A 130,234-nucleotide genomic window follows, 5' to 3' on the forward strand; every position below is an offset into this window, starting at 1 on the left:
ACATTGGGTAAAGGCAAGGTACACCCTGGATAGTCTCGCCAGTCTATCACAAGGCTGACATATAGAGACAAACAACCATTAACAGCCTACAGGAAATTTAGAGTTACCAGTTAAGGTAGCCTGTATGACTTTGGACTGTGGGAGGATGCTAATGGCTGCAGTGCCGTGCCACCCCATGGCAATACATCAAATAGTTACTGAGAGAGAGAGAGGGAGAGAGAGAGAGAGAGAGAGAGAGAGAGAGAGAGAGAGAGAGAGAGAGACCTGCTAAACGGCTTCACTCCTTGACTTACTTCAATCAGACAATACCTGATAAACATGTATATGTACAGTACAGAGGCACAGCCACTGGTAGTGTTGTTTGAGTGTGAGCTTGTCAGTTGAACAGGTTGAACAGGTAAGAGGATGTAAGACGCTTGTTGATGTAGACTGAACACAACCTCTCTGGGACATATTGTACTCACACAAATCGAGGCAGGCGTAAAATGCTAAGTATCTCCCACTGACAGGTAAACAGATGAGCATCTACTCCCAGTGGCAGGTGCGCATAGATACAAAATACAAGCACAGAGCATGTACTTTATTCCTCTTTGGCACACAGATGGCAGAAAGAGGGAGGAGGTATTTAACTATGACGAGCGTGAGTGCTGTCTTTTTCCTTGTTTACAGCCCAACAAACCACTGGTTTGAGACGCACACTCAAATGCAGCAACTTGAAATCACAGATACAACTTGTATCTCAGATTTAGCCTTCAGCAAATGTTCTATCAGAGGACTCTCAGGACAAAATCCCTGTGTATATTTACCACTGAGTGTGTAAGACAGGTGGGCAGATTAGAGGAGCACCCACCTCCTCCTGATCCCCTCAACAACAGTTCGTTGTAGATAAGCTCAGGCTTAGGTTGTCTCCTGGTAAGTCTGAGCCAAATCCAACTTAGGTTTAGACTTTCGCCAATGAGAGGGACTTGATCCTGAGTAATAAAGGCAGCTCTGTGAGGATTGGTGACATTGTGCCAGAACTGTCAGTCACAGAAAATAATGGTTCATGAGAGCTGCTGGTAACAATGACAGGAGAGAGTATTTCAAATGCAGGTGACATACGGATGTGATAGATGATTCACCATTACTGTGGTAAACTACGGAAGATTGGACTGATGACATTCGTCAATTGTCCCCTAACAGGTGAAGATAGATTAGGAATGTGAATAAGGATATTATTCAGTCAGTTTACTCATGATAATAGACTCAAGACAAAAAAATGTTGGATCAATATTTTCTCCACAGGAGACATGGAAGTGCAATGTAGAAGTGCTAGCTACCTTAGTATTCATACCTAATTTGTTAGCATGTCAATATAATGATAAAACATAAATAGTTTTGGCCATTTTACTACACAGCAAAGAAGTTAACCCATTTCCATACACTATAACATTATTAGATGTGTAGACAAGTGAGGTACCAACACAGTAATGATGGCTTGTTTACTTCCTGTTAGCTACAAGCTAGATTCATCTATAGGTGAAAAGTAGACTGAGATACTAGAACCATACTCTGTGTGGCTGTACTGAGCTAAATGCTAATGCTAGCGTGCTAGCATCCTAACGTGCACATCAACAAAGCTAACATGTTGATGTTTACCATTTATAATGTTTGCCATCTTAGTTTAGCGTGGTAGCATGCTAACATTTTATAATTAGCACTAAAAACAAAGTATAGCTGAGGCTCAAGGGGATATCATTAGTTTTGCAGGTATGTGGACATTAAAAGTATTTTTTTATAAACTAAAAATCTGACGTAATGATGGCCAGATGAAACGTCAGGGGAGGCCCGAAGTTATTACAGTTCACCTCAACGAGGACATTTGCATTTCACAATTTCATGACAATCCGTACTTGTCGAGTCATTTCAATCAAAACATCAACCTCATGGTGGTGCTGGAGGAAAAATCTGGAGATCACCAAAGTCATTAGCATTCATTATCTGGGCACCATAGAGAGAAAGACATATACACAGTCAAATGTACAGTACAATGACTCAACAATTTTCTTTAGAAAAACCACAGAATTTTACTGACTTCCAATTGCATTGGGTTGGTTACAGAAGTTTTGGAGATTATATCACACACATGAAACCATAACTATCTGGGTGTATGACGCTAAATAAAAGTGAGATTTTGTTTAATATATGGGTGAGATAGCCAGACAACCAATGGTTCTGTCAATGATTGCTCTCAGTCAGGGACTGATGAGCATGAAGGAACCTGTGGATGGACACTGTGATTATGTTTGGGAAATAATTGCTCACGCCTCCTTTGGGAGAGCCAAACTGAATTGTCCTCTCAGTCCGGGCTTGTGAAGCATCGGTGGCTCACAGCGTCAACCTTTGCACCACAGTCTGAGCTCAAAGTCTGCTTCAGGATCTCAGAATAGCTGATGACAAACGGTGCACGTTAACAATCTGTGAGAAGCATGGGTAGGCAGCGGAAGCAAAGCAGTGGGATGTTCAAGTGCTATGCTGAGCGTCAGTGTTTATATATGGAGCAGTGGTAACCACCAAGTGCGTTGTGCATGCTGCCCTTCAAAACCAAAAAGCAGCAACTGTTTTGTAGTGACACTGCCAACAGAAATAGATTGAAGTTTAGCTTCTACTCTGACAGCGTGCAAGAGGATACAGAACACTGGTTAAACTCTAATCATACCCTTTGACCTTTGAATCACACTGAAAATAATGTTACGTTAATGTGGTTTCCTTTTCACGATCAGTGATCTATATGTGCTTCATGCGAAAGATATCTCTGTGTGTGGTCTGAGCGAAACAGCAGGTGCTTAGATGAAAATCTAAATGAGAACATAGTCAAGAGGCTTAGAGGATTACTGAGTTGTATTGTCTTTACACAAAATGTAACATTTATATTTGATCAGCAGACCTTAAAGAGACGAGCTAAGGGACTGTAAAGGTGCCCTTTTGGTTCATATTACACAGACCTGCACTGTCGAGCAAATACAAGCAAGTGCTGAGGAGGGAAACAGGCTGTATACACACACACACACACACACACAGACACACACACACACTTGTACTTATTTGATCTAGGTACATTTACATTTTGGTTTTGGTTGGGAGATATGAGAAGGCCAGCAAGTCAGATAATGATACACAAGCGTTTTGGTTTAATGTGTCATCAGGACGGGCATTCAAACAGTCAAGGATCATTGAAAACAATCTGTTTTACATCTGGTCTCATGTAGTCATATCTATAATACATATGATGGAAGACATGCACTGTTATGTCCTGACACTTTACTGGAAAACCTTTTTTTAAATTTCAAAGCACTTTTTCGTCCCACCACCATACACCGTTTATGGCATGCAAAATATTATGTCGTCATAACTCAAGAACAACACATGGTAGAAACTTTATGCTTAAACCCGGTATCCCATATGGAGTAGATGACCTGATTGTATTTTGGAACATGTTTTGCATAAATGAGCATATCAACTGTCACTTTCAGTTGTATTTCATACTCATTATAATGCTTTTTTGCACCATTCTTTGACTATATATCCTAAATTATTATATTCATTTGTTTTCAATGGTCATTTCTATGGCTGACCAGTGTATATCTGTTTTTTTTAGTATTTAGTATAGTATTTAGTATTTTTTAGTATATTTTTATTAAATGTTAGTGTTGTCTTTGTCATATATGTTGTACTATGTGAAAAAACAAAACAAAAGGTTGTGTGTGATTGTTTATATCATTATCAAGATTCTAAAACGTGACGGTTTTGGTTTAATATGATCATATTGACTACCTTTGGTTTATGTTCGTCAGACAAAACAAGCAATGTGAAGCCTTGGGAAAGTATTTGATATTTTCTGCCATTTTATGTTTTTATATATTAAACAATAATCAATCAGTTAGAAAATAATGAAGAGCTGAATTGAAAATGACAATCATTCATTCCTGCCCTACTTGGCCCACTAGCTGAAAATCATGCACTGACCTTAATTTTAAAAACAAAGCCAACAAAAACACATTCACACCTCACTGTGTTTGTGCAGACATGCTTACGCTTTTGTATGTGTGTGTGTGTGTGTGTGTGTGTGTGTGTGTATGTGTGTGTGTGTGTGTCAGACTCTCTACCCCCTCTCCACTCTCCCTTTATGATGGGGAGATTAGGTAGTTAATCCTGTAGATCTCAGAGAAAAAGCCACTCCTGATGCCACAATGGATTTCACTCAGGCCACCAGAGAGAGGACAAACCTGCTGCTGATACGCATCTCGACCTCTGACGGAAACAGGGCCCACACACACACACACACACACACACACACACACACACACACACACACACACACACACACACAGAGACAGGCGCAAACACAAGGCAGAGCACTTCACCAAGGTCAGGATATTACATTACATATGTATTGGATGCATGCTATAAATAACCCCTCAACCATATTGAACTGATATTATAAAACTGTCATGTCTTTTTCAAGTCTTTATTAAAATACTTCCTATGTACTGCATGTAATATAAAAAGCCTGATACTGACTGTATGTGTTTTATATATACAGGGAAACCAGCACTTCACCCCCAAAAATCTCTTGTTCTGCTTTATAAAGGCCATTATTTTATAGTTTCAGATCTGGAAGACTCTTCACTCTTGATGATAGCACACGCAATCCTGAATATTGATTGACTAATTTATTGATTAAGTCATTAGAGGATCAAGGATGAGCAGCCTTTTTGTACTGTCTTCTCTGATCACTGATTGTTTCTAATAGACCGATTGTCTCCATGACTGCAAATATATCTGTAAACAGACCCTAACCTTTGACCTTTCCAGAAGTGACAAGTAGAAAAAGGATTTATTTTTATTGGTCAACATGGTATCAGGGTATTATTGTGTGCCATTACACAAAAAGTACAGAAAAGGCTTGATTAACTTTCCTATAGCAGCAAAACAAAGACTCAAAACATCTTGCGCTTGGCTGAGGTTTGGACAACATTAATAGCAGCAGGCTGTCAAAGATTAAATTACATATTTATGTTTTTTTTCCAATCACTTTTCATCTATGTGCCTTTTCATGTGAAGGGTCTGATAACAAGTACTGTTTACTGTACTGCTTACATGTTACTGCATTGATAATAATGATCCAATACTGTAACAATGTAACAGTGACAGGGATCATTCTGCATAATGACTGATTTAAGTGTTTGTATCAAAAATAGTAAATTAGTAAATAAATCATGCAGAGTGGCCCTTTTCAGAAAGAAAAAAATATGTCATAATCGCTGGATAATAGTTATGTATTAATGTCTCAACATCACTAATGTAGCAGCTGGCAAAGGTGGAGCTAATAGTAACTGTTTCATGTACTGCCAGGTAGCTCAATCTGTAATCATATATCATCATGTATTAGTTGATTTGTATTTGTGAATCTGCAAAGTAACTAGTTACTAAAGCTGTCAAATAAATGTAGCAGAGTAAAAAGATTTTTTTTTTACCTCCACAATGTAGTAGGGTAGAACAATAAAAAAGCATGAATACTGAAATAAAATAAGTCACAATATGTAATGGTGCTTAAATGTACTTGGTTACACTCCGCCACAATAAATGTAGTGTCTATTAGGAGAAAAACCTCTGACTTTACTGAGCCCTCGAAACTGTGGGAAGAAAAAGCGCTTGTAAATAAAATGTCAAAAGAAAAGAAAAATAAATGAACACTGCGCAATAAAGGATAAAGTTATTTTATTTTGAAAGGGGTAACCGGAAGTCCAGTGTTGTTTTCAGTTAGTAGCTTGCCGTTAGTTTGGAGGCAGGATGACAGCTGAACGGGTCGTGAAGGTACAGCAGCGCAGTCCGGAACATTAACAACAATCATTACAAACTCCCGTCGTAAAGAGAAGCACCGACAGATTTCACCGCGTGACGCCTTTCTCCACCAACCGGCGGACGTGTTTTACTTTATCTGAGGACGGTAACCGTTAAACCTTGCGGATATTTTTTTTTTGTTCTTTTTCCACCGAGAGAGAGAGAAAAATATCGGTGTCCGGATGTGCCAGTAGTGTTGGGTTTTTCGCATGGCGTAGGCACCTTTTCTAAAGCGGGATATTCTTGATGTTTGGTGGGTCGGAGGAGGCCCCCGGGTCGACAGTTTATCCCACTAACGCACACTACAGAAGTCCACATTTACCGTTTTTGTGGAGGAAAAAGATCAGCGACATGATTGTGCAATAGAGAGGAAGAAGCGCTGTACGTCTTGACTACCTCGGTGCTGACTGTGGAGAGAGAGAGAGAGCGAGAGAGAGAGAGAGCAAGTCACCAGGGATAAATTGTGTATTTGTTTCCTCCTCTAAACCCCAGCAACGACGTGTTTTCAGAGCTTGTGAGAGCTGTTACAAAGGAGACGAAAAGAGGGAATATTTGTGTGCTTGCCTTGTGTGTGTGTGTGTGTGTGTGCGCGCGCGCGTGTGCGTGCGTGCTTGTGAGAGTGAACCCCTCCGAGGACCGGGTAAACCTTCGCGATGACGGGCAGCACCCCAGCGGACATGGTGAGAGGAATTACTGTTTTTCCACACTTGACCCTTTACATCCATTTATTCCCACAGGGTTTGTCCAAGATAAGACAAAGCTGATCAGAGCAGCAATTGAGAGAGTTCCTCATTCAAGGACCCTACTTCCTCTGAACTTTAAATCCTACTGGTTCCCAAAGTTGGGTTTGTGGACCTCTAGTGGTCCTTGGAACTTATGGTCGTTTAATTTACCCGATGTGGTCCTTATGAGTGTGTTTGCAAGTTCTACCTGCTCAACTATTGTACATACTAGTTTTCCCTCTGTTCCAGGCAGCCATTCCCTCCCATTGATTTCTCCACAGAATGAAACTCTAGAAAAGTCTGCGCTCATGTTTGATGTGACTCACTTCACCATTGTTCTAAGACATTTTACATCCTGAAAGATTTGGAAAGTGTGAACTGCCTCATGACGATAATACAAATGTGACAAAAAAGAATTTGGATTTATATTCACTAAAGGTGAAATGATAATCAATAAGTCTAAAGAGACAAAAGAGTTGTCGTCTTCGTTATTTATGAAGCCATATTGTCAGTGTGTAGCAGGTCTCAGCTTCTCAAATGTGAGGTTTTATATCATTGTAAATTGAATATTGGGATATTGCACTAATGTCAACTTCTGTGATTCTGTGATGGGCTTTTAGTATAATATCAAATTTTATAAACAGTTAATCATTTTGTTGCAGCCCTAATACACACTGTGATGGATGACTCAACTCAAGCAAGTACACTAATTGATTTTCATATGTAAATCAGTGGAAGCCAGCAAATGTAATACATTCACATTGCAGAGGCAACATGGTTTATGTCATCAGCTGCGATGTTAGGTGGAAGTGATTTGTTGTGAGTAACAGCAGCGGTACAGTCTCATGGGAACATCTAAATTTAATTGTGTGTTATATTTGAATGATACCTGAATACCCAGTTGCAGGCTGTACAGAAACTGGAGTTTAGGAGAAGACTAGGTGCTCCTTTGCTGGTGCACTAACTGGTAATTGCATTGCTGCTACAATCTGATTATGTCATGCTTACTGGTGTAGTGGTACCTTGAAAAGGAGGCTAAACCGCGACCTTCAAAGTGTGGTCATCATCAGGTGATGTTTACCTCCCCCAAGACATTATCCTCGTATGACTTATTTAGTTGTTTTACACTTACTTCCTGACTGTTGTGTCATTATGAACTCTCATCATAGGTTTGTGTCAGCCTCTCGTGGGTAAGCTATTCCACAAATTAAAAGGCGTATAAAATGCGTTTAGTTGGGTTTACCCAGTCTTAGACATAATATTTCCCCTCTGTCTGACAGTCATACGTCTGTCATCTTTGCCGCCAGTGTGTGGTGGCTCTAAGAATACCTCCAGGTCTATGTATAGAAAGGATAAACCACGTAATATGCCCCTCCACGCGGAGATCAGCTATCCCAGTTGTGCCTCTGCTCCTGCCCGTCCGAGTTCAGCTGATCCCCTGGACAGCAGGTCCATTATGTTGTCAGGATGCTGGGATAATGCTGTGAGGAAGTTAGAGGTGAGCCGGCCTCTATGTATATATGGGCCGGTCAAAGCTAAAGCATCTAAGTATAGCACATCGCAAGTCATGGATTATGGACATAATCATGAGCAGAATGGTTCATTTTCTGATCTGTTATGACTGATAGCTAAATCCTCATGAATCCTAAAGAACGTTCATAGAAGGTCTTGTGTTATGTCACCATCTGTATGGATGTGTGAGGCTTCATATGAAACGCAGGCACAGTGTTATGGCTCAGTGTACAGACGTGTTAACGAGAGATTGGCTCCGATAGCTGGTTGGATTTTGAATGTGGAAGTCAACGAGACGAGTCAACTGCAACATGTAATATTTGCGAGAGAGTACTCGCGGGAAAGGGGGGAACAACAAGCCCTTTGTTTAAGTATATTCAGACCAAAATGTTAAAATAAGAACTTGTGGCATTTTTAATAACTTGACAAAGACGAGTGGAGAGCAGTGACAAAATATGTGGCGCAAGCCTAACAACCCCACAACACAGTAGAATGACCAAGGTTTAGGTTTGATAGTTAATTACCTTAATTTCTGTTAGTGTCAGTGTCATGGTTATCTGCTAATTGGTCCCTAAATCACAATTATGTATACACAAGTTATATCTTTCAAAATTTCAACAAAACAATTGAAATGAATCTTTTCACTGCACTGTTTGACATTCGTCTTCATCCCCCACCAAACAAACAACTTAAAAAGCAGATTTTTTACTAGAACTAGATTCAGATTAAATAAAATGCTATTGAACCCCATCCATAGTGTTGACTATAATAGTATTTTTTTGTGTATGAGAGCTGTAGCATAAGATGATCGCTCAGCCAGAGTAGTTTGGTTCAAACCTTTTTAAGTTTCTTTAAGCAACACGCTGAATCCCTGCCAGTTGGTTTATTCCTCTCCCTGATCTGTATTTCCCTCAGGGGGAAGTATCACATTATTATTGCATCACTTTATGCCTCTGGCATGAAGTTAATTTCTTCATCGGTGAAGTAATAATATTTTTCAACTGCCAATTCTAAGATATTGTTTTGAATGGGCTTTATTCATGCCAGAGCTGCTGTCTTCAGGCTCATGTTATTACCATGCCTGCAGCAGAAACATAAAGGTCAAACTCTGCACATAAGTAAGACATTTCAGGATTTCTGCCAGGGTAAATCTTTGGAGCAATTGCCTCCCTTTGTGGCTTAGCTCTGTCTATACATCAATCTACCTCATTATGTTCCCCAAGGAAATCTGGAGAAATATAAGCTATCTGCATTTAACTCATCCTGTGTGGTTGAAATCAGCAGCAGATGCACACACACACACACACACACACACACACACACGCACACACCCTTCCCAGTTCCTCTCAGAGTCTGTGGAAAGAGTAAGTGTATGCACACACACTTATAAAGGCTGTATAGAGTGGGAGTGAGGGTAGGAGGAGAGGAGATTGCTGGTGCCAAACATTGTGGCTGAATGAATTTGAGAGAAAGAAAAGGAGAAGGAATAGTCATGCCCCTTGAGAATAGAGGATGGGGTTTTTTTTTTCGAAAGGAGAAAAAGAGGAGGGATAGGAAGAGTGAAGCATGGGGAGGGGGCAAATTACCTCGCCCCAGGCAGATCTCAGAAGTGCTGACAAGGTCGAAATGGTCCCCATGGCAACAGCGAGACGCTTGGATCTAAAGTCTGGATGCCTGTGTGAGTGTGTGGAGGGACTGGATCGAGGTGCACTGCAGGTATGTGTGTGAATGTGTGTGCATGTTTGAGTGTGTGTGTGTGCGTGTGTGTGTGTGTGTGTGTGTTTGTATCAACGGACAGATGAGAGAGTGGTACAGGAGCAGGAGAAGAATAAAGCACCTCAGTTCAGATAAGCCCCGCTCAATGAATATACTCCAGACATGACTGAGAGTCGCACAGAGCAGAGAGTGAATTTCAAACATCACTGCTTTCGATATGTCCCAGCACAGCAGACAGGACAGGGAGATCCAGGTACACACACACACACACACACACACACACACACACAGACACACAGACACACACACACACACACACACAGACACACAGACACACACACACACACACACACAGACACACAGACACACACACACACACAGACACACACACACACACACACACACACACACACACACACATACACACACATACATATACAGGCATACAGGGAGAAGTACTTGGTGGTCCTACTTTCTAATAAGGGTTGCAGTTGTATTTAATGTGCAACGTAATAGTACTAAATAAAAACATATAAATTAGAAAAATGTGACTTATAAAGTGATAAACAGCCACTGGTCTGGTTCCTATCAATGAGTGGAAAGGCAGACAGGAGCGACTGCTGCTGGGGTTTGAACTAATGTTACCACCAGAGGCTTGTTTGCGAGCTTGGCTGTTAGTGCTAGTTCTGTCAGTTTGGGAGGGCACACTTTGTCTTTCCATGCACTTGTGGGATTGTGGGCTACCATTTCAAAAGGTGGAGAGGGTTTGTTGTGTTTGCCGTCTTCTCCTGCACAGGTTGCAGGCGTATCTTGCAACTGAAATTGCTTTGCTTTTTATCCAGCTTTAGAAATCCAAGCCATTTAATTTCATCATCACCAATGCTGCTTCGTCTCTTCACCACAATTTCCTTATCTTGTGCAGATGTCTGCCTCTTTTCACGTTTGCTCACAGTTGCGTTATTGTATTAGCAGCTATAAAATCAGAGTAGCTTTACAAGGTTGTTATAAGTTGAAGTATTTCTGATATTCCAGAAGTTAAGTGCTGATAAACCTGGGCACAACCTGGCATCCATAAGCCAATAGTTACATCTTGCCTTATTAGAAAGTAATAACAACATGACTGTGTGGCTTCTCCCTCTGGTCGGAAGTGTTTACTAATGGCCTACAGACACACATTTGATCTTGACATGATATGAAGAATTAAACACCGTTACCACATGTACACACTCATACACACTCAGTGGGTTGTATTCAAACACCCCGTCATTTGTGCAGCGGTGAGTACGTGTTAATTTGCGTTGGAGGTGGCAATCACAGCCCTGACTCAACCACACCAGGAGGTACGAGAGAATGTATTAACCCTGGAGGTGAAATTGTTCATCTGTAATGATCAGTAGGTTTGCATTGAGTGGAATTTGAAAGTTTGAAAAGAACCTTTGTAGAACAGATTTGACAAACTTCTTACTCAACATAAGTTTCTACTGACAGGTGTCTTGGATTATAAACTCTTGACTGAAGCAGACACCTGATCACTTGTGCTCACTTTATTTACAATATTTCAGTCCTTAGACCTTCATCATTCATTTAAACAGACGGCCCCTGCACCACATAAGCTCTTAAAGTCAGTGTGGCCTTCTCTTATTGCCTGGAAGTGCTGCTGTTGTCCTTTGATGGAAACATTGTTAAAGTTAGTGCAAGTGGCTGCCAGTGTGTCGGCTTCTTTGATTCCTTCACTTGTCACAATAAGTATTGTGGGTTTGTAGGTTTATGTAGAGCTGTGTCTAATAGATTATTTTAATTTTCCATTAATCTGCTGATCATTTTCTTTATTAATCATGTAGTCGTTAAATCATAAAAAAATGTCTGTTACTTTTTTTTACTATTTTTGGCATTTTTGCTTAAATAAAATATGACTTAACAATCGACTATCAAAATTGTTGCTCATTAGTTTCCTGTCAATCAACTAATCGATTAATGAAGTAGTCGTTCCAGCTTTATGGTTACTTATATCTTTCTGATTGGAAATGTATCAATATATCTATGAGTAAACTCTTTTCAGAATAGTATTTTTTTGTTTTACTGTAACATTGTGTCGCTAAACGCTAGTTATCGCTGCTGTTCTGTGTGTGGCTAATTAATATTTTAGTGCTTTGAAAGCAGTTTATAGTTCACTCCCACATTGTTAAAGAGACCGCCTTTGGACACACAGAAACACAGACATGCACACCCACAAAGACACACACAAAGGTGTCAAAGGTTAGGGTCAGAGGTCAGCGGTGTGTTGGTCACGGATGAAAGAACAATGGGGGGGGGATCCTTGCTGCTGAAAACAGCAACTCCCTGCCCCTCTCTTCCCACTCGAGCTTAGCTCAGCATGTATGACACCGAGTAGCTGGAGGCCGAGAGAGGTCCGCGGGCGTTCTTCAGCCTCAGGCAGGAGGAAGCCGCTCACGGGGCTTTGATTGGCACGTTCACAGGCAGAGAGAGAGAGCGAGAGAGAGAGCGAGAGAGAACACTATTGAGTCCTGACAGTGCCAGTTGGATGAGGCATGTCAATGAATACGTGTGTGTGTTACCGATGCCATGTGTCGCGAGTCTGAGTCACAGATCAGGATTACATCATTCCGCCCGGGTGCAGGAGTTGATATATTGACTCTGACACTGTCACATGTAGGACTGGGAGCGCCACGGTTAGTTCTGACAGGAGTTCTGAAGGTGCTGGAGAGCTGTGCTCAATTCGAGTTTCAGGAAACTGATGACTCAAAGTTGGAAACACTGATAGATCAATACAGCAGCTAAAATACCTGTGCTACTTAAGATGAATGATGTGGTTTTAATAATGTGTGTGGTTGTATTACTGTACACATGTTGGTTTTCTATTTATTGGTATGAATGTAAAATGAATTGTATACAGCTTTGCAGACAGTGTGGTGGTGTGTCTGTTCTCTGTGAGACTGTGCCATGTTTTCTGTAAGAAGGATTGTACATTTTTGTATTTGTATTGACAGCTGCTGATATTAGCAATGCTTTTGTCAATGTGTATGTCCAGCTGTTCTCTGTGACTGTGTAGAGTTAATTCAATTGTATCGATGCATGTCTGCAACACCAACAGGAAGTCCTATTGTGAGCCCCTCATCCATTGATTGCTTATGTAACTGTTTGTTTGCTTATGTTTGGCTTTGTGTTCTTCAATGTGACATGTGTCTGTGCACGTGCATCCCTATGTCTGTGAATATCTGCTGCGCAGATCTAGTTGCACATACCTGTCAACATTCCTGCTTTCCCTTTTCCATCCTTGATGTCTGCTCCAGCTGACAAGTTATTCACAATATGCTCTATAGCTGCATGTTCCCTCTATGGGACTCCTGCAGTATAATGAGCTTATTGAATATATATTGCTGTTGTTGGTGGATAACATCTAAAAAAATGTTTTCATCTTTTACCTTTCTTAAAGTTTCTCAACCTACTTTTCCATGCAATGTATGCTCTGCTTGTGTCAGGGTTGTAATCACTGTAGAGTCAGGCTTCTTCCGCTGTGTTCGTACACAGTTTAACCTGGTTTCTTTCGCTGCTCTGTGCATGTGCCACAAAGCTAACACAGTACAATGAAGGAAAATGGCGTGGGTGAAGAATGTGTGGCACCGGTAGCAGTTGCGAGGGCAAAAAACCCCTTCACGTTACAGCTGGCATGTTATCCTGATGTTCAGATTAGATAGGAGTGCTGGTTGGTTTTAAGTTAGCTCAAAGCAATAACAATAATCCTTAACAAAGCCATGAAATCTTTAAGATAAATCATGTTTTCCTGTATTCTGGAGGTCACCGCACATGCTTCCAGACACTGAATCCACTAAACAACTCATTTAAACTTGGGTTATTGGATGGATTTAGATGTCTCACTCAAACTGTCACCTTAACTTGGATGTTTGCTTGGGGTAATCAAGTTAAAACCAGAGTTAAGAGGTTTTTGTTGACGGTAGCACTCCTGACGATCCAGGCAAAGACACATTTCACAAAGCAAACTTTAATAACCACCAAGATTAGATCTTTAGGTTGAGGCAATGGCTATTATATTTCCTCACGCATCAGGCTTCAAAGTAAGACCCTGTCTCTTCTGTTGTCAGTTTGCATTTCTGATCAACCCGGCTAGAAGTCTGACCGGTTCAGTGAGTAATCCAGAGGGTTTCGAAGAAAAAGTGTCTGTGTGTGTATGTTGGGATAAGGGCTTATTCTGGGGGAAATTCCCCCTCCTTTCAGCAGTCAGTTCAGCAGTCATTGTTGGCAGGTATGGCTTTGCTCAGGCTGAGGAATGTGTTGAACTACTTCACCGTTTTGGGGGCTCCCATGGACCCAGTTCAAGGGGAAACTTCTGGTCTACACTATTGATACTGGTCCTGCTCTCTCTTGACAGTGAATAGGCATTTTATTGTGTGCTGTATGTCTTTGAATATCGGAATCGGAGCAGTGGTAGTGACACATGTACCCCACATTCGCAGCAGTAGTCTCTGTAGTACATGCTGGATACTGAACACCTCAGTACAGAAGTAAAGTAAGGATACACCTCAGCTTTTATGCCAAGTGTTACAGTCAGTGTATGACATAAATCAGTGGGTGTGAATGTGAGTAAGATGTGAGCTCTCAGATGGCGCTAACACGACAAAGAAATCCTAACTCGACTCCTGTATGCCTGCAGCCACTTTTGAGGTATGTGTTTGTGTGTGTGTATATTTTGTCTACGTATTTATGCATGCACAGATTTGTACAGAGAAACCAGCTAAAGCACAACCTGTTCTTCCTGTTGAGAGTGACGTGTTTGCTGTTGGCTTCGCCAGTGGAGTAACACCCACTCTGGTTCACTTTTGCTCCAGATACCAGCACAAACTAAGCTGCATCTAAAGGCCATTGTTTGCATGCAATGGTGTTGTGCGTCTACGCTTTGGCACTCTGCCATTTGGTCCCTGGTGTTCCTCGCTTAGGTCTGACTAGCCAGCAGAAAGATGGAAATTTTTTGACTTTTTGTTTTATTCATTCATTTTCCTAAAAATTTCCTAATAGAAAAAAGAAGATCCCCAGACATGAAGCTGTTGAAAGCCTTCTCCACAATTGGAGGAACATAATTTAGGTGGTGAAATACTAAATCCAAATCCAAAGTCCTTTTTGCCTTAAAACACATTACCCCACATACCCAGACATGATATTAAAGATATGTCTGCAGTGTCCGCAGTTCAACTTTTTGATATTAAAAAAAAAAAAGGAGAAGATGAGTTACAGCCTCCTGGTGCTAATGAAATTCAGAGGATGCTGTGGTCTGACTGAATTGAGAAACTCAAAGGAGGAAGAGAAACTCGAGTTGTGAAAGTAGAGACATGAAATGTAGGGAATAGGATGATGAGCTAAACAAAAGCTTCTCTTGCTGCACTTTATTTAGAGAAGTTGGTTTTCTAAAAGGAAAAGCGAGAACTTGCTGCTTTGTTTAATTCCTCTATCAACTGAGGCAGTTGTGTGGAGTGAAATGTTAGCTTCATCAAATATTCTACCCACATGCCAACCTGTAATGTCAACTAATGTGAATTATAATTGCAAACGGAGGCTCGCTCAGTCAGTAGCTTATGTGGTCCTTTTAGATAATACGTTTCTAATGGAAACTCTGCACAAATAACATGCTCAATCAATGCGCTCAGTGCATGTACAGTATCCATTTCAGTTTTACACCAGGGCATTAATTGCTCTGACAAACTCAGGCATCTTGATACAGTCTCTTATTTGGCATTCAAGGGATGTTACAGGAAAGGGAACTTTCCATAAAACAATGTGGCTGCAATTTTCCTTTCTGTGTAATTTCAATAGATGTAAAACAAAAGCACTAGAGCAAAAAAAAAATCAAACACTGTATTTCATTGTAAGTCTAAATGTTGAGTAGAAGAAAGACTGTGTATGTGTGTGCGCGCATGCGTGTGTGGGGGAATAGTAGAGGATGGGGAGTGGGGGTTGGGGTGGGTGGTGGTGGTGGTGTTTGACTAGCTCAATAAAAGGAGCCTTTCAGCTGCACTGGAAACAATTTCCAGCTGAGGGGACATTTATATTAAAGCTTTGCCTTGCCAGCACAGTAAAATTTTTGTTTCTCGCGCACAGTGTGTGTGTGTGTGTGTGTGTGTGTGTGTGTGTGTGTGTGTGTGTGTGTGTGTGTGTGTGTGTGTGTGTGTGTGTAAGTGAGTGCGTCAGAGCAGCTAGCAAGAGTCAACTGTCCCTCTTCCTGATACATTTTGGGACAGGCTGCCATTTCTAAATCAGTGCTTAAATCTGTCCTGATATTCGAACGTCCTGTGCCAGTGCAGTCAGACAGACAATACTTACTGAGGGAATTAGAGGGTCAGTGTTGAGACTCTTCGGGTCCCAGACAGGGCAGACATGAGCCATAGAGCAGTCATCCAAAGGTCAAGCCTCATCGACTGGATGTTCCAACAGAATCAGCTGGCCTCCGGTCCTCACTCTCATGCCTTTAACCCAGACTTTTACTCTGCTGTGGCTGTCAATTAACTTTTTTTTTTTACGCTTTCAGAATGTAAATGGTCCGATAGGCTTTTTGTACTTGAACCCAACTCGGCGTGGTTTCCGGAGCAACATGACACACTCATGCCATTGTAGCTGATAGGGGCAGCAGCGAATAATTGTTTTCATGATCAATTAATCTCTTTAGTTTTGTAATACAACATAGAACACACAGCAGTTTCCTCAGTTTTCCTGCTTTGTCTATTTTTTAAGGAAGAATTCCAAATCAAAATAGAGAATGGGTGGAAAACCCTTCCGGAACCAGCGTTTCCTTAGCAACTTTATCAACTGGCTTGTAGCAGAGCAACGGGTGCTAGGTAACCATCTCAGAAACTTGTGTCATATCTAGCAAGCAGTATTACTAAAGCCTTAATCCCCAGCTGGTAACCCAAGCCAGCTTCAATACTGAGGCCTTCAGTGGTCACTATGTGAACAGTATAGACAGCAGTAGTTCAGCTCATTTTTTTTTTTTTTTCATATTTCAACTTTTTCATGTACTTAGTCTTTGAATTTGTCAGCTGTAATTGCAAGTTTGAAAGAAATTTAGCAGGAAGTGTTTCTTGCTTGTTGTTGAGAAGCTTGTTGGGATATCAGTGGACACAGTAAGAATGAGACGGATGGTAAAGATACAAATTTGCCTTTTTTGGCTTCTTCACTGGTTTTAAGATAGAGCGATATGAGGCTGGGGTCACCGAAGAGTTAAAGACAGAGTTCCAAGATGAGGAAGTGTGTGTGTGTGTGTGTGTGTGTGTGTGTGTGTGTGTGTGTGTGTGTGTGTGTGTGTGTGTGAGAGAGCATGGAGAGAGGGTATATTTGGCCTTCATGCTGTCTTGCACAAATTTGTCATTGCATGTTGGATGCTATGGAGCACTCTGACTATGAATATCTCTAATGATCCCAGCAGGGGTTTTGTGTGTGTGTGTGTGCGTGTGTGTGTGTGTGTGTGTTTTTCATGTGTGTGTGTGTGTTTCATGTGTGTGTGTTCTTATCTGGACGAGCCAGCAGTAATGAAGCATTGGACCTTGGACTAGAATGACTGAGGGCTTTTCATCTATTTTTTTCCTCCGTTTCTTGTAATGAGGAAGCTTTGGTTTATCTTGAGGGAAGCAGCAGAACTTTGACTTTCGCAGAGGACATCAGTTATGCACTTGTAGTTTAGTTTAACTGCATATTTTTGAGAAGTGACTTCTCTGAGCAAGAGATCATTTGACTTTATGTACAGTTATGAGCAAAACAGCAGCACTCACTGACTATGTATCAGTGTCAGTAATCTAGGCTAGTGGGTTTGGAAGATCGGCTGATTGTGGGTGAGTAAGGGTTGGGTGGCGTGTTTTAGCTAAGTTTAGCTGACTTCCATTTAGCTTGGCACAGAATAGCTCAGTCAGCTGATCTTAGTACAGTTGCAGTTCATAGTACAGCGTGGTTTAAGGCTGACAACAACCATTAAGGCTGAGAGATGGCAGGTACAGTAATCCTGTCTAATTTTTAATCCAAAGGTCACAGTGTTGAATAAACAGGTCTATATCTGTGAAGTTAAAGTGCGCTCCATTTTCAAAATGGCCGTAACCTTTAAGCTACCATGCCTCCCAGGTGGATGTATGAGAAGCAAATTCTTTATTGTACTACATGGCTGTAAACATCTTCATTATGGTCATGTAACAGGCAGCTCAACATCCCCTAAACAGCGCGCCTTGCCTGATTATATCATCTGTATCTGCCTTGGTGTGGAACAATGTTTGTGAAAGATCTTGATTGGGTCCCCCGCTGCCCCCCCCCCCCCCCCCCCCCCCCAACTTGTGTAACCGGTTGCCTCCACTGTCTCCCCACTGAGGCTGCCTTTTTCCTGTTGTGCACAACATAAACATAACCAGTGGCTAGATCAGATCTCTAACCACACTACAATGAAAAAAAAAAAACAAAGACAGTTGCACGTTAAATTTGTGTCTGTTTTGATAATTCAATCATTTTCTGTACTTTAATCTTTACTTGAACGTGAATGTAGATGACTTTGCCTAATGTCCATACATAGATTACTAGAACTAAGTCCAAGGTGCATTCTCTGTTGAATTAACTCTGCAACACAATAAATTATGTATGCACCATATTGTAAAGTATAGACAAAATAGTCATTATAACTACAATGAAACACCATTAACTGCCTCAAAATGACCCTAGAGCTGAATATACCTGTACAGCTTCCCAGCAAAGTCTTAACATAAAGTGAAGATATTATACAGGATTGTACGGTGTCGTGTCTGTTGACTTCTAATCTCTAATGTAGCGGCTCTTTGTACTAAAATTGGCAATCTTGTAAACTTCAGTGTCTATTGCTCAGCTTTACAGGGCGTTGTGCTAGTTTTATAACTGTGAGTGATTTATGTGTGTGTTTTTAGGTGTAAACTGCCGGAGGAATCTAGATGGAACGTTGCTTGAAGAACATGTTTATGTTTGTTATGTTTAGTATTGCACATGCATGTAAACCTGCATCTACCCCACTCACTGCATGCTCCCTCGTTCCCGACCAGGCCTAGAAAATGCTGTGTGTGTGTGTGTGTGTGTGTGTGTGTGTGTGTGTGTGTGTGTGTGTGTGTGTGTGTGTGTGTGTGTGTGTGTGTGTGTGCGCGCGTGCATGCGTGTGTGTGGTAATAATACCCCTGGTTGTTTCTGTCCTGTGCCATCTGGTAAATTCCAGCACAGAGGGCGTTTTAGCTTGCCAGCAGTCTCTATCTGTATTCCTTTCTCTCGCTCTCTCTCACACACACACATGTAGACACACATTTTTTCTTCTAAACACACATGGCATCACGTGAGTTATGACTGCAGGGCAGTGCTGTTTTCTGGAGGAGAAAAGGAAATGCAGTGTTGTGAATGTAACTGCTGTCTCGCAGCCATTGCTCTCTCTGTCTCTCTCTCTCTCTCTCTCTCTTCCATCATTTTATTCTTGAAATTGCTTTATAGTATCTGAGGAAAAAGACAGAGACAGTAATAGTTTTTGGAGCCTCATTATGTGCAGCATTGTGCTGTTCTTCCTTTACGGGTTGAAAACATCTACAAAAATAAACAACTTGTCAGGAACTAAGTAACAGAATTGGATTTACCAGGCAACCATGCACTCCCAGATAATGGATTTGAAAGGTTTTCCCAACTCCCAGAGAGACATGTACTCTGAATTTCTCTCACTCTGAACACACAGCAAAAATGAAACTGCATTTTCACCTGTGCTGCAGTGGGATTAAACACAGGATCATGGAGAGATGATAGATGATGTATATGTTAATGGTATGTTGGACTCCTTCCTGCGTAGACAAAGAGAAAAGCCAGCAAATTTCTATAGATTTTATCTGCAATTCATAATTATTTTCATTATTGATTAATCTGTTGATTATTTTTTTGATTAATACTTTAATTATTTAGTTTAACGTGTAAAAATTTCCCTGAGCACAAAATATAGCAAAATAACAAAGATATTTAGTATGAAATAATATAAAGAATAAAGACTAAAGCAAAAAAAAATTCAAATTCACACATTGGAGAAGCTGGAACCAATGAGGGATCAGCATTTTGCTTAGTAAATGTCTTCAATGATTAACCAACCATCAAAATTAGCTTCTGTTAAATGACTTTGATGAATTGACTAATCATTTCAGTGTTATTTCACTTTGCCACAAGGTTTATTCTTAAAGCTGTGAATGTAAAAAAAGATTCATCAGTATTTTAAACCTTCATTTTAGATGCACAGATAAAGAAAACAGGAAAAGCTTGTGCTTGGAAAGGACAACCTGAAAGGTTACAAATCAAGCTAATCCTGACTGCGGGGCATCCACTACACACGGCTGGGGAGACCACCTAGGAAAAAGAAGGGGGCTGGGTGTGTAGAGACAGAGGAGGGAGGAAGGGGGGAGACAGGGGAAGGCAGAGGTCACCGCAGAGTAGGTAGTTCTCTTGGGAGGGAGGGAGGGAGGGAGGGGGAGAACAGTATGGGGATGCTTTATTTGACTCCAGGGCTTTCACATAGCGGGGGTCAGGAAAACATGGGGGAGGAAGTCACACTGGTGACACACCCTGTGATGGAAGTGAAGGAGAGTTAGAAGAGGAGGAGGAGGAGGAGGCGTGAACACACAGGGCTGCTGCAGACCAAATGCTAGGATGAAGGAGGTAAAAGGACAGGAGGTCCTTTCATCAAAGCCTTCATTGGGGATCATCAACCCTCTGTGTGGTCCCATCACACCAGCAGCATGGCGACATGTGGCATGTTGGCCTGTGGGTATGTGTGTCTGCTGGTGGCTGAACAGCAACTCAGCAACTGATGTCCATTTCTGGAAACTGAACTACACAGAAAGACAACAAGGCAAACTGCAGAGCTATCTCACAGATGAATACAGATTCAAAACTCCAATGCCACAGCAGTTTTCTTTCAGTTGCAGCTTTCTATTTAACAGTAATTTGTTTTGTTTCAAATGTAAAACAAAAATCTTTCAAATTCTGTAGTGGCTCTGTTCGTCTCCTTTTGTTAAAGACTGTTCCCTAAAGCAGCTGAAATGATATTGTGTGAACAAACTGTTTTGCTGAACAGGTGAACAGGTTTCAGATGCTTCGCCTTGTTTCCTGAAGCAGCTCTGTTTTTATTTCTGCTTCCCAGCCGGCAGTCAATTTTCCCTCCATTTACCAGACACAAAGGACCAGATGTAACCATCCATTGTGCTCATAAATTAGGGTAGGGTACATTTTTAACACAGAGGACATCATGTAACATCTCCACACTGTGCTGTTAAAGCACAGTAAAAATCAGGCTCAGATGTCAGAGGAAAACTTAGGTTAAGGTTAGGTTACGCTGGAAAATAATAGTTTACAATATGATGTGTTCGTTATTTAGTTGTTTTGAATGGCCACACTTGAAAGCGGACTGAACTGCAGCCAGTCGGAAAGTGAAGAATGAAATAAGAGAGTTGGAAGTGAATGACAGACTGTTGGTTTAAGAAAGTTACAGAAATTTAAGGTACGAGGAAGGTCTTTAGCATCGAACATATTGTCCCTTTCCAAAGCCAGAACTATCTTGAGAACAGTTTCAAACAGCTGTTGCTTTCCTTTGCATTCGCACTGTTTGAATCTGGAGAAGAAGGTGGATCAATCCTTATCAAGCCTCATCAGCTCCAGAGGTGCTTTTCTCTAGCTGTCACCTTCTGAATCAACCAGGCAAGTTTCACTACCTGTATCACTTTGTTTCTTTTCTTAGTTTTTGCTCAACCATTAATGACAACCACAGTTGAATATTTATTTCACTGTTTAGCACCTTGTCTTTCTCTTGCCTTGCGTTTCACTGGGAGATTGGGACAGACCGTCTAGACGCTGACAGAGAGATGAGAGGAGAATCGATTGAAGCGTACAAGAGCAATTTCACGTCTGGGCCCACGGCTTCAAAAGTAACGCCTCAGCAGCCCCACCAGCAGGCATTTTGAGTGCGCACGCAAATATTTGTGTGTTAATGCATGCGAAAACGTATGCGGATGTAAAGCGCCAATTAGTTGGTGGATAATCGTCAAAAATGACGCGGATTTCACCACCTTCATTCACATTCACGGTTCTTCTTCACGCCGCCTCTCTCTCTCTCTCTCTGACCTTCGATGTTCCCTCTTTGAATCCTCCGGTCCCTCTCGTGCTCTCTCATTTCCTCCCTCGGTCCCTTGGGCTTGCCTAAAGACGTGTCAGCGTTTCCTCTGTCCTCCTATAACATCGGACCCCGTCGTGACTGTCATGCCGTCTGTTCAGCATCAGCACTTTGGTGGCGATGTGTAATACAGGCCCCTGCAGATCTTTGTTGTCTTTTTCTCTCCTCTCACTGTATAAGCTCTCTTTCTGTTGGTCATATCCAATTTCTTTCTTCATGTTTTCTTGTGTTTTCATGTCACGCTGTCTTTCCCTGTTACATGTTTGATTTCTCGCTCTCTGAATGTGTTTATTTGAGTTTTTTTTTTCTCCCTGATGAAACGAGGACAAGGACGTGTCTTCAACCCTTCAACTGATGCTTATAGACACCGGGAAGTATCATGAGAAAAAACAGTGTCAACAGAGTCAAACTGTCAGATAAACGGCTGGGAACAGTCTGGCGTACACAGCGTTCCGAGAACAGGCCAATTTGAATGATATGTCCCATGCTTGCAGCAGCATATTGAGGGTTGACGTTGTGTCATTAATCAGAGCAGCTAATTAATCGTGGGAAATTAATTTTACTTTGGGCAGAGCATGGCAGCTGCAGTCTTTATAATTAACAATAACTGGCAGAGATGTGTATATGTCTGTGTGTGTTTTGTTAAATGGCGACTAGTGGCGTGCGTCTTCATACCCGTGGCTACGTTTTAGCCCACACGGACAAACTGTAACCTCAGTCACTGCGTGGTGGTTTAGTGTGATGTGCTTATTCACCACAGGCCGTAGTGGTATGAAGATGAACTGAAGTTTTTCATCTTCAGTATAGCGTCTTGCAACTTGGTTATGAGCGCAGACTGTGTGTGTTTATATTTGTCTCAGTAATGTGTATAGATTGGTAGGGAGACAACAGCTTTATTTATTGTTTGCACTGAAGAACAGGATGCACTGTACAATGAAATTCTTAGTTTGCTGCCTTTGCTGATTTCCATGCATAAAAAAAGAGGGAAAAACAGGAACAGGATAAAAAGTAAAGAAAGAACATTAAGAATATTAATAGTATGCAATTTAGCTTAGATGCATATGAAAATGGCATGTAAAAATGTGCAGTAAAGTCAGATGTGTGAAATATAAACGCTAAATGTGCTTCATTAATAGTAAAATTTAAAGAAAGCATTACTTTTTTTATTAGAGCTTAACAGTACAGTCATTGTTAAAAGAGGAACTTGTGGGGAGGAAGATTGTTTCAGAGCACCATAATTAATCGGATGTTCATCTCTTTAAACATTTAAAAGTCATGCCTATTCTGTCTGTTGCACCACAGGGTTAACATCGTGTTCTGAATGATTTTGGAGAGTTAGGTCACGTCAGGTTGATCCGCTGACTCTGTTTTAGATGCGGAAGCCACATATGTTTAATGTTAAAGGAATAGTGTGACATTTCGATTCACTTTGCTGCTAAGACTTGGATGAAATGATTGATGCCGACTAAATATAAATTATAAATAACTGGAAACATCTAGCCTGGCTCTGTCCACGCATGTTTTAAGCACCTCTGAAGCTCTTTAACATGTTACAGCCTGTCTTTATGCTAGGCTAAGCTAACCACCTGCCCAGCAATAGTAGTGTGGTATCACCGTTCTCATTTAACTCTTGGCAAGAAAGTGAATAAGGGTGTCACCTAAAATGTCAAACTCTACTTTCTGTTGTTACAGAGTCCTATAGAGTTCTTCCATTATTGACTATCTGACTATTCTTTTCTCCACACCTGCCTCTTTATTCTCTCTTTAATGCCTCCATAGTGTAACTAAGGTTTTCCTATTGTTCTGGTTTTTACTGTGGTAAAAGTGAGAAGCATCAAAAGGCGGGCAGCCAAAGATGTGAAAGCCAATGCATGTGCTTTTATGAAAATATTTAGATGGGCTTGAACCTCTTCACCAGGCAAGCTCACACTGCACTGTGTAGTACCATCTTCATCACACCACTCTCGCTCTGTAATGTTGCACTGTAATGTTGGATAAAGCTCCCTTTGATCCCTTTGCTTTACCAGTGGGTAATGCACAGTAGTTGGCTCCTGTTTGGCATGTTACTTCAATTTGGCCCTGGGATGTTGGAACAGCCATTTGGAAGTGTGAAGAAGCGAGGCATAGAGTTGAGGCAGTGGCAGGAGGCCGTCGTGCGAGGCAAACCTGCCTCAACCTTTTGTGACAGCTCTGATCACAGAGAGGAAGCGATAGGGAGAACGTGTGATCAAACGCACCTACCTGACGTCTGTCAGGAGGGAGGAATGCAGCCCTGGGCGGATGTGCGCGAGTTAAGCGAGGTGAGTTTTCAAAGACACTGGGAGGGGAAATGACAGCATGAAAGGGAACTCTACCTGGTTCTGGAGAGAGGAGAAGCAGCTGATGGATTAAAGGGTTATCTGCATGTAAATGTGGGGAGTGATGAAGAGGGAGGACAGAAAGCAGAGAGCTGTCAGGTACAGTACTGGCTATAGCGCTGTGGTAACAGCTGATCGTGCTCGTGACAGGAAGGAGAGGGAGTGAAAAGAGGAGCGTAGTGGATTTGGCTGTGATGAGGACGTCAGCATATCAAAGGATAGGTCCTTCTGAATGACAGTACAAAAGGACAAAGGCTTGGAGAGAGATACGAGGTATGATGGGGCAATTGAGTAATGAGACATATGACTGATAGTGGTGAGAGCGGCTAAAAGAAGAAGGGAGTATTTTTGTTGTTCAGTTTCTCCTGGATCCAAAACCCAGACTGCAGCAGTGAAATAATGACAGTAAACCCAACACGTTGAGGACACTAAAGGGTCAGAGTTAAACTAGAGGACATTAAAATGCAAAAATATTCAATGTCAACTAATGAGTTTTCTGTAATAATTGGGGGCTGTGAGTGGAGGGTCTCTTTACTTTGTGCAATTAATCTACCACAGAATGTTTGATGCTATTATGAAGAAAAGAAACTTACATTTCCAAACGCTATTAGACCTGTAATGTAGCCATTAGTTGTCTGTACCACAGGAAGTTAGCAAGCGGAACCAGAAAGTGCAAAGAGGTCTGTGGTGTTGGCCCTTACAATCTCTCTTACAGTAGATACTCTCTTTAATGATTAATGGCTGTAATAGAGTCGAACAGGAAGAACGTCTGTGCTTTATGTCCACTGAACAGGCTGCTCTGTTTGTACAGAAGCAGGGAGCCACAAGAAGGGAAATGGCTTCTGGGATTTGATTCCAGGCAACAGGGTCACACGTGGTTTCAGAAGTTAGTAGAGTTAACCACCAAATATTAAAGTCTCATTATCATGTTTGTACTTTACAGACATTAAACCTGCAATAACTGACTTTTTTTGGCCACTTGGGGGTAGTGGAAACAAGTTGTGAACATAACCGTGACAACAAATTATCACCAGTGGCGAACATGTTAGCAAACAGTTGCTCATTTACACATTCAACAGTAACGGAAGAACATTACAATTCATTTGGAGTCAGGTGTCTGTCCACCTTTTAGCTCTGTGTTTGGTCTCTACCAACTCCTGGGAGAAACATGTGGCTCTTTAGCTGCTAACTGTTTCACTATGTTCACCAGATAGTAGGCTAACCTTGTATGTCTGCTCTTTGTTGCTGAGCAGATAGCTAATTGCTGTGGCTGAGAACGACGCTATGAGAGAGGTGGGAGCGAACCAAAACAGTGAAGTCGCAGCCAGACAGCTAAACAATATTAAAACTCACTGTACAGCTGCAGAAAGCCGAGGGGAGCTGCAGATTTTGATGATAACTCTCATGATCATGTCCGTTGTTAAAACAGGAAGTCTGAATGCTGGTGCATTGGTGATGATACAGTGTTTTTTTTCCATCAAACTTTGTTGAGACGTGTATTGTAGTCTTTTAGTAAACATTGTTCGCTTTGTGTCCAATCAGAGCAATAATCGACTGAGAACACGTCAAATGTCTTACATGTAAACATAGACTGTAATTTACTTTAATCTGTCATATCAATTCAATATTTTTCCTTTATTGGACAGTGGTGGCAGAGTTATAGATTATAGGAAATGTGGGTGGAGAAAGACAGGGGTCCCACGTCCAGGAGTCAAACCCATGCCAGATCTTAACTGTGCACAAGCAGACCTCTGACCTGTAGTCAGATTAAAGGTGGCATGTTGCTTGGGATGGTAAGAGTGCATAATAACATAATATGTTCACAGTTTTGGTTTGCTTAATAATTCTGCTGACCATTTTTCTTCACAATTTTACTACAAAGGAACTTATTTCTAAATATATACCATAAATCAAATGTATCCATGGGCAAGTTATTTAAGCAACTCCAATAAAAGTTTGTGTACAACAGTCACAGATCCCTGCAGCATTATCCAAAATTGGGACATTTGCAAACAGTTGCATGTATGAATTTCAACCAATATTTTCACAAAGCTTAACCTCATTTAGAGCAGTTCCCAGAGCCCTACCAGCAGAGTCTGACCGGATACTAAATCTTGTTTCAAAAGATGATCATCTAGGGTAAAACCTAAATACTTGCATGTCTACAAGTATGACAAAAAACTGAACCAATATGCTATTCCCTTTTTTCTAAAATGCAAGATCTGAGCTATAAACCAACCTGCTTTGTAGTCATTAATTTACACATATGAAACTGGGACTTCACAGCTTTATAAAAATATCCATCAATGCCTGATTTCATTCGTATGATTTACATTATCACAAGCCATCTGGAATTCTACAAAGGAATTAATGTAAAGACAACTCACAGGAAGACACACTTCTTCAGTGTTGCCAAAAGTACCAAAGTACATGTAATCCTACTTAAGACCTGTCTATCTTGTTATAATATTATGGTGCATTATTATTTTGTGCACCGACTACATCAGCACAGTTTGAGACGGCTTCCACTTAATGAACATGCATAAAAAAAGGACAAAACAGCACAGATGACTAACTAGCTCCCTGGTTACCAAAAGTGTTGTCATGGCAACCAGCAGAGCATGACTGTAGGCATAATCAGCTGGAGTTGGAATAAATCTTGATCAGTCAGATCACTTTGGCTGGAGCTTCCAATTGCTTTTATAACAGCAAAAAAAAAAAAGACCATTTGTCTCAATATAAAAGTTAGGAGAAGCTGACCTGACATGTGGTCGATACTCAGAATATACAAGTGATCTGTCCTCAACCTTTGTCCGATAGCCAATGTTTTGCATGTGGTGCGTGTCGTGTGTTACCAGCTGTGGGTAAAGTAGGTCAAAACAAGGCATGGCACATTAGTCACTATAGATAAGTGCCCTATAAAGATTGTTAAGTTAATAATAAACAAAATTCAGCTAGGTCAAGGTCCTACTGTTTATTTCACCGTAAAGGTCTGTTGCATCCTTCAGCACTAGCCCATTATAGTGAGGCAGATGTTTGTACTTAGCACATTTGGTTATGTGTCTTAACATCAAAGGTCTATTCAGGAATTATCTCTTTAAAGTAATTTTTTTTTAACTTGCACACATTGTGTAAAGCTGTGGAAAGTTTTATCGAGGAGTTTGCCCTTGCTGAAACATAACTAAGTTTAAGTGTATTTCTTTGTAAAGAAATTCTGAGCTAAGACAAAGCTGAACTGTCACTGAACTGAGCTTTTATTTTGACGATCCTCCTCCTTTCCAGAATGAAAATAGCCAGCTGGTAGTTTCAGCTAGAACGTTAATCTTGAGTTAGTAATGTGTCAGGCTTTGAAATGAATATTAAAGAGACCACATTTTGAGGATGGAAAATGAAAATAACAAAAACCAGTTTGAGAAGGTGCCTGAAAACTGATTGCAGTAATGCACTACCCCCCCCCCCCAACTCTTAGACACAGGTACTAACAGAGACTCTGAGATTACAAATCCTTGCCTTGGGCTTTGTTTCTCGTATCACACTATTATCAGTCAGCCATTGTTATGTAACCACTCTGTCTGTGTGTATGTGTGCACACAAAGAAATCAACTCGCACGAACAACAAAAAAAACCTCTATTTATAATATTGTATTCAGTATGTTGAAGTCAGAATGAGGTTATTTGACAAATCAAAAGAGTTTATGTTCCTGCGCAAAATGAAGCTGCAGCTTCTGAAACATGCATTCATCTCCTTTGTTCCGTCATGTGCACTGACTCCTTAAAAACACCCGTTTCAGTTTGTTTTAATTAAAGAAAGTATTGGTTCCTTGATGGAATTTGTATGCTAATTGGAGTTAATAATTGCAGTATTGCAAAATCAGGAAGAGCTTGCAAAGCTGTTTTATTTACTCCGTTTTGACTAATTAAAAATGGGACAAGTGTCTCTCAGGCTGCTCTTTTTCTTCTTTTTCTTAAGGTGCAGTTTATTCACAGTTTGTCCAACAAGCCACAAATAGCCTATTACTGTATGTCTGCTGTTTTTGTAGCTGTTAATATTCATTGAAATCCGACAGACAGAAATCGGTGCCAGAAAGAAAAGTGCCTACAAGTAATTATCAATAAAATCAGCGACTGATAATTCATGTGGGATTTGTGTAGTTAAAGTGCTGTGTAGCTACATTCTTGAGTTTACGGTCAAATTTTCTCCAGATTTAATGGGCAAGTCAAAGCGGGCGGCTTCTGGATCCAGCTGGCTTGCTTTAAACAGACCGCAGTCGAGCTAATCACCCACCTCCTCTCTTAAATTCATTCATACAGTTAGGAATCCACACTGACAGCAGTGGCTAACCTTACTGCGCAGACTACATATAAAGTTGCTCTAATATATTCCCACAGGAAGGCTTCCCACTCTGTAATTTGTTGACTGCTGCAGAGGGTCTAAAGAGCAGCAATACTCTTTAATGCTCTTATAAACACAAGCACACATAAACATACACATGCATATACACACACGCACACGCACACACACACACACACACACACACACACACACACACACACACACACACACTATTGCCTCGAGAAAGAGTTGAGAGTGGTACTCAAGGAGGAATAATTATAGATGGCATTGAATTTCCTCCTCTCCACCGTGTACAAACAGTGTTTAGCCAAGAGGGTTTGCTTACTTCACATGTTTACACCATAGCACTACTTGGCAGCAGGGTGACATTATTGTAGTGTGTCTGAAAGTCTGGTCTGAAGAGGAAACTTGACAAGCAGGGAGCTGCGTCACCAGTTTCGTGCACAGATCGCCTGTTTCGTTGTTTGTTTATTGTCAGAAGTAGCCAGGAATAGAAGTTGCTGCACCAGGATGTTTCAGCATTTTGATACCAGAACTCACAAATACATCCACATCGTCACATTGGGGAAGTGTAATACTCAGTAAGTCTCTTCTTGCAGCTCTCCACCTGCTCTGCAAAGTGGCGAAGCCTTCATACAGCTGATTTTTCACATGCTGTGTGTATGCATGAGTAACTGACTGTTTGTCTGTGGATATGTGTACGTCATGTATATGTATGTTTATGCATGTATGCTCTCCACATACCCGGAGCTGTTGTGTTTGTTACGGAGAGTAGGTTGTAATTGAATATACTTCCCTGTGCTGGCTGTGAAACCACATTACCAGCCTCTTTGCGGAAGAGAGTCCAGGGAGAAGGCACAGTGACCCTCAGGGGGAGGGGGGAGAGGAACAAGAGCAAGAGAGACCTTGATTCAGTTAAAATCAGAATCAGAATAAAGGGTGATGCAAGGAAATAGAAGCCTAAATTATTGGCAAAACCAAGCTTAATGTTTCATAGTAAGGTGTTGTTCCAGCACGAGCTGCACAGTTTCAAAGCTCACACAAGTCTCTGGACTGTACTGCAGGGATGAACACCATTATTTGAATAGATATTCCCTCATTTTGTGTATTGATGATGATGATGGAGGACACTGTCTCCATTGTCACGTGTCACCAGGAAGAAAATGGGGGAAGGGGGGAGAGAAGCAGATACAGAGATTGAAAGTTGTGCAGGTTGATGATAAGCGGGCAAAGGCTGAGTTTCCCCTGTTTAATTGAGGCTGGCTCAGTGCCTGTTGTTATTCTGTCCTTGTACATTCCTCCACTGTATATATTGTGCAGCACAAGAGATTGACAGAGTGGGGGAGAGAGAGACGGAGTGAAACAGACAGAGCGAGGGAGGGGGATGCAGAGATTGCTGCAAGGAGAGGAAGACAATATGATGTGACACAATGGAAAATGGGCAGGAAGGAGGAGGTGGGGGGGGGGGGGGGGTATAAAGCTATCTTGTAGGTGTTATCAGGTTAAGCCACCCACCACTGGCTGTCGCCATGGAGACACCATGGTAACGACCAGGTGTTCAACCAGGAAGGAGAAAGACCTTGCTTGTGTAAAGGGGCTTCCTCTGCGTGCCTCTTCCTCATTATGAGCCTTCATCTGTCTCACTGAGAGTGTCAGTCTCAGGTGTTGTCTCAGGCTGTATGTGAATAAAAACAGGAGGCAGATATAATAACATACCTTTTCCATATAATCTGTCTGTGTAGTTAAAAGTGTCCCTCCACAAATGCAATGTAAGAATGTAAGAAGTTTACACACACATACATGCTGTATGTATGTATGTATGTATATATATTCAGATTATCACTATATGTGTTTGCATTGTTTTGTATATATGTTCAGCGTGTGTGTGTGTGTGTGTGTGTGTGTGTGTGTGTGTGTGTGTGTGTGTGTCTGTATGGCTCTCCATGCTTAAACCTATAAGCTGATTTGATAACGTGCTTACAAAGATCTGTGTTTCAATCCGTTGGTGTTAGCTCTGTTACATCACTGCAGCAAGCTCTGAGTGTGAGTATGTGTGTATACGTATTCACGTGTGTGTGTGTGTGTTGCTCAGCAGAGTAGGTTTGGTGATGGTGGTGGTGGTGGGGGTGGGGGTGGGGGTGCGGACGCTCGGCACATGGAAACACACTGGCAACAATGACGCACACGTGCTTGTGCCATGCGCAAGCACTGCAGGCCAGACACACAAATACAGTAAGCAAAGGCAAACACACACCACAGACCTTTGCTCAGGCTCTTAAAGGCACACTATACCACTGCTGAATACACGTCATGCCAGCTGAGATATAACCCCTGATCTGCATCCTAATGGCTTTAAATGCAAAACATCTCGCTGTGCTTAGTTCACTTCTATGTTTGGCTGATTAATGGTGAGAGTAAAAGCAGACACACATTTTCATCGTTGGGTTGATGATAGTTATAATTTGGACGTCACAAATAATTGGACAGTCAGATTATGTTGATGCTCATACAGGGTGTGGTGTGTAATGATTGTAAGTGTTTGACCTTTGATCAAGTCGCTGCTCATCGCTCATTCACGGTATATTAAAAAATATTGATAATATAACAGAAAACAGCGAAGAGTCAGGAAAATAGCTCTGTGCTGTGAGAGAGAATAATCCAGTTCAGTAGGTTTTAGCACAGAGACCTTCAGCTCCCACTGAAGAGTTTACAATCTGCGTTGCCCTCATCTTCACATCCACCTCCTCATTTAAAATTTCCAAAGCTTTCTGTATTAAAATGCAGCATCATTTAGCAAGACGAACTGGTTCTAATTCTATTTTGGTCCTTGTGTGTAAGAATTTGTGTTTTTATCAGGATTTGGGGGATTTTGCCTCTTCTCTGTAGTTATTATCTCAAGGCCTGTTCCCACCTTAAAAATCATGTAGTAGACCCCATAATGACCTGCTGAAGTGTCCTTGAGCAAGACGCTGGTTCCTTACCGGCTCCAGAGGTGCTGTTCAGTGCCTGACTCTGACCTCTGACCTCTGTATAAAGGGACACACTATTGGTCATTTATTATTATACTTGGCTGTTACCACTGACTACTTGGTTAAGCTGTTTGGGCCAGAGTGCACATTTTAACAGCGTTCAGTATTGCACACCAGCTAACTGTTCATGTTTTACACAGTGAGAGTCCAGTTTGGTCGTGTTGAAAGATACTCAGTCTCATTCAGGAATAATACCAATCTAAATTTACCTTGTGTCGGTAAACCAAGGGGGTTTTAATGTTGTACTCCTTGCCAGGAAATTAACCCAGAAAAAGTAATACATGACAAAAAAGCAATGAAAATGTAATTGGAAAATGCAGTTAGCAGATAGCAAATAGCTGACAAAATGTGCACATGGCCTTTAATTTGTAGTTAAATGTTGGACAGGTTTTTAGTCTCATGAAGAACATCACATGATAAAGTATATGTTTAAAGCATTGTACAGGCAAGAGAATAAAGCAAAGCCAGACGACTGGCTGTGAGAAGGTGATAGGCTGCCGGTCAGGGACAGAATTGGGAACCAAGGATAAAGAAACAGAGTGTGAGGGATGAGAGAAAAAGTGAAGAGGAAGTGGGGGAGACAGATGGGAGCTGATCCTGCGGAAAGACGCTCCTTAGGGTCCTCATATCCGTCTCCTGTTGCCTATGAAATTACTTAACTTGAATCTTTGTGCTTCCTGATTCCACTTTGCTTAATGTGACACATTTGACAGTTGTTTGTGACATATTCCATTTAATGTGTCCAATAGTGTTTCTCAGTTCACAGTTCTAACGTGCTTTGCTTGTTTTTATCTGTGTTGCAGATAAACCTGCGGCTTATTTTAGTCAGCGGGAAGACGAAAGAGTTCCTCTTCTCTCCCAATGACTCGGCTGCAGACATTGCCAAACACGTCTATGACAACTGGCCGATGGGTAAGTGTCTCCATTCAGATACCGCAGTGACTGTTCCTGGCAATGACCGAAGAAGTGACAGAAGCATGTGTAATCATATGGTTAAGATAATGAAAAAGTCATGCAGCCGTTTCTTCATCTTCATTATAACTGAAAGTAAAAAGTGAGTAAAAAGTACAATATTCCCTATGTAATGCTGTGGAGTCAAAGTAGCATGAAATGGAAATACCAAAGTGAAGTACAAGTACCTTAAAAACAGTCCATCACTGATCGTGGCCAAAAACAATTAATGCAGCTTTAATGTGACAGCAGAAAGTCAACAGACTTTCAGGTCACAGTTCCTCCGTCAGTGGGAGAGTCTTCGGAGATGTGTAGTCAGTTAACGGTTTGTTGGCTAAAGAGAGCAGTGATTACTTCATAATTTTTTTTGATTACTCTTTTTCCAACATGGTTATTAAATATACATTCCCCAAAGAAAGAACTTAAGATTTAAACTTGCCGTGGGGATGATTTCAAGTTATCACAATAGTGGTTATGTGAGCTAACATAACACATTTCAGTCCTTGTGGATTAAGATGCACAAAACATACCTGTCTCCGAGCTGCGTTATTTAAACTTGAGATCCTCGTGCTTTTGTGACTCGCATGTCTGCTTCACATTAGCTGCAAAAATGTAAACGACCAGATTTTGGTATGCGGTCTTTGATATGCTCACTGGAACGTTTGCTGTTTTCCCACATTCTGCACATAGATAACTCGGACCCATATTGTGCTATTTTGTAATAAATCACATTATTGTATAAGCACAGCTGCAGTATGTTTGCATAAGTAGTAATTGTTTAGCTGCTAATGCACTTGGAAACCAGACGATCTGACTTAGCTTGGCTGTATTTTCTAAAACGACGATAAAGGCAGCTGAGGAGCTATACTCTTGTTTCCAGAGAGCTGAGATCACATTCAAACCCACTGCTAATGACTTACATGTAGGTCTGTGTAGCAGTATAGGAATGTGCAAATCTTTGGTGGAGGGTAATTAGATCGCCCTCCTCCTGTCAGCCTGATTATCATTGCATACAGGAATGTGGGATTGCAGTGCAGCCACCTCCTTTCTGTAATACACCCACTCCCTAAGTGCTGCTACACCAGTGTTAGAATTCATTTGATACTTCCGACCTTACACCACCTTCAGATCTGCACAGACTGCAGCCTTTTCCCACGGTGCTGTGAATGTAGTCCGATTCAGCAGAAGCCCACCTTGCGTGAAAAACTATAAATTATACCGATGGACCCAGATTCTCTTCCACGTGAAGAAGTTTCCGTTCTGTCCTGTCGATTTCTGATATGTTCCTCCCAGACAACAGATCTGAACCCTGTGAAACCCAGAGCAGGCGTTAACTCATCACCAACACCCTCTTGTTTAGCTGGAGACAAACATCTGGTGGCCAGACTCTGCTGCCGTGCAACACCACCCCACCCCACCCCTCCTCTCTCGCTGTTTTCTCTCTCATTTAATGCCGTCACTTTTGTCTTCAGCTCTTCCCAAGCCACACCTTTTCTTCTCTTGCTCTGAGTCTTTCTCACATTCTGTAGTGAATCCCACAAAGCCCACATATTATACATTCTGGATGTAATAATCTAAAATAAAGGCCATGAATGTCTTAAAATATCTTCAGTGCGGTTGTTGGTGGTCATTCTTTCCGCGATGCAATGACAGATTTCTTTTCATTATACTGTAAGTCTGAGATTGACACAAAACAGGACTGGTGTAGTAGCTTCTCATCATATAGCCTCGCCGAACTGAAGTCAGAGCCTCTTAACAATTAAATTCCTTTTTAAAGAAAATTCAATAGCAGGTAGCAATTAAAAGGTTGTGACATGTTACTTAACCTTGCGTGTTCTCAGTTTATATATTATAGATTATACAGTAATGATAATGATGCTGGTGTTTTAATGGGAAAGTGGTTAAATGTAGAAATTTAAGACAAACTTTAAGTGATATTACAGAAAAATATAAAGAAGCGATAAACAGGATATATGAAGCTTTTCACTCCATGTTGACTTTTCTCTTTAACTCTCTCTTTCCATCTCTCTCGGCCCCTTCTTTTTTTTTCTTTCAGACTGGGAGGAAGAGCAGGTCAGCAGTCCTAACATCCTGAGGCTGATCTACCAGGGACGTTTTCTGCACGGCAACGTAACACTAGGAGGTGAGAAAACACAGAAAGTACACCTCCCCTCCCAAAAAAACAAAAAAAAACAAAAAACACTTATGCGCTTGTAGACATGCACACAAAATCACAGCAGTGTGTTGCTGGAAAGTTCTTTGCTGTTCTCATCCTTTTCCTGAGCCGCAGAACAGAGGTACCTCAGTGCTCTGGACAAGCCTGCATTGACGGAGAGAGGGAGGAGAGAGGAAATACAGAAAAAGAAGGGGAAAGAGGCTGGTCAGGAAAGGGGCAAGGCTGGCGTTGGAGTAGACCTCAGGCAGCACAAAGACAGAAAGGGAGGGGGGCGTGAAAATGAATGCCATAAGTGAACAGAAAAAAAGAGGATGTCTTCTTTTGAGGCGGCGCTCTTCACTTCTCTCTGGCTTTTAGGCCTTTTCGTCTACTCAACCCAATTTTGATTTGACTGGTGTTTTGTGTGGTTAATGGGGTTATGGCGGTCCCTAACCCTTTTACACCCATCCCATTATCTATCTGATAATTCCCTTATCTTTGGTTTAACGTGTTCGCACGCCGACACAGAATCCTCCTAAAGTCGAGCCAAAAACTCCCAGTGGCTTTGAAATGCAAACACAGACACTGCACGCGCGCGCGCACACACACACACACACACACACACGACTGAAATGCAGTTTTGGGGAGTAAGTATTGGAGCGAAGAGATCAGCTTTGATCAGGTTTATTTCATCAAATATCACAGCAGGACTAGTGGAACCTGTTATATCACAAAGCATAAAATAATTGGAGAAGAATGCATTTCACCCGTCTTCCTGGCAGCCGCTGATTTCCTTTCATATTGGTATAAAAACACACTGATGAACAGCTTTAGACAGGTAATCCATGCTCAGTTGTGTTTTTGTCAAAGTTACATTATTGTTGTGTGGTAATGGAGTTGAAAGTAGGACACCAGTATGCTTGAAATCAATATTACAGTATCGACAAGTATATTTTCAATATTGCAATATGGCAAATACATGAAAAAATCACTGAATTTGAAAACACATTACATGTGCATTACATGTGGTCAATCACTTCCTGTGTGTAAAATGAAAATGCCAATAGTTTATTCTGATAATCATTGATTTGGGACAAAAGAATTGACATGATGGTGGCATCACCAAATATTTTTGATTCTGATTTGATTTTGATTTTCTATCGAGAGTTTGCTGAGTGATTTACACATTTCATGAAGTGGGAAACATTATGACTTTCAGCAGCAGCCAATCAGCCTGTGTGAAATAACTGCCATTGTTCAAATACTTGCTTTACATAAAGGTTTACCTTCTTGGCCATTTCAGACTCTTTCCTTACCTGCAAAGATGATTATTTTGAAATAAAATGACTTTACAGTCATATATTTCCACACCTTCAGCCACAGCTTATTATTGAGCTGTTTAAATGTAGCTCTTTATCTACGGTTCATTACCATAACGCTTAACTCTTTCCAGTGTAGCAGAATTTGTATTCTGCTATCTCAGAGAACAGCTGAAGCGTCAGGTAACACTGATGGTGACTGACTTTGTAAAGACAGATCTACTGTCGCTAACTGAATAACCTCTAACTCTCTGTCTGTCTCTCTCATTTCTCCCCCTGCTAGCCCTCAAACTGCCCTTGGGGAAGACCACAGTGATGCATTTAGTTGCCAGAGAGACTTTGCCTGAGCCAAATTCCCAAGGTAACCAGCGTTCTGTCTCCCTTCTTTCTTTTCAGACGGCTTTCACACTCTGAACAACTTTAAACGTTCTGCTCCCAGCCATTATTTATCTCCACACATGGCTTCTGTTTTAGGAAGAGCCACTGGCGCAAATAATTGGCTCCCTTAAGTGTATCCCCAAGATACAGCACATTGTGCAGAATACACAGCTAATATAAATCATATTAGGTGACAGGTCTCTTTTTTTGTGATTGTGTAGTACGAGGTGATTTTATGCAGAGACGGTGGCTGACCTCGGCTGTGGATTATTAGATCTAACAAATAGAGATCAGAGACACATCTAAGTTCGCTGGTCGCACAAAGCATTCTAGTCATTTACTGTCTTTAGTAGGACTAATTTGCAATGCATTCTGGGTATAATGAACGAAAGGTAAGGTTAGGTAAAATAAATAATTACCTGACTCCAGAAGAAAACCTGTGTTTCCTGGATGAGCAATTACAAGACAAAGTCCAATTGTGAACTGAAGTGAAGAAAGAGCAGAGAAAACACAAGGGGCTGCAGTGGTGGGGGCGTGTGGCGTCAAGCACCAGTGAGACATGAAGTACAATCCCCGAGGTCCTGGTTGAGTAACGGATCCACGAGTGAAGCCAAAATGCTACACGTTGGTTTATAATAAATAAATCTATCAGGATTGTTTGTTAGTTTTTTTTTTTGATTGGCCATCAATCACATCCCACTGGTATTACAGTAAAAGTTGTGCGTGATTCGACCCAAGCCTTAGTTTTTTTTTGCCGGAGCCTCCATTCCCGACAGAGCGTCCACGTTCAGATCAATGAGACAGCGGCGCTTTTATCTTATCGCACGATGTTTATGTTAAGTTGTCTAAATTTGAAAATGCTGTGAAAACAATTTGAACTCACATTAGTGTTTCCAGATGTAGAGACCTCTGCTCACTGTGAAACGCCTGAACAACACCAAAGCGGCTAAATCGCTTCTTCTTCACCTTCTTTTCAGTTGGCAAACAACAAAACTGCATCACAGCCGAACAGTGGAACAGATAGAACAGCTCACCTTTTGTGACTTTTCTGCCTTTTTAAATACATGATTACAGAATAAGTTTTAAGTGGTCTTCGTAACTTTGCTGCCACATAACCCTCGCTACGGCTCCACACCCAGCCGGCTACTCCGCCACGTCTCAGCCCACTACACCTTGATCTGCTCTCTGTGGTCACCTGCACTGTGATTTAATGCAGATGAATTCACAGTATAGTCGTTCTCATTTACATATTTTTCTCTTTTTGTTGTCAGACAGCTTAAAAAGTATGACTTTGTGATTTTAATTGTGGCCAATTAACCCTGCATGTTAACCAGCAGTCGTTCTGAAGCTGCTGAGCTGCGGTGATAAAATCACTGTATCTCCAGATAAATGACAACAGCTCTGCTACATAATCAGTGGTTCATGTTCAGCTGATGAACGATCAGAGTGAAAGTCAGAGGTGACTGAAGGATGCCCTCTTAACTTAACTGGCGCACAGCCGTCTGTTTACCCCAAACACCAACTCGCTGTTTTTTTACACAATCTGGAGGCTGTTCCAGTTTGGAGGAGATAAAAAGCTGTTTTAGTCTGGACGCAGGGCTGAAAAGATGAGTTTACAAATTCCTTTGCTTAATGTGGACGTTCTCCATGACTGGCTTAACTCTGTAGACCAGTATGTTTGTGAAACTGACCTCAAATCACATTTAAAAGTAAAATGTTTTCAAACGATTTCTCACCGTATATATTTGGCTGCTTACCTGCCTTGACTGTGTAGGATCAGTGTTTGTCTTGATGATGATGTTTGTATATTTGTGTGTGTGTTTGTGTGTTCCCAGGTCAGAGGAATAGAGAGAAGACCGGGGAGAGTAACTGCTGTGTCATTCTGTAAATACACACCTCCGCTGCCGGCCCCCCACCCCCACCCCCCCACCCTTCTCATCTGTTTCTCACCCTCAACGTTCTGGACCTAATGAGCTTGTTCCCTGTCCTGCAGGCCTGTCCAACAAAGCAGATATGCATACAAAAAAAAACAAAAAAACTACCACACACACACACACACACACACACACACACACACACACACACACACACACACACACACACGCACACACGCACACAAACACACACACTCTTCTCTTTTTCTTTTTCTTCCTTCTCTCATACACTCACACATACATGGAAAGACAGCAGGCTCAGGCTGATCCAGGACTCAGAGTTGGGAGCAGGAAATTGATTAACGATAGAGTTGATTCCTTTGTTGTACTTGATTTTTTGTCATAACTGAAAATTTGAGGGAGGAACTGGATTTGCATGTTTTTTTTGTTTTTTTTTTCTTTCTTTCTTAATGCACACCTTTTTAAGCCTTCTGCCATACACATGCACGCAGACATACACACATTGTTAAGCCATCCACAACTGGTCTGTTCAAAGTCAGTCCCTAACTGGCTCCTCATTCTAGCTGGTTGTAATAGTAATGCAGTGCCCGAGTTTGTGTGTGTGGCCTTGTTTTCTCATACAGACCGCTGACAATTTTAACCACTAACAGCTCACCAACATGCAAACACACACCCACACACACACACATGATTATGACACCCTGGCTATACATCCAACCATATGTGCTTGTGTGATCTCCCTCAGTGCAGCAGATAAAGCTTAGATGTGCCTGTTCAGAGAACTCAAACCAGGACACACGCACAAACACAAACACACACACACACACACATACACACACACATGCACACAACTGTGTCCTTTATACTGCCCTCCTCTGCACGTGCCCTTAAATGGCACATGAGAGAAATTATTCCTTTTTATCTGCAAAGCGCTGTAGAGACCGAACACATCCTCCTCTCTCAGTCGTCACATCTTAGCCAAACAAAGCCTAAACAAGCAAACAAATAGACAAACAAACCAATGTTGGTGGTCTTGTTTTTGGTTATTTGTTTGTCCGTGACATTTGTGACTGTGTTTTGACAGTCCATGCATATTACTGACCGACCAGTGTTGTGATTAATAAAACATCATGTCAGTTTTCTTCCCTACCTGATGCCCCCCCCCCTCCCCTCCTCAAGGAAATGCTCATTGTGCTCCGTTTTTTTTAACAGTGTTGTTTCGGATCTCTCTCTCTGACAATTGCTGTTCTAGCAGGGAAATTAACTCTGAATGGAAAAAAAGCTCCTTATTTGTCTTAATTTGCTTCTTTCTCTCTCCTTAATTCTCTCTCTGCATTAATAAGTCCATTTTGCACAACTGAAGCATGTGCTCCTTCATCAGATTAATAAAAATGTATAAAAAGTTTTATGGTTTTATTTTATATTTTTCCAATGGAAGTAATGTTCCAAACTAAGGTAACGTGTAGAATATATTTAATATGAATCTTATATAGAACATGATGAATCTAGATCTTGTTGATATACAGTATATTGGTGTTTAGTCTATGATTGTGTATACGGTTAGCTTCTAGCCAGTTCACAGTCACTCGCTGACAATGTCTTGTGCTTAACAGCAGCAAAACCACCCTAATCATCGACAGACTGTACTTTTATTTTCTTTCTTCTGTGCTCTTTTATTATTATTATATTTTTTTCATTTGTTTATAATTTAATGTAATCCTTTTTCTTTGTGGTTTTTTGCTTTAAAAGAATCGCTTTGTAACAGCACTAGGTCTTAAAAAAAAATATTGTTTATATTGATCAGGGTTCAAATCTGTACAGAGATAAACGTTTTCAAACCAATTGTAAATAGCACTAATGCTCCCTCTCCCTCCTCCAAACTTCAAAATGGAATACATCTGTAAACTAAATAAAGGTTATTGAAGTGCACTGCTTTTTGTCATGACTCCCTGCGCTTAGATCATAAAATTCCTGAAACAGTGTCACTTGGGTTTGACAGCGTTGACTGTTGACACAAGGCAATGATATTTAACAGTGTTTCGACAGACTACTAAATCAGATGGGTATTTATGGCTGACTCAACTAAAGTTCCCCTTTGTGATGACTACGTGACAGTGGATAGTGAATATATTTATGTAGAAATTGCACTTGATAAATGACTTGTCCTTTGGGGAAAATGTCAGCGGATGAGGTTTGGAAAAACCTTGGTTCAAGTTAGAAATTACACACGTTAAAACCACAGCTACAGTAAATCAGTAAATCAGCTGACTCATTTCATTTGAAGTTATGAGTTAAGTAGCTGGATTCTTTGTAAAAATGTAAAAATACTCCACAAGTAAAACTCCTGCATTCAGAATTTTACCTAAATGAAGGTACAGTGTGGTCAAGTAAAATGGACCAAAAGTGTAAAAATTCAAGTAGTCGCTATGCAGAATGAATGTTTTTAGAGTTATATTATCATATATATTACATTAATTTTATTCATTATCATTACTGATGAATTGATGCATTGTACGTGGTGAGATGGAGCTTTTTTTAACCACTTAATGTCCCTTTTGGTCTGTATATCACAAAACATGGTTGCTTCATTCTCCTTTTACAGGAACTAATAGCTGCATGGTAGTTATAATAGTAAAATGTAACAAAGTACATACTGAAATACTACATCATTGTTCCTATGGTACTTGTACTTTACTTGAGTATATCCATTTCATGCTATTTTATACCTACACTCCACGACATGTCAGATGGACATATTGTACTTTTTACTCCACTTCATTTACACTTTTATCCAAAGTGACTTACAAGTGAGGGGCAACATTAAATTTGGTGCAGTAGGAGACCTTGGTGTAAGTACTGAGCACTTCACTCAATATTCAAGCTGATGAAGGCTTAATGCAATGAAAAAATAAAAAAATGAATTGCATCATTTTTCCGTGGCAACCATGTGATGCTGTCGAGTCACTTGTCCAGTTTGCATAACAGCCAGTAGGCCAAAGTGCAGCAGGAAAAACAGTGTTGAACACAGAGTACAGTCCAGCCTGCTGATCTGAGAGCAGTTTTGCAAACATGTTATAACTCCTAAACAAGATGCTACATTACTGTGGGAGTAGTTTTAAGTATATATTACTCATGTAAATACATTGGAGTGATTGACAGCACAGCATGAGAGGGCTAAGAAAATATTTCACTAGAAGGTGATGACTGTACTTGTGTTGCCTTCACTGAACCCCTGTGTAGCTTTTTCCTCTCCTCCTCCCTGCAGTCATGCTGTGTTCAACACACAGTGACTGTAATGTGGGCCAGATATTCAACATGAATACAACTATTCCTCTGTTATTTACACACACATACACAGAAAGAGTCTGGGTGCAGGCAGAGAGGATTGTGGTTACAGTAGCACCACTCAGGACGGCACAGTCTTTTTATTTGTGTGACATTAAACCACTCAGTGCTGCTGCTGCCTGGCCTCTGAACAATACACCAGTCTCCTCATACAGGCAAATTATTGTTTCAAAAGCAGCGTAAGTTCGAATGAGTAAACACTTTGCAGCATCATTTAAATATATCTGACATTTACAACAGTGACATTTAAGTAAACAGCTCGACTACATCTACAAACATGAATGAAACTGATGTGATTTCCTGTATTTGACACAAACTTCTGACTACAACAAAAGAGTGTAAAATGGACAATACTGGGGATGTATGGGGAACCCCTTTTCTGGAAGCTACACAGTCATTACTCATGTTTGGATGGATTATATGGCAAAAATATAATTATGGGGTAACATTCACCACGTGAAACAACATGGCAAGAGATGATTTTCTTTGCTCAGTGTGTAACCTATTACAGTAAGACATGAGGATGTTGCCATCTTCTGGCAAATTGCCTGTATAGCATCATTATAAAAGCCAGTGTTGTAAATGTGCACAGTAATTTTTTTGATACTATATGAGATGGATTATATTAGTGCTGTTTTTTTTTTTTAGTAAACACCTTATTATCGACATTCAAAACTACTTGATATTATTACATTTGTCCTGTACCCCCAAGAAAACAGATTTTCCATTTTTATTTTATTATAGCTTGGGAGTAAATCTATGACGCTGTTGTTTTAAAATGTCTGAGAATCACAGACATGAATTACATTTAAAATCCGAATGTAAGTATAATCTGTCTGGTTCTTCACTAAACTAAACACTAAACTGAACTAAAAATATAAACCGGTTCAATGAACGGCATTCAACACTGATCATATTTTAAAAAAATCTTTGCATTGGATTCACTCTCAACTCAGTGTGTAAAGGAAAAGAGTTGTTTGAAAACTAAAAGGTCATGTGTATGGATTCCTTCTTCTACCCTTTTGCTTTTGTGTCTCTTTCTTGCAACAATTAAACATTTGTCTGTTTTGGTTTTGACAGCCTGTATCAGAAATGTCTGCAGCTTCTCTGTGTGTGTGTTTTGATTCACAATCGGATGGAAATGTCGTCTGTTTCTTACAGTACGTTCCCATCAGAGCACCAAATTGTTCAGATAGTAAAATGTTTCAAATTATGTTGATGCTGTCTGTGTCCCAAAACTCCCAAACCTTCAGCTTCTTCCTACTGTGTTACACATCATAACAGTTCAGTCTGAAGCTACAGGACTTAGAAGCTTTGTTTACATCTTAATGCAGGAAATGGACAGTGGATGCAGAATGGCTTTTTATTTTGGAATTAAAGCACTATTGGTTCACATACAGATAGAGTCAAAGTAGTATATATATAGTAGCAGTATATATACGGTTACAGGAAAGTATTAACCGTCACTCTTTACTTTCTTGAATAATACTAGGTTGGTGGGTACCATTTAAGCGCTAGAGTAAAATGACATGATGTTGCACTCGCTTGTACAGTAGGTGGCGGTATGCACCATAAAGTTGTTTGCGATCCGCCAGTAAACTCAGAGAAGTAGACGAAGAAGAAGAAGTAGGTATTAAGCGCTTGAGCTAGCAACTGAAAACAGTGCTTGACACTAAAATACTGTTCTCTTTCAACATTCTTTTCGGTATCTCACTATGGGACACGCTCCCCGCGCTGTCCCCCAAAAAGTTATTTTACACTACACCAGTCTTGACTGGCAGACATACGTGACATCGGCTTCCTAGAGGAGGGACTTACTCCTACTATAAAACCCTGACATCACGTTACCTCTTCTCGCTTCCAGAAGCATCCTCTCAGACGGCAGGTGTAGCTAACGGGCTAGCCACTCGGTCGTTGAACGCTACCCGGCGCTGCATTGCTAACAGCACAGTAGCTGGACTGTCACCAAACAGCAGTTGCCGCAACTAGTCACCATACTAGCTGTACAGAGGATCTTTGGTATTAACCGCATGAGCTAGCATCTGAAAACAAGACTTGATACTAAAATATTGGTGTGGTCAATATATCAAACAGAAGGAATTTGAAATAATGTGAATTTGGCTCTAAATAAAGTCTGTCACCTCCTGCACTAGAGGTAAGTGAAGGCCCCAGTCACTATTTAAGGAAATACAGTAGGTGAAAACTGATGAAATAAGTGACGAAAAAGGAAAGATATTTTGTCGCTTAAAGCTTCCTCTCTGAGTGATAATTTTACAAGTAAATAAAACGGAAATCACAGCACAGCCTTTGTCTTTAAATTATGTGATTGGCGATTTTGTCTGATGATGTCACGGTTAGAAGAGGAAATACCCTGATATGAACAATGTGGGCCACAGAAAATGGCCAGGCCGAAATAAATGACGGTTGGTAACGTTAACGGTCAGAGAACAACTTCTACTGCTGGACAGGAAGTATTCAATAACGGTGGACAAAAAAAATACCCCTCACCAAACAACGTTGGAGAATATACTCATGCAAGCCATAAAGGTGAGGTTTTTACTTAATTTGAAGTGTTTTCAAACTAATATATGTTTAAGTTCTTCAAGAGGACCACAAACATTGTATTCGAACATACAGCACTGAAGCTAGCTAGCGTCCTATTCACAACGTATGACTTGCAGATTATTGGGAAAATTAAATAACAATATTGATCCACTTATTGTTGTGAAAGGGTGTTAGGCATCCCAGTAATACTGCTATAATACTTCAACACTAAAACCCAGCAAAGCAAGGTCAAAAAAGTTGAGTTCAGTGCCTTTCCTAGATTCAGTTGCAACCTTAGTTGTATCTGTTTCTATTAATGTAAATGCAAGTTAGATTGTTTGAAAAAAAAAAGACCGACATATTTTATATTTTAAATGTAAAATGTTAGTTTCCTTACAACTATGCAAGCTAAGTAAGATGTAAGAGCAAAGTAAGAAGAAGGAAGAAGTTGGAGCCATGTTTCTATGGTAACAATCAGTGACACCTGCTGACCAGTGGCACCAAATGACCAAAAGGCAAGAACATGGCTCATCAACTGGTTTGATAATAATGTGTGAAGCCCTGCCACATTAGGAAGCCACAGCAACTCATCTCTGCTACAGGTCTGCACTGTGTTAAGATTTTATGCTACTAGAGGTTTTTTGTATTATTACAGTCTTTGCTGAATTAGTTTTCCAAACAAAATGACCTGTAACTGTGGGATTCTGCTTGAAGGAAAATATTTTCTGCTGGACTGAACAGAGCTGAGTGGTTTGGTTTTTCGTGGACAGCCATGTTTTTTTTTTTTTAAAGTGACTCAAACTCTTAATTTACTCAAAATTCATGGCAAATGAGTCATATTTAAGATAGTCAAGAAGTAGACAGCTTTGTGCCATGGATGAATTTAAATGTCCATATGAAGTCTAATATCAATTTGATCTAAGCCAAAGTCAAAATCTATTTTTGTGTAAAATGGCCTCTGGTCTATATGCAAGACCCCTATACTTGGACTTTAGCTTGGAGACATATATATATATATATATATATACAGTATATATATTATCTTGATTTTATTTGAATGTGTTGTGTCCCTAGAGCTTCAATAATCTCTTGAGGAAGTTCTGATGCAGTTTTAGTGACAGCAAATTAAATTAATAAGACATGAATGATGTATGTATCTCAGGAATTTACTAAGCAGGAATTGGGTTTAGTTAACCTCTGTCGTGCTAATTATTTAGAATTTAGCAAAAAAAAAATGAGAGACAAACATAAATAATTATATACCTCCAAATTAGTTAAATATTTTTCTGTCATGTGTAAAGCAAAACAGACTTGAAATGCTCTGCTAGTTAATTAGTAATTTAATGAGACCTATTGTTGCGCATCTTGACATGAAGTTGACAAATCATAAACCATTCCTTTCAGGTGTCAATACATTTGAGAGGCTTGGAAATGAGAAAAGTGGGTTTGTGAGTACAGTATTTTTGGTTTGAAATTCCTGACCAGCTGGGAAAATCTTGCAAGGGAATGTGGATATGTAACCTTTCTCTCCTTGCATAACTTTCATTAAACTGCCCTTCATCAATGATTGACTAAACAAAGGGTGGCACAATTTTTAGGCTCTTACTTCAGTGTACTTGTGTCTTTAGGACACTGAAATGCAATTTTTGATAAAAAAAAAAAAATAGCTGTATCAATTTGGAAGCATCTTGTATGAGAAGACTGAAACAAGAGTGTAATTGCTGTTAGGAGTTGGTTGAGACTTGGTTGAAGTTTTGTAAAATAGTGCAATGTGTGTCGGCCAGTCAGTCTTGTTTGTTAGTGCTGGAGCTCGGTGCTCAGCTAAGATTAGGTGATGGCAAGTGAAGTATTCACATAATATTGGTGCTGCACTTTGCCTGTGCAGTTGAGTTCCACCTCTTCAGTTCTGTCAATATAACATTATTAACTATAGTTATTACGAAAAGTGATGTTTGGTATTTGTGAATTGATTGAGAATTGTAGAATATGAGAATTGAATTCTTATGTGAATCCCTACTTTACCCATAATGCACAATTCCAGTTCATGGCATAGACTGTATGGTTGATGGTCAGAATTCAGCTGAGTTGTTGACACCTGGGAAATAGAATATAGTTTCTTTACTAATTCGCTCCATTGCTGAAAAGAGTTTTCCTTTGATGATTCAGATTATTTTTACAAATAAGTAATACAGTAGCTCAACTAACTTCATGAGGCAATGTCTTCCACCTTACCTAACATAACCCCACCACTCTCTCTTGACTGTCCCCTGCAGTCTGGGACAAAGTCATACCTAACTGTTCTGGATGTGTCATCATCCTGCAAAAGCAGTGTCGACAAACAACTCATTAACAGCCTCATTAAGGAGACTTGTTTCAGCTTTCAACGAGGGACTAAAGTATAGTTCAGTTGTGAACTTCTTACTCAAGAGGACTGCAAAAAGCAAACAGAGAGAAGTAGTCAGAAGAAGCCTGAAGTACAAAGCGACAAAAAAAGATTGATCCTTCTGAATTTATGGGCATTCAGTATTTATAATGTAAAAAGCAGATTAGATCCATTAACAGTGTAGCGTACATACCTGGCATAGGGTCAGCTCCAGAAGACTGGAGAGCATAAGCAAAATCTCCAGTTTGTAACAATAAGACTCTGCCTATTGATATTTGATTGTTTCTTATATAGGAAAAGTAACAACGAAAGGACTGATTATCACTAAGGTGTGAATCCTGGCCTCTCTGTGCCATGCATGAACACACACACACACACACACACACACGAGAGAAATTATTCCTTTTTATCTGCAAAGCCTCTCTCGGTCGTCACCTTAGATGTAAATACTAAGCACTTCACTCAATATTCAAGCTGATGAAGTCTTAATGCAATATAATTTTTCCGTGGCAACCATGTGATGCTGTCGAGTCACTTGTCCAGTTTGCATAACAGCCAGTAGGCCAAAGTGCAGCAGGAAAAACAGTGTTGAACACAGAGTACAGTCCAGCCTGCTGATCTGAGAGCAGTTTTGCAAACATGTTATAACTCCTAAACAAGATGCTACATTACTGTGGGAGTAGTTTTAGGTATATATTACTCATGTACATATATTGGAGTGATTGACAGCACAGTATGAGAGGGCTAAAAACATATTTCACCAGAATGTGATGACTGTACTTGTGTTGCCTTCACTGAACCCCTGTGTAGCTTTTTCCTCTCCTCCTCCCTGCAGTCATGCTGTGTTCAACACACAGTGACTGTAATGTGGGCCAGATATTCAACATGAATACAACTATTCCTCTGTTATTTACACACACATACACAGAAAGAGTCTGGGTGCAGGCAGAGAGGATTGTGGTTACAGTAGCACCACTCAGGACGGCACAGTCTTTTTATTTGTGTGACATTAAACCACTCAGTGCTGCTGCTGCTGCCAGGCCTCTGAACAATACACCAGTCTCCTCATACAGGCAAATTATTGTTTCAAAAGCAGCGTAAGTTCGAATGAGTAAACACTTTGCAGCATCATTTAAATATATCTGACATTTACAACAGTGACATCATTATCAACATTTAAAACTACTTGATATTATTACATTTGTCCTGTACTCCCAGGAACACTGATTTTCCATTTTTATTTTATTATAGGTTGGAGTAAATCTATGATGCTGTTGTTTTAAAATATCTCTGTAAATGTATTTTATGAGCTCTTGTCTAATATTATTCTATCGTGTGTTTTGAAGTCTTCCTATGGATACAGTGGATGCAGAATGGCTTTTTATTTTGGAATTAAGCACGATTGGTTCACATACAGATAGAGTGAAAGTCGGATATAAATTTATATAATATATATATATTATAGTAGCATATATTACCATATACACATCAGTAATTTCATTTTCATGCTCATCAAAACAACAGTAAAAGGTGATGGATGATTTGTCAGTTTGACATGGTGACAGCAACAATTTGGCCATGCTTTGTAGGCATGACACCCTTTCTTTTCTGCACCCAGCGTCTGAATATTTGCTTGATCTCCTTGGTTCTCAGACAGTAGATGAACGGGTTGATGACTGGAGGGAAAAGACTGTAGAAGACGGTGGTAGCTATACTCTTGTCGGGGGTCATTGTCAGGTTAGGAATGAAAGGTGTGACATAGACAAAGAAACGTGGTATGTAGTAGATAGCAATGATACAGCCTTGGGTGGCACAGGTAGAGAAGGTCTTCATTCTCCCCTGAGGAGGACAGCAGTTTGGGGTTAAAATGAGTTATGAATTATAAAATAGAAAGATAGAAAATACATGTCACATTTAGGAAAGCAGTAGTTGCTGCACAAAAAGATAAAATGCTCTAATCTAGGCAAAGTCTGCGACCTTGTGAATTTTAGGATGCAGCACTTGGTGCATTGTAATCTTAATTATGAAAGTATCTGGCCTAAACCGACAAACATACAAGATTTAAAAATACACCATTATCTAAGGATAAAAACAGCTGAGCCTCACCTGTCCTTTGGCCATGCGCAATACTGAGATGACGATGCAAATGTAAGAGAAGATGATGAATGCTAAAGGAACATAAAGAATGAACATCGCTGAAGCAAAGGCAAGACTGTATTGTCGACTGGTGTCCACACACACTAGAGATTTGAGCGACATGGTGGTACAGAAGGCTTGTATGATTTTGTTGGGTCCACAAAACGGCATCAAGGTAAAGCTGATGGTGCTAATGCCAGGGAAGATGTGAGCTATCCCCCAGCAGAAGAGAGTCAAGCCTGCCATGGTTTGGTTTGTCATCATTGTCGGGTATCTGAGGAGAGAAAGAGAGGCAGAAATAGAGGGAATGATGGACAGGAGAAGAGTGAGGGGGAAAGAAAAGAGAGATGAGACTAATCAAACTTATTTTTTTCACCTGAGAGGAAAACAGATGGCCAGATATCTGTCCAGGGCCATGGTCAATAAAATCAGAGAATTCAAGGAGCCAAAATAGTGGATCATATGCATTTGGAAGAAGCAAGTGTGAAAGCCAAGACTCCCATCATTCCACCAGTAGCGAGCAATTAGTTTGGGTAAAGCCACTGTGGCAAAACCTACAGGAAAAAGAGAAAAGTGAGAGATGTCAAGGCAAAGCAGATCACACGAGACAGTTCTACTGTTTTCTGGAAGAAAAAATGAAAAGACATAACATGAAAGATCACATTAATTTTCAAACCTAGGCGATCCAGATTGCCTCCACTGTTATAAAGGTCAATGACAGTAAATTGCACAGTTACTAAGAGCATCAATGTTTCTTTCATTGTTTCAAAGAGCCAAGTGATGAGTATTAGGAGTAATATTTATTTTTCATTTTTTATAAAAGCAGTGTAACACCTAATACACCAGAGCCTGAGAGCAGAAGACAGGGGGCAGGTGAGACAAATGATATCATATTTACCTATATCTGAGAGGGCCAGGCTGACCATGATGATGTACATGGGCTCATGGAGACTGCGCTCCAAAGTAAACACCACTACCAGCAGGAGGTTGCCCACCGCTGTGGTCACATAGAGGAAGAAGAAGAACCACGCCACTAGGACAAAGTACTCTGGCTGGAGACTTGGGAAGCCCACAATAACAAACTCTGACACACGTGTGTAGTTCTCATCCACCTGAAACATACTGAAGGCAGAGTCAAGCAGATAGTATTAGCAGTACAGTTACAGCACATGATTGAGAGGGAACATAGACTTTGAGATGTATCAGTGCTTACCTCACTGAATGGCCCTCACAGTAGGATGAACGCAAGCAGCAGCCTCTCAGTTTTATAAAGATTTTGTGACAGGCAGGAAGTATGTTGATACAACTTTGTCCTAGCAGATAAAAAAAAAGAAAAGAAAAAAGTACACTGGTTGTGTAATTAACTTTTCCATGGCACAATATGGAAATGTTTCCTGTAGATTTGGATAGATCTTAAAAAAAAACAAACAAAACAAACCAACAAAAACAGCAGGAGAGCAGGATTTAGATACTGAATGCAGCAGAAAATACACATAGATATGCAGACTTACAGTCGGAGAGGAGAAAATATAATATGAAATATAATATGAAATAAATATATCAAATATAAGAAATACTATCAGCGAACGGTAGTTTAAGAATCAAACGTAGAAGTAGTCACAATGGCCCCTGAGGCTGATATATTATTATATCTTACATGATTAATCTTTAATGCTGGTGCAACAGTGTGTTAGTAGCAATTCATGGCTGCAGCTGTTCGAAGTGTAGTTAGGTTTAACTAATTTATATACTGTTAGGCAGTGAACTGCAGCCCAGTGGTTCTCACTCTAGGAGCTGGGCCCCTCCAAAAGTTTACAAGATAAATTCGAGGGGTTGAGAAATGATAAAGTGGGAAAAAAGAAGAAAAACCAAAAAGAATCAGTCTGAGAAATTTAGTGGGGAAACAGAGTGAAACATATCTGCTTATAGTGACAGTGGGGTCATAGGCCATAAACCGTTGGAGCCAGTTTAATCTTTAGCAGTGCATTATGTTTGATGGGTTTATTGTATGTTTTAATGTAAAATCTTAATCTGTAAAGTAAGCAGTAGGGGTAAAAAGTACAATATATCTTATTGTCTATATTAAATCTAGTGAAGAAGTATAAAGTGGCATAAAATACAAATACTCAAATACATGCACTTCAAATTTGTACTTTCTTTCTAAGGAAGCGCTAGAGGGCTTTTAATTTGAAACGGTTACAGGAAAGTATTAACTGCCGCTATTTACTTTCTTAAATAAGCCTAGGTTGGTGGGTAGAATTTAAGCGCTTGAGTAAAATGACACATGACATTTCTCAACAGATTGTCAAAGTTAAGTTATAGTTGAATCTGTTAACTTGTCAGCTGAGACAAATGGACCGTCAAAGACTTACTGAAGCTCATTCACATTCACATTTACTCATTTGATGCTTTTATTCAAAGTGACTTACAAGTGAGAGGCAACACTAAAGCTTCAGTGGAGACCTGGGTGTGACTATATACCAAGAACTTCACTCAACATTCAAGCTGATGAAGTCTTAGCGCAATAAAAAAATAAATAAAAAATAATTGCTTCATTTTTCCGTGGCAACCATGTGATGCTGTTGAGTCACTTGTCTAGTTTGCATAACAGCCAGTAGGCCAAAGTGCAGCAGGAAAAACAACACCAATTTTTTTTTTATTATATGAGATGGATTATTTTGGTGCTCTTTTTTTTCAGTAAACACCTCATTATCTACATTTAAAACTACTTGATATTATTACATTTGTCCTGTACCCCCAAGAAAACAGATTTTCCATTTTTATTTTATTATAGCTTGGGAGTAAATCTATGACGCTGTTGTTTTAAAATGTCTGTGTAATATATAAATGTATTTTATGAGCTCTTGTCTAATATTTAGTCTATCGTTTGTTTTGAAGTCGTCCTACGTTTGCTCCAGTAGATAACTTAATTTCCTTCTTATAATCTCTGTCATTACTGCCTCATTTTCAGATCATGCTGTCAGTTAAATCGCTGCACTCTAAATATATTTACTTTTCCTTTAGAAGGATTCAAGAACCTTGAAATAACCCTGTATTAAAAAAAGGGTAAAGGTCTATGGAAGCCTTATTAACACACATTTCCTGGATGACAAAAATTTCAGGACTTATATAAACACAGCTTCCAAGAGGTTCTGTCAACATCATATTAAAAAATCTTTACATTGGATTCACTCTCAACTCAGTGTGTAAAGGAAAAGAGTTGTTTGAAAACTAAAAGGTCATGTGTATGGATTCCTTCTTCTACCCTTTTGCTTTTGTGTCTCTTTCTTGCAACAATTAAACATTTGTCTGTTTTGGTTTTGACAGCCTGTATCAGAAATGTCTGCAGCTTCTCTGTGTGTGTGTTTTGATTCACAATCGGATGGAAATGTCGTCTGTTTCTTACAGTACGTTCCCATCAGAGCACCAAATTGTTCAGATAGTAAAATGTTTCAAATTATGTTGATGCTGTCTGTGTCCCAAAACTCCCAAACCTTCAGCTTCTTCCTACTGTGTTACAGATCATAACAGTTCAGTCTGAAACTACAGGACTTAGAAGCATTTGTTTACGTTTTAATGCAGGAAATGGACAGTGGATGCAGAATGGCTTTTAATTTGGAATTAAAGCATGATTGGTTCACATACAGATAGAGTGAAAGTACAATATATATTTATACAGTATATATATATATATTATAGTAGCATATATTACCATATACACATCAGTAATTTCATTTTCATGCTCATCAAAACAACAGTAAAAGGTGATGGATGATTTGTCAGTTTGACATGGTGACAGCAACAATTTGGCCATGCTTTGTAGGCATGACACCCTTTCTTTTCTGCACCCAGCGTCTGAATATTTGCTTGATCTCCTTTGTTCTCAGACAGTAGATGAACGGGTTGATGACTGGAGGGAAAAGACTGTAGAAGACGGTGGTAGCTATACTCTTGTCGGGGGTCATTGTCAGGTTAGGAATGAAAGGTGTGACATAGACAAAGAAACGTGGTATGTAGTAGATAGCAATGATACAGCCTTGGGTGGCACAGGTAGAGAAGGTCTTCATTCTCCCCTGAGGAGGACAGCAGTTTGGGGTTAAAATGAGTTATGAATTATAAAATAGAAAGATAGAAAATACATGTCACATTTAGGAAAGCAGTAGTTGCTGCACAAAAAGATAAAATGCTCTAATCTAGGCAAAGTCTGCGACCTTGTGAATTTTAGGATGCAGCACTTGGTGCATTGTAATCTTAATTATGAAAGTATCTGGCCTAATCCGACAAACATACAAGATTTAAAAATACACCATTATCTAAGGATAAAAACAGCTGAGCCTCACCTGTCCTTTGGCCATGCGCAATACTGAGATGACGATGCAAATGTAAGAGAAGATGATGAATGCTAAAGGAACATAAAGAATGAACATCGCTACAGCAAAGGCAAGACTGTATTGTCGACTGGTGTCCACACACACTAGAGATTTGAGCGACATGATGGTACAGAAGGCTTGTATGATTTTGTTGGGTCCACAAAACGGCATCAAGGAAAAGTTGATGGTGCTAATGCCAGGGAAGATGTGAGCTATCCCCCAGCAGAAGAGAGTCAAGCCTGCCATGGTTTGGTTTGTCATCATTGTCGGGTATCTGAGGAGAGAAAGAGAGGCAGAAAGAGAGGGAATGATGGACAGGAGAAGAGTGAGGGGGAAAGAAAAGAGAGATGAGACTAATCAAACTTATTTTTTTCACCTGAGAGGAAAACAGATGGCCAGATATCTGTCCAGGGCCATGGTCAATAAAATCAGAGAATTCAAGGAGCCAAAATAGTGGATCATATGCATTTGGAAGAAGCAAGTGTGAAAGCCAAGACTCCCATCATTCCACCAGTAGCGAGCAATTAGTTTGGGTAAAGCCACTGTGGCAAAACCTACAGGAAAAAGAGAAAAGTGAGAGATGTCAAGGCAAAGCAGATCACACGAGACAGTTCTACTGTTTTCTGGAAGAAAAAATGAAAAGACATAACATGAAAGATCACATTAATTTTCAAACCTAGGCGATCCAGATTGCCTCCACTGTTATAAAGGTCAATGACAGTAAATTGCACAGTTACTAAGAGCATCAATGTTTCTTTCATTGTTTCAAAGAGCCAAGTGATGAGTATTAGGAGTAATATTTATTTTTCATTTTTTATAAAAGCAGTGTAACACCTAATACACCAGAGCCTGAGAGCAGAAGACAGGGGGCAGGTGAGACAAATGATATCATATTTACCTATATCTGAGAGGGCCAGGCTGACCATGATGATGTACATGGGCTCATGGAGACTGCGCTCCAAAGTAAACACCACTACCAGCAGGAGGTTGCCCACCGTTGTGGTCACATAGAGGAAGAAGAAGAACCACGCCACTAGGACAAAGTACTCTGGCTGGAGACTTGGGAAGCCCACAATAACAAACTCTGACACACGTGTGTAGTTCTCATCCACCTGAAACATACTGAAGGCAGAGTCAAGCAGATAGTATTAGCAGTACAGTTACAGCACATGATTGAGAGGGAACATAGACTTTGAGATGTATCAGTGCTTACCTCACTGAATGGCCCTCACAGTAGGATGAACGCAAGCAGCAGCCTCTCAGTTTTATAAAGACTTTGTGACAGGCAGGAAGTATGTTGACTACACTCTGTCCTAGTGGAACAAAAAAAAAAAAAAAAGTACACTGGTTGTGTAATTAACTTTTCCATGGCACAATATGGAAATGTTTCCTGTAGATTTGGATAGATCTTAAAAAAAACAAACCAACAAAAACAGCAGGAGAGCAGGATTTAGATACTGAATGCAGCAGAAAATACACATAGATATGCAGACTTACAGTCGGAGAGGAGAAAATATAATATGAAATATAATATGAAATAAATATAATATCAAATATAAGAAATATTATCAGCAAACGGTAGTTTAAGAATCAAACGTAGAAGTAGTCACAATGGCCCCTGAGGCTGATATATTATTATATCTTACATGATTAATCTTTAATGCTGGTGCAACAGTGTGTTAGTAGCAATTCATGGCTGCAGCTGTTCGAAGTGTAGTTAGGTTTAACTAATTTATATACTGTTAGGCAGTGAACTGCAGCCCAGTGGTTCTCACTCTAGGAGCTGGGCCCCTCCAAAAGTTTACAAGATAAATTCGAGGGGTTGAGAAATGATAAAGTGGGAAAAAAGAAGAAAAACCAAAAAGAATCAGTCTGAGAAATTTAGTGGGGAAACAGAGTGAAACATATCTGCTTATAGTGACAGTGGGGTCATAGGCCATAAACCGTTGGAGCCAGTTTAATCTTTAGCAGTGCATTATGTTTGATGGGTTTATTGTATGTTTTAATGTAAAATCTTAATCTGTAAAGTAAGTAGTAGGTGTAAAAAGTACAATATATCTTATTCTATCTTAAATATAGTGAAGAAGTATAAAGTGGCATAAAATACAAATACTCAAATACATGCACTTCAAATTTGTACTATCTGTCTAAAGAAACGCTAGAGGGCTTTTAATTTGAAACGGTTACAGGGAAGTATTAACCGCCACTCTTTACTTTCTTAAATAATATTAGGTTGTTGGGTAGAATTTAAGCGCTTGAGTAAAATGACACATGATGTTGCACACTCTTGTACATTAGGTGGCGCACCTTAAAGTTGTTTGCCGCCAGTAAACTCAGAGAAGTAGACGAAGAAGAAGAAGTAGGTATGAACCGCATGAACTAGCCACACTAAAGTCCTGTTCTCTTGCAACACTCCTCGGTATCTCACTATGGGACACGTTCCGCGCGCTGTCCCCCAGAAGCTTTTTTATACTACACCAGTCTCACTCTCTGAACGATAATTTTACAAGTAAATAAAACCGAAATCACAGCACAACCTTTGTCTCTATATTATGTGATAGGTGATTTTGTCAGATGATGTCGCGGTTATAAAATAATCAGGATTTTAGCAGGACAGAGCAAATGGCTTAGGAAGTTGACACATAATCTTCATTTGCCGCGTTTCAGTCACATGCTTGACAACATAAACAGAAAAACATAGCGTAAAAACAAGCGTATTAAATCACTGTATATGTGAGCACAGAGAGTAGGAAACTGATAAAGGCCTGAAACCACTACCCAGAACATAAATATGAAGGGATGATGTAAGTTGTTTACAGCAGTTCCACAACTGTTTTCAATTGTTTCCTCAGTTTCGCACATTGACCATATGGTGTTCAGCCATATAGTTGCTAGGTTTTGACCTAGTCTTGTTTCCTTCCCCCAGGCGGTGTCTTTACTGCAGAAGAAATACCATGATATGAACAATGTGGGCCACAGAAAATGGCCAGGCCGAACTAAAATGACGGTTAGTAACGTTAACGGTCAGAGAACAACTTCTACCGCTGGACAGGAAGTATTCAATAACGGTGGACAAAAAAATACCCCTCACGAAGCAACGTTGGAGAATATACTCATTCAAGCCATAAAGGTGAGGTTTTTACTTAATTTGAAGTGTTTTCAAACTAATATATGTTTAAGTTCTTCAAGAGGACCACAAACATTGTATTCGAACATACAGCACTGAAGCTAGCTAGCGTCCTATTCACAACGTATGACTTGCAGATTATTGGGAAAATTAAATAACAATATTGATCCACTTATTGTTGTGAAAGGGTGTTAGGCATCCCAGTAATACTGCTATAATATTTTAACACTAAGACCCAGCAAAGCATGCTCAAAAATTCGATATCAATGCTTTTCTTAGCCTTAGGTTCAGCCTTAGTTGTATCTGTTTCTATTAATGTAAATACAAGTTAGATTGTTTCACAAAAATAAAGACTGACATATTTTAAACGTAAAATGTTAGTTACCTTACAACCATGCTAGCTATTAAGAAGTAAGAGCAAATTAAGAAGTAAGAAGATATAGCCATGTTTCCAGGGTAACAATCAATGACACCGGCTGACCATTGGCACCAAATGACCAAAAGGCAAGAACTTGGCTCATAAACTAGTTTGATAATGATGTTGTGACGTGAGGAATGAGAAAGGAAGAGATTTTTGAGACGGCCACAGCAGTGATGACATAGTTAATCGACAAAAATGTATTTGTCCAAGGAAACTATCCTGAGTATGGAGCCCTGCCACATTAGGAAGCCACAGCATCTCATCTGTGCTACAGGTCTGCACTGTGTTAAGATTTTATGCTTCTAGAGGTTTTTTTGTATTATTACACTCTTTGCTGAATTAGTTTTCCAAACAAAATGTCCTGTAACAGTGGGATTCTTCTGGAAGGCAAATATTTTCTGCTGGACTGAACAGAGCTGAGTGGTTTGGTTTTTTGTGGACAGCCATGTTTGTTTCTTCTTTTTTTTAATTTGACTCAAAACTCTTAATTTACTCAAAATTCATGGCAAATGAGTCATATTTAAGATAGTCAAGAACTGGACAGCTTTGTGCCATGGATGAATTTAAATGTCCATATGAAGTCTAATATCAATTTGATCTAAGCCAAAGTCAAAATCTATTTTTGTGTAAAATGGCCTCTGGTCTATATGCAAGACCCCTATACTTAGTTAAAACAAGAAAAAAAAAAAATTACATATATACTGATTTTATTTGAAATGTGACTAGAGCAGAACAGTTAGTCGAATCTATTGATAGAAAAATTATTCACTCATTCTGGCTTCTCAGTTTTGAAAATGTACTGCTTTTCTTCATCTTATATGATAGTACAATTGAATGTGTTTGGGTTTTGGACTGTTTGTAAGACACAACAAACAATTTGATACCATTACCCTTGGCTTTGGGAACTGGCAGTGGACTTTTTTCATCCATTTATCACCATTTATCACCAGTTCAGGAAAACATTTTTCTACATATGTATCCACAGCAAGTGTCTGAGATTATTATATTTTGACCCCTGTAATCATCTTTGATAATAATAATAATAGTAATAATATTATATATATGATAATATATGATAACCCATTCTAATGCATAAAAAACACAGGAAAAATTGCCAGATAAATTGGTGATGAAATTCATTTTGAGTTGTATCACTAAATGAAATAAAATATTTTATAATCTTTCATATTGCCTTGACCCATGATTTAAGGTAGTTTGTAATAGCGGGGTTTTGATGAATGTGAACTGAATACATGATGTAATTTATTTAACATTAACCATTAATTATTATTCCTATAGGAGTCAGACCAACACACTGAAGATATTAAAGGCTAAGTTGTTTTGTCAAGTGTCCAGTCAGGGAGAGTTGTGATCTCCAACATCTCTGTTATTATATGGAATTTTAATTGAATTCATGATGTGTTGTGGTCATAAAACACAAACAAGGAATTTCATAGTAAAAACTGCAACTTTGGATAATATTCATTTAAACTGGCTCACTCATACTGCCATCACATTGTCTTTGGCTGAAATTGAAAACAGATTTTGTTCCCATTTCTTACAGTGGGCTTGGCTGGGGAGCTAAATTTGCAAGACCAGAATGGAGAAGTTGATCGATCACTGTGACCTAAGACCCTCCTGAAACACATATCAGCAGTAAGTAAAAAATCAAGACAGACTCCACAAATTACCAAACTGTCCTCTAAGCTTTGAGACAACATAAAGGGGATCTTGCAAAAGCATCAGATCCCTTTCACTTTTAGCATGGTGAAAAGCAAATGTTTGGTTTCCTAAATTAATAATTAATTCAACAAATTAAGTAAAAAATTTGCTCCATATTCAGCACAGTAATGCTGGGCAGATGTGCATGTTTCAGACATCTGCCGGGCAAATGAGGTGTCTGACGTTCAGATTGAGAGGGGGTGAGGTGCCTGATTAGTTCCCTCAGGGGTCAACAACCTTGCTACTGGGCAACTGAATGATTTGTTGGCAGGTCAGAAATTTTCGGTCGACTGTTTTGCAATTTGAGAACTTCAGGGTTCTGATGTCCCATAGGGCTGTTGTCAAAAAACTGTAGTGAGCTTGGAGTATTTTACCTGTTTTGGCGTGACTGAGACTGTGCTGTCATATTCAGTATTAAACACTTTACTGCAGATCAGAGAGACCATATTGTCTGAATCTTCTTAGCCATTTGCAGCTCCATATTTTTCTTTCCCCTGAGATTACAGTAGCTCTGCCTTGTCAACATTTTTGAGGGCATGATAGTTTGTTTGAATAAAACTTTATTGGAATTGTCACAGGACAAACCTCTGTGAGCACCCACATTGTGACCAGCCGATTGATCTGTATAGTGTGAGCACAGAAGTTATATGTTTGGGTGTGCAAAAAAGGCAAATTAAAACGTATAGTGTGAATTCTGGTAGAGGACCAGAGAACATAGATTAACCATAAAATACAAATAAACATACCTACATCTTAGAGTCACATCAGATCATACAAGGGATTTTAAAAATTCGAAATGAAATCTGCTTTAGGGCACAGATGCTGAAAGTTCTGCAGTGATGATGCCTGTGTCCCTGATTTCTCGTCTGTGGGCCAGTTGAGTCTTTTATTTTTGTCTGATAAGTGATGAGTGAAGATAGGAACTTGCTCTTAGGAGGGTCATTTATTTTGTTATTTTTTAGTTAAAAAAAAGTATCTGTTGCTTTTCCTCTGTTTCTGTGGGCAAATCTTAAATTTCTCTCTTTCCCCTTTGGCCTCTTGAACAGTTTATTCTGAAAGTCACAAAAGTTTTTCTTTTTTATTACCGGTATTTATTAAAGACTGTTATGAGACTGCTTTGAACGAACTATAGATGCACAGATGGCACAAGCCTGCCAACAGGCGATAATTACCTTTCTTTTTAGTTAAATTTGCTTTTTGAAGTTAGTTGATGTCCTTTGCCGTGGCCCTCTGCCAAGAAGGGAGGGCTTTCATGTTAATGCTAACCACAGCGCCACAATGCCACCCATTTAATTACCCTTCAGAAGTATTCCCTTGCACGAAAGGACAAGAGCTGCCATAATATGGCAAGTGCAAATTATGACAAATTCAGTTTATTTTTAAAGTTTATTATCTGTATTGCACTATCATGGCTCAACAGACTGAACCATGATAATAATTAATGTACAGTTTAATCAAAGACCAGAAATGTCAGAGAAAAATCCCTATGGTTAAAACTCTAAGACTTACCTTAACAAAAGTACTTCAACAATAATAAGCTGTAACATCTATGTGATAAATATTTGTGTCCGGTCTGTTAGGGGTGGGGGAAACACAAACCCTCTCAGGACCAATTAGACAGTTTGGTCATAACAGGTTTAAGCAAGACTGTTGTCTTCCGGGAAACAGCCTGTTATGAGGAGAAAAACAGCTCACGTCTCTCTTGAGGGCAGATGTATAGTGATATTGTGGTTGGATTCCCCTGGGTCTGCCTGCAGGAGGGTTGACAGACCTGTGTGTAATTGAGGAAAGTAAGGTGATGTAAACTCTTTAATCCACAATGATCATTTTAGGCTGTCTTTACTTGTGAAAGTATTCATGCAATTTTAAGTCTAGGGATGGCGATTGCATCTCAAGGAAATGTAATGTGCTAACAACATTTAATACCTCTACTTCTTGTACTGTTAATACCACTACCACTACTGCTGCTACTATTACTGCTGCTGCTTTGAGGAGTGTGGCTTTGCAACTTTCCTTTACCTTATCAATTTAAGAAATTAATCAGTTGTTTTCTGACATCTTGTAAAAGAAACAATTAGGGCTGCACAATTAATCGAAATATAATCGAAATTGCAATATGGCCAAGTGCAATATCCAAATTGCAGGAGCTGAAAAAAATTGCAGGAGATGCAATTTTTTTGACACCTTTTTGATAAGGGTTAAACTTGTCACAACATTATTGTGCTTTTTTTGCACCATAATTGCAATCACATATCTTAGGCGCAATATCTGCCAAAATAATTGAAATATTGATTTTTTTTTTTTTTTTACGCATATCTTGCAGCCCTAGAAACAACCAGTTGATTTTTTGGACAAATAAACTGAAAGATATGTTGATAAAGAATGAAATAATTTTGAGGCCCTGTGTATGTTAGAAACTGTGTTGTTGCAGGTCTCTTGGGCATCATGTAAAACGTAATGTTGTCAAATTAACAGGTGCTTGATTCCCTCAAGAGGCTTTTTTGTGTAAAACATAGAGAAGTACAATGAACTGTTCCCCACAGGCCTGAGGCAGTTGATCCTGTCATTTCTTTCCTCATTGTTATTTATTTTGAGAGATATCCCTCTGTGGGAGAATCTTAACACCTGCAATATACCTAGGGAGCTAATTTCATTAATTTGGCCATTTGGCCCTTAATATCCCTACAGATAAAATTCCATGTAATAGTTTGAGTTTAGATGTATTGTGTCCCTAGAGCTTCAATAATCTCTTGAGCAGGTTCTGATACTGTTTTAGTAACAGCAAATTAAATTAATAAGACATATGAATGTATGTATCTCAGGAATTTACCAAGCAGGAGTTGGGTTTAGTTCATCTCGGTCGTGCTTTCACCTGGCCTAACATAGTGCAGTTTTATAGCATATAACAATATTATGTCAGCTTTTTATATCCAGTTTTCATTTTTAAATGGTTAAAGGATCATTGGCGCATCCACAGAAAAGTACTTATTTTGGAGTTGAAATAAAATACATTTGAGAAATGTATTTATTTTTTCCACTTCATGTCACTCATGATTTATTGATCCACCAAAATTATAATTATTTAGAATTTAGCAAAAAAAATTTGAGACAAACAAAAATAATTCTATACCTCCAAATTAAATTAGTTAATATTTTTCAGTCATGTGTAAAGCAAAACAGACTTAAAATGCTCTGCTAGTTAATTAGTAATTTAATGAGACCTATTGTTGAGCATCTTGACATGAAGTTGGAAACATAGTCCAAGTAAAGTTGCAATCCTGAAGTTGTATGATAACTAAGCAGGGCCACACAGTAAGACAGAAATTTAATTTCAAATTTAATTTGTTGCCTTATCATAGCCATTCTTACGACGCACACATATCTCTTTAGGCATGTGGACTTTACTTAAAGGAATAGTTCAACATTTTGGAACTTGTGCTTATAGTTCGATGCCGCTCTCGTGTGTGTTATCTGGACAAAAAACAAAATGTAAAAGCATCAATTTGTGGTTTTACAGGGTGTTACATGCTGAAACTGTTTATTGTTTAGGAAGTCAAATAAGTTTATTTCCCCAAATCATAAACCATTCCTTTCAGGTGTCAATACATTTGAGAGGCTTGGAAATGAGAAAAGTGGGCTTGTGAGTACAGCATTGCTGGTCTGAAATTCCTGACCAGCTGGGAAGATCTTGCAAGGGAATGTGGATATGTAACCTTTCTCTCCTTGCATAACTTTCATTAAACTACCCTTCATCAATGATTGACTAAACAAAGGGTGGCACAATTTTTAGGCTCTTACTTTAGTGTACTTGTGTCTTTAGGACACTGAAATGCAATTTTTGATAAAAAAAAATAGCTGCATCAATTTGGAAGCATCTTGTATGAGAAGACTGAAACAAGAGTGTAATTGCTGTTAGGAGTTGGTTGAGACTTGGTTGAAGTTTTGTAAAATAGTGCAATGTGTGTCGGCCAGTCAGTCTTGTTTGTTAGTGCTGGAGCTCGGTGCTCAGCTAAGATGAGGTGATGGCAAGTGAAGTATTCACATAATATTGGTGCTGCACTTTGCCTGTGCAGTTGAGTTCCACCTCTTCAGTTCTGTCAATATAACATTATTAACTATAGTTATTACGAAAAGTGATGTTTGGTATTTGTGAATTGATTGAGAATTGTAGAATATGAGAATTGAATTCTTATGTGAATCCCTACTTTACCCATAATGCACAATTCCAGTTCATGGCATAGACTGTATGGTTGATGGTCAGAATTCAGCTGAGTTGTTGACACCTGGGAAATAGAATATAGTTTCTTTACTAATTCGCTCCATTGCTGAAAAGAGTTTTCCTTTGATGATTCAGATTAGTTTCACAAATAAGTAATACAGTAGCTCAACTAACTTCATGAGGCAATGTCTTCCACCTTACCTAACATAACCCCACCACTCTCTCTTGACTGTCCCCTGCAGTCTGGGACAAAGTCATACCTAACTGTTCTGGATGTGTCATCATCCTGCAAAAGCAGTGTCGACAAACAACTCATTAACAGCCTCATTAGGGAGACTTGTTTCAGCTTTCAACGAGGGACTAAAGTATAGTTCGGTTGTGAACTTCTTACTCAAGAGGACAGCAAAAAGCAAACAGAGAGAAGTAGTCAGAAGAAGCCTGAAGTACAAAGCGACAAAAAAAGATTGTTCCTTCTGAATTTATTGAACATTCAGTATTTATAATGTAAAAAGCAGATTAGATCCATTAACAGTGTAGCGTGTATACGTGGCCTGGCATCAGTCACAAGCCATTAAAGAAGTTCATTGTAATTACATGCAGAGTTATGGACCCAAAATTGACACTTTATTACTCTTCCCACCATCAAAATATCAAATTGATAGAATTTTCTTTTCTCTGACAAACAGACCATGCTTTTAGTCACAGAGACACTCAACCAGACCATAGGTCAAAGGACCAGCTCCAGAGGATCAACAAATGGACACCAGGCAAACTGCAGAGCATAAGCAAAATCTCCAGTTTGTAACAATAAGACTCTGCCTATATTTGATATTTGATTGTTTCTTATATAGGAATAGTAACACCAAAAGGACTGATTATAACCAAGGTGAGAATCCTGGCCTCCCTGTGCCATGCACACACACCAATCTCCGCACACCACCAGAGCTGAAACACTGAGATCCCGGCAGAATCCGTCACCGTGATAACGGGACATGGCCTCCAGGAGAATCCATCTAGATCCCGTGTCTCCAGGGTTACCATGGCAACCATAGTCACCTGTTTTCCAGCCAAGGGTCTCCAGCTACAGCACAACTCAGTAGGCCGGTCTTCTTCTTCTGCTCATGACTGGGTTGATGTCGAAATATAGCAATATTTTATCATCAAATCTCAATAGTAGACGTAGTATCATTAGCTGTATAGCCATAGTGTATAGCCATAACATATTCTCTCCCACCATTGCCAATTCTTCACACAGCTCATTTCATTATTATTTTCATCTTTATGATTATTACACTTTGCATTTACTCTGTACAGTGTGAAGGTAACTCAAGCTGATGAATCCAGCAGGAACTTTATTCGATTCTATTTAAGCAATATCACACAAGAGAGTGATGTTACACTGAATATTAGCATGGCTGTGATTCAGTCATAAGGCCGCAGGCCGAATACCAAAGACCAAATACCAAAATACCAAATAGGCCGAATACCAAAGACCAAAGACAACAGCTGTGCATGGCAAAAAATAATCTCGTATTAGGTATTACTTCTAGAGGGTAATGGGAGAGAGACAATTGTCTTGTTGGTTTAGATTTTTTTGGGGATTCGTTGACAATAACAAAAATACAGAACAATCAAAGTAAGTCAAAGTAAGTAATACATATTTGGCTGTTATGGCTGGCAATCTCTTAGTCAACTTATTAGATCCCTCAAAATACGAGATTGTTACCTTAATTTCAAGGCCTTTTGTTTCCCTTAGCTATATTTATTCATGGTATTCATTTTATCCTCTCAAAATACCTATATAGAAAACAAATACATTCAAAACAGGAAGTCAACTGAAAGGTCACCCACTGAAATACAATAAAAACTATATCAAAATAGATGGGCTATAGGCTTTCAATAAAAGCTGTATTGCAGAATCCTATGAGTAAATTGCATATTGCAATAGTTTAACATGATTCAGAATGTTTTTGTTTCTGATGCTTACATACAATAAACTCAAGGGATCAGACGCTTAACTTAATCTGATATAAACAGAGGAGGACTGAAAAGCAGTTAAAGCTCATCAGAGCTTCATTATCAAAAGAGAGCAAGAGAGAGGCAAGCTCACCTCTGTCTACATAACAGCACAAGACAGTGCTGACTCTATATCAACCCTTGTGCATTGGACAGTGAAGCCTTGACAAAAATTTCACAATGGACTTATTCAACTCAGCCCTCGGAAAGAACATCACATTTGTGCGTCCTGCATATTTCATAATAAGTGGATTTATTGGAATACCTAATATGAAGTATTACTATATCTTTCTCTGTTTTGTTTATTTAGTTTCAGTTCTGGGAAATACAGCTGTGATGGCTGTTATAATTTTGGATCATAATCTAAGAACTCCAAAATATATTGCAGTCTTTAACTTAGCATTTGCTGACCTGTTTGGCAGCTCTGCTCTGGTGCCTAAGGTTCTTGACATCTTTCTGTTTAATCACCACCACATCATCTACAACGATTGCTTGACATTCATGTTTTTCTGCTACACCTGCCTCTCAATGCAGGCTCTTAATTTGGTTGCACTTGCCTATGACAGACTGGTGGCCATCATCTTTCCACTGCACTATCAAGTGAAGGTGACTCACAGGTTCATGTTTTCTTTGATTGCCACTTTCTGGCTCTTTGTCATTACTGTTACACTTATTGCAGTTTGCCTCCTCACAAGACTTTCGTACTGTCAGTCTGTGGTTGTTAACAGCTATTTCTGTGACCATGGCCAGATATACAAGCTGGCCTGTAATGACAAAACTCCCAACATTGTCATTGGTCGTTTGTTGCCAATTCTTATTCTTTGGTTTCCACTGGTATTTATCTTGGTAAGTTATTCATGTATTGGCTATGCATTGTCTAAAGTGGCCACATTTCAGGAAAGAGTGAAGGCCTTTAAAACCTGCACAGCTCATCTTTCATTAGTGATAATCTATTTCCTCCCAATATTAATCACATTTATCATGAGTGCAAAGATACATCCAAATGCCAGGATCATAAACCTGTCTCTCACCTCTGTCTTTCCTCCCATGTTGAACCCAATTATTTATGTTCTGCAGACACAAGAAATCAAAGTATCAGTGAAAACATTATTAAAAATCAGAAAGAAATCCAAAATCACAGTGAAGAAGGTAATGATAAAATGACCATATTACTGTACATTTTGGGCTCTCTGTTTAGGATCTTATGTACATTACACTTAAATTTAGTGGAGTAAAATTAATATAGCACCAGTTATGCTAAATAACAGACACTAATATATAATAAATAGTCCACAAATATTGTTATAATTATGAATTATTATTAATGATAATAATAATTAATAATTAATCTTGAAATCAAGTAACAGTAATATGTACTTGTGTACATGTGTGATGACTAAGTATATACTGAAAATCATTTCTTGTGAACAAACAGGTTGTGTCTCTGCATATGTTGTCTTGGAGTGTACTATATATCAGAATATTTATAGTGTTTTCATTGTTTGATGCAAAATTTAAGACATACAAAGAAGATGATTTTTCATGATTCATGTTTTCTTTGATTGCCTCTTTTCTGGCTCTTTGTCATTACTGTTACACTTATTGCAGTTGGCCTTCTTACGAGACTTTCCTATTGTAAATCTGTGATCATTAACCGCTATTTCTGTGACAGTGGCCAAATACACCGGCTGGCCTGCAATGACAATACACATAGTTTTGTCATTGCTCTTTTGTTAACAGTGCTTATTCTTTGGCTTTGGAATTTGTAAAAAAAAAAAAAAAAAAGATTTCAATCAGAGTGCAGTCCAAAATTACGACAAAGAAGTAATTGTGTATGTAGAAGTTTATTTTGTATTCATTGTCATGCGTTTTGATGTAAAATTAAATGCATTTAAACAGGCTTGATTTTGTATTTCTAAAATATTCTCTACAAATCGTTCTCTAGAAAATCATTTTGGGGTGAAATGAACCCAGTCTCAGAGCACGCAACCAAACGTGGTGGTATGCTCGATGGCCAGTCCAATGATAAAGGGTTTTGTTGTGGAGTGACTTTACTTTCTTGCCACTGCATACAAAACTGTGTTATATACTCTAAATACTCCATAGGCTTTCATCGGAAATCTGTATCTAAGATAAGTAGTTTTAATGAGTGCAGTGAGTTTATTGGGATTTGTTTGATGCTGTATGGCTTACATACAATAGACACAGGGGTCAAAGATTGGCCTTATTGACATGAACTCAAGAGGACTGATCCTCTTATTAGCTCCTCCTGTTAGGTAAAGCTTGGCAGAGCTTCATAATCACAAAGAGAACAGGACACAGCACTGACACGGGGAAGGGGACGTTTGTCTACACTAATCTCTGCATGTGGACAGGAAAAGCTTGACAAGTTTTACAATGAACTTCTTCAGCTCAGCACTTGGGAAGAACATCACATTTGTGCGTCCTGCATATTTCATAATAAGTGGATTTATTGGCATACCTAACATTAAGTATTACTATGTCTTTCTCCTTTTTGTTTATATTGTTTCAGTTCTGGGAAATACAGCTGTGATGTCTGTTATATGCTTGGATCATAATCTGAGAACTCCAAAATATATTGCAGTCTTTAACTTAGCATTTGCTGACCTGTTTGGTAGCTCTGCTGTGGTGCCGAAGGTTCTTGACATCTTTCTGTTTAATCACCACCACATCCCCTTCAACAACTGCTTTACGTTCATGTTTTTCTGCTACACCTGCCTCTCAATGCAGGCTCTTAACCTGGTTGCACTTGCCTATGACAGACTGGTAGCCATCATATTTCCACTGCACTATCATGTGAAGGTGACTCACAGATTCATGTTTTCTTTGATTGCCTCTTTCTGGCTCTTTGTCATTACTGTTACACTTATTGCAGTTTGCCTTCTCACACAACTTTCCTATTGTAAATCTGTGATCATTAACAGCTATTTCTGTGACCATGGCCAAATATACCGGCTGGCCTGCAATGACTATCCACCCAGTTTGGTCATTGGTGTTTTATTACCAGTGCTTATTCTTTGGCTTCCACTAGCATTCATCTTGTGTACTTACCTATATATTGGCTATTCTTTGAGTAAAGTGGCCACATCTCAGGAGAGAGTGAAGGCCTTTAAAACCTGCACAGCTCATCTTTCATTAGTTGCAATCTATTTCCTCCCAGTATTAATCACATTTACCTATATGGAAAAAATACATCCAAATGCCAGGATCATAAACCTGTCCCTCACCTCTGTCTTTCCTCCCATGTTGAACCCAATTATTTATGTTCTGCAGACACAAGAAATCAAAAAATCAGTAAAAAAATTATTTAGAATCAGAGTGTAGTCCAAAATTACGACAAAGAAGTAAACATATAGTGAGTGTGCACTTTCAGTGCACTTCTTTACCTGATCTCCTTGCGCTTACTGAACAGATACTTAGGTACTAAACACTGAATAGGTACTTAGTAGTTACACCAAGGTCTCCTACTGCACTGAAGCTTTAGTGTTGTCCCTCACTTGTAAATCACTTTGAATAAAAGCGTCTGTCAAATGAGTAAATGTAAACATAAAGTTTGGTGTTTTGGTCATTTTGTATTAGGCATAATTTCTATTACAATAAAAGATTAATTGTAAACACTAGATTTATTTTGTAACATCACACAAATGGTCCAACTATAAAAGATTTTGTTGTGGAGTGAATACCAATAGGTAACACAAATCAATCTAATTCAATAAGCATAAGCATATCAACGTCTTTATACTGATATGGCAAACTTGTTAAAGAGTTGTTTATTTCCACATCCAACAGTTACGGAGAAGCATTATTATTCATTTGGAGTTTTTTCTCTGGGTACTCTGGTCAGGTGTAAATCAAATATTCTCTCTATTTTAACTCTGTTTTTGAACTCTACCAACTCCTGAGGGCAGTATAAGCTTGACAAAAATTTACTATATCATTTTCTTTTTTATGTGCATTGTTTCACTGCTGAGAAACACAGTTGTGATGGCTATACCATGTTTGGATCATTATCTGAGAATTATTGTAGTTTTTAAACTAGCATTTTTGGACCTGTTTGATAACTCTGCTTTAGTGCTCAAGGTTATTGCCATCTTTGTATGTAACCATCACTAAATCCCTTACAATGACTTGTTGCAGCCAGACAATTTAACAATGAGTTAAATCTATAAGAGTTGAATCTATAAAGCTGAATCTTATTGTTGTAAAAATATTGATTAAAGCTGTTTTAAATAGAAAATTATTGAAAGGTCAGAAATACAACTGTAATTATCAAAAAAAAAATAAAGGTGCAACATAGACTTGAGATAAGTAAATAACATGATTGCAGTCAGTAAGATAGACTGAAATGGGCTTGTCTGAAGCTTATTGGCTTAGAGACAAGAGACACAGGGGAACATTCAACTTATTTGACAAAAAGGCAGACGGCTGCTTCTTTGGTAGCCTGCTGTCAAAACAGTTCAAACTTGGTAGAGCTCTGTCACCAGAAAGAGAGAGAAGAGCTCAGCTCCGTCTACGTAGGACAACACCGTGCTGACACAGACGAAAACACTTCTCTTCATAAGTCACTGCACTTTGGACAGTTTTTACAATGGACTTATTCAACTCAGCTCTTGGGAAAAATATCACTTTTGTCCATCCGGAATATTTCATAATAAGTGGGTTATCTGGCATTCCAAATATAAAACATTACTACCTCTTTCTCTTTTTTGTTTATATTGTTTCAGTGCTTGGAAACACAGCTGTGATGGCCGTAATATACTTGGATCATAATCTGAGAACTCCAAAATATGTTGCAGTCTTTAATTTAGCATTTGTGGACTTGTTTGGTAACTCAGCTCTGGTGCCAAAGGTTCTTGATGTCTTCCTGTTTAATCACCACCGCATCCCCTACAACGACTGCTTGACGTACCTTTTTTTCTGTTACACCTGCCTTTCAATGCAGTCATTTAATTTGGTTGCACTGTCCTATGACAGACTGGTGGCCATAATTTTTCCACTGCACTATCAAGTTAAAGTGACTCACAGATTAATGCTGTCTTTGGTTGCCTCTTTCTGGGTCTTTGTTATAATTGCTGTACTGATTGCAGTTGGCCTTATTACAAGACTTTCCATCTGTGAGTCTGTGGTTGTTAACAGCTATTTCTGTGACCATGGTCAGATATACCGGCTTTCATGCAATGACCATTTCCCTAATTATGTCCTTAGTTGTTTATACCCACTTCTTCTTTTCTGGCTTCCACTTGTTTTTATCTTGGTAAGTTACCTTTATATTGGCTGTACTTTGGCTAAAGTGGCCACATTTCAACAGGGACTGAAGGCCTTTAAAACCTGCATAGGTCATCTTTCATTGGTGGCAATCTATTTCATCCCACTGTTAATCACCTTTACCTTGATGGAAAAAATACATCCAAATGCCAGGATCATAAACCTGTCTCTGACCTCTGTCTTCCCTCCCATGTTGAATCCAATTATTTATGTTCTGCAGACACAAGAAATCAAAGAATCTTTGAAAAGGTTATTAAAAATCAGAGGGAAATCCAAAATAACAATGAAAAAAATAACCCCAATGTAAACATAATGTGAATTCATTCAACAATGATTTCCTTATCATGACAAAGCTGGAAATCAAGTAGCTTTTTCTTTTTTTTTTCTTTTTTTAGTTAGTATTGAAATCAAACAACCATTTTTAAAGATAACAAACAAAAATAACTACAAACTGAGCCCACTGAGGTAGGATCGTTTCCACCATACTATGTCTGTCCTCTAGGAAGTTTTCAAAACTAAACAGAGACAGATGAATGAATATATACATATATAAAGTGAATGCATTTATTTACTTGTTTTTGTCCTTATTTGTTAGCATTTTTTTTTAAAAGCAGAATTTCTGATTTGTTCTTTTTCATTTGAGAGATTTATAGAATAAAAAGCAGCGTAAACTAAAATCATTCTCTACAGAGTAACATTTTGTGAGAAATACCTTAAAGATGCATCTTTTTATTGTTTCAAATCAACAATTGTGCAAACAAGTTGTTGTGATCAAACAACGATGTGTCTACACTTTACCTTGAACTATCCAGTCTACTGTGTATCTGGAATTTTATTTTGTGTTAATTTTAAGTCATAGTTTTTGCCTCTCCATATTAAGTCTATATACTAGTGTTTGTACTGTATGTCTGAAGTCAATGATGAAAGAAATCTTTCATTGCAATGAAATTGTCATGATAGAGCGTCCTCTTTACATCTAGACAATAAATTTGTATTGATTTTATTTGTTAAAATAAAAATAGTCATTATTTATATGAACTTCTTGCTCCTGTCAATGGTCCTCATTCAACAATATCTCCTTCAGTATTTTCTTAAATTCTTTTTTAAATTTTTCTTAAGAAAACGCTACGTCAGATTCATGAATGTGTTCTTAAACCGCAGAATTGTGCGCACCTGTGTTCTTAGATGGATGAATGCCAATCATCAATTGTAAATTGAAAGCGTGTGTCAGTTGCCCCTAATTAGCATAGGTAAACACCCGAAAATGCCCATAAAAGGGCATGAGACTGAAGGGTCATGTGCAGACGCAAACAGAAGTCACAAAGGGATACCATAAGGGAAAGTTGAGAAAATGACAAAATGAAAATCTTAAGATGGAACACCAGAATCAAAACGCAAAAGGAACTTTAGTAATTCTGAAGTGGAGTTACAGGAAGTGAGCTGCAAACAAGTGGTTCAGTGTTAATTCAGTGTTCATTTATTTTAAAAGACCATAATGCTTCGTAAAATAACAAAAGTTATTAAAAAAATATTATAAGTGACAAAAATATTTTCATAATTTAAATAATATAATGTAATGTATAATACAAACTGTAGAACAGAAGAAAACGCAATAACCACTTATTTTGCTCAAACATGTCAGCACTTGTGTGTAAGAGTGCTCTTGAGTGTGCGTAGTTATCACTCTGTATATCACTTACCTCTACAGTAAGAGATTCTTGAGAATTTTCTGCTCTTAAGCAGGGTTCATTTTAATACTGAAAATTCTGAGGATTTTCACTGTGTCAAACCTTATTTGATTGTAACTTTTAAACAAACGCTTTTATTGTTTCCTAACTGGTTTTTCTTTAACTAGTTTGCACAACATCACATAATGAATTTACAGAAAAATGCTGCATGCACCTACTGGATGTAAGACAGCAGACTGTGGAACATACATTGACATTTGGAAGAGGAACTGTAGTTGCTGACCCTTGTTGTCATGGGGTTTGGAGATATGGGGGTTGCTGTCTGACCCATGGTCTGAAAACTAGGGATGGGCACTTGAAGAAATTTCCTTATTCAATCATCAGGAAAATTAACGATCAATTATCGATTCATTATTAATTTTTTATATAAAAAAATGCCTATGGCAGAATATACTAAAGAAAGCATCTTTTTCCTCAATGAAATCTTTATTCCAAGAAGAAGATATAGTCCAACAACAATCCTCTTAGACAAGGCAGTTAAAGTTTAATTGTTTAACTATTAAACATATCAAAAAAGATATGCGGTGCTCCTAATGGCAGCGGAGCCTGAGGCTCTGAGCCAAACCTCTTCACAAATAACAAGCCAAAACTACTGCGCTTATTCACGGCATTGCAATGTTAACAATGAGCTTCGTTATTTTTTTAGCTCAAAATGTTACCACACCACATTTCGCCTTGCTCTCTTCATGTTTCCTGCGACGCCTATGGTTCTTCTCTGTTGACAATTTAAATTGCGCCCTGGCTGGTTGCTCCCATGTAGTGAAATTCATTGCATTGCTTCAAGACACACTGCACAACACAACCTCGTTGATACACACGTTAGATCGATCAGATTATCGATTAATCATGCCTACCCCTACTGAAAACCATATAGTGTAGACTGATAGTGATGTGTATTACTGCTGTGCATACAGGAGCATCTCGTGCTGGTGCACTGGCCACATCCAATACAAGTCAAACAAAATGCTATACTGGTAGCTGACAACTCAAAGCTGTGAGAATGCATTGATAGTCAGAGTCACCACAGCTATATTTTATTTATAATATCTCATCAATAATACCTAATTACAAAAGGCTATTTTGAAGACCTGGGTGAAAGAATTGTTTTTAATGATAAACTTTGTAGATATTACAAGACATTTGACAATGATGGCAATGTTGCTGGGCTTCAGCAGTGTATATGGTTTGGCAGAGGCATATTTTGAGTTCTGGGATTGGGCTGGTGTGTGGGCTGGTTTTGACTGGTCATTGTGCTGTTTTTTTCATACAGACCTGGCAACCCAGCATGTACCCAAAGAGACTGTAAACACAAGGGAACAGGCAGTTTGCTATAACTGACAGAAACACAGAAGAGTACTGCTTCTCTTACTACTGTTGAAGCTTGACATAGCTCTGTCAGAAAGAGAGAGAGGGTGAGGAGCTTGCCTCTGTCTACATAAGAGAACCACCACTCTAAGTGAAACACAGAGGCAACTGATCTCTACACGAACTGTTCTGCAACTAGTGAAAGATTGGCAGAAAGTCTTCAAATGGAGTTTTTTAACTCAGCTCTTGGGAAAAACATCACTTTTGTGCGTCCTGCACATTTTTTAATAAGGGGTTTTATTGGCGTACCTAATATCAAGTATTACTATGTTTTTCTCTTTATTATTTACCTTGTTTCAGTTCTGGGAAATACAATTGTGATGACTGTAATAGTTTTGGATCATAATCTGAGAACTCCAAAATATATTGCAGTCTTTAACTTAGCATTTGTGGACCTGTTTGGTAGCTCTGCTCTGGTGCCGAAGGTTCTTGACATCTTTCTGTTTAACCACCACCACATCCCCTACAACGACTGCTTGACATTCATGTTTTTCTGCTTCACCTGCTTTTCGATGCAGGCTCTTAATTTGGTTGCACTTGCCTATGACAGACTGGTGGCCATCATCTTTCCACTGCACTATCAAGTGAAGGTGACTCACAGGTTCATGTTTTCTTTGATTGCCTCTTTGTGGCTCTTTGCCATGACTATTACACTCATTGCAGTTGGCCTTCTTACAAGACTTTCTTTCTGTAATTCTGTGGTTATTAACAGCTATTACTGTGACCATGGCCCAATATACCGGCTTGGCTGCAATGATATTACACCCAATCGTGTAATTTCTAATTTGTCACCAATTCTTATTCTTTGGTTTCCACTACTATTTATCTTGGTAAGTTACTGCTATATTGCCTATGCTCTGTCAAAAATGTCCACAGTTCAGGAAAGAGTGAAGGCCTTTAAAACCTGCACAGGTCATCTGTCATTAGTGGCAATCTATTTCCTCCCTGTCATATTTGTATATTTCTTTTGGGGAACAATACATCCAAATGCCAGGATCATAAACCTGTCTCTGAGTGCTGTCATCCCTCCCATGTTAAACCCAATCATTTATGTTTTTCAGACACAAGAAATCAAAGAATCTTTGAAAAAGTTGTTTAAAATGGCCAAAGGACAATCCATAATTGCAACAAAACATATTTAGCCTTCGACTTTTGTCCTGTATGGTTACGTCTATTGTAAATATAAAGTAGATTTATCAACAGTAATTATAAATTTTGCATCAGCATCATACAAACAGAAGTCATATGAATTACGTTCTTCGTCATTTTCTAATTGCATTGATTTTTGCATTGAATTAATGATTTTAAAGAACAAATATAGTTGAAATTAATCAGCTATACTACAATATACACAATGAACTACAAGCAGAAAGATGATTTTCTTATGATGTATGAGCACACTGAATTATTGTGACCAGGAGTAATTTGTCATGATGATGGACTTTATCCTTAACATCTGCTTTACTTTTATTTTCACATCTTACAATGGTCTGTTTCTTTTTTTTCCTTTCCTTGTTTGGTCATCTATATCACTGTGATGATACTAGTATTGAATGTTAAATATTCTCTATCTCAAGACACTATATGTACTGATAACTAGTGTTGTCTAGTGTCTAGATTAAAAAACATGTTTTGTGTTTCGATATTTGTAAGACTACAAAAGACCTTTTCTATCTATCTATCTATCTATCTATCTATCTATCTATCTATCTATCTATCTATCTATCTATCTATGTAGACAATAGGTAATATACTGACTCTTCTTTCTTTACATCAGCACAGTAAAACAGAGTGTAAATCTATGTATATAAAATTACATTGTACAATTTTTTATTTCAGAATGAATTATGTTAAGACAGATCAACCTATGTGAAGGAGTTCAAAACACAGTTTTTTTTAATACAGCAAAAAGCTGTTAATTTCTACCTTTACAGTATAATACTCATCAAGGATTAGCAGTGTATTACTGTTTATTTACACTTTTTTCACAGGATCTATATTTGCAGATTTTTTACCGTAAACTGCAGTACATATATAAAACATGCTGCAGTATAAGCTATTGATAAATTCACTGCTAACAAAAAGGACTAAAGTGATTTTTTTCCCCTAAACTTTATGAGTTGATCAATTATTCCTTTTCCAATTTGTATAGTAAATCTAGTGTAACCAAGGTAAATAAGAAATATGTACCACAGTGTGATTTTCAACTTCACACACCCTGGTGGTGAAAGGAATACAGTGTTTCCTCTAGGATTTTTTTCAGCAGTGGGGGGCATGCTCTCCGGGGGGGGGGGCAAAGTTTGCACCCAGGCTCAGAGCACTTGATTTTCAGCGTTATATAGTTTACACTCACATCACATCTGATTACAAGTGTGAACATTAAAATATTATTTTTTACCTAACCATCATCATTTACGAGTCAGTAAAAGGCTTATGATAGGCTACCTGACTAGCGTCTTCTTCATCTGTTGTCTTTCTCTTCTTAGAGAAGTATCTGAACAAGCTCATCTGAAAATGCAGTCAGCAGTTAATACATAATGACGTGTAGATATTAGCTTAATGCTATCAATTAGTTTACCCAAGTTAGCGTCACTGAGTTGGCTAATAAGTCTACCTTTTCTCCGGTAGTTCGCTGCCTTATTCCTCACGACTACACTTCTCTGACTCTGACCTGGTGCCTGACGTGATGTCACTTTCAAGGCCGCGCTCTCGCAAGTAATTAACTCCAATAGGATCCCCCAACCACCCCACTCCCTCCCTCCCCTCTCCTCCCCTCCCCCCGCTTTTGCGCTCATCATCACACAGGCTGTGCTGTGAAGGTGGAGAGATGTGGCGGTGGTGCATTTGCGACAATAAAAAAAAAAGAAATTTGAAGGCGTGGCGGCTATGATTTAGCATTGGCGGCCACCACTGCTAAATGAATGTAGAGGAAACACTGGAATATGTAGCTGTACGTAACTCCCTTGCAATGGTAAACTGACTAGGGAGGATATGGAAATTTGAATTATTGAAAATTTTTGATCAGGCTTTAGCTACTTTCCATTCAGAGTAGTTGTTTAGAGCAGCTCCACAACAATTTCCAACTATGTCCTCAATTTTGCACATTGACCATACACGGTCCAGCCATATACTAGGTTTTGACCTAGGCTTGTTGAGTCTCTCTTACATACCCAATTGTACATTCCTAAATAAAACAAAAAACAAAATCCACTGTGAAAATTCATCCCAATTTTTAAAGATTTTCAGAATTTCATCAGACTTTCTGTTAGAGCCTTCAGTATAAATGCACTTTTGATGAAGCCATAGCACCTAGGATTTTATGGTGGTTTGATTTATAATGTTTTTTTGTAAATCACTATTTATTTATTTTATAATTTGTGGTGGGTAGTATAATTTTTTCCAGTTAGCGGATAATTCAGTATCCTGTTGTTAGTAGTTAACTTAGTTGATTGCATCTGCACATCAATGACATAAACTACACACTGAAGTAAATTAGTGTCTAATTAGCGGGAATGTTACGCAGCCACCGGCGTTTCTTCTATCCAAACATCAAAGGGATAAAAGGTAGACGACAGTTCTCTCACAGAACTCACTGTGGTTCACTGCATACTTGATGTTATCTGAGGTGAGTTTGGTTACAGCAATTCCTATCAAGCAACAGTGTTGTACTTTATTATATATATATATATATATATATAAGAGAAAATAACAGAATATATATATATATATATATATATATATATATGATATATATATATATATATTCTGTTATTTTCTCTTTCACATTTAGGGAAACAGAATTCATAATGGGCCTGGAAGAGAAAGCTGCTATCGTATTCAATGCCACATTCGTTCGTCCTGCAAATTTCTATCTCAGCGGTTTTTCCAACATCCCTCATGTTACTTATTACTATGTCTTTCTGTGTTTTGTCTTTATCATGACTGTTCTTGGGAATGGCCTACTCCTCTCAGTTATCTACATGGTCAAGACTCTTCATACGCCTAAATACATGATTGTGTTCAACCTGGCTTTTACAGATTTGTGTGGCAGCACTGCTCTCATCCCAAAACTCTTAGACACATTTTTGTTTGACAGGAGATATATTATTTATGAGGCTTGCTTAAGTTACATGTTCTTTGTTTTGCTCCTTGCAAGTGTGCAGTCATGGACACTTGTCACTATGGCATATGACAGATTCATAGCAATTTGCTTCCCTTTAAGGTACCATAGTATTGTAACGAAACCAGCTATTGCTGCAATGCTGTTATTCACATGGATTTTTTTATCAAGTCTAGTAGCATTTATAGTTGGAATTATTGATCGCCTTTCCTTCTGTGGATCTGTGGTGGTAAAAAGCTTTTTCTGTGATCATGCACCGGTATATCGTCTGGCCTGTAATGACTCGTCTTTGAATAACATAATGGCATATGTTGCTTTTATTATAGTACTCTGTTGTCCACTTATATTGATAGCAATCACATATGTTTGCATTTCCATAGCACTGAGCAGGATTGCATCAACAGAGGAACGACTCAAAGCAATGAAAACTTGTACTTCTCACCTGATCCTTGTGGCTATTTTCTTTCTGCCAGTTGTGGGCACCAACATAGCTGCAGTGGCCTCCTACATCCATCCTAATGCAAGGATCATAAACTCCTCTTTGACACATACCATACCAGCTTTGCTCAACCCTATTGTATACTCTTTAAAGACAGAGGAAGTGTTGAACTCTATCAGGAAGCTTTGCAAACGATATAGGCTTAGCAATATTACTTCATCCAAAAAGGTGAACACTTCATCACTGCTGCATTGACACCGTACAGAGTGTTACAATTGTATGATTGCATGACCTCAATTTGTCCCTATTAACTTCTTGGTAATTAAAATTACAATTTTACATTTAAGTTTTGGCTGTTATGTGATTTCTTGTAATTTGTTGTACTTTGCTGTTGCAGTTGACATATAAAGATGTGATATGTTCTCACTGCACACAGCCGTTCATTTGGTAAAACGACAGCATCACCAGTGACTGCTGTTTTACAGTACTTCACCATATAGATGTATACATTAAAATATTTTAAAATATTACATATAGCAGTTTGAAATGAAATAACTGTACATGTTTTTGTTAACATTTATTTTCACATCTTGGAAAATTGCACATTGATAATGTTGATAGCTCAAAGATCTCATACAGACTCATTAAGTATGCCTGAATCAACTTAAATCAGAATAGATGGATCAATATACCATCCCATTTTTAGAACATTTAAAAATATTAATTCTCAGCTGCAGGTTTCACCAAATGGGTGCGCTCATATGACATCATCAGGTCAGGAAAATGTTTGTGTTGCTTAGCAACCGTCCAGTACCAGTCCAGTTGTGGAACTATTTGTGTTGGTGTTAGGGCTGCGCGTTATGGCCAAAACTGTTATCACAATAAAAATGTCCATATCAGTCAATATCGATATTTATCACGATAAACGCCACATTGTTATGTCTTTCACGTTTAAAGGCTGATTTTTGCTCCTGAGTGAAAGTTGAAGAAACCAGACATTCGAGTGTGTTTTTAAACTGTTCTATTTAGTCAGAACATGACAAACACTTGCCAAACAGCAGAAGATGTAAAAACTCTAAGGTACAAACATTCAAAATATGGTAAAATATGCATGATTAAAATCAAAATCTGTTTCAATCGTTTTTACTCAACAAAGTAAATAGAAATATGAGTTCTGCAGTGTGATACAGCACACATGTAACATCGATCAGACTGCAAAAAAAAAAAAAAATAGACAGAAGATTTGCACTGGGTAATGGCCTTGCGCTCATTGAGGGTCCACTAATACTTAGCTGTAGCTTGCAGTACCTAAGTTTGTCCTGTTTCTACACTGTGCCATTAACAGACAATTCAGTATCTTGGTGACTATACTTAACTCAGCTGATTGCATCAGCACATTGATGACGTAAACTACGAGACAATTACACATTGATGTAAATTATCGAATTTATGACCATGTGACACAGACACCTGCATTTCTTCCGTCCCACAAGAAAGGGATAAAATATAAACGATGGCTCTCTCCCAGAACTCACTTTAGTGCACTGCACACTTGATATTGTCTCAGGTGAGTTTGGTTACAGCAGTTATATCAACCATCTGTGTCATCCTTTATTATATATATATATTCTGTTATTTTCTCTTTTCACATTTAGGGAAACAGATATTCATAATGGGCCTGGAAGAGAAAGCTGCTATCGTATTCAATGCCACATTCGTTCGTCCTGCAAATTTCTATCTCAGCGGTTTTTCCAACATCCCTCATGTTACTTATTACTATGTCTTTCTGTGTTTTGTCTTTATCATGACTGTTCTTGGGAATGGCCTACTCCTCTCAGTTATCTACATGGTCAAGACTCTTCATACGCCTAAATACATGATTGTGTTCAACCTGGCTTTTACAGATTTGTGTGGCAGCACTGCTCTCATCCCAAAACTCTTAGACACATTTTTGTTTGACAGGAGATATATTATTTATGAGGCTTGCTTAAGTTACATGTTCTTTGTTTTGCTCTTTGTCAGTGTGCAGTCATGGACACTTGTCACTATGGCATATGACAGATTCATAGCAATTTGCTTCCCTTTAAGGTACCATAGTATTGTAACGAAACCAGCTATTGCTGCAATGCTGCTATTCATATGGATTTTTTTATCAAGTCTAGTAGCATTTACAGTTGGAATTATTGATCGCCTTTCCTTCTGTGGATCTGTGGTGGTAAAAAGCTTTTTCTGTGATCATGCACCGGTATATCGTCTGGCCTGTAATGACTCGTCTTTGAATAACATAATGGCATATGTTGCTTTTATTATAGTACTCTGTTGTCCACTTATATTGATAGCAATCACATATGTTTGCATTTCCATAGCACTGAGCAGGATTGCATCAACAGAGGAACGACTCAAAGCAATGAAAACTTGTACTTCTCACCTGATCCTTGTGGCTATTTTCTTTCTGCCAGTTGTGGGCACCAACATAGCTGCAGTGGCCTCCTACATCCATCCTAATGCAAGGATCATAAACTCCTCTTTGACACATACCATACCAGCTTTGCTCAACCCTATTGTATACTCTTTAAAGACAGAGGAAGTGTTGAACTCTATCAGGAAGTTTTGCAAACGATATAGGCTTAGCAATATTACTTCATCCAAAACGGTGAACACTTCATCACGACTGTATTGACGCATGAAGGAATGTAATTCAATTTATTTTGCTAAATCTAAATACCAATGGAAATGGTTTAATTGTATTGCATTAGCTATAATCTCCCATGCAATTTGAAATGAGGGATTTCCAAATGTTGCTAATATACACTGAATTGGGTTTTAATTATCTCAAACGTCATTATATCATTATAATCACACATCAACTCAGTTTCATGTAAGGTCCAAATTTTATTGCCCTTATTATGGTTGAATACAGGCTAACAGTCCCACTGTGACACATTTAATCATCCTGAGTGGCATGAATAATATTTATGTCAGCAAAACACGATTCTTGAAAGAAAGGTGAACCCAGTGTTATAAAACAGTGAAACATGCAGCAGTTCAAATACCACACTTTTGTGAAGCTTGTTTGACTGTTTTTAACGTTTTCAAAACATGTGTAAACATCTTACCCTATTTAAGTAATCCATACTGTCTGAAGTATTCCTATATTATACTTCCGTGCAAAAGTGGGACTTTGATATCTGTGCATAGGATTTATTTTTCTTTTATTATCTTTTTATGACCTATGCTTATTGTGTATCTAGTCTTGACTAATATCACTAAGTGGAGGCGAAGATGCAGCTATTTTTTCTTTTGGACAGTGTAAGAGGGTAATCACATTATACATTTGTATTTAATTCACTTCCAGAGGGTGGGAAAAAGGAACCATACAACAGAGTTTTTGCAAATTTGATTTTGGTTGTATATGTTGTGACTGATTAAAATGAAATGAGGAATGCTTTGATTTTAGAAAAACAAAGTGTTGGGCCTTCTTCTGTACATCCCAAATATCCATCATCCCCCACACTCCTTGAAGTCCAGGCCAGGATTTTATGTTGTTTTATAGAGATTATTCATACCAGGTACTGACAATGGGTTGATTTTTCTCTAAAAAAAAAAAATCATATAGTTAATGTGATGTCCCTTCAGCTAAAGATATTGAGAATGGGATTAAAGTTTGTCCCCCTATTCACCCTTCTTAATAGCTTTTTATCCTCTCACATCAATTTTGTTCATCAAGGCGCTAGAATTTTAAGCATCCATAACATTCATAACTGTGAGTCTTTCATATCAACACTATCAGTTATTGTGTTGCTTTATTGAAGACATTTGGGCAGGGGATGAAATCATATACGTGAAATAGTAATATTAATTCTTTCGCAGAGGAATAGACTGACGGATTGTCCCATTCTTATGGCAGTGAGTGCACCTGTGAATTAAATGTAGCAGTAGACCATGTAGGGCAGTCATAGATTAATGACTGCCACTCATGGTACAGCTTGCACTATACACATAAACCCACTAGAGGGCAGGCACTCATCATATTACCATTCTCTGGCGTGTGTCCACCACTATAGTATGGTATACAGTATAATGTGTCATACTTTACCTTAATCATATAGGATAACAAGAGTTGTTTAAATAGCAATGCACCTCTGTATAGTATATATGAGATATGTTATTGCCATATGATGAGGCAAGAATTAAATCTTTGAAAAGAAATACATCACACAAACCTTAGAAGGACAGACATTTATTGTGTTACACCTTCAAAAGGAAAAAACAGTGAAGTAATAATTTGTTTATATGTTAAATGAGTCCTACCGTGAAAGCCCTTTTTATAGTCACTGTATTTTATTCTGAAATATTGGAATTTACTAAAACCGTAGAAAGGCAGAGGATAAATTATCAAAGCTTGAAATTGCAATGATGTGGGTCATCATTTTGAAACTAATGCCAGTTTCTATGGCTACCATGGCTTTCCTAAAATGTTACCTTATTTTGCTCTTCTCTCTACACAAACAATTACAGATTAAATTTTTGTTTGATTTGAACAACTCTCCAAAGTTTGCTCTTTTGGCGGTCTGTGCCAATTTAATTTTTTCTTACTAATGCGAAGGGTTTGGTCTTGATCTCTTTGGTTTTCAAAGAACATACAATAGGATTGATGCAGGGTGGGAGGCAAGAGGCCAGTGACAGGCTCAGCAGACGATGGTCCTTGTCCGCAGTGTGTTGACTGAGTTTTGACGCAAAGGGAAACATATGCGAGTTTTCCCGAGACAACTCAAACAGATCTTTTTCAAACCATGCATAAATCAGAGTCCAGTCCAGCACTATGTTTTCCCAACTTAATGAGCATGACCTCTCTGACCTTTGGTGACTAAATGAAGAAATCAGGATGTCCACAGTTCAGTCACTGATTGATCTAGACCTTTCTTCTTGGTCACATGAAACCCAGAGGAGGAAGAATTATTTTGCTTATATATATATATATATATATACATATAATATAATTTTTAATATAATTAACTCTTCCAACACGTTAATGAGACACTATATAAAACTGTAACAACTTATCAAACCTTTTAGAACTTGGTTTGCACAAAATAAACAGTACAATATGATGACATAATGTTCCCTGAGGACGCATTTATCATTAAACAAGCCACTGTGAGCCGAAACAGCATGATTCTAATGAGCTCAATTTGTGATGCCATCACCAGAGAATTTTGGTTAATGACCTTGTTTCTAACAAATAAACCTTTTACTGTTTGAACTTCAGACTGATTAATCTCAGTTGCACCTACTAAGAATAAAAACAATTAAAAACTTGAAGGAAATGGCAAGAGAAGCACCAATAGCCTTGAACTTTCCACTTTGCCAGCTTCCTTCTTACAATAACTAACTTCCGTTCACCATTTATACTCAACACATCATTCTTCGACTCATTTTGCATTAGTGACTAGAACTTTATGACTACAGTTAAATGTACAGTTTTCATTACATTAAAATTCTTATTTGCATTATTTTGTTCAACAGGGTGTGCAAGAGAAAAATGAACAGTTGTAAAAGATCTCTCTGATGAGGGTACTAACAACATATTCACGTTTGTATTTCATGTTCATGGTAGTGCACTGCTTTTTGCATAGCAGCTTCAAGACCCTTTAGAGTAGTTTAATCAATAAAGCTTCAGAGTTTCTACATCCTGGAACTCCGAAACATTATAATTCCAGCAGTTAAGCTTTTAGTGTGATAGGTTCTTTAAATGTGTTGTGGGAGGTCACAGGGGCATATAGTACATGCCAGTCGGCTACTCCAAAATTATTTATTTGAATGTTTACATAATCATCCTTTCTATGAGGAACTGGACAAGAAAGGCCAGAGCACATAGGCATGTGTGCGGTGCAATCAGTGTGTAAAGTATTACTGATGAACAAAATCATTTATATTTATAATGTTTTATTTACAGTGACATCACATTGGCCCACAATGATCAGGATATTCAGAATAAATATAATGTCTGTAAAAAGTAGGCACAGACAATTTGAACAGTTTTTTTTCAACATATTACACAAAGGTAGTAAAATGAATACATCAAATTATACATTTATCAATTTTAAGGCCTTGAGTTCATTCAGTTGACTCACCATAGCCACAAGAATGGATATGCATAAGTGTATTTCCCCTAATTGCAACTTTTATTTGAATCATGTTAAAGTTATAATTAACAATTGTATGGTTTGGAGCCATACCCTGTTTATAGCCTTCTTGACACTGATAACCTCCTGGTTAAACCAAACAGTGCCAATCTGGCACCTTTCTGTTGACAGAAATGATAAGATTCTACACAGTTCAGCCTCTGGCTATGTTTGTTGTGTGCCAGTTTTTTCCTGACCGGTGCCTCTTGACATCTTAGAAGGTACACAAAACACCTGAAGAAAAGTCACATATTTGAACACGGACCTGCAGAAACAACTGCCTTTATCGGGTTGAATTAATTTTACGGCATCTGCTCCTTCTAACAGTCTTTGTTTATATTGAAGCATATTGTTTGTCCTCCCTCTGTATCTCTACTGTATGTCTGTCCTAATTTTGACCATCCTTGCTTTTGATTCATTTGTCAAACCAATTTGTAAACTCTGTTTTAAAAAGGTGCTATATAAATAAAGTTATTATTATTATTATAAATTCAAACCTCACAAGCAAAGATGCTGTTCTTCAGCAATGTCAGTTCAAAAGTGGTCTGTGAGGAGCAGCTGAGCCTTTAGGATCTTGTTTCATTAACAAAACTTTGTCTAAAATGTATTTGTAAAAGTATTTGCACCAACTCATCTGCAATTGTCCCATTGTGTGGAATAACCTTCATTAAAATGACCAGATGAGACAAAACTTGTTTAAAGCAACACCAATGAAAGCATCTACTGTGAAATCAGATGATCCCAGAATGAATGCCTCGACAACGTTCTGATCATTGTTATCTGTTAAGAAACCAAAATAGACAATTAAAGGAAGAGACTTTAAAGCAGCACCCGCAGTGTTAGATTATAAATCCCATGTTGAAGGTTTTATTAAACCTGTTTTGACAAAAAATCTGGATTTAATATTGAAAAGAGCCCAGGCTACTGGCTTTTGATGCGGTACACAAACGTTAAGGGCCTGAAGTTTTGCAACCTTTCTTGTGGTCTGTGCCGATTTTATTTTTTCTTAGCAGTGCCAGGACTCTGACTTTTATCTCTTTAGTTTTCAAAGAATATACAATAGGATTGATGCAGGGTGGGAGGCAAGAGGCCAGTGACAGGCTCAGCACACGCTGGTCTGGATCAATGAGCCGCAGATAAAACCCAATCATGAAAATGACAAGAAGAGGAATATAAAATACAGCAACCAGGATGATATGTTCACCACATGTACCCAGAGCTTTCACTCGACTGTCCAATGATTTCATCCTGAACACTGTCACCAGGATGGTGACATAAGACAGGAGAATGAAAATAAAGGGTCCTCCAAGGATCAAAACAGTGAGAAAAGAAGCTGCAAACCACTGCATTGTGTAATCATTACAGGCAAGTCTAAACACAGGTGCATAGTCACAGAAGTAACTGAACACTCTGACAGAATTGCAGAAAGACAGATGAGTTATTATACCTGTTGTAAATGCTGTTGCTCCCAGAGCAAAAGACCAAGTCAGGCCGACAATACAAGACATGCTCCGCAGTGTGTTGACTGAGTTTTGACGCAGAGGGAAACATATTGCGATCAAGCGGTCATATGCAAGTACAGCAAGTGCATATGACTCCAATGACACAAATGTATAATATACATACATTTGTACCAAACACAAGTTGAATGGAATGAAATTGTCCTTAATGAGAAATATCTTTATCATGCTGGGAATAGTACACGTGTTTAAGATAACATCAATTACTGCGAGGTTGACAACAGCCAAAAATTTTGGAGTGTGTAAACGATGATTAAAGGCAATTACACAGATCACCAAACAATTAAACAGCACTGTAACCACATACACAAACGCTAGAAAGATGAAGTAGACACTGATGTAGGGAAACGACTGAAATCCAATGATATAGAAGCCTGGAGGATGAATGATGACAGAGTCGTTTAAAACAGTCCTGAGAAAAGACATAGTTGAAGTCCACAGACTGTGTGCTGGAGGACGCCCTCTGCATAAAAGCTCTCCTGTCTAAAGAACAGGGAATCATATCATATTGTATTTTAGACCCTTATAAATACTCTATAAATGCTATGAATCACATTTATATTTTTCATGCCAGTTTGATGCTCTGTTTTTTCAATACTTAGCAGCAGCTGTAATTAACGCTGCATCCAAACGCAGCAGAGCCGTCTTACTTGAGGACAGTAGCAGATATACTTTCCTCATTTATCCCCAGAGATAAAGCATCATACTGCTAGTGAGGGAGTCATTCTGCAGTACCATATTAATGATAATTTGATCCATGGAGAGCAGGGATAGAGCGTTATTTTGACTGAACATCTAATCATTGTCCTGAATGATGATTTAGTGAGGATTGAAAAGATATTTATAATTCACCCCAAATTCACTGACACAGAAAGGTTGTCTGTGTCAGAGAGTGAGAGAGGGGCCAACTGCATACACACACACACACACACACACACACACACACACACACACACAGAGCACACCACAACTCCACAACTTTGTAACCTATAAGCTCAATGAAAAAATAATAACTTTCCTCACCCAAACAGTGACCTCTTGTGACAGCAGACAGAGTGTAACAACTGGTTAACTGTTACTTTCCAGGGTTCCACTCTTTGGAGTCACTGACTTCTGTTGTTCGTGGTAATGCTTTGGTTTCTTGCAGTTCATAGACTCATCACAGTGGTTTTATTAAAAAAAATAAAAAATCAGAGATTAGATTATTTTAATCTAATATCTGCCTTTACTGAGCCATATACTATGCATATTTATTATTTTATATTTCTTCTATATATATATATATATATATATTAGTATATATCATAATATAGAATCACTATATAGATCATTATATATAGACTATACGCCTACTATTACATAATATTAGATATATATATATATATATTATATATCAGTATAATATGTTAATATATTTATATATATATACATATATAAGATATAGGATATATTACTTTTACTGATTACCTTATACGCTATACGTATAAATATCCACGATTATACCATACTCTATTATATACTCATATATCATACTAATATAGATATAGATACTTATTATCATTATAATTATAATACATATATATATCCTATACTATTACGTAGCCGTATATCATCACTATATATATTTATAATATTAATAGAATATTATATATTATATAGAGATAGAGAGAGAGAGAGAGAGAGAGAGAGAGAGAGAGAGAGAGAGAGAGAGAAAGAGAGAAAGAGAGAGAGAAAGAAAACAGTAAATCAAACTCAAAACAACTGACTTCACATTCATAAATAAGCACACACTCCTGAAGTGGGTATATAATTGAAAGACAAACTTCCTCAAACATGTCTTTGTCATTCCTGTACTCAAACTGTACAGTTTCTTGTTACTTATCAGTCATTCAAATTTATCGGTCGGCCCCCCACCATAAATTTGACAATCAAAGCCAGGATTTTATGGAGCTGCTTATACTTTATTTTCACTACAAATGATTAAATTAGGTACAGTCTTTTGAACCAGGTCCTGAACACACCCCAGCCAGTGTGTGTGTGTGTGTGTGTGTGTGTGTGTGTGTGTGTGTGTGTGTGTGTGTGTGTGTGTGTGTGTGTGTGTGTGTGTGTTTGTGTTTGTGTGAGGGAGTTCAGCTGGGTGCAGACTCAGTGGAAGTTGGCTGCTGCTTCATCAGCTGTTCTTTCCTGGCTTTTTGGAAATTCATCATACAATCTTTGAAAGTCTGGACCTGGTTCTGGCACACTCGCCAGTCCTGGTGTTCAGCCATGCACTCCTGCACAGAATAATGTAGCTCGGCGCAGCCAGTGCGTGAGATCATCCGTTCAATAGGGTCGTCCTCGTCATCTTTCCGCCTTCGGTCATGGGGTGAAGGGGACGCCATCAAGTTTAAATGCACCGTGCTGCCTCAGTCAGTCTGCTGAGGAAAACACAAGATGTTGTATATTAGAAAGTGATAAGTCAGTTTAAGGAAAAACCACACATCGATATAGCTGCCCCTTCAGCATCTAAATCTCTGCCTGTAAAATCTGTAGTAATCCAACACACTTTCTTTAATCTGCCTTCTAGAGACCTGAGAGGGATTTAAGGTACTGCTGTATTTCATCAGTAATTTTAAGTTGTATTTGAGTTTTAATCATATTGTCTCATCTTTTATGAATCTTTATGGTTGGTGTGTGCTGTAAACCTTTCTCATCTCATATATCCCCTTTTAACTACATATCAGAAAAAGAAAAATAATCATATCTTTGTGTTTATGTTGTAAATCTGATGTGTGTAGTATAAAGTTGTCCATTATTGCGTAACAGCAGTGGTGGTTTTCAAGTAAAAATTTAACCAAGGTTCGTACTTTACTGTAAACTGTGCAGTACTGTATGAGTACAGTTTGGACTTTTCTTGAGTATTTCCACTTTATGCGCATTTAACTGCTATATACTTAGTTTTTTATTTTTAAGTTGAGGCAACAGAGCATTAACATTTGAGGAGAGGTTCGTTTACTATGTCTGTTCATGGTGGGATTGTATTTACTTATTTTTAGCACTAAAATAAACTAAATATTGATTTTGTCGAGAGGTGCCCGAACCTGTGCATACAACTGTATTGCACTGCGACAGAGGGCATGTTGCAGAGTCAAGTACACTGTACTAATAATAAACTGCTTCCTGACTTTCACTTCGGTGGAAATGTAGGACTTTCACTTGTAGTGAATGTATTTTTTTAAATTGCAGTATGGCTACGTTGTCTTAAGTACAGTATATATGAGAATACTTCCCCCATGACTGAGCAACGTTACCAGCAACGAAAATGCCTGTCAGTGTGGCAGCTTTGCTCCTTCGTCGTTACCCAACATGATCGAAACTAGATCCTGTCGACACACATGATCGCGTTTCTCTCCGTTGTCCTCACCTGCTTAGTCTCTCTGGGCGAATCTGTCCATCGAGGTGCTCAAATTAAGTTTCATAACCTGCACGACTCCGGACTTTTAACAACCAAGCACACAGTCAATGTTAGTGTGACACGGAGGACACGTTTGAGCGGAGGACGGAGGTGTCGCCGTAAAATACCTCCGTCAGCGCAGACATCAGTTCCGCTGCATAGGGAGAACACAGCTGATGAGGATGAGCTCGTTCACTGAGAGACTTGTGGCTTGTATCTCTCTGTGAATATACACCTTTGACATCAAATGGCTTAAGAAATGTTTTATACCACTCAGTATATTCAAAAGATTTTGCGGCCTAGAGCTTCTGATGAAACGTAGTATTTCGAAATTGCCAACAGAATTTTTTTTAAAAAAATTCTATCAGCAGGAGTTATTCTCCTGGAAGCTGCTGTGTTCACATTTTTTCACCACATAAGGAGAGTATGCGGAACAACAGTAATATTATTTTCAACAATAAGAGAACTAGCATGAATGGGGTATATAATCTTGTTCATTTAATTGTTCCATGATAACAGTAAACTCTCAAGGAAGATGTTTTTGAGTCAGGTATAAGCAAATCAATGAAATATCAATTAGCTTATCAAAATAGTAACATACTCTGCATTCAGAAAGTGTTCAGACCCCTTCATTTTTTCACATTTAGTTATGTTGCAGCCTTATGCTAAAATCAAAATGTATTTTTTTCCCTCATCAATCTATACAGTATCCCATAATGACAAAGCAAAAACTTATTTAATTATATTGTTTGGCATACGTTTATGTTTTGTACAATGTTGCTTTGAATGGATATCAGTATAAATGAATTCACAAACGGGGGAAAGCTGCTCTGAAAGCATCCCCTACGATGCTTTGATCTGACTGTTAGAATAATAATTCAGTCATTCAAACATCTCATCAAATATAAAATTACTGAGTAACTCAAGAAGCCTAAAATTTTAAAATTAGATGTGTGAATGTAATAAAATTAATCAAAACTCATCACAACATCACAACAGCCTCACATTTTCCATACTTGACATGTTAGAATATAGACAATACATCTGAGGACAAGTCGCATGTTTGAACACAGACTTACAGACACAAATCCATTAATTGGGCTGAATTAATTTCAAACCTCACAAGCAAAGATGCTCTTCTTTAGCAATGTCAGTTCAACAGTGGGTTGTGAGGACCAGCTGATCTAACGCCTTGATGACATTCTGATCATTGTTATCTGTTAAGAAACCAAAATAGACAATTGAAGCAAGCGATTTTACAAGCAGCATCTGCAGTGTTAAATTATACATCCTATGTTAAAGGTCTTATTAAACCTGTTTTGACCAAAACCTGGATTTAATTGAAAAGAGCCCAGGCTACTGGCTTTGACGCACTACACAAACGTTTAGGGCCGGAAGTTTCGTAACATTTCCTTAACCCTCCAGGTTTGTTCTGGTGGTCTGTGCGAATTTATTTTTTTCTTAGCAGTGCCAGGACTCTGACTTTTATCTCTTTAGTTTTCAAAGAATATACAATAGGATTGATGCAGGGTGGGAGGCAAGAGGCCAGTGACAGGCTCAGCACACGCTGGTCTGGATCAATGAGTCGCAGATAAAACCCAATCATGAAAATGGTAATGAGAGGAATGTAAAATACAGCAACCAGGATGATATGTTCAACACATGTGGCCAAAGCTTTCACTCGACTGTCCAATGATTTCATCCTGAACACTGTCACCAGGATGGTGACATAAGACAGGAGAATAAAAGTAAAAGGTCCTATCAGGAGCAGGAAAGTAAGCAAAGAGGCCACAGACCACTGCATTGTGTAATCATTACAGGCAAGTCTAAACACAGGTGCATAGTCACAGAAATAACTGAACACTCTGACAGAATTGCAAAAAGACAGTCGAGTTATTATACCTGTTGCAAACGCGATGATTCCCAGAGCAAAAGACCAAGTCAGGCCGACAATACAAGACATGCTCCGCAGTGTGTTGACTGAGTTTTGACGCAGAGGGAAACATATTGCGATCAAGCGGTCATATGCAAGTACAGCAAGTGCATATGACTCCAAAGTCCCAAAAACATAGTAAAAAAACATTTGTACCAAACACAAGTTGAATGGAATGAAATTGTCCTTAATGAGAAATATCTTTATCATGCTGGGAATAGTACATGTGTTTAAGATAACATCAATTACTGCGAGGTTGACAACAGCCAAAAATTTTGGAGTGTGTAAACGATGATTAAAGGCAATTACACAGATCACCAAACAATTAAACAGCACTGTAACCACATACACAAACGCTAGAAAGATGAAGTAGACACTGATGTAGGGAAACGACTGAAATCCAATGATATAGAAGCCTGGAGGATGAATGATGACGGAGTCGTTTAAAACAGTCCTGAGAAAAGACATAGTTGAAGTCCACAGACTGTGTGCTGGAGGACGCCGTCTGGACGATGATGTGTAAAGTCTCTCCAGTCTGAAAAACAAGGAAATCACATCATATTGTACATTAGACCACTGACATCTTTATAAAATATATTCTTAGTAAGTTGAGTCATTTATTAAAATGCCTGAAGTCAGTCAATGAAGCTTACCTGGTTTTCTGTTAAACATCATCTGGCATAACTCTGCATAATGCTCCCTGCAATAGCAGTGTGCAGATGGCTGCATGTCTAACTTGTGGATAGTGATATACTCTCCTGATTGATCTCAGCTGTCTCCTGATTGGAAGCTTAAATTGATCTCCGGAGATCAATTCGGAGACAACTTTCAGCAGAGACTGAAAAAGTCTTTATTCAATACACTATCAATAAAATGAATTTGAACCTTGGAGATTAGGGCTATAGGTTATTTATTCTGATCAAGGTTGTCCTACATTCAAACCAAACATAACATATTTATCTGACTGATAATTTACGGATACATGAAATAATAAGCTTAATATGGCATGGATAAAACTGATTTGGTTGGTTAAAACCAACCTATGGTTGGGTCCAAATTTAACCATTATTGAAATGTTATAAGAATATGTTTCAAATATCAAAATATAGTATATGATAAGGGGATACATAGGTTTTTACATTTCTAATATGCAAAGTAACCAGTAACTGTGGCTGTTAAATGAACAAAGTGGTATAAGAAGTACAACATTTCCCTCTGAAACATATGGAGTAGAAGTAAAAGTAGCAACAAATTAAAATACTCATGAAAATGACAAACACCCCAGAATTGTAGTTGAGTAAATGTATTTAGTTCCTTTCCACCACTGACAGTAAATAAACAGTCACAAACACATATGACGACTTGTCCACTGCATAATGTTCCCTGAGGATGCATTTATCATTAAACAGATCATGGTGAGCCAAAAAAAAATGACTCTAATGAGCTCAATTTCTGATGCCATCACCAGAGAATTTTAGTTAATGACCTTGTTTTTGTTTTTAACAAACAAACCTTTTACTGTATAATCTTCAGGCTAATTAATCTCAGTGGCACTTATTAGGAATAAAAACAATTAAAAATGGAGGGAAATACTTGTGGATGTACACTGATGCTTGTGTGAAACTGTCATTTCATTCAAATTACACCTGCTTTAAAAGAGCCTCAAGGGAAAGGCCAGAAGTTTTTGCCTTGACGCTCCACCCAGTGTCCTCTGAAGATTCTATGCTCAATCAAATGAGATGTTTAAGCTCTAACCTACTGGTTCTGCTTTTATAAAATTTGTTAAAGGCCTTACAAACACTTACCTCCATTCAGACTTTAAATAATTTACCACTAGTTATTGTTCATTCATTGTGGGCAAGTGTCCTATTGCGACTACAGAACTAGATTTCGGTCACAGGTCTTATTTCAGTAGATATTTTATTTGTAATCGTTGAATTTGTCTGACATGGTGCTTATTTGTGGAGGAGCAACTACCACACTGACTTAAAAGGTCAACTCAACACATCTCAACTCAACTTTATTTATATAGCACCTTTCAAACAAACATGTATCCCAAAGTGCTTCACAGGCAGGATTAAAGCTGCAACACACACACAAAAAAAGATTGTGTAAGATTAAAAATTTACGACAATAAAACAATCGAATGATGAATAAAAGTCAATAATACACATCAAACAGACATAAAAACAAAAAGTACCTCTACAAGTACCTCAGGTAAACACCATTACACAATTATAAGGAGTTTTTAAGACAGAAGTCTTCTGTAGCAGATAAGGGTGAAAGCAGTCAAATGTACAAATATCATAACATTACATTCAAGAACAACCAAGTATAGTGTGTCTGTAAATGTTCTCCTGTTTAATTTGGTGCGTGTTTAATTAATGGTAAAAATAATTAATAGGGAATATATGATATTACTTTACAAATGTGTCGGAACTAGGGCATTTTTAAATAATGCTTATGATTCAGACAAACAATAAAATAGGTTCCTTTTTGTCTCACCACACACACGTGCATGTGCGCACACACACACACACACACACACACACACACACACACACACACAAACACACACTCACACACTCACACACACATATACACATACACATACATACAGTCTGGACAGTTTCATGACAGAATTAAAAGCCTCCACACATTGATTTGGGATGGGTCATCAAGGGTTCGTTTTCATTCTCCAGATCAGTGCCTGGGCTCTATTTTTGATCTCTTTTGTTTTCAAGGAATATACAATAGGATTGATGCAGGGCGGGATGCATACGGCCAGTGACAAGCTCAGCACACGTTGGTCTGGGTCAATGGCTCGTATAAACAGTCCAAATAAGAAAATGCTGAATATAGGAATATAAAATATAGCAACAAGAATGAGGTGCTCAATGCAAGTGGTGAGAGCTTTCATTCTACTGCTGACTGATTTCATCCTACACACTGTCACTATGATGATGAGATAGGACAGAATAATAAAAGTAAAGGGGAATATGAGATTGCCCAAAGAAGCTGAAGCCAAGGACCACTGTAATGAGTAATCATTACAGGCAAGTCTAAACACAGGTGCATAGTCACAGAAATAACTGAACACTCTGACAGAATTGCAAAAAGACAGTCGAGTCATGATTGCCGTGCTATATGCCAGTAATCCTGCACAGTACATCCAAGTCACGCCTATAATACAAGACATGATGAGTAGTGTGTTGAATAGATTCTGACGCAGAGGGAAACATATTGCAATGAACCTGTCATAGGCAAGTACAGCAAGCGAATATGACTCCAGAGCTAAAAAAGCATAGTGGAAATACATTTGTAGGAGACATTGGTTGAATGGAACAAAGTTGTCCTTAAAGAGGAAAGTCTTAATCATGCTGGGAATAGTGCTTGTGTTCAACATTATATCAATGACTGCGAGGTTGACAACAGCCAAAAACTTTGGAGTGTGTAATCTGCGGTCAACAGCAATTATGTACACTAATAAAATATTGCACACTACTGTAACCACATACACAAATGCTAGAAAGATGATGTAGACACTGATGTAGGGAAACGACTGAAATCCAATGATATAGAAGCCTGGAGGATGAATGATGACAGAGTCGTTTAAAACAGTCCTGAGAAAAGACATAGTTGAACTCCACAGGTTGTGTGCTGGAGGACGCTGTCTGGACCTCGGTGTGTAAAATCTCTCCAGTCTGAAAAAGAGGAGAACAGTACATCTTATCATCTATCACATTACTCTTTCCAATCTCATACGTTTAACAAACATATAAGTATTGCATTTAAGTTACTGAAACCACATTTTCTCATCCTGAGTGATGAACATAGATGAAGTCAAACACAGACTACAGTACAACAGTTCTGGCACACCTGTTTTGCTGAAGATCATTATACACAATGTGACTCCATATGATGCTGCCACCGGTAGCGGCCACTGGCTGACTTCATGTCTGACATGTGTACAGTGGAAAATATACCTTCTTTACTAATCTCCAGAGATAACCTTCTACTCAAGAATAACCAGCATGAACAATACAGTAATGAGCAGTACCCTATCACTGACATTAAAGACTTATCCATTGAGATTGGTTTATCATCTTCCAACTTATCAGAAGAAACAAACATCTAATAATTGTTGACCTCATAAACTCATAACTTTATCTCAACAGCAGGGAAACATTCAAAGTTCGATAAATAACAGAACAGAAATGTAAATGTCCACATACATACTTGAATGATTTGACTAATAGTTTCATCTGTAAGTCAAACATAACCATTTTGAAACTGATTGTAATTAAAGTAGGCCGGTTTCATTGTTGTCTTTAGAAATATTAGGGATTTAAACAAGTCTTTTTTTTCCCATAAGACAACATTAAAAATTCTGATTGTTATCTGCTCTTAGATCCATGTATGAAGAGACAAGTCAATCGATTTGGGGGTGAAAACTTATTCTCATTTTGTGTTTTGAATTTTGGATGTTAACTGACCGTTCTGTTTTTGTCTGATTGTGACTTTTGATAAGGAATTGGTGAACAAATAGAAACATAATATAGCTGTTGGTTTGGTGCCGACACGCTAGACTAGATCTTACTGTGCTGATTAGGAGGCTGGTTTCATTGAGACAGCGGAGTGACAGGCAGATATAACTCTATCATCATGATTTTAGGAGGATGTGTAAAAATTTATATTTTACTCGTAAATAGGTCAAATCTTGTTACTATGTAGTATTTGTTCTATTTGTTAGTATGTATGTATTGCTCACAACATCATCTTATGAAAAAGTCGTAGGTTTGCATATGGTAGGGACATGGCCCTACCAATATTTGAGTAAACTGGTTCACACAGTTTGGAGTAAAGTCAGGCTACATCTCCAGGACAACTGATGTATGCTAACATTTGATTTGCTGAAAGGGTGAGGACTATCTGGTTGTCAGTGTCAGTCAAGACCTCAAGCATGGTCAAAAATTTAATATTTCAGAAGACTCCCTGTCCTCTATTGTCTGAACTACACGGCACTGGTAGTCACTACTGAATATAAAAATGTTGATGTTGGATGAAAAAATACTGTTTGATTTTTCTTTTTTCCATTAACAAGTAATTTCCTAAAGTTTACTTTTAGTCTTTGATCTGTTGCTGTGTATGCTTTTTATTTAAATGTAAACATGTATGTATCATAAGATCTAGATCTTATTGATCTGTCATCATCTATTGATGATAGACAAAAAAACATGCTAGTCCCTTAGAGAGAACTCATGGCCACAGAGTAATCAGCTCTGTAGAATCTTTTATGGCACTGACTTAAAAGGTCAACTCAACTCATCTCAATTCAACTTTATTTATATAGCACCTTTCAAACAAACATGTATCCCAAAGTGCTTCACAGGCAGGATTAAAGCTGCAAAACGCACACAAAAAAAGATTGTGTAAGATTAAAAATTTACTATAATAAAACAATAAATTGATGAATAAAAGTCAATAATACACATCAATAAAATAAACTCCACAGATATAAAGTGATTTGAAAAAAACAATGATAAGTCGTAAAAGAATGAGGCAAAAGCTATGACATACTCCAAATTAAAAAGCCTGATTAAAAAGATAGGTTTTTCATTTCTTTGTGAAAATACCAAGAGAGCTCACGGTTGTAACATCAACAGGCAGTTTGTTCCATAGTTCAGGGACATAAAAACAAAAAGTACCTCTGCAAGTACCTCAAGTAAACATCATTACACAATTATTAGAGTTTTTAAGACAGAAGTCTTTTGTAGCAGATAATGGTGAAAGCAGTCAAATGTACAAATATCATAACATTACATTCAAGAAACAACCAAGTATAGTGTGTCTGTAAATGTTCTCCTGTTTGATTTGGTGCGTGTTTAAATAATGGTAAAATATGAAAAAAGTGCATATTAAGAAAAACATATTAATAATTAATAAGGAATAAATAATATTACTTTTCAAATGTGTGGGAACTAGGGCATTTTTAAGTAATGCTTATGATTCAGACAAACAGTAAAATAGGTTCCTTTTTGTCTCACCACACACATACATACACAGTCTGGACAGTTTCATGACAGAATTAAAAGCCTCCACACATTGATTTGGGATGGGTCGTCAAGGGTTCGTTTTCATTCTCCAGATCAGTGCCAAGACTCTGATTTTTATCTCTTTTGTTTTCAAGGAATATACAATAGGATTGATGCAGGGCGGGATGCATACGGCCAGTGACAGGCTCAGCACACGTTGGTCTGGGTCAATGGCTCGTATAAACAGTCCAAATAAGAAAATGCTGAATATAGGAATATAAAATATAGCAACAAGAATGAGGTGCTCAATGCAAGTGGTGAGAGCTTTCATCCTACTGCTGACTGATTTCATCCTACACACTGTCACTATGATGATGAAATAGGACAGAATAATAAAAGTAAAGGGGCCTATCAGATGGCCCAAAGAAGCTGAAGCCAAGGACCACTGTAATGAGTAATCATTACAGGCAAGTCTAAACACAGGTGCATAGTCACAGAAATAACTGAACACTCTGACAGAATTGCAAAAAGACAGTCGAGTCATGATTGCCGTGCTATATGCCAGTAATCCTGCACAGTACATCCAAGTCACGCCTATAATACAAGACATGATGAGTAGTGTGTTGAATAGGTTCTGACGCAGAGGGAAACATATTGCAATGAACCTGTCATAGGCAAGTACAGCAAGCGAATATGACTCCAGAGCTAAAAAAGCATAGTGGAAATACATTTGTAGGAGACATTGGTTGAATGGAACAAAGTTGTCCTTAAAGAGGAAAGTCTTAATCATGCTGGGAATAGTGCTTGTGTTCAACATTATATCAATGACTGCGAGGTTGACAACAGCCAAAAACTTTGGAGTGTGTAATCTGCGGTCAACAGCAATTATGTACACCAATAAAATATTGCACACTACTGTAACCACATACACAAATGCTAGAAAGATGATGTAGACACTGATGTAGGGAAACGACTGAAATCCAATGATATAGAAGCCTGGAGGATGAATGATGACAGAGTCGTTTAAAACAGTCCTGAGAAAAGACATAGTTGAACTCCACAGGTTGTGTGCTGGAGGACGCTGTCTGGACCTCGGTGTGTAAAATCTCTCCAGTCTGAAAAAGAGGAGAACAGTACATCTTATCATCTATCACATTACTCTTTCCAATCTCATACGTTTAACAAACATATAAGTATTGCATTTAAGTTACTGAAACCACATTTTCTCATCCTGAGTGATGAACATAGATGAAGTCAAACACAGACTACAGTACAACAGTTCTGGCACACCTGTTTTGCTGAAGATCATTATACACAATGTGACTCCATATGATGCTGCCACCGGTAGCGGCCACTGGCTGACTTCATGTCTGACATGTGTACAGTGGAAAATATACCTTCTTTACTAATCTCCAGAGATAACCTTCTACTCAAGAATAACCAGCATGAACAATACAGTAATGAGCAGTACCCTATCACTGACATTAAAGACTTATCCATTGAGATTGGTTTATCATCTTCCAACTTATCAGAAGAAACAAACATCTAATAATTGTTGACCTCATAAACTCATAACTTTATCTCAACAGCAGGGAAACATTCAAAATACGATAAATAACAGAACAGAAATGTAAATGTCCACATACATACTTGAATGATTTGACTAATAGTTTCATCTGTAAGTCAAACATAACCATTTTGAAACTGATTGTAATTAAAGTAGGCCGGTTTCATTGTTGTCTTTAGAAATATTAGGGATTTAAACAAGTCTTTTTTTTCCCATAAGACAACATTAAAAATTCTGATTGTTATCTGCTCTTAGATCCATGTATGAAGAGACAAGTCAATCGATTTGGGGGTGAAAACTTATTCTCATTTTGTGTTTTGAATTTTGGATGTTAACTGACCGTTCTGTTTTTGTCTGATTGTGACTTTTGATAAGGAATTGGTGAACAAATAGAAACATAATATAGCTGTTGGTTCGGTGCCGACACGCTAGACTAGATCTTACTGTGCTGATTAGGAGGCTGGTTTCATTGAGACAGCGGAGTGACAGGCAGATATAACTCTATCATCATGATTTTAGGAGGATGTGTAAAAATTTATATTTTACTCGTAAATAGGTCAAATCTTGTTACTATGTAGTATTTGTTCTATTTGTTAGTATGTATGTATTGCTCACAACATCATCTTATGAAAAAGTCGTAGGTTTGCATATGGTAGGGACATGGCCCTACCAATATTTGAGTAAACTGGTTCACACAGTTTGGAGTAAAGTCAGGCTACATCTCCAGGACAACTGATGTATGCTAACATTTGATTTGCTGAAAGGGTGAGGACTATCTGGTTGTCAGTGTCAGTCAAGACCTCAAGCATGGTCAAAAATTTAATATTTCAGAAGACTCCCTGTCCTCTATTGTCTGAACTACACGGCACTGGTAGTCACTACTGAATATAAAAATGTTGATGTTGGATGAAAAAATACTGTTTGATTTTTCTTTTTTCCATTAACAAGTAATTTCCTAAAGTTTACTTTTAGTCTTTGATCTGTTGCTGTGTATGCTTTTTATTTAAATGTAAACATGTATGTATCATAAGATCTAGATCTTATTGATCTGTCATCATCTATTGATGATAGACAAAAAAACATGCTAGTCCCTTAGAGAGAACTCATGGCCACAGAGTAATCAGCTCTGTAGAATCTTTTATGGCACTGACTTAAAAGGTCAACTCAACTCATCTCAATTCAACTTTATTTATATAGCACCTTTCAAACAAACATGTATCCCAAAGTGCTTCACAGGCAGGATTAAAGCTGCAAAACGCACACAAAAAAAGATTGTGTAAGATTAAAAATTTACTATAATAAAACAATAAATTGATGAATAAAAGTCAATAATACACATCAATAAAATAAACTCCACAGATATAAAGTGATTTGAAAAAAACAATGATAAGTCGTAAAAGAATGAGGCAAAAGCTATGACATACTCCAAATTAAAAAGCCTGATTGAAAAGATAGGTTTTTCATTTCTTTGTGAAAATACCAAGAGAGCTCACGGTTGTAACATCAACAGGCAGTTTGTTCCATAGTTCAGGGACATAAAAACAAAAAGTACCTCTGCAAGTACCTCAAGTAAACATCATTACACAATTATTAGAGTTTTTAAGACAGAAGTCTTTTGTAGCAGATAATGGTGAAAGCAGTCAAATGTACAAATATCATAACATTACATTCAAGAAACAACCAAGTATAGTGTGTCTGTAAATGTTCTCCTGTTTGATTTGGTGCGTGTTTAAATAATGGTAAAATATGAAAAAAGTGCATATTAAGAAAAACATATTAATAATTAATAAGGAATAAATAATATTACTTTTCAAATGTGTGGGAACTAGGGCATTTTTAAGTAATGCTTATGATTCAGACAAACAGTAAAATAGGTTCCTTTTTGTCTCACCACACACATACATACACAGTCTGGACAGTTTCATGACAGAATTAAAAGCCTCCACACATTGATTTGGGATGGGTCGCCAAGGGTTCGTTTTCATTCTCCAGATCAGTGCCAAGACTCTGATTTTTATCTCTTTTGTTTTCAAGGAATATACAATAGGATTGATGCAGGGCGGGATGCATACGGCCAGTGACAAGCTCAGCACACGTTGGTCTGGGTCAATGGCTCGTATAAACAGTCCAAATAAGAAAATGCTGAATATAGGAATATAAAATATAGCAACAAGAATGAGGTGCTCAATGCAAGTGGTGAGAGCTTTCATCCTACTGCTGACTGATTTCATCCTACACACTGTCACTATGATGATGAAATAGGACAGAATAATAAAAGTAAAGGGGCCTATCAGATGGCCCAAAGAAGCTGAAGCCAAGGACCACTGTAATGAGTAATCATTACAGGCAAGTCTAAACACAGGTGCATAGTCACAGAAATAACTGAACACTCTGACAGAATTGCAAAAAGACAGTCGAGTCATGATTGCCGTGCTATATGCCAGTAATCCTGCACAGTACATCCAAGTCACGCCTATAATACAAGACATGATGAGTAGTGTGTTGAATAGGTTCTGACGCAGAGGGAAACATATTGCAATGAACCTGTCATAGGCAAGTACAGCAAGCGAATATGACTCCAGAGCTAAAAAAGCATAGTGGAAATACATTTGTAGGAGACATTGGTTGAATGGAACAAAGTTGTCCTTAAAGAGGAAAGTCTTAATCATGCTGGGAATAGTGCTTGTGTTCAACATTATATCAATGACTGCGAGGTTGACAACAGCCAAAAACTTTGGAGTGTGTAATCTGCGGTCAACAGCAATTATGTACACCAATAAAATATTGCACACTACTGTAACCACATACACAAATGCTAGAAAGATGATGTAGACACTGATGTAGGGAAACGACTGAAATCCAATGATATAGAAGCCTGGAGGATGAATGATGACAGAGTCGTTTAAAACAGTCCTGAGAAAAGACATAGTTGAACTCCACAGGTTGTGTGCTGGAGGACGCTGTCTGGACCTCGGTGTGTAAAATCTCTCCAGTCTGAAAAAGAGGAGAACAGTACATCTTATCATCTATCACATTACTCTTTCCAATCTCATACGTTTAACAAACATATAAGTATTGCATTTAAGTTACTGAAACCACATTTTGTCATCCTGAGTGATGAACATAGATGAAGTCAAACACAGACTACAGTACAACAGTTCTGGCACACCTGTTTTGCTGAAGATCATTATACACAATGTGACTCCATATGATGCTGCCACCGGTAGCGGCCACTGGCTGACTTCATGTCTGACATGTGTACAGTGGAAAATATACCTTCTTTACTAATCTCCAGAGATAACCTTCTACTCAAGAATAACCAGCATGAACAATACAGTAATGAGCAGTACCCTATCACTGACATTAAAGACTTATCCATTGAGATTGGTTTATCATCTTCCAACTTATCAGAAGAAACAAACATCTAATAATTGTTGACCTCATAAACTCATAACTTTATCTCAACAGCAGGGAAACATTCAAAATACGATAAATAACAGAACAGAAATGTAAATGTCCACATACATACTTGAATGATTTGACTGACGGTTTCATCTGTAAGTCAAACATAACCATTTTGAAACTGATTGTAATTAAAGTAGGCCGGTTTCATTGTTGTCTTTAGAAATATTAGGGATTTAAACAAGTCTTTTTTTTCCCATAAGACAACATTAAAAATTCTGATTGTTATCTGCTCTTAGATCCATGTATGAAGAGACAAGTCAATCGATTTGGGGGTGAAAACTTATTCTCATTTTGTGTTTTGAATTTTGGATGTTAACTGACCGTTCTGTTTTTGTCTGATTGTGACTTTTGATAAGGAATTGGTGAACAAATAGAAACATAATATAGCTGTTGGTTTGGTGCCGACACGCTTTCAGGACCACGGACAGAGACTAGATTTAACTGTTCTGATTAGGAGGCCGGTTTCATTGAGACAGTGGAGTGACAGGCAGATATAACTCTATCATCATGGTTTTAGGAGGATGTGTAAAAATTTGTATTTTGCTACTCATAAATAGTTAAAATCTTGTTATTATTCAATATTTGTTCTATTTTACAGTACATAAGTATTGCTCACAACATCATCGAAAAGGGCGTTGGTTTGCATATGGTAGGGACATGGCCCTACCAATATTTGAGTGAACTGGTTCACACAGTTTGGAGTAAAGTCATTAGATAACTCTGATTTGCCCTCCCAGAGGGTACATCTTCAGGACGATTGATTTAGGCATGCTAGCATTTGATTGGCTGAAAGGGTGTGGGCTATCTGGTTGTCAGTGTCAGTCAAGACCTCAAGCATGGGCAAAAATTTAATATTTAAAATTATATATCAAAGTAGATATCAAAAGTATGTAAGCAATACATAGTAAATTAACCAGCCAGTAGCCAAATAAATTTAAAATGAAAACCTGCTTAGATTGTTAATACAGATGCATCCCTGGATTAGTAGCATTTTACTGTTGTAGCTCTGGTCAAGGTGGAGCAGGTTTTAAATGTGAGATCAAGGGGAAAAGGGGGAACTCCAACACTGGTAGTCTCTGTGTATAGTTTTTATTAAAATGAATTAAAACCTACGCCCTTGTGAAAGTGAGTTATCGATGGAATGTCCCCCAGAGAGACCTGAAACAACACCTGGTCAGAAACCTCACTCAGGTGTCACAATTGTTCTGATGGAAATCAAAGGTTGTTCTGATCCTGATAGATCAATAAGATCTAGATCATACTGATCTATCATCATCTATTGATGATAGACAAGACAACGTGGTAGTCACTTACAGAGAACTCATGGCCACAGTGTTATCAGCTCTGTAGAATCTTTTATGGCTGGTTTAAACTTGGGATGCATAAAGTTAGTGAAAAATAAAATATGGCCCCATGCCTGAGCCATCTTCCTCTCTCTGCTCCTCTCTTTCCTCTATCATCAAACATGACACAATAACCCCAGACAAACACATTTTTACCTTGCATCTGACACCCGAGAGGCTTTCTATTTCTGTCGGCTTCATTATGTCTTGATACACAACAGAGTGTACAACTAGGTAATCAATAAATGATCAAAGCTGTCATTTCACTTTCACAACAGTAAGTGCACATGCTTATACACCCATTCCATAACCGTCCTTGGTCTCCCATAATCAACCATGACTAATGAAAATATAATATTCATTGACTGTGACTATACACTGTTGGGTAAAGGAAAACAAACAGTAGAGAGCTCAAAGATTCAGTTCACTTAGACAAGGCTTTTCTCATACAAACAAAGCACAACTTCATGAGTCTCTTCAGAAAACATCCACAGTTTGCATAAAGTCGGAATGTATGAAGTCACTTAACAATGAAATATAACGACATTGACAATGAACAGAATTCCCTGAGGTGGCTTTTATCACCAAACAGGACACTGTGACCCCAGACAAAAGGCTTCTCCGCTGTCGCTTTGGCTCCTGGGAACCCTGCTAATGAGCCCTATTTGTGATGTCATTACCAAAGGATGCTGGTTAATGACCTTGCCTGTAACAAACAATCCTTTTACTGTTCACACTTAAGCCTAATTAATCTCATCTGCATCCATTAGGAGGTTTTGCACTCTTGCAATTAAAACTTTAGTGTAATGGGAAGGGGTATACACTGGTATTTGAATCATTAGTGTTCTTGAAAAGCTCACATAAACACCCTAATTGACTGATAGTCACCTCTGAAGGGCTGCAATGTCAGCCCCTACATACCCCTGACGCCCTTTCTGAAGTCACCTTTCTGTAATTAGTGGGCAAAGTGTGACAAACAATAAACTTTTGGTGCAAGTAAACTTTAGATTGTGTTCATAGTTACTTGCTGCATTGGCACTGGACACAAACTATGTACTGCAGAGGGCATCAAAATGGATGTAAGTCAGTGGCACCTGGGCTCATAAGACATCTAGAAGTTACTTTTTTACAGCAGCAGACCAATTAAAATGCTTCTTAACGACCTGAAAAAATTCAAAGCTGCTGGTAATGATGTTCTGGGTAACCACAGCTTTCAGAAATATCCACAACATGGTTTAAAAGTGGCAGAAAATACTGGAGGCACGAGCACTGATGTGAGAACTCATGTTTAGAGGTTTGTGTTAGAGAGTAAACATATGAGAACCAGGAGCAACCCAGGTGGGGTGCTGAGTTTGTGAGAGCTAAAACTTAGGAATGCACCAATCCAACTTTTCCTAAATGCCAATTTTGATATCTCGGTTCAGGATAAATGCCAATACCGAGAACTGATCTGATACCAGTGCTTTCTTTTTCCTGAATTTACAGTCTGCAAACCTTTCTGTGTGGAATTCATTGAGAATGATTTTATATAAGGTAACGTGGCCAGAGATTGCTGTGGATCTAAAAAGTGAGACAGTGGCCTTTTTTTTTTTTTTTTTTTATAAGGCAGGGTCCATGAGAACAAAGCGGAGAAGAATAAAGTAATAAGATAAGGAAGCTCTATTTAGTGAATGCTAAAATGTGTGAGTATGAGTTTGAAGTAATTTTCTCAAATGTTGAACCTGCAGTGAAATTAAGTGAACGATCATTTATGAACAACTGTAACATGAAGCTTTAGGGTTCATGGAAAATGGTGGCCATTTGATGACTGTTTTGCATAAAGGTTTCCTCAGAATGTGTTGTCTTTTGTACTCATTGGCAACCCCACCATCCCATTCACTTCTAATGGACGAGGGAAGAGATTAATTAGGCAAAAGGTTCAACAGTAGAGGATGCGTTTGTTTACAGGCAAAGCCATTAAGCGTCATTCCCCAGTGATTCCATCACAACTGGGACTCATTAGAGAGGCTCTTAGGAGTTGTGTCATGTCTTTTTTGATAATAAAATGAATGTATATTGTAGATTCTAAGGGGAATCTCATGAAAGTGTCAATCTGAACATAAGTAAATCTTATCTAAATATGAGTAAGTCTAAGACAGGGCAATAGATAAAGATATATTTAATCTCTTCTGAGTTCCTTGCAATGCAACTATTGTATTTTCAAGCCAATCTATTTTGAAATGGTAGACTGACCTTGGCTAACTTGTAATTCAAGGCAGGTGCAAATACTAGGTTTGGCTTTGATTTATGTGGGGTAAAAATAGATGACTGGGCAGCAGGGTCCTGATGGCAAGACAGAGAAAAGCCCCTTGAATTGATATGAGCAGAGAGGAGAGCTCCAACAGTGGATTTAAAGTTTCTGTTTTTTTTTTCGTTTTTTTTTTTTTACTTGGAAAAGGCGTACTTTTCACAATGAAAAGACAGAATGAAGAGTGAGCTGTTAGATGCAATGTTACATTACATTCTCACTCATTCATTCTGGTAAATCAACTAAAATCTGACTTTATAGGTTTAATCTACTTAGTCCACCTGATCCCGATCATGTACAATTTTTATTTTTTTTTGGACCTTGAGGGAAATGACAACCTTTCCATAATATAATATAATATTATTTCCATCCATTTATCAATACACATCTATCAATACTTTCCTCGTGGCAGCCTTTTTACTTGCTGTCGGAGTTATTCGTATCAGTTTCTTATCATTAGTAATCCACCCCTCAGATGGGATGTCCACCATGTGTACGGTATCACATCTAAGAGGAATGTTTACACCAAAAAATATGGAAGTTAATGGCGTCATCTATCCCACACAGTCTCCAACATATCTCACTGCTTCCCTGATGTCATTTTTGCAGGGGTGTAATAAAAAACCTTACAAGATTTTTCTAGCAAAATTATCACAATGTCGTTGAAGTAATTGAATTCCATTATGCTTGACATATTCTTCTCCAGCCCTGGGATATTAAAATCCCCCTCTTTCTCCAATTTCTCTTTTATAAACAGTGTATTCTAAGACTTGGACTGGAGACTGGAGAAGGATAAGCTTCAGGAGCATGGACTTATACTCATAGACTTATAGCACAGGCTTTTGTGAAACAGTTGCCCCCGGGCTCAAAAAGAAAGACTTGTTCTAATTATCAAAATATAGTCTTACCTTAAATCAATAACTTTTCATGCATTAAAGTTTTAAGGGTAACATTTTAACAAACTTCAGCTGCTGTTGCTATGATTTATGGCTGTGCCCAAACTGCCTTATCTAGATTTCTCTCATCCTGACGTTGATTTATGATTCTTTTCACTCCAAGCCAAGCACTTGTGTTCTCACTACAGAGAAACGGTGTGAAATTAATTTGTGAAACTTAAAATATAATTAACTTTCTCTGGGGGACATGACAGTCAGCACAGGTGTCACTCAGCTGTGTGAGCTTCCAATTTACACCAATAGCATTTGTTATTCTGGTGACGGCTGTTCTTTGCCTGATAATAACACTGCTGTCCTTGACCTTAAAGATAAGCTGTAATATGTGATGTGTTCACTTTTTCTGTTTTTCTAATCTAAAAATAATAGGAGGACATGATATTCATCTTAATGTCAACAGAGGACAACACAGCCATAGTGTTGGTAGTGATCTTAAAGCAGGACCATTTACAGATGAAGTAACCATAAATGTAGCTTTGGCTGAGTGAATTAAATACCTGACATATCAAGATGCTTAATTGATTGAATTGATCACAAAATCTTGTAAATTCAATATTGCCATAGAGTTTTCCTGCTCATTGATTAGCAACATTGCCTTCGGTGGACTAATACAACCAGAGATTTTAAGGGGGCTAAAACCTTTTACTGTTCAGACTTGATCCTAGTTAATCTAATTTGCCTCTATTACAAAGCATTGGACGCACTATGAAATCTCCCAATTAAAATCTGCAGCAGGATATTATTACATAGACACAATGGTAATCTACATTGATTATTATGTGGAGGTACTGAATATAAGACAAATAATAATAACAGAGGTCAATATTTAATTATTGATAGTGGAGTTTCACTTGATTACACAACAACTACAGATGGCTAGTCATGCATGTTCTTGGTTGACAACATGTGATCTGTGAATGATTGAAGCCATGATGTAGTACTGTCAGATTTAGGGTGTGTACAGAGAAGAATGAATGAGGCTTACATGCCTGAAGAAGAAAGGAGAAAACACTGGAATTGTGAGCATTGCCGCTAATCCATAATTATTTTAAATCCTTGCATAAGTAGGAGTTAAAAAATACTGGTTTGTTACAGCAGTGTAATGGTGCAGCAAACCACTACGGTGTCCTTGAGCAAGGCCTTAACTCTAAAACGGCTTCAGTGGCCAACAGATCAGACTGTGGTACTCCTTGGCAGCGTCCAGGTTGTAATGTTCAGCTTTTGCTGAGACTGGCCTGACCAAACCAAATGTAATAGCAAAATGCAGAGATATTTTGTGATAGCTCCACCATGTGGCCGACATGGGTGATTAGCTTCCTCTGCAAAAATGTTCAGCATAGTCCTGTCAGCGTGAAAAAATACAACAGGGATCCTTTGATGCAACAAAAATAAGAATACCACACTGTACTGGCTCAGCTAATCAATCAGTTAAGCTGGTGTTGTTGTCGATAATACTACAGAACAGTAAACACTGAGAAATAAGGATAATAATTTACTACACATTAGAAAATTACCCAAGTGGAGAGATGATCCTATCAACACTTTCAGGCAACCTAAAAACTGGGATAAGTGAACGGATCGTGAGCCAGGCAGTGCGTGTTATGGGAACAGATTAAATGCACCAGTGAGTTTGCCTGGCACTCACAGATGTGGAAGTTAAAAACACATGCCAGTTGACTGTGTGCAGCTGCTTTGTAGCCAAATGGCCACACGAGGGCAGTAGTTCACAGATTTTAATGGTGAAGGCCATAAAGGGTGCAAAAAGTTAATGTGCATTCACATGCCCAATGACTGATTTAATAAGTTTGCACTCTTCTGAACAACACAGCCCACAGAACATAATGTTGGAGCTGGTTTTTATCAGATCAGTATAATAGCATGTTATTCAGGATCCAGGAGTAGTCAGTGCTCTGTTATTTTTAACAAAATTTGTCAAGTCTTGGGTGTGTTTTGCTGTCAGAGATGTCATGTGAGTTTGGTAAATTCATGAAACCATTTTGACAGAATGGCTCCAGGCACATGTGCTCCAAATACAAATAGACAGATATAGATATATATGGTTGAGGGTAAAAATGGTGAAAGTGTTGTTCTGTAAAGGCGTGTACTGTGGTTGAATGTTGAAATTCAGTTCGAGACTACAGAGAAGAGAGAGCTCTTCAAATGTTCAGAAATTGACAGACAGGTTGTCAGAACAGATGCTTTTTCCTCTGAGGTAACAGGCCGATGTTTTGACTGGTCAGAGGATCAGCACCTTCTGTTGAGTGAAGGACAGCATGAAATATTCAAACTGCTGAGACTGCATTTATTTTCACAGCCATTTGAATGAGAAGCTGCCCATCACAGACAAATATTGCTCAGACTCACTGGCAGCTAATTAGCAGAGCTACAGTAGATGGTGATGTGATTAATGGGAATGAGGTTTAATGAGCACTAAACACCTCAAAGTAATGAGGATGAATAATTGTTATAAGGCATCTAAAATGGTTCAGTGATAAAATGAAAAAAAGCAATTTAAACTGTTCTCAAGCCACAGCAGTGTGCTTTAGTCAAACATACCAGTAGGAATGTAGAGCTGTACGTCTGATATGTAGAGTGTAATTCTGTTTAGAAACACAAGCATATGAATGTTCGAGGCAGCTGCTGAGAAGCACTCAGTACCATGGGAAACAACTTGTAAAAACTGCTGTGGATAAGGCTTTTATGAAATCACAGTACCATAAGGTCATCAGCAAGTTTGTCTGTGATGCTTAGAGAGGAACCCACAGTAAGGTGTAGAGCAGTGGTTCCTAACTTGGGGTCACAACCCTTGGTGCGGTGTGACACAAGACAATTAACAAGCTAAGACATCAGAAAGAAATATTTCTGCTACATTTCCTGACATTCCTCTATTTTTTGTTTTTTATACCTATAGATTACTGAATAGTTTTGGCTTTTCAGTCATTTACAGACTATTCAAATAAAGCTGGTGGAAAAAGTCACTTTCTACATGACCTGGTCAAAATCTATAGACATGTGCAGCTGGTGATTATTCACCAGTTTCTTTGTTTTAAGGGTTCACAATCCAAAGGGGTTGGGAGCCAATGCTATATAGGGTATTTGACTTCTGAGATGCACTTTGATAACTGCCATGGTGTCTGGATTATATCCTGTGCATCAGCAGCACTTTTTCAATCATGCTGTTAACTGGATTCTTGTTAACCAAATTACCTAACCTCAAATGTGCACCTGTGCCCTCACTGGAAAGAACATGACTGAAATTAACGTGTGAAATCTGAGGAATTAATGTTTGTCCTTCAGTGGAGAGATGAAGGTGAGAACTTGCTGTCTATATCTTCCTCGTCACCTCATCCCACATAGTGCTGACTATTTCATGTTAGAAATTGACAGACAAGTCTGTGGTCTTAATTAGTGTATAGATCTGAGACACCTGTACAGCTTGTTAAGACAGAAACTGAGCTCCTGGTCAAAGGCCAATCGACCAGCCAACTGTGTTTATCCACAGCCCAGGATGGATCAAAACCCAGGCCCGGACTGCAGTCGTCAATGTGCTCCTGATCAAAACCGCAGTGGGCCTTTGTGAGAGGCCAGACAAAGTGTTCACAAAATCAGACTACACCGGTTCCCATGATATGTAATTATACTGCAGACTAGACATAAAATGGAAATATTGACTGGAGTACTGCAGGTGTAAGCTTCTTTCATAATTATCTCTCCAACTGAGATGTATATTGATTCAGGAGTTTTGAGTGTATGAAGTCAACAAAATAGTATCATGGCATGCCAAATGTGTAGTATTCCCTGGGTGCATCTATCATCAAACAGGACACAGTGACCCCCAGACAAAAGATTCACTTGTGCCTTCTTGACTCCTGGGAGTCTTTCTAATGAGCTCCATTTGTGATGACTTTGCCGCTGAATGCCGGTTAATGCCCTTTATATAACAAACAAACCTTTTAGTGTTCAAATTTAAGATAATTAATCTCATAAGAACCCATCAGGACTCTCAGCTGTAACAATTAAAACTGGAAAGAAATTTGTGGGGGTGCACACTAAGAATAAAGTCATCAAGATTGGCCACGAAAGATGTCGTTTAATTTAAAGTAAATACGGTAATTGTCAAATGGCTAACCATTCTCTGACACATATCTAGAGCTGTGTGTTTTTCAGTGGTGGTTTAACAAATCCTTCCTGCCTTCCTCCAGCTCTTCCTCTTGAGGGAGTCCCCATCACCGCCTTGCTGTAAATGACAATCCAATCCTCCTAAATCTCAAGTCAGATCTCAAGTGGAATTCTGTGCGATTGACCTTTCAAGAGATAAGGGAGACACTGAACAATGATAGACACTAGAGGAGCATATTTACTCAGCATGCATTCTGATCTTTCATTATTTCCTCCATACCAAGAATGGAAGAGTGGAATACCAAGTGATACAGTATACAGGTGTGCAGAGGGCTGGGTATGGTTTTAAAATGTTCAGTGTCTGTGGAAATACAATATCTGAACTTCAGTGCCAGTAGAAACAGTAATTTTTTGATGATTTTTTTCTAATTGATTAATTTTAAATTCTAATTAATTGATTATAACACAAATCAGGTGCACGAGAATTTAAATGAAATACAGTCTTAAATGACAAAAGTTAATATAGGAATAAGTACAAGAATCTTGCCGGATATTCATCACCAACTTTCGTTACTTCAAGCTTGAGTGTGGGACTTTTCCATATAAATTAACATTACATACATAACATACATTCATACATTCAAGCCCTTGCTAAATGAGATCACACTATGCTGATCAAACACCAGGTGCATCTCTCTGTATGTATGTTTGTGCTCGAGCTCAAAATGTTTCAAATTCCAAACTGGTTTTAATCATTCTCAAGGCAATCAAGGAAAGACGCATTTAATCTTCAGTCCTCTGTGCTCATTAGATGCTCCTCCTGCATTCTAAGAAAGTGGTCGCTTGTGTGACATACAGTGCTGCAGTGTGTATTGTTATACCTGGAGGAGACATAAATGGCAATGTCAAGCTGCTTTCTCCTTTTCTCTATTGCCATTTGTGAAAACAATGAATCAGAACTGCAATACATTTATGATTGTTGTGGTGCAGTGTGCTTAAAATTTATCTGTTAAAGTGACAGTATTTTGAGATGCAGAAGAAAGTTCTGCTTGCCGGTTTTGGATAGGACATTGATATCAGAAACAAATCACTTCATTCCATACAGTTCCCTTCTAATAAAGAGGTCATTTTTACCTTTTCTGTCGTTTTCTGTTGAGCTCATATTAGATGTAAAGTTTTCCTGTTGAATTTGTGCTATGAAACTTTTAACTCTCCTCTATCCTTGGACATTACAGAAAGTTTAACTCAAGCAGTTTCTTACTAGACAGATTTGACTTTCAGCCCACTCCTGCCCACAGAAGCAGCCCTCCTTCTCCTCTTTTACAATGCCAAACCCTGTCTTATCTTCAGACATCAGCAGAGGCACATCCAGCAATCAATAACCAGTAATCAGCAGACTACAAACCTAGCAAACTAATTTCCATTTGTCACATAAGGAACTTCTTACATTCAGCATCTCAGGACACCAATTTAGTTACATTTGCTTATGTGTGACTGCACCTATAGTGGTTTGGTGCAACCTCAGCCTGCAACACTTAGTGATGCATGTGTAAAGGCAGCCATACTGTTCAGTCGGAGTTATGAGACATTACACACTCAGAAAGCACATCATGGTGAACGCATTCCTTTGGAGGAAAGATGGAGGCCATTTAAAGTTCAGATGCTCCGATATGATTGAATCCTCTGATAGCAGCCGTTGTTCAACATTATATTTTCGCATTCATTTCAGACACCCCCCTCCCCAAGTTCATAGTTGGGACTTGGTCTCCCAGACATTCATATATAGAGCAAGACGATGAGTCATCGTTTTGCATAAGGCAAGGACATTTGGTGCCTGGACTAAAGAACTCTAATGAATCTTTTCTCTACTCCCCTTTTCTTTATCTTTCCCTTGCCGTTCTTCCCTTTTGCTGGGCTCAGCTTAAACCCTGTCCCTGCGTCCTTACAAAGTCACTCAGCTGGATAAAGTCATTTACCTGGATGAAGAAGAGTGAGAGAGGGGAATTGACAGAGGGAGGGAGGGAGTAGGGCAGAGAGAAAGTCTTTGACAAATGCTGTATTTGTAAGGAGAATGTAGCTGAATGGAAGAAGAACAAAGAACTGAAGCAATGACAAGTGAAGTGTACGGAGAGTGCAGAGTTGATGCCTGACTACATTGAAAGACAAAGTCAGACTTTTTGACCAACAAAAGAACATTGTGTTGTTTCTGTTTCATTATTTATAGCCCAGAATCCCAAAAAGTAGAAAAAGCCATTGGTTGAAGAGTTTAATACCAAACAGAGGAAAGATGCAGTCAAAGACAGGCTGGAGTTAGACTGATAAAATAACAAAGATAAGGTCATTAAACACCAGTTATTTATGTATGGTAGTGTCCAGTTCATCGGACACACGATGCACAGTTGTGTAGTCTTTGACATTAAAATTGTGAGCGTGTTAGAGAAGGAGACAGCAGAGAATATGTGATCCTAAACAAGTGGAGTGCTTGTGGTTCCACTGAAGTGTGTGTGTGGGTGTGTGTGTGTGTGTGTGTGTGTTGTGTGTGTTGTGTGTGTTTAGACCATTTGAGGCTTATATTTCGAGATATTAAGTACAGTAGAGAACCATGAAGCCCAGCACTTGTCCTGAAATCAGTCCTTAAAAGAGCACCTGCAGTAAGATCCTCTCTTTTGTTTCATTCTCTCTCTCTGTACGATGTTAACATTATCATCTACATGTCTTGGGTTTTCTTCCCATGATGATCCAGTGTTACTCCACTCAATTAATTATCAGATGACAATAATGTGTCACTGACCTGGACCCATATCTATGGTGAAACCCAAACTCTAAGAATGACCTCAACTAGAATCTTTTGACACAGTCACATTTCAGTATGTGCCACATTAGACATTTGTAGGTAGTTGTACATTAACATTGGACTGTTTGAATAAAGCCCAAGAACTTAACTTCTATCCAGACCAGTGGCATGCTCTAGGGGTGTCAATGCTAGTCAGCTAGTCGATCCACTACTTTGGCATCAACTGAAGCATCCTTGAAACTATTGATTGGTTTGCAGAAGATGAATCTTGAGGATTTTGGTAATCCCTTGACTTCTACTCTACCAAAGTTGTAAGACTTAACAACTATTGGATGGATTCCCTTGAAATTTGGTACACACTTTCATAACCCCTCCCCCGGGATGAAATCTAATTACTTTGGTCATCCCTCAGTTTTTCCTCTAGCACTGTCATCAGGTCAGAAATTGTAATTCATCCAATATTTTTGTTTACGACCATGTACCTGCAAAATAACATTCACTAACACTGTGGACTCTTGCTATCTGGGACATGTATATACAATGCATATAAAACACATGCATGCACACTCACTCCTCCAACTTTTACAACCACTGTTGCGACATACTTCTCAGTCACTGTCATGTGTAATTTGTATGATGTTTGTATTTTTTCAGTCCCATACATGTAGATACTACTTATTTACATAATACTTATTTTGTGACTTCAACTTTGTGTTTCCCCCTCACACACAAGGTGGAGTTCCAGTAGTTTATTTTGTCCCTTTGTTAATGAACACCATCCTGGAACTGTATGGCTCACTGCTGAAAATGTTGTTTATGACTATGCATTTAATGCATGATGTCAAAATGAGTCAAGTCAACACACTCTTATTCTTGAACACTGCTGTCCATATGATTGGGTTTATCTCTTCTCCCTACATATACAACATGACAGTTTATGGTACACTGCCATGTCACCTGACATAAGAAGTGACGATGTCTTACTTTTGATGTCATCATTATATAAAGGCAGCTCCTACACTGGTGATGTAATGAAATACTCACTTCAAGAGCATCTATCTATCTATCTATCTATCTATCCATCCATCCATCCATCCATCCATCCATCCATCCATCTATCTATCTGATGTGAGGTGAGAGATGAAGACAGGCAAACTCTTACTTGTTCATGAAAGAAAAGTCATCACAAAAATTCTCTTTCACTTACACACACACACACACATACACGCACTCTCCTATTTTTTCCCTCAGGTTTTCATGTTTGATTTTGGTTCCAAAAGCCTTGTGATGGTAATGTAGACCCTTAGTTAACACAGTTGATGAGCTCTGGGCCAAAGAGAGATACCGACTTCCCGGGTCGATCGCCATTCTCCACGGTTTATTAGTCTCAGTCGTGGTGAGATTAACGCTGCCTGCCCCTCTGGTGCTGCAGAAAGGAGCAGATGAGATAGTCTATACTTTTTCTGGTGAGCCCACAATGTGACATCTCACTGTAGTTCAGAGTATGGGTCACAGAGAGCATAAGCATTCACTGACACCTGCTGCTAGCAAATGTACAATTTTATTTTTACAAAATATACAGGGAAACATTTCCTCTGTTTTATGTCTGGCACAGTGCTGCATGAAGTCAACATTTCCTGACAGTGATGATAAAATGCACTGACATTAAGAACACTGCTAACTCGCCATTTCTATTTGACCTTTTATTAATGTTTCGGCTGGATTTCTGTGCCTACAACTATCACATGCATGGTTAGGTTTTGTCTCTTCCTCTTTTGTCCCTCTACTGATAAACTGACCTGGAGTGAAATGAAACACATGTGTCTTATTTTTTAGAGATCAAAGACTGTTTCTTAGGGACAAGGTTGTAAACTTATCCCATGTGGCTGATGATGAAATATGACAGTTTACTCCAGCATCGCCTCCTCCAACACACGTCAGATTTCCTTGCCTCACCTTACCTTCACAAGCCTCCCTCTTTATCATCTTCCTCCCTCAGTAGATTACAAGCAGAATTGCTTTGTTTGTTCTCCCTGCGGGGTTTCCTGAATTAATTTTATCAAACTGTTTGCAAGGGCTGCAGTTTTCAGTAATACCACTGATTCACCATTTGATTCAAGCTCTTTAAATCTGAAATTCTATATAACATTACTGTATATTTGTCTCTTGACTAATAAGATAAATAATACTAAGTTAGACTGTGTGAGTTAACATGATGCATGAAAAGCATTCCTTTTTTGAGGATATACTTCTAGGCTATACAATATGATATACATATATATATATATCATATCTATACAATATATACAATACTGCTTAGAGGTTAAAGTATTCAGTTGTGCAAGATGAACTCTTATTGTATCTTAGAGTCATTTAACTGTGTTTGGCTCAGTGCCTATCCCAGAGTGAGAGGGACAGCCCACCACCTGCAGTTCATGGCCCAGCTGCTGAAAATGATGAAACTGCTTTTAAAAACTATTGATTCTGATTGTGTCAGGACACTGCCAGGGAATGTCCGCAGTCTTTTAGATAAAGTACTTCTCCAGCTCGCCATCCCTCCTGAATCACTGCCTCCCGTGTTCCCTCACTACACAGCACCGGCCTGAGGTTTCAGCTGGTCAAACAGACACGTTGGCCAGTCTCGGGTCTGAGTCCTGCTCGTAGCGGTAATGGTAGACCTCCATCTGGTCTCGGCACGCCTCTCTGATGTTGTTGAGCCACCGTTTGATGCCTCCCCGGTTGAGATACAGCACCATTAGAAACACCACTCCGATCAGAGCCAACACTATACCGAGGAACACGTATGAAACCGCCTCGAGGTTCTCGTTCATACAATCCACGTCCTCTCCCCGGAGCTTCTCCACAGGGATCCCCCTCTTGGCCTCCGGCTCGCTGCACAGGAGAAGCCCCACATCCGGGCACTGGGACGAGTTCTTCAGCCAGTAGTAAAACGCCTCCAGTTCACAGTTGCACAGAAACGGGTTTAATGACAAATAGACGCGTATGCGCCTTTGCTGGTACAGATTGGTTACGTTTTCCCACCCGATGCTCTCTATGGAGTTATTTACCAGCACTAACGCGTGGAGGTTATAGATGTCTAAGCTCATCAGGGGGATAGACTTCAGTCTGTTTCCCGCCAACTCCAGCCTGTGGAGGTTGTGCAAACTTTGTGTGCTGAGCGCATATGGGAGCTGTACCATGGCCGGAGGCAAAATAGAGTCATTTAGGTAAAGAGAGCGCAGCTCAGGTAATCCGTGGAAAGCCCTTGCCGAGATAGACTCCAACTGATTGTGGCTCAAATCCAGCAAATGCAGTCGGGGGAGCCCCAGGAAGGCGTAAGGTTCAATAGCCTGTATCCCGTTATAGGACAGAGAGAGTGTTGTCATTTCCAACTCCGTGCCGTTGGTCATGAACGCACCGCGCTGTAAAGTTGAGATGTTTCTCCCCTTGAGTATCAAGGTGGACGTCCACTCCGGTATGTCTCCTGGTACCTCAGTGTCCTCCCCGTCACGGCACGTCACCGTCCCCGAGTCTCTGGCACAGATGCAGGACGACGGGCAATCATCATCCGTCCTGACAGGCGAATACAACAAACACACCACTGCAGCGTAACACAAACACCACTGGTTCCAAGTAGAAAAAAGACGCTTTGAATTGTTGGCACTGTAAAATATCCACATCTTCTCCCTCATATTAATCTCAAAGCAGGTATATGCCGGTGTGTCTTGCAAAGAAGAAGGCGACCGACTACAATCCTCTGAGGTAGGCTATGTAAAGTCTCAGTCCGGCATCGGTTACTTTGAACCGTCAGAACACAAAAAACGCTCCATCCATGGTCGTCTCGGTGCTGCGTGTTTCTGTTTGGAGAAATGATGATTTTCCTTTGGATATTTACGCATCGGAGCCGAGTAGAGGCTGCGTGGAAAGCTGCTGATCCGCGCTCCCTTGGTGGTATTTTTGACGCCTGTCACACAGAGAGAGAGTGAGAGAGAGAGAGAGAGAGAGATACATGCTGCAACGCAAGTACTTTTCATTCATCCCAATTTGCAATTCGTTGTTTATTGTTCGAAAGAATGGTGTTTTCAGAGGAGAATGTTATATGGAGAGAATATGAATACTTGAAAGTTATTAAGAGCAAAATGATTGTAATGTTCACTTGGTGTTGCCTTAGGAGATAGTCTTGAGTTATCGTGGCATCATTCTGCCTTTGGAAGAATCTCAGTATCACAGCCTAAATAAGGAATCCTTTCTCAATAATCAGAAGTGTCCACCGTTGTGTTAAATGTAATTGTGAAACCCATTTCCACCAGTTTGAACACAAATGACACCATTTATCGTGACTAGATTGTTGTAGGATAATTTAACTCCAAAAGAGTTCCCACCATCATATTTAAGCCTTAATTTTCAGATCCTTATGTTTGCTGCACATTAACTGCTGTAATTACATGAGGGCAGTGAACCCTCTATAATGGGGCTTTGGTCAATTCTTTCTGATTGATCCCTTTTCCAAAGAAAGAAAATTCTCTTTCAGAGTGTTGCTCACGCTCACCACGTCTTCAGTATAGAGCTGGCAAACAGGTCAATAAGCTTGAATACATAAACCGCTTCCAACTCGGAGATTTGCATTGGGGTGTGGAGCTGGACGGCCACATGGGACTGATCTGTCATTTTGTCTCTGTTCATAACTCAACTGGAAACAAGGAGCTTAAACAACAGAGTTTTACATTTAAGTCTGGAAGTAATGAGGGGTGAACTGAATTATGCTTTAATTAAGCAATACGGTGGCTTGAAACTTTAGTATGAGGGTGCCGTGGCCTACATTGCTAAAGTTCAATACATATTTTATCTTAAGCGGAAACCATGACAACATTTAGACTATTCCTTGACCAACCAATATAATTCTGTGCTAAACAAAGTGGTTAATGGAGGACACATGAATAAGGTAGAAGCACCATGAATGTATCAGTTTGATAAAGTATTTTAGTTGTCAGCAAGAAGGAAACAGAAATGGAAAGAAAATCTGCTCAGAGTAAGACTGACAGAGTTAAAGGGTCAGCAGGTCAGCAGGTCAGTACAGTACGGTACTTTGCTCTGCACAAACTTGCTTTGTTCTGTGCTCAAAAGGAAGAAAAGAAGGAAGTGGGCTACAAAGGGAAAGATGAAAGGAGGGAAGGAGGAAAACAGAAAGAGGATTTTGTTTAACTGACAACAAATACAACATGAAGAAAAAAGATCTAAAGAAGAGGACAGGGAAAAAACGTCAATGACAGAGAAAGGTTCAGCACCATGGACAGCTCCCGTGGCAGCACAGTGCCTGTAGTTCTGAGTGCAGAGAGAAATAAGGAAAGGAAAAGAAACAAAAAAGTGGAAATGAATAAAGTATTTAAGACAAAGACATAGAGATTCAGGACCATGGTTAGCACAGAGGAGTAAAGTACTGCAGAAAATAGTTGAAAGACAAAGTCAAATCCAAATCGAACATCCTTACTGACTCCTAGACACAGTCACAATGAGCACAACTGTAAGACTTCTTCTTCTCTCTTTCTCTCTGCATGTGTGTGATTGAAGCCACAGCAGCATAAGTGAGGTTGGGAACCTCTCTAGGTCTCAATTCATCTGGTTCCTTCATGTCAAACTTGGAATAAGTTAGAAGCACCATGTTGTCCAAAATATCAGTCTATGCTGTTATATTGAAATTTCCCACAACTGGAGTGAAAGGTCGCAAACAATGAAAAACAGCCTCGTAACAGAAGCAAACAAAATGATCTGGACTAGCTTCCTCATACTTTTGGCACTGTATTGTATATACAGTTTATTAGTTCTTCACAACTTACTCAATTACACTTCTTAGATCATAAAGAAATCGGAAGGTAATGTATGTGGATGTGAGAATGGTATCGGGCTTCTAATCTAACTTTCAGCAAGAAAGTAAATAAGCATATTTCCCTAAATGACAAACTATTCCTTTAAAGGTCAGTAGGAACCATAAAAGATATTTAGGCCTAGTGTTTTTGTAGCACTCCATCTGGAACTGATGGACAGAAATTGCTGTGGTAGGGATGTAAATATAGACACCAGGACAGAGAGAGAACGAGAAGCTGAGACAGTGAGACAACGAGACAGAGAGAGATAGCGAATGATGGAGAACAGCCCTACTGCTGGTGCCCCTGATAAGCACAAAGGGCCATATTAACGTCAGGTTGTTTTGCCTATTGAGGCATATGGGATAGTATTTCTTCCTCCAAACAAACAAGGACATCTGTTCAGTCCTCCTCTCCGCTCAGGACCCCTGTGCCTCCTCCACGGGTGTCCGCTCTATCTGCCGGTGCAGAGAGCTGATTTAGTGGCGGCAGCTATTCACAGGCTGCTGCTGGGATATTGTTATGGTGCCCTCCTCGTGGCCTTCAACTTGACTCTGAACCTCGTAATTGATTTACTCAAGGCTGCCCAACCCTATCTCCTGTCTACAGTGTGTGTGTGAGTGTGTGTGTCTGCGTGTGTGACTAGTTGCCAAAAACCTTGGCAGTGGAGTTTTCCTCCTATCCTCAGGTGTGTCGTTATTTCTGACAGCTCTCGTGCACATGCTCAATTAGCAGCGGCACACTGTTTTGTGTGTGCATGTACTGTTTGTATGCATGATTACATTTTGTTTGCGCTGTGTGTAGAAGATTATGTCTACTGCAAACTGCTCCTGCATTTCACTCTCAGATTTTGGTTTCCTTCTTTCGTCCTTGCTGTGTCATTCCTCATTCATTAACCTTGTTTTAACAGCCAACCTGTTCTTTACTTCATCCTCCCTCCAGCTGGCACATGACTGACACATGCTGGACTTAGTCATATTTAATAGGATCCAATACGACCCAAGTAGAGGACACAAGTGTGTATATGCCGTAAAAAAAAAGACTGTAGAAACGGCCCTGAAGTCTTAAGGGCATCACAATGCAGAAAATAGTCAGCATAGATGGTAAGCTTAGATCTCCCTGCATCAGTCAATGCAATGTCTCAGTACATCAGAAACATTACCTGACCTGCACTTTGATAATCTCTCTGGCACAAACAGACAGAACTCACACGGGTGTTTGAGTGCACATTTACATTTTTAGCTGATCATCTCTAATGTTTATAATGTGCAATTTTGGTTGTGACGGTGTGAAGAGATGTTCTGCTTATTCAAATAATATTTTAGGTTGTATTTCAAGGTATTACTACGTTGCATTAAGGAGTAAAACAATTTTGTTCTTCCAATTCCCCTTTCCAACCTCTACCATATTAATGCTGCATTCAGAAACCCATTCTGAATGCAGCATAACAAGCCGCTCTCTCTAACTATTATGTGAAACTACTTTTTGCTTCCTGCAGTTTTGGATTCTGCCCTTCTTACCTTTGACGGATTAGCAATATTCATTTAGGTTTTGCATGAAAAGGAGTTAAAGTTGAGGACAAACTTTAATAAAAGTGAAAATTTCTTCCGTTTTCTGACTGGGTGCCAAGGGACATACTGTGGTACACCACGGCGCTTATGAGTAGCAGTAATTCCATCTAAAATCTTCCTTAATCTTTCTCTTTCCACTATGTGTGTATGTTTGATAATGTCGATCACTTAAAAAAAGCAAGCGAGGTGAGAAGTTGAAGGACTCTATAGCAACTGTGAATAATGTGGTTTACACACACACACACACACACACACACACACACACACACACACACACACACACACATACATACACACAGGGTCTAGTGCTATCTATCTGACCCAACATAAACCTCTTCAAAGAGGAATGTAGGTGTGCTGTGCTCGTAGGCAGGCGGAGATCACGGTTCATCTATCTCCCCTCCAGATAAACCACTGCGAAATACCAATAAAGATAGTAACACATCACCGACCTCACTCTTTCTATTTCGCTCTCCCTCCCATCCTAGATGCAGTCTGCACCTCTATTTGTCCACCCGCCTCTCAATCTGTCCATCTGTCTATCCACAGACCTGCTCCTTAAACAGTACTCCGCCAGCAGATGAATAAGAGATGAGGGGATGAGGGAGGAGAGGAGAGGATGGAGGTGGATGAGAAGTGAAGAGGTGCAGTGGAGTCCAGTCAGAGCCGTGTGGGGATCAGGGTGTAAATGGATCTTGAGTGTCACCTGTCCCAGGACCATTAATTAGTTATTTAGACTTGTAATGGAGTGAGCTACGGCCAGACAGACACAACCGGCCAAACAAAGCCAAGTCACTCGGTCAGAGGAGTTAGCTGTGGCTGCTGCTCACTCTTTGTGCCCAGAGTGGAAAACTATAGAGTGATCAGAGGAATCACTGAGTCAGTGTCATAACAGAACATATCATTAAACACAGACAGATGCTCATAAGAGTGTAATACACCCTCTTTGTTGGATTCTGGGGACAGAGACACATGAAGGAACATATATATGATAATTTATAGAATAATAATGATCTTTTTTTTAATGGCATTTTATCAGTGTGTGGTAAATGAAATGCAAAAACAAGATATACTATATGCTATAAAAAAAAAACCATCAGTAAATGATAATGAGCCAGGGACATAAAAAGGATATAAAACATTCGATATGGAATCTCTAAAAATAGGGCAAAAGCACTGGAAGCCAGAAAAATTTGGCACATCAAAACAACATAAAAGAGAATATTAATAACAAACTAACGAGCTGTATAAAGGCTATATAAGTTAATAGCCTTTTCTAGGTCAGGTCTTCTCTTTATATATATGATATTTAAATAATATAATATTCCATCAGCCATCTTGCCCACCAAATATCCGGCATATAATGAAAACTTAATATTCAATTTCAAGGTTGCAGATGAAGGATGTTTTCAAACCTTACCGTCACAGTGATGCATAAATTTGTAATTTTTCACATTACAGTCTTGACTGGGGGCATGTACTTTTCATGTGATGAATCACATTGACTCAGTGGTAATCCATAATCCTCAAACTCTTAGGTTTTAGAATCTGAATGTAATACGATCTAGAAATCAATAGGTCAGCGGAGTGGTGAAGATCATGTTCACACACTTTCCTCTCTCAGTAGATATGAGGCTCTCTGAATTCATTGCGTATGCAGGTGATTCAACTTCACACACGAGGAGTCGTGCATTTCTCGATTAAATCCAAGAGATCATTTTTGCTCTCAAAACAGTGTCTCACCCCCAACACGTTTTTCTTACTATTTTATTGAGGTATGTGCGAGTTAAGGAACACTGATTTTGAAATGATCATGTAACAGTGGTTAGTGGATGTGGATACTTGACCTGCTAAGAGGATATTTAGATTGAGTTACAGAGTATGTAACAGTCACACAAGAGTCCCTCAGGGTAATTATGACATTGCCTCGGTCAAAAATAATTTTGTAGTTCCATTTAACTACTATGTTGTGTATTCATGTTGTTTATTTTGTCACAAATATACCCTTATGATTGGATTTGAATGCAAACGAATATGATGAAGGAATTGAGTGATATTCAGATATTCATGACTCTGTATATTATTAACTCCCAGAAGCCCTCATGGTTTTACACAGTTAGTATTGACTCCTCCAGTAGCCTGCTGGATTGGTTTACGTCTCTTCCTGGTCCATAAAGAACATTAAGTTTCTAACGATCACGTAACAAACAAAATGATTGAATTACAAAATGGTTGATATCTGATGTTCAGGTGACCGCTGTTTGTCCTTCTGGCTGTCATTGACTGACGGTACAGAGGCCCTCATGGCAGCTGAGACACTCCTGCTGAAGGGTGAAGTGTATCAGTGACACCTTGGAAAGTGAACCAACCGCCTGAGTCAGGGGAAGACACCGGCTTACCGCCAGCCCTGTTAGAAGGGGTTAATCAGTCCCAGTGCTGGGTGATCCTGTTTCAATACCACTATACAGATAAAATGTTTTGGAAAATAGGGTTTACTTCCGTTTGTCTGCGCTTATAATTGCGCTACAGATACTGCATTGCGTGTTTTCTTTCTTTCCTTTTTACAAAATGTGCTAAGTAACTCTTTTGAGTATGTTATATTCTATTCTAATGGTCACATTTAATTTAAATACAGTAGTGTATTGCTGATACTCAACTTTCAAAGGCCATAAGGTGTTATTAATGTCTCTCTGCTTTGAGGGGATATAACACTGTGATAAGTGTTCGACAACATCTTGATGTCTATCTTAAGTTTAAGACTGGGGTCATAATTAACATGGGTCAGGGTCAGCCTCCGGATTAGGGTCCGGTTAAAGTCAAGAGTTTGAGTTTCCAGTGTTTGTAGAGGTCATCAGATAATCAAGTGACAATGTTGTTTAAACTTTGGTTACGTTAAATACCAGCACTAGCCTATCCAAATATAGTAAAATATATCAAGTAAAAAGGACAGATGGAGGACTACTACATCAACAGAGTCATGTATGTACATTTACATGCTGATTGAGGCCTTGCCAGCCTGACATCACTTTCTCAACATCGCTCAGTAAACCTTGGCGCTGGCAGGTTGTCCTGAACGGGCAAAGTAAGAGACGATATTTATGTTTGACAGGGCCAGGCAATCATAGCCATCCATCAGCAGCTAGATTGCTCATCACTTCTACCCACAGTCAGGGTGAACTTTCCCGGGGCAAGCAGCTGCTGATCTGCTCTGCACGCAGGCCAGCGGGACACTGCGGAGACGGACAACGAGTGACCAGACTCTAGGGCTCTCGCCTCTCATTTATTCAATAATTAATGTATTTGTAGCTGCTGAGAGACGTGCGATGTGAGAACTACAGGACTGTGTGTGGGGAAAGAGGGAAGTTAGGAAAAGTTAGCAGCCACCAGACAAAGGTGGAAATTAACTATGACATTTACTCAAGTACTGTTCTTAAGTACAATTTGGGGTGTTCTGTACTTCACCTGAGTATTTTGATTTTATTCTACTTTATACTTTTACATTACATTTCAGAGGAATTATGTTAGTTTTTACTCCACTATACTTACTGACAGCTAGAGTTACTAGTTATGTTGCATTTTAAATATCAAATACATGTGATAAGTTTATAAAATACAATGTATTGTCCAAATGTAGTGGTTTTCAACCTGTTTGGCTACAGTAAAGCAGTGTCTGGATGGGGTCCCTTGTCATGTCTCTTGTTAGTAGGTCCAAAAAAGACACATTTCCCCTCTCTCAGCTGGTTTTATTATATAACTTTTCAAATCCGAGAGAGGTTAACTTATCCGACGACAAAACAAAGACAAGAAAAAAGTCCCAAAAATGGATGCAAATTTATGTGGCTGAACTTTGTTTCTTCTTCTCTCCTGCCTTATTAATCATCTAAGGACCACTCAGCTTCGTTTTTGTGACCTTTTGGAGAGGGACCTACCTTAGCTTTGGAACCACTGAACAACCAACTGTATATCAAGTAGTTAAATCAATAGGATATAGGATTTTGATGGAAGGATCTCAACCTCAAGCAAACGTAGATGTGTGTTTGTTTTCTGGTGTTGACATGTGAGTTTTTGGAAAACGCTGCAGTAGTGAGACCAGTTATCAGCAGGAGGACCAACAAGCATTATCCCAACTGATGTCCTTGAACACGACACATTATCCCTACCTGTTCTGCAGCTGATCCCGCACTTTTGTTTTGCAGGGAGAGGAGGGAGAAAGTTAGGAAGGAAATTTCCCTACAGAGAGCAATAAAGGATCACATTACATTACAGGGAGGGATAACTGATGAATGAGAGGCATGAGCAATCATAGGGGTAAATGTCTTCATCATCCATCCACGTTTCACCACACTGCTGAAAATACTCGTGCCATTATGGGTGAGAACAGAGGGGGGACATTTGCCAGAGAAAAGGAGGTGGGGATAGATGGGCAAGAAGGAGGAGGAGATTATCTTACATTTATTATGGTGGAGCAAATTAAACAGGGGAGGTCATTATTTTTATCTGGAGAGAGGAGAGAGAGGGACCTATTCTTAGCTTTTACCCCTATGGCTGGTCGACAAGATAGCTCTACAGTTTTATGTGAGCCTGTTTTAGAACCCCACGCCCCAACTCTGCCAAACTACAGCTTCATCAAACACATGCAAAAGAAGAAAATATCCACTTCTTTTTATATTATTATGGGATTGTCAGATGAGAACACCTTTATGGCAGTTATGAAAAAAGAAAACAAAAAGAGCTGAAGGCCTTTTATTCTTCACTTAACATATTTAGTTTCCCAGAAGGCAGAGGGGATTGCTGACGCCACAGAATATAAACTAAGTAAATAAATAAATTTCCCCGAGGGCGACTTTCTCCTCAATATTTTTTATTTGCTTTTTGAGGTTCGAAGTGTGTCACCTTTGTTATTGTTCCCTGTAGTGGGATGAATAATGTCAGCAATATTCAGCTTTCATATCTGGGAACATCATAACAAGAGAGCAGACACTAGTCAGGAGATGGGAGAATGCATCCCTGTATAGAGCTTGTCAACGACACCTCCTCTCACTGTGGAAAATAATGTGATGACAATGAAACCAAAATTAGATAATTGTTAAATAAAAAAACTGCACTCATGCAAATAAGAGCTACTAAAACTGCTGAGGATTTAAATTACAAGAACCAGCTGGTATAAGAAACGTATCCTCCCAAACTCAGAAACAACTCTACTAAGAGTTTAAGTTCAGATCACCAGAGACGGTCAGATTCATTATTGAATATCTGCACAAAATGTCATAGCAATACATCCAACAGTTGTAAGGATTATTTCAGTCAGGACCAAAGTGGTGGACCGACCCGACCCGGCCTACCAGTTGACAGACCGACATTGTCATCCCCAGAGCTAAAAATGGCTAAAAGAGTGGAGTGCCAGTCAACCTTGTGTTTTTGAAGCTGCTTAGTCATAGGTGTGTGACTGTGTTCCTGCAAGGTGAACAGACTGTTTTAGGAGAGTGATTGCCGGTGGGTCCGTCGGCCAGCTCACCCTCACCTTGTCCAGTATACACGCCTCTCATGCACACGTGCCAATTTTAGCAAGGCCCTCTCTCCGCAGCTGAGATTGCAGCAGCCCTCAAACACATAGATCGTGATTCTCGTTCAACCTACGAGCACTTTCTCTCTCTTTTTCTAATAATAATTTGGATGTTGAAATTGTAGCCTACAAGTGCAAGTGAAAAATACTAATGAGTGTTTCTATTTTTGCTCCATCACAAATTGAGAGCAACTGAGTCTTTCCAAACTGTTTTTAATTCTTCACTGTACTTAACATTCAGTCGTGCATGACTATGATTTACTGTCAGCCATTTCCATAATAGTTGGTAATAACCTTGCCTGTGTAAGAGAGTGATGGGGATTTTATTTTTACATGAGCACCAGCCACATTACCATCATTTGCATCATGTTTCAGATGTCCTCCACTGTGGAGAGATGGGGCTGAAAGATAGAGCATAGGAGGAGGCTGACTAGAGGAACAAATCCACTTAAAGGCAGATGCAGACATCGGAGAGTTTGAGGGGGCCGGAGCTCTGAGAGTGAGGAGTGAGGGGCTCATGTAATGAGGATGTGAGGATGGTGGTAAGAGGGGACATTTTGTCTGATAAAGGTTAACCTGAGACCCTACAAAGGGGTCTACAGGGATGATTCAAAGTGTGGGTTGATGGATGAGTGGTGAAAGGGAGGTCAGTGGAATCATTACTATGTGCTATGCAAAGACATTATGATGAAACTAAACAACAACAATAGCAACACAAAAGTATTAAAGCCACATAAATGACAAAGAGCTTGAATGTGTTTCACTTTAGCATCTTTGGTACAAATGTTCTGAAGACAATGATTTTAAGAATCGGACATCTGCTCCTCTATTGGTCAGATAAACTGACAGTCGTGCCTGGAAAACAAAACCCCAAAATAATGAATTCAAATTCCCAAAAGTAAGAAAACCCAGTGAAAGTTGTGGTAAAGGCAAAGAGGTGATGGAGATTTCACCATTGGAACTGCTGGCAGTGGTGAGTACATTTACCCACGTACTGTACTTAAATACGGTTTTGAGTATTTCTATTTTATGCAACTTTATAGCTCTACTCCACTCCACATTTCAGGGGTAAACATTGTGCTTTTCACTTCACTTTCACTCTTTTATTTGACAGCTTTAGTTACTAGTAACCTTTCAGATTCAGACTATTAAAAAAGAATATAGTCAACAATTAATCATGATGTGTTATTATAGATTGTACCCAGTAGTTCATAAAATTAGCCCCATTTTACTAGCTGCATCATTTAGGTGATGTGCACATGAAAGCATCAATTATAATCCAATTATGTAACATATATTTTGCTGAAATGGGCCATTCAGCATGAGCACTTTGTCTACTACTGACTGATGCTATTAGCAAGTGTTTAAAATGTGTGCCAGGTTTGGACTTCACAGTCACTTAAACATTCCAGCCACACCCTCACACTGAAGGTCAGAGTTCATTGTTATGGTTACGACTGTGTGTATAATTCATGCAGGGGTGGTTGTTATGTTGATGACCAGCAGCTTACGGGATACAAGCTGAGTCTGTGACACAGATATCGACGCAGACCTTGTTACAGAAGACACACCCGACAGCTTTTTGTTTGCGGTCTGGCCAATTTTGATTGCATTATGTATAGCAGGACATCTGATAAGGCTGAGATCCCAGCCACTGGAAATGGCCTCAAATGGCACTGCACAGTCAAATGAGTAATTTGTGATCTGATACTGGAGCAGCAAGGAGATGTCTGCAGACTTATTGGTGCTGACTCTGTTTCTCTTTCTCGTCCTCCTTGTCCCTCCCTACTGCACTGTTTTATTTTACTTGTCTGACTCCTTTTCAACATGAGATCACATTTTCTCTCTCAGCTCCTGACTGATATAAAAACACACATGACTGAGCTTTCAAATACAGGAAGAAGAAGCAAACAAACAAATTTGCTCGGAGGACATAGAATAAGCAGAGATATACAGAATTATAGACGTGGGAAGTGTAAACACAAGTACAGCAATGGGAACCTGAGCTGTCGATGATTATACGTTTGTTTGTTCGTTGGAAATTTTGCCATTTTCATTTGTCTTTCATCATGGTGTCATAGAGGGATATCACTGGATTTTAACATTCAGATATATAGCTTTATTATCTCGAGGATTACTATGATAAGAGTGCAATCACTAGCTCTGTATTTTTTATCTCTGGCTCCACGTGTTTAGATTTTGAGTTGCATCAGTGACTCTCCCACTGTGTTATCCGTCATGTCATGTTAACATTGTGTTAATATAGTAGCTCATTAGGACAAACTGTACAAAAAGGGAAATTACTTTGTCAAGTTCATTTGAATTTAAAAAACAATTGTACACAGAGTGGCAACAGACTGCAGGCTACATCAGTGATTTATACCAAGAGAAAATTACTTGTTATTGAAAATACAACATCACTTTACACAACGTCACTTCAAATTTGTAATATAGCAAAAAAAACATGTGGTTTAACATTCATTCATTAACAGTTTGGACAAATCAAAATGTAGAAAAAGTTAAAACATTTAATGTTTTAATAACACAAAATAAGATCAACTAATCTGGGTCATAGAACATTCAGATAATTTTAAAGTCAAAGAAAACAAGTTCCTGTTTGCATCGGATGATAAATCACTACATGTGTTTTTAAGAAGATGTCAACTTTTGGATAATCTCAGTCAAAGCTGCAATTAATCGAGTTTTAAAAGAAAATGAATGGACAGATATTTTTATAATCAGTAAGCATTTAAGTCATTAATCAAATAAAAAATCTAATCATTAGATGGCTCCAGGTTGTAAAATGTATCTCACATTATGGTTGTATGGTTGTAGACAGTTGGTCGGACATTATTGACGTGACTTTGGGCTCTGAGAGATTGTGATAAGGCATTTTTCACTGCTTTCTGATGTATTATAGACCAAATGATTAACGGAGAAAATAATCAGGAGATTAACAGATGATGTTTCCAGCAAAAACTTAATGAAAGAGAAAAATCCCATTGGAATAATCATGTAATACTGTCATACACTTTTTACTCACAGTTCTTCAATGGCTTTGCTCTTTTTTTGGTCCTGAACCTGCGGCGACCTTGTCGCCGTAGCAATCAGCTGGAACCTGCCCTGTGGAGCCTTTCAGGTTAACTGTTAAACCACTCCTCAGCTGATTTCACCAGCTGCCTCCAAGTTTCTTTTATCTTGACCTTGACTTTCTGTATGTACGAATCCACGTCCGTCAGATTGGCCGGCCTCCAGATACTGGTGACGTCTAACCGGCAGATGCCTCACCAGTTCCAGCTGTGATTGAGATTTTATTGTCCCTGTTGAACATGAAAACCAATGAGCCTCTACAGCAGAGCTTTGCAGTAATTTTAACCCCTTATTATTTAGTCGTTTATGTGGCACAGTAGCATTTATTCCTCATCCGCTAGTTATGTAGATGGTTACTAATTGACCTTGACATAATGCTTCATTAGAAGTGGCTCATAAAGAATCTTAAAATTAAGGTATAGAGATCTTGGAGGACACAGGGTGGGTACTGTAGGTTCAAGAGTCACAGCCTCATCTTCCTTTCCAGCCATCCAAGCATGAAATTGAATTTGTCAGAGGATAACTGCTGCCACCTAAAGGTCAGAGGGCTACCCATACTGTATGTGTATGTAGCTGAAAGGTATTTGCAGATTGTAAAGTCTGATTTAAGTTGCAACAGTTTAAAACCATTTCTTGACAGGCTCCAAACAAAAAGAGGATAACTATCATGAAAAACAACAGTTACTTCAGTTTCACTCAGAGAAATACATTTAACCTGGAAGCACCTGGCGGATAAGTTGACTCACAGTGCGAGACCACCACTGAAGCATGAAATTGAAATTATTGATGGAT

General features: G+C 38.8%; 16 protein-coding genes across 17 annotated transcripts; 7 read left to right on the top strand and 9 right to left on the bottom strand.

Moving 5' to 3' along the window:
- The first annotated feature begins 5,835 nt into the window (after positions 1–5,835).
- Positions 5,836–38,507, top strand: ubl3 (ubiquitin like 3). The gene is made up of 5 exons (XM_022738895.1): positions 5,836–6,563; positions 32,588–32,696; positions 34,792–34,878; positions 36,493–36,570; positions 38,423–38,507. The coding sequence occupies exons 1-5, from the start codon at positions 6,537–6,539 to the stop codon at positions 38,473–38,475; spliced, it is 354 nt and encodes a 117-aa protein (XP_022594616.1). The 5' UTR covers positions 5,836–6,536; the 3' UTR covers positions 38,476–38,507.
- Positions 38,508–48,228: 9,721 nt separating this feature from the next.
- LOC111217185 (olfactory receptor 1-like) lies at positions 48,229–50,140 on the bottom strand. Its single transcript, XM_022738947.1, has 5 exons — positions 50,104–50,140; positions 49,789–50,012; positions 49,267–49,444; positions 48,861–49,164; positions 48,229–48,593 (listed from the first exon to the last, which is right to left on the bottom strand). Exons 2-5 carry the CDS (start codon positions 50,009–50,011, stop codon positions 48,300–48,302), a joined length of 999 nt encoding a protein of 332 aa, XP_022594668.1. The 5' UTR covers position 50,012; positions 50,104–50,140; the 3' UTR covers positions 48,229–48,299.
- A 2,458-nt stretch (positions 50,141–52,598) lies between these two features.
- On the bottom strand, positions 52,599–54,510 carry LOC111217099 (olfactory receptor 1-like). Its single transcript, XM_022738812.1, has 5 exons — positions 54,474–54,510; positions 54,159–54,382; positions 53,637–53,814; positions 53,231–53,534; positions 52,599–52,963 (listed from the first exon to the last, which is right to left on the bottom strand). Exons 2-5 carry the CDS (start codon positions 54,379–54,381, stop codon positions 52,670–52,672), a joined length of 999 nt encoding a protein of 332 aa, XP_022594533.1. The 5' UTR covers position 54,382; positions 54,474–54,510; the 3' UTR covers positions 52,599–52,669.
- A 1,751-nt stretch (positions 54,511–56,261) lies between these two features.
- On the top strand, positions 56,262–65,929 carry LOC111217015 (olfactory receptor 1500-like). The gene is made up of 4 exons (XM_022738698.1): positions 56,262–56,390; positions 56,685–56,704; positions 60,945–60,961; positions 65,082–65,929. The coding sequence occupies exons 1-4, from the start codon at positions 56,262–56,264 to the stop codon at positions 65,927–65,929; spliced, it is 1,014 nt and encodes a 337-aa protein (XP_022594419.1).
- A 1,233-nt stretch (positions 65,930–67,162) lies between these two features.
- LOC111217016 (olfactory receptor 1-like) lies at positions 67,163–68,110 on the top strand. Its single transcript, XM_022738699.1, has one exon. It carries the CDS (start codon positions 67,163–67,165, stop codon positions 68,108–68,110), a length of 948 nt encoding a protein of 315 aa, XP_022594420.1.
- A 1,264-nt stretch (positions 68,111–69,374) lies between these two features.
- LOC111217017 (olfactory receptor 1361-like) lies at positions 69,375–70,358 on the top strand. Its single transcript, XM_022738700.1, has one exon. It carries the CDS (start codon positions 69,375–69,377, stop codon positions 70,356–70,358), a length of 984 nt encoding a protein of 327 aa, XP_022594421.1.
- A 2,970-nt stretch (positions 70,359–73,328) lies between these two features.
- On the top strand, positions 73,329–74,306 carry LOC111217018 (olfactory receptor 1F1-like). Its single transcript, XM_022738701.1, has one exon. It carries the CDS (start codon positions 73,329–73,331, stop codon positions 74,304–74,306), a length of 978 nt encoding a protein of 325 aa, XP_022594422.1.
- A 2,664-nt stretch (positions 74,307–76,970) lies between these two features.
- On the top strand, positions 76,971–77,978 carry LOC111217100 (olfactory receptor 5K4-like). The gene has a single exon (XM_022738814.1). The coding sequence runs from the start codon at positions 76,971–76,973 to the stop codon at positions 77,976–77,978; it is 1,008 nt and encodes a 335-aa protein (XP_022594535.1).
- A 1,417-nt stretch (positions 77,979–79,395) lies between these two features.
- LOC111217019 (olfactory receptor 1496-like) lies at positions 79,396–83,292 on the top strand. Its single transcript, XM_022738702.1, has 2 exons — positions 79,396–80,330; positions 83,250–83,292. Exons 1-2 carry the CDS (start codon positions 79,396–79,398, stop codon positions 83,290–83,292), a joined length of 978 nt encoding a protein of 325 aa, XP_022594423.1.
- Positions 83,293–84,858: 1,566 nt separating this feature from the next.
- On the bottom strand, positions 84,859–85,919 carry LOC111217021 (olfactory receptor 2AT4-like). The gene has a single exon (XM_022738703.1). The coding sequence runs from the start codon at positions 85,852–85,854 to the stop codon at positions 84,859–84,861; it is 996 nt and encodes a 331-aa protein (XP_022594424.1). The 5' UTR covers positions 85,855–85,919.
- A 1,479-nt stretch (positions 85,920–87,398) lies between these two features.
- Positions 87,399–88,953, bottom strand: LOC111217228 (cytochrome c oxidase assembly factor 4 homolog, mitochondrial). Of its 2 annotated transcripts, none has more exons than XM_022739006.1 (2): positions 88,832–88,953; positions 87,399–87,842 (listed from the first exon to the last, which is right to left on the bottom strand). In XM_022739006.1, the coding sequence occupies exon 2, from the start codon at positions 87,807–87,809 to the stop codon at positions 87,558–87,560; it is 252 nt and encodes an 83-aa protein (XP_022594727.1). In that variant the 5' UTR covers positions 87,810–87,842; positions 88,832–88,953; the 3' UTR covers positions 87,399–87,557. The 2 variants fall into 2 exon arrangements, with proteins under 2 accessions (XP_022594727.1, XP_022594726.1); XM_022739005.1 differs by having other exon boundaries at positions 87,400–87,845.
- A 1,358-nt stretch (positions 88,954–90,311) lies between these two features.
- LOC111217179 (olfactory receptor 24-like) lies at positions 90,312–91,343 on the bottom strand. Its single transcript, XM_022738938.1, has one exon. The coding sequence runs from the start codon at positions 91,260–91,262 to the stop codon at positions 90,312–90,314; it is 951 nt and encodes a 316-aa protein (XP_022594659.1). The 5' UTR covers positions 91,263–91,343.
- Positions 91,344–93,471: 2,128 nt separating this feature from the next.
- On the bottom strand, positions 93,472–94,431 carry LOC111217022 (olfactory receptor 1M1-like). The gene has a single exon (XM_022738704.1). It carries the CDS (start codon positions 94,429–94,431, stop codon positions 93,472–93,474), a length of 960 nt encoding a protein of 319 aa, XP_022594425.1.
- Positions 94,432–96,917: 2,486 nt separating this feature from the next.
- On the bottom strand, positions 96,918–97,877 carry LOC111217023 (olfactory receptor 1M1-like). The gene has a single exon (XM_022738705.1). The coding sequence runs from the start codon at positions 97,875–97,877 to the stop codon at positions 96,918–96,920; it is 960 nt and encodes a 319-aa protein (XP_022594426.1).
- Positions 97,878–100,243: 2,366 nt separating this feature from the next.
- On the bottom strand, positions 100,244–101,323 carry LOC111217024 (olfactory receptor 1M1-like). The gene has a single exon (XM_022738707.1). The coding sequence runs from the start codon at positions 101,321–101,323 to the stop codon at positions 100,244–100,246; it is 1,080 nt and encodes a 359-aa protein (XP_022594428.1).
- A 14,652-nt stretch (positions 101,324–115,975) lies between these two features.
- On the bottom strand, positions 115,976–117,049 carry LOC111217241 (trophoblast glycoprotein-like). Its single transcript, XM_022739022.1, has one exon. The coding sequence runs from the start codon at positions 117,047–117,049 to the stop codon at positions 115,976–115,978; it is 1,074 nt and encodes a 357-aa protein (XP_022594743.1).
- Between the last annotated feature and the right edge of the window lie 13,185 nt (positions 117,050–130,234).

The sequence above is a fragment of the Seriola dumerili genome, unplaced genomic scaffold, assembly GCF_002260705.1.
Source record: "Seriola dumerili isolate Sdu_G_001 unplaced genomic scaffold, Sdu_1.0 BDQW01000040.1, whole genome shotgun sequence".
NCBI lineage: Eukaryota > Metazoa > Chordata > Actinopteri > Carangiformes > Carangidae > Seriola > Seriola dumerili.

What these genes read in the sequence shown, in the direction of transcription:
- ubl3 (XM_022738895.1), top strand. Translation starts at nt 6,537, where the DNA reads ATGACGGGCAGCACCCCAGCGGACATG. An exon ending in GCAGCACCCCAGCGGACATG is followed by an intron (nt 6,564 to 32,587) that starts GTGAGAGGAATT and finishes TCTGTGTTGCAG; the next exon opens with ATAAACCTGCGGCTTATTTT. An exon ending in CGGCAACGTAACACTAGGAG is followed by an intron (nt 34,879 to 36,492) that starts GTGAGAAAACAC and finishes TCCCCCTGCTAG; the next exon opens with CCCTCAAACTGCCCTTGGGG.
- LOC111217241 (XM_022739022.1), bottom strand. Translation starts at nt 117,049, where the DNA reads ATGAGGGAGAAGATGTGGATATTTTACAGTGCCAACAATTCAAAGCGT.
- LOC111217100 (XM_022738814.1), top strand. Translation starts at nt 76,971, where the DNA reads ATGGGCCTGGAAGAGAAAGCTGCTATCGTATTCAATGCCACATTCGTT.
- LOC111217024 (XM_022738707.1), bottom strand. Translation starts at nt 101,323, where the DNA reads ATGTCTTTTCTCAGGACTGTTTTAAACGACTCTGTCATCATTCATCCT.
- LOC111217018 (XM_022738701.1), top strand. Translation starts at nt 73,329, where the DNA reads ATGGAGTTTTTTAACTCAGCTCTTGGGAAAAACATCACTTTTGTGCGT.
- LOC111217099 (XM_022738812.1), bottom strand. Translation starts at nt 54,381, where the DNA reads ATGTTTCAGGTGGATGAGAACTACACACGTGTGTCAGAGTTTGTTATT. An exon ending in GCCATCTGTTTTCCTCTCAG is followed by an intron (nt 53,535 to 53,636) that starts GTGAAAAAAATA and finishes TTCTCTCCTCAG; the next exon opens with ATACCCGACAATGATGACAA. An exon ending in TGCGCATGGCCAAAGGACAG is followed by an intron (nt 52,964 to 53,230) that starts GTGAGGCTCAGC and finishes TGTCCTCCTCAG; the next exon opens with GGGAGAATGAAGACCTTCTC.
- LOC111217185 (XM_022738947.1), bottom strand. Translation starts at nt 50,011, where the DNA reads ATGTTTCAGGTGGATGAGAACTACACACGTGTGTCAGAGTTTGTTATT. An exon ending in CCTGGCCCTCTCAGATATAG is followed by an intron (nt 49,445 to 49,788) that starts GTAAATATGATA and finishes TTTTTCCTGTAG; the next exon opens with GTTTTGCCACAGTGGCTTTA. An exon ending in TGCGCATGGCCAAAGGACAG is followed by an intron (nt 48,594 to 48,860) that starts GTGAGGCTCAGC and finishes TGTCCTCCTCAG; the next exon opens with GGGAGAATGAAGACCTTCTC.
- LOC111217228 (XM_022739006.1), bottom strand. Translation starts at nt 87,809, where the DNA reads ATGGCGTCCCCTTCACCCCATGACCGAAGGCGGAAAGATGACGAGGAC.
- LOC111217022 (XM_022738704.1), bottom strand. Translation starts at nt 94,431, where the DNA reads ATGTCTTTTCTCAGGACTGTTTTAAACGACTCTGTCATCATTCATCCT.
- LOC111217016 (XM_022738699.1), top strand. Translation starts at nt 67,163, where the DNA reads ATGAACTTCTTCAGCTCAGCACTTGGGAAGAACATCACATTTGTGCGT.
- LOC111217019 (XM_022738702.1), top strand. Translation starts at nt 79,396, where the DNA reads ATGGGCCTGGAAGAGAAAGCTGCTATCGTATTCAATGCCACATTCGTT. An exon ending in GTGTTGAACTCTATCAGGAA is followed by an intron (nt 80,331 to 83,249) that starts GTTTTGCAAACG and finishes TTTGTTCAACAG; the next exon opens with GGTGTGCAAGAGAAAAATGA.
- LOC111217017 (XM_022738700.1), top strand. Translation starts at nt 69,375, where the DNA reads ATGGACTTATTCAACTCAGCTCTTGGGAAAAATATCACTTTTGTCCAT.
- LOC111217021 (XM_022738703.1), bottom strand. Translation starts at nt 85,854, where the DNA reads ATGTCTTTTCTCAGGACTGTTTTAAACGACTCTGTCATCATTCATCCT.
- LOC111217179 (XM_022738938.1), bottom strand. Translation starts at nt 91,262, where the DNA reads ATGTCTTTTCTCAGGACTGTTTTAAACGACTCCGTCATCATTCATCCT.
- LOC111217023 (XM_022738705.1), bottom strand. Translation starts at nt 97,877, where the DNA reads ATGTCTTTTCTCAGGACTGTTTTAAACGACTCTGTCATCATTCATCCT.
- LOC111217015 (XM_022738698.1), top strand. Translation starts at nt 56,262, where the DNA reads ATGACGGTTAGTAACGTTAACGGTCAGAGAACAACTTCTACCGCTGGA. An exon ending in TACTCATTCAAGCCATAAAG is followed by an intron (nt 56,391 to 56,684) that starts GTGAGGTTTTTA and finishes GTTCAGCCTTAG; the next exon opens with TTGTATCTGTTTCTATTAAT.